General features: G+C 38.5%; 4 protein-coding genes across 4 annotated transcripts in view; 2 read left to right on the top strand and 2 right to left on the bottom strand.

Annotated features, from left to right (window-relative positions):
* atf6b (activating transcription factor 6 beta) overlaps positions 1-12,690 on the top strand; it is a 96,599-nt gene extending 83,909 nt beyond the window's left edge. The window contains 3 exon segments of the mRNA XM_051920274.1: positions 2,961-3,072; positions 5,717-5,801; positions 10,887-12,690. Coding sequence (XP_051776234.1) covers positions 2,961-3,072; positions 5,717-5,801; positions 10,887-11,152 — 463 coding nt within the window. The 3' untranslated portion in view covers positions 11,153-12,690.
* A 4,748-nt stretch (positions 12,691-17,438) lies between these two features.
* Positions 17,439-70,067, bottom strand: LOC114642770 (olfactomedin-like protein 2A). The gene is made up of 7 exons (XM_028791594.2): positions 69,820-70,067; positions 52,883-53,137; positions 45,553-45,660; positions 32,912-33,094; positions 28,654-28,798; positions 25,027-25,212; positions 17,439-21,054 (listed from the first exon to the last, which is right to left on the bottom strand). The coding sequence occupies exons 1-7, from the start codon at positions 69,892-69,894 to the stop codon at positions 20,420-20,422; spliced, it is 1,587 nt and encodes a 528-aa protein (XP_028647427.1). The 5' UTR covers positions 69,895-70,067; the 3' UTR covers positions 17,439-20,419.
* A 14,123-nt stretch (positions 70,068-84,190) lies between these two features.
* vps52 (VPS52 subunit of GARP complex) lies at positions 84,191-110,694 on the bottom strand. Its single transcript, XM_028791590.2, has 20 exons — positions 110,511-110,694; positions 108,619-108,706; positions 106,272-106,324; positions 106,120-106,195; positions 104,535-104,602; positions 102,732-102,907; positions 100,893-101,043; positions 100,689-100,789; positions 100,414-100,546; positions 98,756-98,813; positions 97,335-97,468; positions 92,131-92,286; positions 91,928-92,046; positions 89,766-89,889; positions 89,188-89,283; positions 88,952-89,059; positions 86,939-87,004; positions 86,550-86,661; positions 85,982-86,100; positions 84,191-84,787 (listed from the first exon to the last, which is right to left on the bottom strand). The coding sequence occupies exons 1-20, from the start codon at positions 110,592-110,594 to the stop codon at positions 84,641-84,643; spliced, it is 2,169 nt and encodes a 722-aa protein (XP_028647423.2). The 5' UTR covers positions 110,595-110,694; the 3' UTR covers positions 84,191-84,640.
* A 310-nt stretch (positions 110,695-111,004) lies between these two features.
* On the top strand, positions 111,005-115,220 carry rps18 (ribosomal protein S18). Its single transcript, XM_028791592.2, has 6 exons — positions 111,005-111,137; positions 112,103-112,201; positions 112,305-112,391; positions 114,370-114,471; positions 114,826-114,917; positions 115,110-115,220. The coding sequence occupies exons 1-6, from the start codon at positions 111,135-111,137 to the stop codon at positions 115,183-115,185; spliced, it is 459 nt and encodes a 152-aa protein (XP_028647425.1). The 5' UTR covers positions 111,005-111,134; the 3' UTR covers positions 115,186-115,220.
* The last annotated feature ends 28,959 nt before the right edge of the window (positions 115,221-144,179 follow it).

A 144,179-nucleotide genomic window follows, 5' to 3' on the forward strand; every position in this document is an offset into this window, starting at 1 on the left:
TCTTACTCTAGTTCAGGATAATAGGGCAGAGTTTATCCTGGTAATATGGAGTGCAAAGGAAGAACAGACTGATAGTGTTTGGCAATCAGCGAATGATTGACTCAAATTGATTTGTAAGCATGAACAGATTGACTCAGTGCTGCCCAATGGGGTTGATAAAACACATATACAGTAATCCCTCCTCCATCGCGGGGGTTGCGTTCCAGAGCCACCCGCGAAATAAGAAAATCCGCGAAGTAGAAACCATATGTTTATATAGTTATTTTTATATTGTCATGCTTGGGTCACAGATTTGCGCAGAACACAGGAGGTTGTAGAGAGACAGGAACGTTATTCAAACACTGCAAACAAACAGTTGTCTCTTTTTCAAAAGTTTTAAACTGTGCTCCATGACAAGACAGAGATGACAGTTCCATCTCACATTAAAAGAATGCAAACATATCTTCCTCTTCAAAGGAGTGCGCATCAGGAGCACAGAATGTCACATAGATAGAGAAAAGCAAACAAATCAATAGGGGCTGTTTGGCTTTTAAGTATGCGAAGCACCCGCGGCACAAAGCTATTGAAGGCGGCAGCTCACACCCCCTCCGTCAGGAGCAGAGAGATAGAGAGAGGACAGAGTTTGTTTTTCAATCAAAAATCAATACGTGCCCTTCGAGCTTTTAAGTATGCGAAGCACCGTGCAGCATGTCGTTTTCAGGAAGCAGCTGCACAAAAGATAGCAACGTGAAGATAATCTTTCAGCATTTTTAGACGAGCGTCCGTATCGTCTAGGTGTGCGAACAGCCCCCCTGCTCAATCCCCCTACGTCAGGATCAGAGAAAGTCAGCGCAAGAGAGAGGAGAAAAGTAAGCTGGGTAGCTTTTCAGCCATCTGCCAATAGCGTCCCTTGTATGAAATCACTGGGCAAACCAACTGAGGAAGCATGTACCAGAAATTAAAAGACCCATTGTCCGCAGAAATTCCGCGAACCAGCAAAAAATCCGCGATATATATTTAAATATGTTTACATACAAAATCCGCGATAGAGTGAAGCCGCGAAAGGCGAAGCGCGATATAGCGAGGGATCACTGTATGTCCTTTATGATCACATCAGCATTTTTTATTTCACTGCCACTATTAGATGCTTAAAACATATGCACAAGAACCACCTGAATCATGACTGTCAACTCACTTCACTTATGATTCTTACGAATTCAAGCTATAACGATATTGCTAAAAGAAAATTCTGTCAGTGATGATTCTCACATTCGTCATACAATACAGCAACAGCACATTTACAAAACAAAACTGAATAAATTCTAATATAAAATTTCTTAATGGAAATGTTAAACTGAATATATAAACAATATTTTAACCATTGTGTACATGTCCCTTTGTATTTTCAACAAATTAGTCACACAAAACTGAACCTTATATAAAAAAAATATTATTGTAATATCTAACATTTATTTTGCAATTCAACTTCAGCACACACTGTTTTACGGCTTATTAACTGTACTAGGCATGTATCATTACCTGATTCTTTTGAATCATCAACCAAGAATCAGTTATACAATTCTTGTTTATTTTGATTTGTGAATAAATTATTACCCAATGAATGAGTCACTTGATTATCTTTCACTTGTGATTTTTTTTAATGTATCATCTTATTTTAGTTTTGCATCTTAAACTGAAACAGGACAATGTCATATGAAATATCATCATGTAAAATGTATAATTGTATATGTAGTATATGTGAATTATTTTTTTAATTAATAAATTATATATTTGAGATATGATCGGAAGGGAATTTTCCCCCACCCAACTTTACATATGCACCAGCATTTTATCCTAAAAATTATTGTAATGAATCAAAAGAATTGACTGAGTTAAGTGAATTAGTTAGAGCCACCAGTAGGTGTAACACACACATCTTTGGAATCTGGAATAAGAACCCACACAAATACAGGGAGAACGTGAAAACTTCACAGAGACATTGCCTGGATTGAAAACTGAACCCATGACTTTGAGCTTTAGTCATTTGTGTCATCCTTAGCATGAACTGAGGTGCAGAAAATTTGTGTGTGTTTATAGGCCATCTCCCCATTTTGTAATTGAGTACTGGGGAGACAAAACCTGTCCTAGCAGCAATGAGCACAATGCAGGTGGCAGACCTGGTCAGGGCACTGGTGCATTGAGCACACCAACGCTGTTTTATATTGGGCAGTCAGTTTCATCTTTGGGATATAGAAAGAAAACTGGAGAAAACTTATATGTGGAGAAAACATTAGCACAGATATTACAGGGCCAGGAATTTAACTCTGGAGCCATGTGGCAAGCACTGTGCAATATGAATTTTTTTCAAAGTATATGTTGTTAACAGCATTCATTTATTTATTCATATAATTGTCAGTTGTGATAGTTTTTTATGTTAAGTACAATTTTTTGCCACATTCTTGACTATTGTTATAATAAAATATAGTTATTCTTTCCTGGATGTCAGAGATCTAGTAATTTAGCTCTCATTACTACAGGGTTGTATCTTTGTTGAAGAGCCAATTAAAACATTTTATTACCACTTGCAGTTGTTTGATGGGTGTTTGAAAAGTAAAGGTGCATCGTTAAAAAGTGACAGTATAATACTTAGGTTTACCTTATAATTCGTACATCATTCAGACTTTGTTATTTGTTCATTTGCTTTGTGACATTTTGAAATGGCTGAAGGGTGTGGGTGTCTTTGTTCTGAGGTCATGATACTTGCCCTAAATGGTCCATTAGAGGACTTCACATGTGAGGTATTTATCTTTTCATTGAGAGAACGGATTTTGTGATTTACCTTTTTCATTTTAAAGGCTTTATACGTGGATCCTTTGATGCTCCCAATAATGCATTCTCTTCCCCATCCTTTGGCATTTACCTGCCATGCTGACAGAATGTTTTCAGGCCGAACCTGTTTTTCTCTCCCTTGTTCTTTTCAGGGTTTCTTCCAGCCAGCTGCAAATCTACCCTGGACCAGATCAGAGAAATGACGATTTCTTAGATGCCATTGACCGCCGAGAGGACACCTTTTATGTTGTTTCATTCAGGAGGGTGAGAACCTTAATTATAAAGTTTTTTGATTGTAGTGTTCTGTGACTCAAAAATTGAGTTAGTCATTTTGCAAATGACAAAAATCAGAAAAGTATAAATTTTTGAGAGAGTTGGGGAGTGGGTTGCTTAAGTTTAAAAATTACATTTATTTCTACAGCACATTTTCATGCACAGAATGTAGCTGAAAGTGCTTTACCAGATATCAAAGAAATAGTTTCAAGAAAACAAAAACAAGTTACATTAGGCAAGAATAATAATGACTATAATAAAAAATCAATGCAAGCTTGCGTAACATAGGTATACTAAAGTATAACTAGTAGAAAAGTAGAGTCTGTATATATAATACCGCATTGTGTAAGTCTCTAAAGATGAGTTTGATGATAAGGTTAGATGGCCATGAAGAGAGAAAAACCAAAAAAAAAAAACCTCCAGTTAAGCTAGAAAAACTGGAAAAGAAAAAAAAAATCTGTAGGGGTCCCAAGGCCAACAGACCACCCAAGCCTTACTGGGCATTCTACCTAACATACTTTTTTCTAATTTTGGTTCTGTACATTACCACAATGAATTTTAAATGAAACAACTCAGATGCAGTTGAAGTGCAGACTTTCAGCTTTAATTCAGTGGGGGTGAACAAAACGATTACATAAAAATGTGAGGCAACTAAAGCATTTTCTAACACAATCCCTTCGTTTCAGGGCTCAAATGTAATTGGACAATTGACTCAAAGGCTATTTCATGGGCAGGTGTGGGCAAGTCCGTCGTTATGTCATTATCAATTAAGCAGATAAAAGGCTGATTTGAGTTGATTTGAGGTGTGGTGCTTGCATGTGGAAGATTTTGCTGTGAACAGACAACATGCGGTCAAAGGAGCTCTCCATTTAGGTGAAAGAAGCCATCTTTAAGCTGTGAAAACAGAAAAAATCCATCTGAGAAATTGCTACAATATTACGAGTCTACAGTTTGGTACATCCTGAGAAAGAAAGCAAGCACTGGTGAACTCAGCAACGCAAAAAGACCTGGACGTCCACGGAAGACAACAGTGGTGGATGATTGCAGAATCATTTTCATGGTGAAGAGAAACCCCTTCACAACAGCCAACCAAGTGAACAACACTCTCCAGGGGGTAGGCGTATCGATATCCAAGTCTACCATAAAGAGAAGACTGCATGAAAGTAAATACAGAGGGTGCACTGCAAGGTGCAAGCCACTCATAAGCCTCAAGAATAGAAAGGCTAGATTGGACTTTGCTAAAGAACATCTAAAAAAGCCAGTACAGTTCTGGAAAAACATTCTTTGGACAGATGAAACCAAGATCAACCTCTACCATAATGATGGCAAGAAAAAAGTATGGAGAAGGCATGGAACAGCTCATTATCCAAAACATAGCACATCATCTGTAAAACACGGTAGAGGCAGTGTGATGGCTTGGGCGTGCATGGCTGCCAGTGGCACTGGGACACTAGTGTTTATTGATGATGTGACACAGGACAGAAGCAGCCGAATGAATTCTGAGGTGTTCAGAGACATACTGTCTGCTCAAATCCAGCTAAATGCAGTCAAATTGATTGGGCGGCGTTTCATGATACAGATGGACAGTGACCACCCAAAACATACAGCCAAAGCAACACAGGAGTTTATTAAAGCAAAGAAATGGAAAATTCTTGAATGGCCAAGTCAGTCATCTGAACTTAACCCAATTGAGCATGCATTTCACTTGTTGAAGACTAAACTTCAGACAGAAAGGCCCACAAACAAACAGCAACTGAAAGCTGCTGCAGTAAAGGCCTGGCAGAGCATTAAAAAGGAGGAAACCCAGCATCTGGTGATGGCCATGAGTTCAAGACTTCAGGCTGTCATTGCCAGCAAAGGGGTTTTCAACCAAGTATTAGAAATGAACATTTATTTCCAGTTATTTAATTTGTCCAATTACTTTTGAGCCCCTGAAATGAAGGGATTGTGTTAAAAAATGCTTTAGTTGCCTCACATTTTTATGCAATTGTTTTATTCACCCCACTGAATTAAAGCTGAAAGTCTGCACTTCAACTGCATCTGAGTTGTTTCATTTAAAATTCATTGTGGTAATGTACAGAACCAAAATTAGAAAAAAGTTGTCTCTGTCCAAATATTTATGGACCTAACTGTAAATGGTCTTAAGTCATTCTTCATTGTTTCCAGACCTTGTCCCAGAGGATTTGATGCAGTGGGACTCATGGATAACTGGGGTATCTGTTTTAATTCCAATGTTGTAGCTGGCTGTAAAGGTGGTGGTGGTGTAGAAAACCAGAAAGGAAAGCAGAGAAAAGTACAAGATTAGTAAAGATTGAAAATCCACAAAGAATATGATAGTTCTGTGCATATATATTATATTAGGAGTACAGCTAAAATGTAGCCATTAAAATGAAAGCCAAATTTAAGTGAGTTTTTAGGAGTTTTTATTTTTTTAATGAGCCATGGTGTTAGCCTGGTAAATCTCATTCGGTAACCTATTCCAGATTTTTGATGCATAGCAGCAAAAAAGCTGCCTTACCTGTAGTATATAACTGTAAAAAGGATTAGAAATTCTGATGAGAATGCTGCACCTGAAAGATGTTGCTCCGTCACAGGTTATTTCCTGTCATTTTTATTCTGATCCGTTTGTTTCTAGGACCACTTATTATTGCCTGCCATCAGTCACAACAAGACTTCACGTCCAAAAATGTCTTTGGTCATGCCAGCAATGGCTCTTAATGGTAAGCTTTCACTAAACAGTCCTTTATTGAATAGTAATTAGTATTATAGGATATAAAACATGAAATTTATTTTAGAATGTGCCCACTGTAATGCTTGTGCATGTTGTGAAGAAGGGATGGCAATGTATAAGATCGCATGCTTTTCAGATTACTGTATATACTCGCATTTAAGTTTTCCCGCAGATAAGTCAGGGCTTGATTTTACCGTATAATTTCTGGTATTTTATAATGTCGTTCGTATAAGTCGAATGCGGAAAACTCGCGCTATTGGTCCAAGAGATTACGATATACTAACGCCCACCTGAGAGAGTAACCACAGAGCACACTACCTTTTTTTCTATGTATTGTGCCTACATGACCACACAGTAATACCCGAACTATTCTGAAATGATGTTTGCACTGTTTTATGTTTTTTGTATTTCACGCCCTCATACACCTTTATCTTTAGAGTAGCCCTTATCTACGATGGAGTGCTCTATCAAAAGAAAATATGAAGCTGGTTTTAAATTAAAAGTTGTTGAAGTGGCAAAAGAAATTGGTAACTGCGCTGCTGCAACAAAATTTGATGTGTCTGAGAAACTGGTGCGAAATTGGAGGAAGCAAGAAGATGTATTTAAGTGTCGTATTTTTGAATGGGCGTATAAGCCGGGGCCTGATTTTAGGATCGATTTTTTGGGTTTCAAGACCCGATTTATACACGAGTATATACAGTAATTAATTGGCTTCCTGTAGTGACATGCATTAAGTTTAAATCTTTGATATGGAGGCTCTTGTGAAGTCCTCTGCTCCTTCTGGACCTCTCAGGTCTGCTGTTGAACAATGACTGGTGATGCCAACTCTATGTAATTTGAAATCTCAATTCAGACTCTTTACATGTGTAGCTCCTGACTGGTGGAGTGAGCTGTCCACGTTCATTTGAAAGTCTGATTCCTTCAGTCTGTTTGATAAACATTTGAAGACTCTTGTTTGCTGAATTTATGTCTAACTGATTGTCTCTGTTAGGAATTGTAACTCAACTTGTATTTTGTTCTGAGCTCTTCACTCGTGATGATCAATTTTGTACCCATTTTTCTGTGACGCTTGTTAACAGTTTCCCAGACTGAAGTTTACTTAGCTTTGTTGACTTCTTTTGTAAGTCGCTTTGGAAAGAAGTGTCCGCTAAGTAAGTAAATGTAGATGTAAGTAAATGCATGGTAGTAAGTAAGTAAGATAGCTCTGTGACAAAAAATACTTTGACACAGAAGCATTGCTCCAGAACAGGCAACTTTTTAGTAAGCAGTGTTTTAGAATTGGACCAAAAGTACAGTTTAATGGTCTGCAGTAGAGCTAAACATAAAAATTATTGGTTTGAGGTACAGCGCTCATGGTATGAACTCGTATGGATGATGGGCGGTGGGACATCTAACCAAGAAATATACAGAAAATTATACACCGGGTGACGGTAGAGAAGGCTGCAGTAAGTGTCCATCACATGGCTACCCACTGAGGGTGGTCTCATTACAAGGTATTTCTGTGAAATGGAATCTAAGTGAGGTTGTACATTGTCCTCTTGGAGAAAAGCACCAGACATGTATACTATGACAAACATTTGGGACACAGTAAAACTGTCCTTAACAACTGTAGAGGCTGCCAGCTCTTGTTGTTCTACTAGTGTATTGTTTGAGAATGGTCTATGGATTGCGATATTCTCTATATCGTATCCATGTGCTCATCCAGTGGTTACCATCCTGAGGGGATTAAATGGGACTCATGACCAAAGATAACTTGATACAAGTCTCTTATAAAGTACCTTTTGGAAAAACTCCAGGGAGAAAAATAGAAGCTGTCACACAAAGCAGAATAAATGATAACACCAAGCATCTTTTCTCCTTTTAGTAATCCCTTAGTAAACTTGAAAAAGTTGCCGTGTGCCTCCCAAAATGAAGAGCTTCTCCAATTTTTTTGCCAACCCCTATAGTTCTGTTTTTATTCTACCGTAATTTCTCTCCATCTGGCCCTCTTCTCTTCTTGCTAGGGTCTATTCATCGTATTTGTTTCTAAATTCGGCCTGACTAGAGGCCATCCTTTGCAGTTTATCCCAGCCATTAATGTTTAGGTTACATCCACAATACTACGTTTTCATTTAGAAAAAAATCAACTAAAGGAAACTCTGGAGCTTTCACATCATTTACAAAAGTATCCCCACTAACACCAAAATAGCCAAATAATACATATGACATAGCCGTTCACCTACACTGTGCATGTGCGCATCAATGGAAGAAGGATGAGGAAGTATCCCCTATGCTAGACATTCATTTGCAGCTTTACCCACGGAGAACAGCAGTGGCGAAAATGAAAAACTAACAAAAATGCATGTTTAGTTTAGACTGAGGATATGGTGTAATTACTATTGAGAGTAGTACACGAGTAAAAGGTGATCACAAGGAGGAATTCAATCGGGAAAGGACCACGTAATAAGCATGAACCAATCAGAGCACAACTAGTGTCTGTGCTTTCAAAACTGTCTGTTTTCATCCATCCACACTGAAACACTGAGTCATCATTTACAAAAAATCTACTGCTCTGGAAAGTGATTTTAAAAATCATCTTAGTTTTGTGGGTTTAAACACGCCAGGATTGTATGAACAAAAGGCAGAAATGGAGACTAGCTTCTGCATTTTTAAACAAAAATGTAGTAGTATGGATTGAGCCATGTATACAAGAAGTCCTGTTCTCCATGTTGTGTCATAATCCTGTAGTGCATACCATCATAGCAGTGACATTACTGCTCAAAGAGGATAAACAAAATAGTCTACTTACATAAATTTAGTAACTTTGTTTACTTTTAAAGGAAGTCTGCCTCTTGTATGTATATATTGTGTATATTTATAACATGCTGAACCAAGCAAGAGGCAACAAAAGGAGTGCTGATTATCCACACAGTGAAAGTTCTTCAGATTACATTAATTCAACCCCACTGCAGTCAGTTTGCGTTCCTTTTCTTTGTTGCATGTGCTGTGCTTAAATTCAGATCAGATTTGCCTTGAAGGACATCTCCAGCCATTTTGGATAACTGGCTTTCCATTTTTTCAAGTCACACACTTCAAGCTCTTGTGTACAGTTCAATACATAAGAGGGTAAAAAAAATAGCTAACTGTAACTGACCTAACTAAACAGAAAAGGTCTTTATCAACCCTGTGGTTCTTCTCCTCACTCCTTGTAGGACATTTATATCTGGACATCATCAAGAGTAAATTTCACTATCCTGCTGCTTCTTCTCACATTTCTGGCTTTCCTTTTCCCTCCAGTTGAGCCCTTTTCTGAAACATCTCTCCCCAACTCCTAAGTTCCTGAAATTCTAGCCAGAAACATCTATTAAACCTTTGGGTAAACCTTGGTAAGTACTTACGGGTTAGCCAGTAGCTACTGTGGACCACCAGAGGGCATACAGCCACCCCCAACCCAACACAAACAGGCAGAGACACAAGTCCAGGACACAACACACATTTATTCAGAGTTGGGGAAGCACTTTTGCCTCACTCCCCAGCAGTAACACCGTATAAAGTACCAAGCACACAATAGGCAATACAGTCCTTCCTTTCCTTTTTTCTCTCTTTCTCTTCTTTGCCTCCACTCCTTCCTCAAGCTTCGTCCTGCTTCCTCCTAACTCTGGCTGCTTGAGTGAAGCGAGACGGCTCCTTTTATACTGCTCCTGGGAGTGTTCCATGTGGCTCGTTAGGTAGATCTGGAATCACTCCCAAGTGTGGTGAAAGCCCATTGTAGGGCTCTGCAGACCCTCCTGGCGGTCCCCATGGAACCCAACAGGGCTGTCCCAAACTCCAACTGTTATGAAGCCCTGTGGGAATTTGTTGAGCCATAGCAACCCTGTGCAGCTGCCCTCTAGTGCTCCGGGGGAAGTAGTGTCCTATGCACATCTGCTTCCCCAGTCCTTCCATTATATCGACCTCCTGGCTGGGCAAGGACCACAGCCATCCGTCACACTAAAATCCTGGTGGTGTGTGTGGTGGTCCAACCCCCAACCTCCCAGTGGCACGAGGGCTGCCATTATACCTCACTCACCAAAGAGTTGTGTCGAGGAGGGCCAGAATGGTAGTTCTCCCCAGTACCCTTCAGTGTTCCTCTAGAAAGTGTGGGAATATTCTAATACAACTTTAGTCTACATTCATGTCATGACCAACTTAGGTCTGCATCAGTAGTACCCTCTGCTGGCTTTAAGAGGTGTCACTATTTCTGTTTTCATTAGACTTGGTAAAATTCAAAGTGACCTTTGCACTATTCTCTTTCAGCAAACTATGAACTGTAGAAACACCAAGATGTGTCAAGTGGTGATCATTAGCACACTTGTAACCATTTCTCACTTCTTTCTGACAGGGTGCTGGTTCAAAAAAGTGTATAAGCAGAATCCTATCTATTGCTATTTTATAGACTGATGTGTGTTTTCAGTGAAGGGCAAACAAGAAATCCCGGGTCATTAAAGCTGCTTTTAGTTATATTATGTATGATAATCAAGAAGCTTCATCCGGGCATTTGTGCCATTAAATAGCAATGTTGCTTTTTATTCTCCACTTTCAGCTGGTAGCATCTTACATCTCCTTGATAACAGCATATTGTTGTAATAATATGTACCTACTTATCCACAAACAGCCATACTGCTTCACCTTAGATTTTGGTGTTGGAAAATTAAAAGTATACCATTTTGTATTTTTTTCTTTTATTAGCCATCATTAAATTTGAGATTGTTCATCTTTTGTCTTTAATATCTTGGTAGTTTTCTGCTTCATTTATGACAAATTAAATGTTTTATGAACTAGGTTGAGTTTGGTATGAATTAATTGATTTGCTTCCATGTCACGGTTGTGTGTAAAACACATGTTGTCGCCCCTTGCCGTAATAGATTATAAGTGTCTTGTAGTCTTGTCACATTCCTGTCTTTACATACAAGGTGTCCTACTTTAAGACTACTGTGTAAACGTGCCTCATTCCTGTATCATTCTTCTGTAGTAAATCCAGTACAGTTAAAAATAAACCTATAACTGTAATGGCACACACTATTATTTCTCTTTGTTTGCTCCTCCCTTCCCTCAGAAACAGTCTACAACTCCTCACAAGGCTATGAAGTGATGATGCAGATCGACTGTGAGGTTATGGACACCCGCATCATTCAGATCAAGAGCTCCAAAGTCCCTGCTTTCCTGAAGGAACACCGCAGAATGGACAATGTAACATCGTCTTTGCATGACCGTCACAGTGCGCCAAGTGCAGAGCCCACAAGACAGGATACGGTCGGCAAAGACAGGGTCGGTCCTCATACCGAAACCTCATATTTCTTCTCTCAGCACGATGCCGTCTAACTGAGCACTTGAAGGACTGAGAATATGAAAGCAGCTGAAGTGCTTGCCCCCTGAATCAGGGCGGACCCTTGTTAAAACAGCAAGCACTTTACCTAACCACTGTAATGAACGCTGACTGGCATGATTCCTTTCACCTCTGTAACCCTTTGCTTATTTCAGGACCTCTTTTTGCTTCACTGTGCTCTTCCGTCCGGCTTTGTCCCCTCCATGTCTATCTGGTGCAGGTCAGTACTACAAATATCGTTGGGTGCAGGGACATCGCAAACATGCCAGGTATGTTGTGTGTGTGTGTGTTCTACGACCTGCGAGACAGAATTTTCTTTTAAGAGGTGAGAGATTTGAATATGCCTGATGGCACAAGCAATATGTTTATATTTGTGAAAACCAGGGTTATTCTTTTTCCTTTTGTAAATAGAACACTTCCTGAAATTCCAGCCTTATTATTTTTATTTGTGTTTAATTTTTCTGTTATTTTTTTACCTTTGTGATAACTTTTGGTTGTGAGGAGTCAAACTTGTAAATTTAATTGTCAAGTTGTTTTGTTTTTTTTTATCTTGTGTGCTAATTGTAATGTCAAAATAATGTTGAACAAAGTTTGGATTTAGTCAGAGGGAGTGTGTTTGGTCTGAGGCCATCTCTGCTAAACAAAATTGTATGGTCTGAGCCATCTGCTCTTGGCTGACATTCACGAAAGGCCAGTTAGTGTGCAGCTAATGCAAAAATGCATCAGTTTATGAATCCCACTGTTGTGACTGCAGACTCAACAAAACTCAGCACTTAGCCCTCAAAACTGTTCAGCTTTCGAATTTTCATTGATGAATAATAAGTACTAGCATCCATCCTGGACTGGTTCGTACCTGACCCCCAATACTTCAGATAGGCTCCAGCCCCAATAAACCTGAATTGGATTCATCAGACTGGAAGACGGATTGATGAATAGTGAGTATTATTTATGAAATGAACCTAATATTTTCCACAAATATAATGCTTAATTCAATAAATGTTACTCACAGTGAAGCAGTAGTTGTAACAAGTCATGAAGCCTCAGTTATAGTCAGACTGGGACTTGTGCCAGTTCTGCATTTCAAGCCTACAAATATAATAAAAATTGTGAAGGGAAATTTACTTCGGAAATGTTACTGCTGCTGTGCCTCTAAGATGTTAGCACTCAATTTTGTAAAGTGCATGTTATTTTTGTCGTTTTATTGTATACAGTTATATTGTATACTCTGAGAATCCCCCAACTGATATGCAGGCGGTGATTGGTTCATGCCATGTGCCTGCTTATGCCGGGGGAGTTTATAGGAAAAGGCCGTCTTCTGTAATTGAAAGATGAATTCATAGTGTGTGAATACCCTTAAGGTGTGTTGAAAAATCCAAATGGAAGCTTTGTTGATTTTTTTTATTATTATTATTATTAAATTGTTCTATACCTTGTACATACTTGAGTGAAAATCATTTGATTTAAAAATAAAAAAGACCAATTTATGGAAATAGGCTGTGAGGATTTGTAAATACAAGAGTTAACAATAAAATAATTGAAATGTTTGTTCTTTGTTATATTTACGGTTCAGGCTTTGCTAATTTATAAAAAATATTCTGTGCCCAAGAACAGCCTCAAAGACCAGGGTGAGCAGTTATGACCATTGACTTATATGTACAACATACCCACACAAGGCCGAAAACCAGAATAAAAATAATCTTAATCCAGCTAAAGTGTAATGCTGGAAAACATTTACGAACAATTCACACACGTATAACACTGTTATGATTGTACACAGGTTGCATTCATAGAGTGCAGCCAGCAGTTATAGATGTACATTATGGCAGTGAAACAGAAGGATGTGAGAGAGTGTCATGCCGTGTTCCACTAACAAACATTTCTGTTGAAAGGCCTCAGAGTAAGTGGGGAGGGGGCAGTGGGCACCACAGAAAACCACGGAGCAGTAATAAAAGAGTGTGGATTAAGGAAGATCACCTGTCTACTGTAAGATTTGGCAGGTTAGTTTAGAGGCGTGAAGAAGTTTTGTTTTGTTTTAATGTGGTCAAACATGAAGCTGGGCAACTGGAAGAACTTGTAGGGAGGTGGAAATCTAAGTACAACTCCTCAGTCACACCATTGATGTGCTGCATGATGTGTTGTCTACGTGCACTCCATGTCATCTTAGGTTTTCTTCTGGTGCTCAGGTTTCCTTCCACATCCTAGAAATGTACAGCATACGGTGCCTTGCAAAAATTTTCACCCCATCTTTGTCCTGTTTTGACACATTGCAATCTGAAATTAAATGGATTTTCATTTGGATTTTAGGTAATGGACGTAGTAATATAGTACAAATTGTTGAAGTGGAATGAAAATAAAATACTCTCTATGTCTATAAAAAAAAAACAAGTAAAAACTGAAACATTGTGAGTGCATTTGTATTCATCCACTTTGCTATGAAACCTCTAAACAAGACCTGGTCCAACCAGTGAACTTCAGCAGTCACATAAGAAGTTGATTAGTGTCCACCTGTGTGCAATCAAAGTGTCACAAGATCTGTCACGTGATACCTTTATAAATGGACACTTTCTGAAAGGCAACACCACTAAGCAAACAAGACAACAACAAGAAGAACTACAGAACGTTGTGGAGAAGTATATGTCAGGTGTTTTAAAAAAATAAATAAATAAATCCCAATTTTTAAATATCTCACGGAATCCCATTAAATCCATTATAACAATGGAAAGAATATGGCACCACTACATACCTGACAAGAGAAGGCCGTTCACCAAAACCCACAGACTGGACAAGGAGGTCAGTAAGCAGAGACAGAACAAAGACACCAAGGATAACATTGAAGGAGCAGCAAGGATCCACAGTGGAGATTGGAGTATCTGGCCATGGGACCTCTTTAAGCCATACTCTTTATATAGATTAGGGCTTTATGGGAAAAAAAAGCCATTATTTAAAGAAAAAGGTGATAAAACACATTTGGAGTTTGCGGAGCTCGCTAAATGCTGTTAGGCAAAGACATGGAAGAAAGTTCTCAGGTCAGACAAGACTAAAATTGGAACTTTTTGGCCATCATGAGAAACGCCAAGTGCGGTGCAAACTCAACAATTCCCATATGCCCAGAGTTAAGTATACTGTAGTGGTAGCAGCATCACGGTGCGTGGATGTTTGTCATCGGCAGAGACAGGAAAACTGGTCAGGGTTAAAGGAAACATGGATGGCATTAAATGCAGGGCAGTTCTTGACGAAAACCAGTTTCAGTCTGCCAGAGATCTGAGACTGGGATGAAGGTTCACCTTTGAGCAATACAATGACCTTTAACATACTGCTAAAGCTAAAATGGAGCGATTTAAAGGGAAACTTTTAAATGCCTTGAAATGGCCTGGTCAAAGCTCAGACCTCAATCCAATTGAGAATCTGTGGCATGACCTAAAGACTGCTGTACACCAAGACGACCCTTTTAACTTGAAGGATTTGGAGCAGTTTTGGTGGAATGGGTGAAAATCCCAGTAGCTAGATGGGCTAAACTAATAGAGACATTCCCCAGGAGTCTTGCAGCTGTAACTGCAGCAAAAGATGGCACTACAAAGTATTGACTTTGGGGGGATGAATACCGATACACTCTCAAGATTTCTGGTTTTTTTTCTTCTCTTAATTGTTGTTTTTGTCACAATAAAAAACTTTGTGCACCTTCAAAGTGGTAGGCCTGTTGTGTAAATCAAACGGTGCTAACTCCCAAAAAATCAATGTGACAAAACAGGACAAACACAGAGAGGGGTGAATACTTTGGTGAGGCGCTGTAGGTTGACTGGTGATTCTAACTCTTCCTATTGAGAATGGTCTGGTGCCCTGTTTGGTGTTTGCCTTGTGCCCAGTGCTGCCAGGATAGGCTGTGGCTGCTTGTAACCCGGTGTTAGAGTTGGCATGAATGTCTGATGTAAATGATTATATTTTCTGCTCTCCTTTTAAAAATAATACACTCATTAAACCCAACATGTTCGTAAAAATAAAAAATCAGGAGTGGTCTCCCCTAGACTTTCTCGTATATTCAGATATGGAGATGGATATTTGAGGAGTAAACCGCAAGACAATGATTATATTTTTATATTATGTATATTAAAGAACCATCAACAACAAATCAAATCAAATTAATAATATATTGAACAATTATTATAAAAGTAAAATTGAATAAATCTGACTGCTGCTGCATGAATAAAAAAAGTACCACTTCCAGTTAGCGGAAATAGCCCAAAAGTTGATAGAAATGTACGTTTTGTACCTAATACTTATATGCAAAATTTGGTTAACCTAAGTGAAAGTGTACTCATGTTCTCGTGTTTACATACAGACACACACACACAGACATAATTCCAAAAATGGTATTTTCGGACTCGGGGAGGTCTAAAACATCGAGATTCATCAAAATTTCGAGGTCAGATTTTTGGACGATTACAATACTTTCCCTACTCTTTGTATACAAGAAAGTAAAAAGCTGCATCAGGTGTCATATTTGATCTTAAAATAAGTAGAGTTACGTCCATAAATATTTGGACAGAGACAACTTTTTTCTAATTTTGGTTCTGTACATTACCACAATGAATTTTAAATGAAACAACTCAAATGCAGTTGAAGTGCAGACTTTCAGCTTTAATTCAGTGGGGTGAACAAAACGATTGCATAAAAATGTGAGGCAACTAAAGCATTTTTTTAACACAATCCCTTCATTTCAGGGGCTCAAAAGTAATTGGACAATTAACTCAAAGGCTATTTCATGGGCAGGTGTGGGCAAGTCCGTCGTTATGTCATTATCAATTGAGCAGATAAAAGGCCTGGACTTGATTTGACTTGTGGTGCTTGCATGTGGAAGATTTTGCTGTGAACAGACAACATGCAGTCAAAGGAGCTCTCCATGCAGGTGAAAGAAGCCATCCTTAAGCTGCGAAAACAGAAAAAAAACCCATCCGAGAAATTGCTACAATATTACGAGTGGCAAAATCTACAGTTTGGTACATCCTAAGAAAGAAAGCAAGCACTGGTGAACTCAGCAACGCAAAAAGACCTGGACGTCCATGGAAGACAACAGTGGTGGATGACCGCAGAATCATTTCCCTGATGAAGAGAAACCCCTTCACAACAGCCAACCAAGTGAACAACACTCTCCAGGGGGTAGGCGTATCGATATCCAAGTCTACCATAAAGAGAAGACTGCATGAAAGTAAATACAGAGGGTGAACCGCAAGGTGCAAGCCACTCATAAGCCTCAAGAATAGAAAGGCTAGATTGGACTTTACTAAAGAACATCTAAAAAAGCCAGCACAGTTCTGAAAAAACATTCCTTGGACAGATGAAACCAAGATCAACCTCTACCAGAATGATGGCAAGAAAAAAGTATGGAGAAGGCGTGGAACAGCTCATTATCCAAAGCATACCACATCATCTGTAAAACACGGTGGAGGCAGTGTGATGGCTTGGGCGTGTATGGCTGCCAGTGACACTGTGACACTCGTGTTTATTGATGATGTGACACAGGACAGAAGCAGCCGAATGAATTCTGAGGTGTTCAGAGACATACTGTCTGCTCAAATCCAGCTAAATGCAGTCAAATTGATTGGGCGGCGTTTCATGATACAGATGGACAGTGACCCAAAACACACAGCCAAAGCAACCCAGGAGTTTATTAAAGCAAAGAAGTGGAAAATTCTTGAATGGCCAAGTCAGTCACCTGATCTTAATCCAATTGAGCAGGCATTTCACTTGTTGAAGACTAAACTTCAGACAGAAAGGCCCACAAACAAACAGCAACTGAAAGCCGCTGCAGTAAAGGCCTGGCAGAGCATTAAAAAGGAGGAAACCCAGCATCTGGTGATGTCCATGAGTTCAAGACTTCAGGCCGTCATTGCCAGCAAAGGGTTTTCAACCAAGTATTAGAAATGAACATTTTATTTCCAGATATTTAATTTGTCCAATTACTTTTGAGCCCCTGAAATGAAGGGATTGTGTTAAAAAAATGATTTAGTTGCCTCACATTTTTATGCAATCGTTTTGTTCACCCCACTGAATTAAAGCTGAAAGTCTGCACTTCAACTGCATCTGAGTTGTTTCATTTAAAATTCATTGTGGTAATGTACAGAACCAAAATTAGAAAAAAGTTGTCTCTGTCCAAATATTTATGGACCTAACTGTATGTCATATAGTCAGAATAAAGTAAGCCTTTCTCCCCCAGCCTAACCGGTGATTCAGAATGGTTATTCTGGGTTGAAGGTCTTAGAGATGCAGAGGAGCTGCAGGTGACTCCCTCCGCCTGTTGTGTGTAAGCATCTCATGTGTGTCGTTTTTTGTTTTTTGTCTTGCTTTACTCTTTCGTAAATGTTAGCTGTGATGGCTGCATATTTAAAAAAGAAAATCTCTCATTATCTCCCTGGCAGATCAAGATAGGTAATCAAATAATCTCAAATGTTTACTCTTGTCTGAAGTCAGATACATTAAGTTAAAGTGAAAAAGTCTGCTGAATCCATTGTAATACAATGCGAAGGACGGAGCGAGTAAATGCCAGCATTATTAAAAGTGAGGTCTGTAGCACACCCACGCTTCTCAGAGGCCGCAGCGGATTAAAAAAAAAAACAACAAAACAACTGTGGCCTCACAGTTTGATGATCTTTGCTAGTCGACAAAATGTTATCTTCGGAGTCCGATTCCCAGCTATGTGGGACTGGCCAGAGCAGCCAAGCATGTCAGGGTATTACAAATATGAAAGCATCTCGATAAGCATCAGCCTGATGCTCTGTGCTGTGTGTTTGTTGAAACTCATTCCTTTAAAACTGACGAGGCTAAAATAGTTCAGGGCCTCCATACGTTGACGCTTCAGATGGTGATCGTGCCCTTCATTTTCAGAATACGAAATCGTTACTCAACTCTAAGGCTGAGAAAGGTTGCTGGTTCAAATCTGTTACTGCCAGAAGGGATCCTACTCTGTTGGGCCCTTGAGCAAGGCTCTTAACCATTGTTCAAGAGGCCTGCAAAGGTCATGCAAAAAAAAAAAACAATTTCCCCTCAGGGATTAATAAAGTATATCAAGTCAAAAATCATGTTTTTGATTTCAACATATATGGAAAACAGGTTTTTATATACAATAGGAGGCAAAAGGTATTCATTTACTGTGCAAAAGCTGAATAAAATGTCACTGTGGATGCCAAAATGTTAAATTATTTGACAAAAATACAGTATATTTAAATAAAGCATGCAGCGAAACTTTTCAATTTCCTTTCTTAACTTTCTGAAGTGCAGACTGATGGTACAGTCGCTAGCACTGCTTTCTACTTCACAGCCATACTGCTCACCCATTTCTTTGCACACCAGCATGTTAGTTTGATTGATGGCTCTAAACCTTTGGAAGTGTGTGTGCCCGTCCTTCAGGGCTGGCCTCTTCCTTCCTTCCTTCCTCTCATGTAATAATAATAATGCTTCTTTACATTCATATAGCACTTTTCAAATTGAGTGGGGAGCCGCTTCAACCACCACTATTGTGTAGCATTCACCTGGATGATGTGGCGTCTGCCATTTTGTGCCAGTGTGCTCACCACACATTATCTTTTAGGTGCTGAAGGGGTGAGAGATAGTTAGCTAGTTAGAAGCAGGGGATGGTTACGTGGGGGGCAGAATGACTAGGCTGGGGTGGATAATTGTAGCCAGGACATCAGGAAACACTCTACTCTTCATGAAGGATGCCCAGGGATCTTTTATGACCCCAGAGAGTCAGGATCTTGGTTTTTCATTTCATCTGAAGGACGGCACCATTTTTACAGCACAGTGTCCCTGTCACTGCACTGGGGTCCACATTCAGACCACAGGGTAGGCACCCCCTGCTGGCATCACCAACACCTCTTCCATCAGCAACCCAAGTTTTTTCTAGACGGCCTCCCATCCAAATACTAGCCGGGCTCGAACATGTTTAACTTCTGGTGGATGACCTCTTCTGAAGTGCACATGGTATAGCTGTAGTGCTTCAGGGTTAGATTGTATTATTTGATGAAAAATAACAAGATCAGGAAATAAAAGGATGGGTGAGTGTGTGTGCCCTGCAATGGAGTGGCACCTTTTCAAAGCTTTGGGTATGCCGCAGCTTCCAGTATCTCTATAAACGAGGGGTGTAGCTTGAGAAAGTAGACGGATTGTGCCCTGCATTTGACTGGCATTCTCCCCAAGGCTGCTTGCTGATGTACATCTGATGCTGCCAGGATAGGCTTGGGCTCCTTGCGGCCCTGCTTTGAAAATGGACGGCTGGATCAGTGTTTACGTCTTCAGTGCTCTTACTGTGATTTTTTTCTTTTCTGCACTTCCTGCAATTGTTTACCCAAAGTGCTGTTCTTTCAAGTAATTTATTAGGTTTCCTAAAACAGATATAGACCTCTGTGGCACATCCAATTCGGAATTATTTCAGATCTCCTTTATGTAGCTGTTCTGTCCTACTGTCATGGTAGTTGTTAGGCCTTTGGCCAAAACGTTTATTTGCCTCACCCTTTTCTGTTCCTCTTGTTTGTTCCTCTTCTCTATGAATACGAGTTCTTCCTTATAAACAAACATTCAAATATTGTTTTAAGGGAAAAGGAGGCAATTTCGCCATCTGGGATTTCCCTATAGTGTAATGCATGTAATTCTGCTGAAGAAAGTAGCTCTTTAATTGTCCTGCGCCTAATGGAGGGCACATCTTGATAAGTGTCGACCCTGCAGCTGCCTGCCCGCCTTGGCTGGCGCTGTCCTGACTCGCTCGCTGCTATCAGAAGGATTGCTCTGTTCATTCTTGGCTTTGTTCTCCAAGGGAGGCCAGAACCTTGTGGTTTTGGGGAGTTATGTCAATATTTGGTTCCTCGATGGCTGTTGTCAAGGAGATAGTCAAATTACAGAGCACTTTATTGGCAGATGGGATCACAACGGCGGCAGGCCTGCAGCAATCTCACATCCCAGCATGTCTGCGCTAGAGACAGGAAGAAATGCCGGTGAGCGGTTCAGTGCCTTGGCCCATGAAGGTGGCAATCTGACCATTATGTTTTTGCTCTTCTGCGGAGATTTGATTGCACAAAGATAAAGCGGAGGTGAAACCAAACTCTTGAGAGAGTTTTCATGCATACAGCGCATTATAAAAAATGAGGATATCGAGGGTCTCAGTATAGGACTGGTTCTAGAAGAGAAGCAGTTGCCATTTTCCAAATTCTCTCCTGCTCTAAAGAAGCTGAAAAGAGTCCTTTCTCAGTTTGTTTCAGCTGCTGCTGCTGCTGCTGCTACACCGCAAAATGCAAAGGGTATTTGACTTGCACGCCATTATCCCAGCCGTACAGCTGCCTCTCGAGAGGACTGTATGACAGCTGTGTCAAGTAGCTGGAAGTTGTCCCGGCTGGGAATGGGAGAGCAGGAACAGTTTGAGAATTAGAGTGCGTGTCAAAAGCAAATGAGATGGCTCCCCTGGCAATGGAGTCTTTGTCCATCACATACAGCACTCCACAGATAACGAACGAGAGTCCATACTGTGGCCTTGACAGACCCATTTTCCACAGCGAGTCCTTTCTGGGGGTGAGTTCTTCAGGGTCCAGCTGTACCAATACCAGCTCATCATCCACAATGGTGCCAAAGTGATTAGAAGGGTACACCACCCACAGGCCAGTCTCGTCTGAAGCAAATGTCACATCATTGTAGCCTTGCCAGCTTCGTCCACTGCCTGAGCCAAACTTGGACAAACTCTGCGCAGCCAGAGACAGGTCCTCAAGGAGACCCCATGCTGCGGTGGCCCGATGAGAAAGGCTGTAGCGGATCAGAGTTCGAGTAAAGGCTTTAAGGTAGTAGAATGAACCATTGTAGACTGTATGTCCTGTGCCAGAGTAGCTGCAAGGAAGCATATGAACTCGGGACGAGGGCCGGCCTGCACAAAAGAAGAGAATAAAGTTAGTCACGGATGATGAGAAAATAACTGGATTCAAATGAATACATATTTAAAATTAATCATAATGCTGCTGCTTAAAATAGCATGCCAGGAAAGAGGACCTGCACGTGTTACTCCCTCTGGTGGTAAACAGGGAAACGTGCTGTTTAAGATCTGATCTGCAGTGCCCTCCCTAACATTTGGGACAAAGACATATTTTTCCTTGGTTTACCCCTCTGCTCCAGAGTTTAAAATTACACATCAAACCATTCAGATGTGATTAAAGTGCATATTGCAGACTTTTCATTTAAGAGTATCTGCATACATTTCAGTTGCAACATGTTGAAATGTAGAATACTTTTTCTACATGGTCCCCCATTTCAGGGCACCATAATGTTAGGGACATAGCAATGGTAGGTCCATTAAAGCAGACATATTTAGTATTTTGTTGCGTATCCCTTACATGCATTGACTGCTTGAAGTCTGATTCATAGACATCACCTTCAGGTGCTGAGGATCTTCTCTGGTGTTGCTCTGCCAAGCCACTAATGCAGCCATCTTCATTCCCTGCTTGGTTTGGGGGCTTCCCCCCCTTAGGTTTTCTCTGCCATATACTAAATGCATGCTCAATTGGATTTATATTTGGTGACTGGCTTGCTCATTCAAGAATGTTTCATTTATTTTTTAGCTTTGAAAGACTCCTGTATTACCTTAGCAGTAGGTCTGGGATCATTATCCTGTTGTAGGATGATATTGCCGTCCAATGACCGGAACTTGAGCAGATGTTTCTATGCACCTCAGAATTCATTGTGCAGTTCCATCATTAATGAAGATAAGTGTGCCAGTACCTGTAGGAGCCTTGCATGCCCAAGCCATAACACCCCACCACCATGTTTAACAAATGAGGTGGTTTGCTTCGGATCTTGGGCAGTTCCTTTTCACCTTGCCGTCACTCTGATCCAGGTTCATCTTTGTCTTGTCTTTCCTCAAGACCTTTTTCCAGAGTTCTGCAGGCTCTTTTAAGTACTTTTTTGCAAATTGTAATCTGGTCATCCCTGTTTTTGTGGTTTGTATCTCGCAGTGTGGCCTCTGCATTTCTGTTTATGAAGTCTTCTGCAGATAGTAGTCTCTGGCACAAATATGTTTGCCTTCTGAAAACGGTTTCTGATCTGCCGGACAAACGTTTGGAGCTTTTTCTTTACCATAGTGAGGATTCTTCTGTCATCAGCAGTGGTGGTCTTCCTTGGCCTACCAGTCCCTTTGCGATTACTGAGCTCACCAGTGCGTTCTTTCTTCTTAATGATATTCCAGACAGTTGACTTAGGTGATAATCCTAAGGTTTTACCAATGTCTTGAATGGTTTTATTTGTATTTACAAAAACAAAACTCACCTATTTTATAATATTTTACCTTAAACAATGTATTATCTGTATAAATGGAATTGTACGTCATTTGGATGTCTGTTTGTTTATTTGGTAATCATGCAAAAACAGCTGAACCGATCTTCATAATATTTTGCATGTGCCTTGCTATGGGTCCAATTTTAAAATATAGACTACGAGTGTATGTTGTACTGTGAAAGAGTTGTTATAATGTTTGTTTCTGCAACTCAAATCCAGTGCCAAAGCAGGGAATACAATTCCCATCAGGCAGCGGGAGCGTGCTGGAGCGGAAGTTTTGGAGTTTTCTGCCAGCCAAAGTGGAATCTCATCGACCACAGGTACCTACAGAGTTTTCTTCTAATATTATTTTTATAAAAATGTCATTGTCTCACAGGATTACAGCTTTTGCATAAGAGTATGTCTGTTTGTTTCATTGTGGGTTGTCCATAACCATATTTCATTTCCAAAAGACAGATTTTTCCCCCATTTATTTACTTTGACTAGTACTTATTAAAACAAAACAATTTTTCCTACAATTTAAACATTTACACTTACAATATCTATAAATTTGGTCTTTGGTAAAACTCATTCAGGAAAGTAAATCCAAATTGATTACATCATCAATAAGAGACTGGAGGATGGCTAGGCAGGTATGGGTTGATTAAGTGTGTTCTGATAAAGCTTCATTAATTTCTGATTCAGTCGTGGCATTTTGACAGACTTTATTGTTCTTATGGATGGAACAGCAGTTAGAGTCACTGCCTCAACGCCTCAGAGACTTTTTTTTAATTCCATTCCCAATCAATTCCAGTGTAGAGTTTATATTTGATCCCTTTATCAGTGTTGATTTTCTCTCAATATTCCAATATCCTGCCTCATTAGGACATTAGAACGATCTTGACAAGAACAGGCCATTCAGCTTAACAAAGCTTACCAGTCCTATCCACTTAAATCTTCTAAAATAACATCAAGTCTAGTTTTGAAAGTCCTAAAGTCTGATTGTCTACCCCACTTCTTGGTAGCTTATTTATTCATGTGTCTTTGGTTCTCTGTGTACAGAGAAACTTCCTTATGTTTGTGCGAAATTTACCCCTAACAAGTTTCCAACTGTGTCCATGTGTTCTTGATGAAATCATTTTAAAATAACAGTCTCAATCCACTGTACTAATTCCCTTCATAATTTTAAACCCTTCAATCATGTCATCTCTTAATTTTCTTTCGCTTAAACTGTAAAGGCTCAGCTCTTTTAATCTTTCCTCATAATTCAACCCCTGTAGCCCTGGAATCAGCCTAGTCGCTCTTCTCTGGACCTTTTCTAGTGCTGCTATGTCCTTTTTGTAGCCTGGAGACCAAAACTGCACACAGTACTCCAGATGAGGCCTCGCCACTGCATTATAAAGCTTGAGCAGAACCTCCTTGGACTTGTACTCCACACATCTTGCTGTATAACCTAATATTCTGTTTGCCTTCTTAATGGCTTCTGAACACTGTCTGGAAGTCGATAGCTTAGAGTCCACCATGACTCCTAAATCCTTCTCATAAGGTGTACTCTCGATTTGCAGACCTCCCATTGTGTATTCAAACCTAACATTTTTACTTCCTATGTGTAATACTTTATATTTACTTACATTAAATTTTATCAGCCACAAATCTGCCCAAGTCTGTATGCTATCCAAGTCCTTCTGTAATGATATAACGGATTACAAATTATCTACCAACCCACCTATCTTGGTATCACCTGCAAACATGACCAACTTGTTACTTATATTCCTATCCTAATAGTTTACACATGTTAAAAATAGCAGGGAAACAGGATGTACCTGAGCTCAATTTTGAGCTTCATGGCAAAGGCTGTGAATACTTATGTACATGTGCTTTCTCAATTTTTGTATTTTTAATAAATTTGCAAAAATCTCAAGTAAACTTTTTTCACGTTGTCATTATGGGGTGTTGTGTGTAGAATTCTGTGGAAAAAAATGAATTTAATACATTTTGGAATAAGGCTGTAACATAACAAAATGTGGAAAAAGTGATGCGCTGTGAATACTTTCCGGATGCACTGTATGTGTAATGATGAGGAATCCTAACTTTGTATTATTATTGTTTGTTCAGTTTCCTAATATATTTTTGCATCAAATATTTGCATTTCGCCCTGCGGTGTGCTAGCGCCCTGCCCATGGTTTGTTCCATGCCTTGCACCTTATGTTGGCTGGGATTGGCTCCAGCAAAGCTCTGTGGCCCTGTAGTTAGGATATAGCGGGTTAGATAATGGATGGATGGATATTTGCACTAATGTGACTACTTCAAATAGATCCTATATACTGTAGTGGACACAACTCTTTCCATTCATCCATTTTCCAACCCGCTAAATCCAAACACAGGGTCACGGGGGTCTTCAGGAGCCAATCCCAGCCAACACAGGGCACAAGGCAGGAACCAATCCCAGGCAGGGTGCCAACCCACCACAGAGACAACTCTTTATAAAACCTTAATTGTATTTATTTGAACTGCACTTGAGTAATGAAAGACATTTTTGTTCCTACAATGCATTCTATAGGATCACACAATCAGACTTTTCTGTCTCTCTCACCCTGTGCCAAGGCCTCATTATCGCTGAACTCCAACAGCTCGCTTCCAAAGATGTAGTCAGCCAAATAGAGGGTGCCATCTCGGGACAGAGGATCTCTAAGCCAGGCACCCTCCTTTCTGCCGAACTGGCCAAACGCACGAGGGGTCTTCACTGCCATCAGTGTCCCAGCACAGGAGTCTTCGGGCACTAAAAGACACATACCAAAGGTGAAGACTAGCCTTTGTGATTACAGGTCTGGCATATTATACCTAGAGTTATAAACTGTGCCTGGGCTAACTGCCAAAGGGACATTCCTGGATAGGGCATGCCATACATTCTCTATGCACTTATATTTGTACCTCATCAAAGCAAAATAAAATTGCTAACTGAAAATGTAATCTTTAAAGGATAGAATAATCAATTACAAAGACATGGAAACTCTCCAATAATCGAGTGAAGATGCCTTTTGTTTGTGTTATGGCCTCCACCTTCAGGGGTCTAGGTTTGATTCCCAGCCCAACAATAGTCCGCAGCATGGGGGTGTCACACAGTCTGCACTGGTCTGCCAAGGTTGTTTCCCTTTTTTTCCTGCATACCAAAACTATGCATCTTAGGTTAAGTAAAGACTGATCCAGTGTGGCTGTATGGCCTGGCATGTGCCGTTGAATCTTGCATTGCACTTCACTGCAACCCCTTAGAGACCTGCATTGACCCTAAGTAGATTACGGATATTTACGGGCGGATGATTTAGCTAATATTTGTTGTTGTATGTTGGAATTACTGTACAAAAACACTTGTATACCCATATAAAAACCTTCCAGGCTACACAGTAAACTGTTCATGAGAGTTTCAATTACTTGCACAAAATGGGGCCATCTGTTTCTGTACATTCGATTGTAAATAACGGTGTGTCCTTAGTACCTTTTGCAGCTTCTTCTCAAGTTTCAGAATTCTCTTTCACTTAGCAGACAGAGGAGCCAACCTAAGCAGCCGAGATAAAGACTTTCTGATAACTTCACTATTACCTACAGAGCCAGTGCCACCATTGCAGTGACTGCCTCACAACAAGTTTTCTTTATTCACTTCTGACATCAGAGGCAACCTTAGGGGTGTGCGGGGGGCGGTTACGTCAAACGCTGTTACCGGTATGTGTGGACTGTATAAGCTTGTGCAAAAATTTAATAAAAATAATGATAACATACACTGGATTTTCTTCTTACAGTATTTAGCTAAATTTTTGCAAGATAACACACGGACTTTATCAAAATATAACAATATAATCTATTAAAAAAGTGCAATTCATAATTCTTAACAATACCACGACAGTGCTGTGAAAATTAGCAGGGCCTCTTCTAGAAAAATATCCTCAAATTGCAAGTATACTCTGAGTCTCGATATGCAGGATGTCATAATAATAACTCACGTTGATGTCACGTCAACCGGTTATCATTAGCGATACATGTTTTTATGCATTAATATTCGGACTATGGAATGTTTATAGAGACGTACATGTACGGAATTTGACCTTGAAGAGGGATTTTAAAAGAGTTCTTCTTAGAAGCATCTCAAATAATGTACAGGTGCTGGTCATATAATTAGAATATCATGACAAAGTTGATTTATTTCAGTAATTCCATTCAAAAAATGAAACTTGTATATTAGATTCATTCATTACACACAGACTGATGTATTTCAAATGTTTATTTCTTTTAATGTTGATGATTATAATTGACAACTAATGAAAGTCCCAAATTCAGTATCTCGGAAAATTAGAATATCAATTAAGACCAATGCAAAAAAAGGATTTTTAGAAATGTTGGCCAACTGAAAGGTATGAACATGAAAAGTATGAGCATGTACAGCACTCAATATTTAGTTGGGGTTCCTTTGGCCTGGATTACAGCAGCCATGCGGCGTGGCATGGAGTCAATCAGTTTGTGGCACTACTCAGGTGTTATGAGAGCCCATGTTGCTCTGATAGTGGCCTTCAGCTCTTCTGAATTGTTGGGTCTGGTGTATTGCATCTTCCTCTTCACAATACCCCATAGATTTTCTATGGGGTTAAGGTCAGGTGAGTTTGCTGGCCAATCAAGAACAGGGATACCATGATCCTTAAACCAGGTACTGGTAGCTTTGGCACTGTGTGCAGGTGCCAGGTCCTGTTGGAAAATGAAATCTGCATCTCCATAAAGTTTGTCAGCAGCAGGAAGCATGAAGTGCTCTAAAACTTCCTGGTAGATGGCTGCGTTGACCTTGGACTTCAGAAAACACAATGGATCAACACCAGCAGATGACATGGCACCCCAAACCATCACTGATAGTGGAAACTTTACACAGGACCTCACGCAACGTGGATTCTGTGCCTCTCCTCTCTTCCTCCAGACTCTGGGACCTTGATTTCCAAAGGAAATGCAAAATTTACTTTCATCAGAGAAAATAACTTTGGACCACTCAGCAGCAGTCCAAAGGCGAGACGCTTCTGACGCTGTCTCTTGTTCAAGAGTGGCTTGACACAAGGAATGCGACAGCTGAAACCCATGTCTTGCATACGTCTGTGTGTGGTGGTTCTTGAAGCACTGACTCCAGCTGCAGTCCACTCTTTGTGAATCTCCCCCACATTTTTGAATGGGTTTTGTTTCACAATCCTCTCCAGGGTGCGGTTATCCCTATTGCTTGTACACTTTTTTCTACCACATCTTGTCCTTCCCTTCGCCTCTCTATTAATGTGTTTGGACACAGAGCTCTGTGAACAGCCAGCCTCTTTAGCAATGGCCTTTTGTGTCTTGCCCTCCTTGTGCAAGGTGTCAATGGTCGTCTTTTGGACAACTGTCAAGTCAGCAGTCTTCCCCATGATTGTGTAGCCTACAGAACTAGACTGAGAGACCATTTAAAGGCTTTTGCAGGTGTTTTGAATTAATTAGCTGATTAGAGTGTGGCACCAGGTGTCTTCAATATTGAACCTTTTCACAATATTCTAATTTTCCGAGATACTGAATTTGGGACTTTCATTAGTTGTCAGTTATAATCATCAACATTAAAAGAAATAAACATTTGATTAAACACCAGTCTGTGTGTAATGAATGAATCTAATATACAAGTTTCACTTTTTGAATGGAATTACTGAAATAAATCAACCTTGTCATGATATTCTAATTTTATGACCAGCACCTGTATACTGGAGAATATAACTTGACAAATCTGCTTGAATGGGACACGCAGACCTCAAAAGTGAGGTCCCTTAGGTGCGGGGCCTGGAACAGTCAGCCCACTTGCCACCCCCAAACTCATCTCTTGTCTGACATCTTTATGCCCGAGTTCAAATCTACCATCAGTACTCACTCACTGAGGTGATCCCCTGAGATGGAACCCCTATATTCCAACTCAACACCCCACCCAGAGCAAAAACAAAATTGACCTAACTTGAAACGTCTTGCAGACTTGCAAAACTGTGAGCTGTGGCCATCTCTACATCATAGTTATGTGCACAGCTTTAAAAGTAAAACATCTTAGGCTGGTGTTTTGAACAAGAAAGTTAACTTAAAAATCGCATATAGGAATACTTTATTGCATGATTTTTAGAAATCAATCTCCTGACAGTCCCGGAGTTTCACTGAGTTCCCTTACAAAGACATAGACAGGAAAGCTTACCGGTGTTTGACAGCTCCACTTCTACGTCTTCCTCTCTGGGGCTAACTGTATTTACTTCTTCTTTATTCTCTCTGTTTGGAATGTTGCTCTGTGATGCATCATATGGTACACTTCCGTTCTGTTCAGAGGTCATGTTGTCCTGGGGCTTTATGGGAAGAGCATAAATAAAAAATGTATCATTTAAACCTGCATGGCTTAGCCCAGCTGGATAAAGAGGATGGTCAGGCTGACCGAAGTAGAAGATTAAAACTTTTTAGGGTTTACTTGTCAGGGGATGATTATGAATGCTGAAATGTCTCTTCAAAGGTATAAGAACATAAGATGTCTGTCAAATGAAAAGAGACCAGATCATCAAGCTCATTTGGTTAGCCAGTAGTTAAACTGTCCAAATACAGTGCCTTGTACTTAAGGGGATGAACCCCCAAAACAAGCAGGAACTTAAGATGGCGGCATTAGAAGCTTGGCAGAGCATTACCAGAGAAGTTGATGTCTGTGAATCGTAGACGTCAGGCAGTCCTTAATGCAAGGGGTGCACAACAAATATGTCTGCTTTAATAGACCTGCCAATGATGTGTCCCAAACATTATGGTGCCTTGAAATGTGGGGACTATGTAGATAAAGTGTTGTCATTTCTACATAATGTGACTGAAATGTATGTCAATCCCCTTAAAAGAAAGTCCGTAAGGTGCCCTTTAATCCCATCTGAATTATGTGATTTGTAATTTTAAACTATGCAGCAGAGGGGTAAATCAAAGAAAAAATGTGTCTTTGTCCCAAACATCATGGGGGGCACTGTATCTCACTCAGGTGCTTTTAAAAGTTGTCAGGGTTTCCACTTGAACTACAAGACTCAGTAGTTTGTTCCATTTTTCCAAAAAGCTTTGCATTAAAAACATTTCCTGTCTTCAGTCCTAAACACTCTTTCCCTTAATTTTCATCAGTGCTTTGAAACCATGATTCATCATTTAACCAAAAGAATTATTCTGGATGAATTTTATCAATGCCTTTAACAATTTGGATGACCAGGATTAAATTCCCCAGGAACCTTCCCAGCATAAGACTCAATAGGTTTAATTCTCATAGCCTGTAGCAGCAGGTCATCTTGGGGGGGCACTTGGTGGTTCTCCTTAGCATGTCTTCTAGTGCTGCCCTGTCTTCTTTATCAGTGTGGTGACCAGAACTACACATAGTGTTCCAGATGTGGTCTCACTAGCGCTAAAATTAAATATTTTTCATTCATTCATATTCAGAAGTTTTTACAATATAATCTAACATTTCTTTTTTTGTAGATTCTACACATTGCCTAGAGCCTAGACAATGAGAATGCTGTTCAACAGTCAATTCAATTTACCGTATATACTCATGTATAAGTCAGGTGTTCAAACCCAAAAAATTGATCATAAAATCAGACCCCGACTTATACGCCTGTTCAAAAAATCTTTTTACGTCAGCTTCTCGGACGTAAAGCAGCGCAGTTACCAACTTCATATTTTCTTCTGATCAAATGCTCCATCGTAGATAAGGGATGCTCTTACGATAAAGGTGTGTGAGGGTGTGAGATACAAACAACACAAATCAGTGCAAACGTTTCTTCAGAATATTTCGGGTATTACCGTGTGGTCACGTAGGCACAATAGAGAGAGAGAGAGAGAGCGGTTAGGCGCACACACATAGAAAAAAAAGGCAGTGTGCTCCGTGGTTACTCTCTCAGGTGGGCGTTAGAATATTATAATCTCTTGGACCAATAGCGTGAGTTTTCCGCATTTGACCTATATGATCAACATTATAAAATATAAGAAATTATAAGGTAAAATCAAGTCCCGACTTATCCGCGGGAGAACTTATCCGGGAGTATATTCGGTAATTCAGTTATTTTTGCATAATGCTCTTCCCCCAAGTGCAGGACCAAAGTGCTGTGATCTGATAGGAACGTTTTACTGCTCAAAGGCTGATCTTTCAAGGCTTATGAGACTTAAAAAAGATTCTCATTTATGTTTCATTAAAGAATCAACTTTGTCACAAATGTTTCTCTTAAAATCCTTTAGGAGAAGTAGCTTTAGACAAAAAGGAGTCATGTGAGATACAACTGAGGTAAAAGGAGTCAAAACTGAGAATTTGGTTTAAAGAGCACATAAGGTTTTGTGAGATATCTTTCTAGTTTTGTTTTAATCTCTTTCAATTATTAGTGGACTGAAGGTGACTTCCAACATATGAGCCATGATTTGTTACATTTGTTTTGTTTTTTTCCATTTGGAGCATGGGCTGATGAAGTGACTTGTTCATGGTTACAGTGGTGTCAGTAGTGGGATCTGAATGCACAACCTCAGCGTTGGAAGTCCAAAGGCTTAACCTCTATGCCACACTTTTCTTCTAGGATGAGTAGAATCTTAAGAGGATCACAGCAATATAAATTAGAGCAACGAGGCAAACACGTTCTAGGGATACAACAGGAGGAAGGTCAGATATTTTTTGGATCAAACAAATAGTCAAATTAGAAAAAACAAAATGTTACCCAAGTTAGAAACCATACTTAAGATAAAGTGAAAAAAGTTGTCTTCACTTTTGATTTGTTTATTGGTTTCAACTTGTTATGTTAAACTTTGGATGCCTTCTTCATATATTTTATTAGCCACCATAATGTCATGAGTTATAATGCGTGCCAAGGAACCACACAGCATTATAGTAACCCACTGTAGATGCACAAAATGATGGCACTTGGCAAAAATCAGACACACAAGATGGTGATACAAAAACATCATCAAACCAACAATAAAAATGAATGTTGTAAAAATAATTAAGCAAAATGAAACAACAACAGTTTTAACAAAGTCCTAACATCTATATTTAGCTGAATTGTCCTAATTGTAGCCAGTTTTGAAGGTTGTATAGATGTTTTGTGTCCTCCTCAATTTCTCCTATCTTTCCAATTTTTAGTTCCATCTGCGAATATCCACAAGATTACTAACTTTACCAGAATCTGTGTCACTAAAATAAATTTAAAAGAGTAACAATTCAAGGAAATCTTCATCTGTGATGTCACCCTGGGTGTAGCATTATCTTCTTATTTTTACTCTTTGCCTCTGTTTGATTAACTGATCTGAAATCGAGTGTTGTAAGTTAGCTCCGATGCCAATGGTGTCTAGTTTCATAATTATGTTATGTTGTGGAGGAACATCAAAGGCTTGTTGAAAGTATAAGAATGATGTCATGTGCTTTGATTTATTCTGCCCCTCCACTTGCTCATTGCAAACACAGTAAGATCTTTCTCTCACAAACCCAGGCTGGATGTTATTTTGTACATAATTTTTATTGAAATCTTCTCATTTATTTCTGATGAAAATTTCCATAACTTTGTTTGAGATGGAAGTAGGGCTTGTAGGGTTATTATTACTAGAATCCGATGAGTCTCCTGTCATTTGGACTGTGGAGTCAAGAGTTCTGTGAAGTGACTGTTGCAAATTGTTTTATGAAATTTTATAAATAACGCCTTTCCCTACAGTCCAGGGTGGTTTATGAGTCTTCAGCACATTGAAGGTCTATCTGACTATTCTTTAAAAAAAAAATCATATTTATTCTACCTGAAGTATTTTTTTATTTATTTCTTTACAAACACTTGAGTAAAATGTTTATTTAGTTCATTTGCTATTTGTGTCTCCGTTTTCAGTGATTTTTTTTCTTGTGCACCTCTGAGACTTCGTTGGTCTCTTTTTCTTTTTTTTACTGGAGTGGTTTGCTGTTTGTTTAATAGCAATTCTTTTTGCAGTTTCTTTTTTAACCTTTCATATTCTTTTTGATCCATTCCTATTGTGTCCCGTATTCCTCTGAGCCTGAATTGTTTTTGGATGTTGTTTAAGTTTCGCATAAAGTGATTCCTTCATTTGTAATGTTATCCTATTGATTTTTATGGCCGTTTCTTTAGACTTTTGTTTAATTTCTTATTTTGGAATATATTTATTTTGAGTCAGAATATCTCTGAAGTGAAATAATCAATTATTAATAGTTATAGAAAACACATAACAGAATAAAAATACTCTGTTTCCCCATCCCCATAAATTCTGCTTTCTGCGTTTTATCCATCTCCGTTTGTGTCCAAGACAACTTCAAATGTAGCCATGTTGTGATCACTGCTGCTTGCGAGATCAACAGATTCTGTTTTTCATTCTGTATTTATTGTTTGAAAAGAAGAGATCTAGGCAAGTGTTACTTCACGTTGGACTTAAAAGAAACTGGGTGAGACCCCTAAAGAAAATCTCCTTACCTTGTGTCCTTGCTGTATCGTCATGTCTCGGTAGACTCGAAGATGGCTGTTAAGCTTGTAAAGCTCCCGGGAGAGCAGTCGTAGGGCCTCTGTGAAATTCTGGTAGAGCATGGCAGTCTGCGAGAGTGAGGTGTAGATCTTCTTCATGAAGACTCTCTCCGCTGTAAAGTTCGACAGCAGAGCCTAAAACAGAAGTCATTGGCAGTATGAGAACTCCAAACTCAACAGAAAAGGCGAGAATGGTAGAAAGTAACGGGTTTATGTGGATGGCGTCACACATACAATAGACAGTTACTTTGACATAAGAGCGCATACTGCAGAGACACAGAGTCAGAGATAATAGACCAAAGCAGGAATGAGAAAACTGTCCAGAAGGCATTTTAATGAGTTCCAGGAGGTTTTTCATACAGCCTTGTTCTTAATGTTTGTTGTTAATCTGACACATGGAGAAATATAGCAGGCGTAAACCCACTAACTATTAGTCAGTCATCAGTCAGTCATTTTCCAACCCGCTATATCCTAACTACAGGGTCATGGGGGTCTGCTGGAGCCAATCCCAGCCAACACAGAGCACAAGGCAGGAAACAAACCCTGGGTAGGGCGCCAGCCCACTGCAGGGCACACACACCAAGCAAACACTAGGGGCAATTTAGGATCGCCAATGCACCTAGCCTGCATGTCTTTGGACTGTGGGAAACCGGAGCACTGGAGGAAACCCACACAGACACGGGGAGAACATGCAAACTCCACGCAGGGAGGACCCGGGAAGCGAACCCAGGTCTCCTTACTGCGAGGCAGCAGTGCTACCACTGCACCACCGTGCCGCTCCACTAACTATTATGAAACATGAATTTGTTTAACAGCTTGTTCTTCATTTATAATGTTGTTTTGCCCTCCATAATGTTTGAGACATTTTTTCTTTGATTTGCCCCTCTGCTCCACGATTTAAAATTACAAATCACACAATTCAGAGATGATTAAAGTGCACATGGCAGACTCATTGACTTCATTGTTGTCATTTCTACATGCTGTGACCAAGATGTATGCAAATCCCCTTAAATTCAAGTCTGCAATGTGCACTTTAATCACGTCTGAATTGTATGATTTGTAAATTTAAACTGTGGAGCAGTGGGAAAAATGTGTCTTTGCCCCAAACAATATGCAGGGCACTGTATCTTGACTCTGCTCAGGGTGCCATTAAATTGTAATATTATTAGTTTCTGCCATTAATTAATAATGATTATTCCTTTACATTTGTGCAATATGATAGGGATTTCCTTCCCTTGCAGCACAGCGATGATAATGTAATTTGTTCATTAATATTAATTCAGATGCCTTCTGGCAAAAATAAATACATTAAAAGTAATTACCACATGAAGGCCTGTTGTCACATTCTAATTTTCTTTTCCCAGACACTTTTTCCCCTACAGTTATATATATTTTCAGGGGTACATTTTCCGACACCATACAAGCCATAATAAAAGAATCCAAGCACTTCCAGGGTTTGATTGTGCCAGTCGCCTGCACATCTTCTGTCTCCTCCACTGACATTTTCCATTTTCATGGAATGTCCTACAGCATGTTTGACTTAATTGTTCCTCTTTTTTAAATGTAGAAAGTTTTACAGAATAACATGTCAAGTAAGAAATATGCCATAAGAAATAAAGATTGCTTTATGGAAACTATAATCCATTATTTTTTGCACCCTTTTTTCCATCCTGGCAGTTGAGGGTACAAAGCAGGACCCACCTCTGGAAGTCCATCACAGGACATATTTATGCACATTTGCACTCAAAAATTGAACCAAAATAAATGGAAAATAATGTCTAGGATGAAAATAAGGGCTTACATGAGACTAATGTACTAAATATAATATATTTAAAATATATGAAGAAGAGACACACACTTGTCTTTTGAAATGAAAACAAAATGTAAAACCAGGCAGACTCGAGGAGAAGGTTCAGTAAATAGACCTTAATTGAAGAAAGGCCTCTGGAGCTGTAGGGCAGCACAACTACACAGTGGGCTACTGTTCCACGTTAAGATTAAATCAAAAGCTAAAGACATCACTAAATCAAGAAAACAAAATAATTATCTTCACCATCTTCAAGTCATATCTGATGAATAGTTATGGAAGATCGGTGGTGCAGACAAAAAAAAAATGTAATACAAGGAAGTTCTTTGCTGAAAAACACCATAATTCAGGGCTGGGCTTTCCCTCTAATAATGCAGCTTGGATTCAGAAATAGCAGGATATGTTGTTCAGCACAAGGTTTTTTCTTTCTTTTGAAGTAAATTATGGCTGCCTTATTTGTTCTTGCTGACAGTCTCACCTGCCAGGACAAGGATAAGCAGTTCTAGTCCTTGAGGGCCGCTACATCTTTTTGTTGTTATTCCAACTTGAAACTTTTGATTTTTTTTTTTTTTTTTTACCAATTAGAAGTGCTCTAATTATCTAATTATTTATTAATTTTTTACTCTTTAAATTTTTTTTTTTTGGAAAAACTGATTTAATGTGAGATTTAAAAAGAAAATTACTGTAGATGCCCAGTACTAGGGTGTTGTACCGTGTTAGCCATTATGAATGTAGAGAAAAGCCAAGCAAAATGACACCTTTTATTGGCTAACTAGAAAGATTACAATATGCAAGCTTTCGAGGCAACTCAGGCCCCTTCTTCAGGCAAGATGTAATACAGAAACTGAAGTTTCCTATGTTTATATACACACTCTAGGATAAGAAACAACATTGGTAAATATTTAAATGAGAGATTTTGAATGTAAAAAATTAATAGATTCATTCAGGCTAGGGTTAATTTAGCAAGAGAGAAAAGAACAATGTATTGTCATGATCTCTGGATAAGATAACTGTCCAACAAAGTCTTTTGAAGTTTGTAATGAGTTTTTTCAAAACAATGTGGGTCTGTAGACAGATTGTCTGTCATTCTGAGAGATGTAAACAATCCTCATATCTGGCCATAAAACTCTTGTCTTTATTCAATCCATGTTGTAAAGTATTAAATTTTAGCATGAGTTTAACTTCCCATTCTTCATAATCTGGACTGCCAGTGAAAAGGACCTCCTCCATTTTCATAATGAATATAATTGTTTTCACCCCAACATAAAGCTGAAGCTGAATTACTCAAAAACAGAAGTCAGCTTCCTTGACACCACCGTTCAACTGAAAGACAACACCCTTGTAACTTCTATTTTTCACAAACCGACAGACAGACGGACCTACCTGAAAAATGATAGCTTCCACCCCAAGCATATAAGGCGCTCCATTATTTTCGACCAAGCAATACGGTACAATCGTATTTGCTCAGACCCAACAGACCGGGATCAACAACTGCAGGAGCTCAGACAAGATTTCATCAAACAAGGTTACACCCCGAAAACAACAGACACTCAAATAAGAAGAGCTACTGCCATACCCAGAGACAACCTTCTGGAATATAAAAACAAAGACAACAAGGATCGCATCCCCCTTGTTGTCACCTACAACCCACATCTTGAAACACTTCGAAAAATTATAAAAGAACTTCAGCCAATACTAAACAATGACCAAACACTGAAAAATGTATTTCCTGAACCTCCCCTCCTGGCATACAGACAACCACCAAACCTTCAACAATTAATTGTCCGAGGCTCCCTAAGTGAACCAACAGAAAATGGCACATCTCCATGCCTACAGAAAAGATGCAAAACATGTGCCCACATCTATGATACAGACCGTATAGTTATACCACACTGCCGACTTGAACATCACATCAAGGGATCATTTTCCTGCAGATCATCTAATGTAGTCTACCTAATTTTCTGCATGAAATGTCCTGACACTGCACTCTATGTGGGAGAAACTGGACAAACACTCCGCCAGAGAATGAACTTACACAGGTTCCACATTAAACATGGCAACACAGATGTTCCTGTGGCGGCCCACTTCAACAGCCATGGACACTGTGAGAAGGACTTTAAGGTCACAGTGCTTATGGGCAACTTCAAAACGCAGCAAGAGAGAAAAGAATGGGAAGTTAAGCTCATGCTAAAATTTAATACTTTACAACATGGATTGAATAGAGACAAGAGTTTTATGGCCAGATATGAGGATTGTTTACATCTCTCAGAATGACAGACAATCTGTCTACAGACCCACATTGTTTTGAAAAAACTCATTACAAACTTCAAAAGACTTTGTTGGACAGTTATCTTATCCAGAGATCATGACAATACATTGTTCTTTTCTCTCTTGCTAAATTAACCCTAGCCTGAATGAATCTATTAATTTTTTACATTCAAAATCTCTCATTTAAATATTTACCAATGTTGTTTCTTGTCCTAGAGTGTGTATATAAACATAGGAAACTTCAGTTTCTGTATTGCATCTTGCCTGAAGAAGGGGCCTGAGTTGCCTCGAAAGCTTGCATATTGTAATCTTTCTAGTTAGCCAATAAAAGGTGTCATTTTGCTTGGCTTTTCTCTGTAGATGCCCAGATATTTAAATAGGGAAACCAGAAACTGGTTATAATAATACCTAAGCAATAATGATAAAAGTTAGCATAAATCCAATCAAATGCTACCTGAAAATGTTGATCCAGCTAGGACCACACTGTAAAAACTTCATATTTGGACCATGTGAGTTGTACAGTTCAAGACCAGCCTGCTAAGACTGTGTGTGATTCATATCAGAAGGCAGGGTACACTGCTAACTTTCAGAGAATCTTGGATTTTCACTTCTTGGTGAACTAAGAGATTTTTAAAAAAAATAAATCTCAAACTTAATTTTTGAATTGCAAGGACTCTTCAATAATCACACTTTAAAGCAGAACCTATAAATGCAATGGATTATTTAGAACATTGTACCGATTGTGTCAAGAACGGGCCATGCTGCCCAACAATCATTTCCATCCTATTCACCCATTTTATCTAAAATAATATCCCCTTGTTGTCCATCACACTACTTGGTAATTTCTTCCATGTGTCTATACTTATTTATATGAAGAAATACTTTAAAACATTTGCCATTAGCAATCTTCCAATTGTGTCCCCATGTTCTTCTTGTGAAATTTATTTTAAAGTAACTGCTGGGATCCACTGTAAACACTTTGATCATGTCACCTCTTAATCTCTATTTGCCTAAACTGGAAAGGTTCAATGTCCTCAATCTTTCCTCATAGGTCAGACCTCTTAGTCCCAGAAACAACGTTGTTGCTGTTCTCCGGACTTTCTCTAATGCTGCTATGTCTTTTAACAATATGGAGACAGATACTGTATGCAGCGCTCTATGAGAGGCACCACTAGCATGCTTTATAACTTAAGCATAACGATTCATAACCTTCTGCTGAGCACATTGTGACGAACCACCTAACATCTAATTAGTCTTCTTAAAAGCTTCTGTTTCATGTTTTGATGTAGACAGTGATGAGTCCACTATGATTCCTGTGTTCTTCTTGTGATTGGTACATTCAAGTTTCAGACTTTCAATTGTGCTTTCAAATATTTCTAATTCCAATTTTTAACATTTTGCATTTGTATACTTTACATTTCACATTTATTTATATTAAATTTCATCTGCCACAAATCTTCCCAAGCCAGTATGCTATCCAGATACCTGCATAATAATTTAGCTCCTCTTCCATCTAGTTTGATATCATCTGCAAACTTTAACCAGCCTATAGATTATATTCTTGTGTAGATTGTTGATATATGCTAAAAAGACTCTGCCTGACATCACTTTTAACATCAACTAATTCTGAAAAATTTCCACTTTCCATAAAACTTTGCTTCCTGTGTTGCAGCCAATTCTGTCCCAGACTTCACAGCATGTCTTGAATTCCCTCTTCTTTTAGTTTGAGCACTAACCTTTGTGGGGAACAGCCCAGATACAGACCGGTAGACATGATTTAAAGTCACCTCACACATTTATTTACACTATTTACAAAGTTCAACACGCACAAAACCCAATGCCACAGCACCAAACACCCTCAATCCAGGCCCTCAAAACAATGCCTTTTCCTTCTCTTCAGGTCGCCTCTTTCCTCTCCTCCCGAGCTCTGTCCACTTTCACCCAACTCCAGCCATCGAATGGAGGGAGGCAGCCCCTTTTATGCACACTCGGATGTGCTCCAGGTGTCTTCCGATGAGTTCCACCGGCACTCCCCAGTATGGCGGAAGCACTCCGGGTGTCCCTGCTCCTCTTCCCCCCAGCACTTCCGGGTGTGGCGGAAGTGCTGACGTCCAGGGCTCCGTAGGCATCGGGGCACCTCCTGGTGATGACCACAGGCTCCTACAGGGCTGATCTTCAAAGCTCTGTACCCATGGTCCCCAAAGCAACCAGGGCGGTCGCCCACTCGTGGTCTGGAGGAGGCGCAAGCCCTCCTCCGGTCCGCCTGGGTGTCCCAGCTGGGTACCACCCCCAGCCACGTGCCACACCTTTTATGTGGTACTTTATCAAAAGCTTTATGAAAATCAAATCAAGATAAATAATATCATATGCACCTCTCTCATCATATGCTTTTGTTGCTTCCTCATAGAATTCCATAATATTAGTGAAACACAACCTTCCTGAATCCATGTTGGCATTTGCTAGCACATCTGCTCTAGACATGTGCTGCTCAATCATTTCCTTGATAATTCCTTCCGTAAATTAACATGTGATGCAAATTTACTTTATTGGCCTATAGGTACTTGGATCAGCTCAATCAAGTTTTTAATGAAACGGGATCATATATGCTAGATTTCAGTCTTTATAGATTTCCCAGGTGTGCAGAGATTTTCACAAAATATTTGCCAAGGGTATAGGTAGCTACCCATACAATCAGGTCGGGACTCAGACTACGAATGCAATGAATGTAATTACTCCGATATACAGGCTGTCAAAAAATGAACTACACACCATGGCGCAGCGTAAAGGGACTTCGTCTCTGATGCTGATGTCCGAGGTTCGATCCCCGCAAGGAGAGGAGTGGAGTGTTTACGCCTGATGAGCCCAAATAATGGCGAAACACGTGTCGCATACTCTTTGCATTATTTGACAGTAAACTATGTAACATTTCATGATCTGCTTCTCACAACTGAAGATGGCCCCGTGGCGGATGTTTGCCAAATGGCAGACCAACCACATGCGTTACCTGGTAGGTAACCACCCATACAATCAGGTTTATATTATATATAAACCCTTGGCAAATATTTTTCAGTCCCTTCTGCTGCCAGTCCTTCTCCCTCCACTCCTCTTCAGGCTTTGTCCTCTCCTCCTGACTCTGGCCCCTTATGGAGTGAGGCGACTCCTTTTTTATAAGGCACCTGGAGTGGCGGAAGCGTGACCAAATAAGGCACTGGAAAGGTCCATGCGCCCCCTAGCGGTGGCCACAGGTTCCAACAGGGTTGAGCCTCCATGCTCATAACCCGTGACCCCACTGAAGACCAAGGGGGCTGCCCTCTATCGACCTGGGGAAGAAACTGTACTGACAATCCTCTTTATATATATATATATATATATATAATATAAATATATTTTGACTGACTATATATATATGTTAGTATATACTTACTAACTTCCTTAAGCATCGAAGGATAAATATTGTCTGGTCCTGGTGATTTGTTAGATTTCAGCTTGTTTAATCCAAGCAGCACTTCTCCCTCTACAATTGCTAAATCACTAAAATCTAAAAAGTTACTATTTTACTCTTTATTAAAATAACATTGCACATGGTAAGCCATAGTGCTTTATCAGTATGGTGGATCAGCTTTGAACAGAAATGCAGTTTTTCTTAATCAGTATTATTTTATTCAGTTCCACTTATTGCGTAAACATTCCTATTGTCAAATATTTGTATCAGTCAAATTTGTAATTTTTTAATTCTCATCATAAATACAGTTGTTCAAAATTATAATGTTTACAACTACATGATACTAATACTATTAAACTTCAGTTGCTCTAGTACATCTTGTACATTGGAATAACAGACCAGCCACACCACTATAATATCTATTAATTTAGAAAGGTGAATGCAATCGCAACTGCAAACTGTTTTCAAAGGAGCCAAAAAGAACAGAACAATCCATCTTGGGCCTCTGTTTCTGAAGACTTTATTATTTAAATGAAAAAATGTGATTGGTCCTAAAGAGAAGAATTACAGTTTAACCAAAACCCAATTAGAAAAGATGCTCTATAAACTACAGTTAGGTCCATAAATATTTGGACAGAGAACTTTTTTCTAATTTTGGTTCTGTACATTACCACAATGAATTTTAAATGAAACAACTCAGATGCAGTTGAAGTGCAGACTTTCAGCTTTAATTCAGTGGGGTGAACAAAACAATTGCATAAAAATGTGAGGCAACTAAATCATTTTTTTAACACAATCCCTTCATTTCAGGGGCTCAAAAGTAATTGGACAAATTAAATAACTGGAAATAAAATGTTCATTTCTAATACTTGGTTGAAAACCCTTTGCTGGCAATGACGGCCTGAAGTCTTGAACTCATGGACATCACCAGATGTTGGGTTTCCTTCTTTTTAATGCTCTACCAGGCCTTTACTGCAGCAGCTTTCAGTTGCTGTTTGTTTGTGGGCCTTTCTGTCTGAAGTTTAGTCTTCAACAAGTGAAATGCATACTCAATTGGGTTAAGATCAGGTGACTGACTTGGCCATTCAAGAATTTTCCACTTCTTTAATAAACTCCTGGGTTGCTTTGGATGTATGTTTTGGGTCATTGTCCATCTGTATCATGAAACGCCGCCCAATCAATTTGACTGCATTTAGCTGGATTTGAGCAGACAGTATGTCTCTGAACACCTCAGAATTCATTTGGCTGCTTCTGTCCTGTGTCACATCATCAATAAACACTAGTGTCCCAGTGCCACTGGCAGCCATGCACGCCCAAACCATCACACTGCCTCCACCATGTTTTACAGATGATGTGGTATGCTTCGGAAAATGAGTCGTTCCACGCCTTCTCCATACTTTTTTCTTGCCATCATTCTGGTAGAGGTTGATCTTGGTTTCATCTGTCCAAAGAATGTTTTTCCAGAACTGTGCTGGCTTTTTTAGATGTTCTTTAGCAAAGTCCAATCTAGCCTTTCTATTCTTGAGGCTTATGAGTGGCTTGCACCTTGCAGTGCACCCTCTGTATTTACTTTCATGCAGTCTTCTCTTTATGGTAGACTTGGATATCGATATGCCTACCCCCTGGAGAGTGTTGTTCACTCGGTTGGCTGTTGTGAAGGGGTTTCTCTTCACCATGGAAATGATTCTGTGATCATCCACCACTGTTGTCTTCCTTGGATGTCCAGGTCTTTTTGCGTTGCTGAGTTCACCAGTGCTTGCTTTCTTTCTCAGGATGTACCAAACTGTAGATTTTGCCACTCGTAATATTGCATCAATTTCTCGGATGGGTTTTTTCTGTTTTTGCAGCTTAAGGATGGCTTCTTTCACCTGCATGGAGAGCTCCTTTGACCGCATGTTGTCTGTTCACAGCAAAATCTTCCACATGCAAGCACCACACCTCAAATCAACTCCAGGCCTTTTATCTGCTTAATTGATAATGACATAACGACGGACTTGCCCACACCTGCCCATGAAATAGCCTTTGAGTCAATTGTCCAATTACTTTTGAGCCCCTGAAATGATGGGATTGTGTTAAAAAAATGCTTTAGTTGCCTCACATTTTTATGCAATCGTTTTGTTCACCCCACTGAATTAAAGCTGAATGTCTGAACTTCAACTGCATCTGAGTTGTTTCATTTAAAATTCATTGTGGTAATGTACAGAACCAAAATTAGAAAAAAGGTGTCTCTGTCCAAATATTTATGGACCTAACTGTAATTTAGAATATAGTTTTTCAAAAGTAATCTGAGATATTATATAGTTCCATACATCATTGTGAACACTTCTATCCAAATGTTTTCTGTTGACTTTTGAAATATCTTCTTCTTTTTCTTCTGTTTTCTCTTCATGTTTTCCCACTTCTATGTGGAGTCGATGCACTTGATCAGATTTCTCCAAACGGCTTAGTCTTGCACCTCCTCTCCAGTCAAACCCTTTTCTTCAGATCTTCTTTTTCTTTAGAGGTCCACCTCCACTTTGGCCTCCCTCACATTCTCCTCCCCTCTACTACCATTCTCTTCACTTCATCACTCTTTTGTCCACATATTCATTTTCTCTCCTCATCACATGTCCATACCCCTTCAACCTGCTTTCTTGTACTTTCTTAGATATCTTTCCTGCTTTGTTGTACCTCTGATTGTCTCATTTGTTATTCTTAACTCCAAACATCCACCTCAGCATTCTCATTTTTGACACATCCAACTTCTTCTCCTGTACTTTCTTTACTGCCCATGTGTCAGCTCCATACATCATTGCTGGTCTTAAAAACCTTACCTTTAACCTTCACCTTAATTATTTGAATACACAATACTCCTAATACATTGTTCCAATTATTCCATCCACACTGCACTACATGGGTTATCTTTGCCTGTAGTTCTCCATCTCGGGTTACCACTGATCCTAGATGTTTAAGCTTACTCTCTGATTTCAACAGCTCTCCATGCAGTCTAACTTTTGAATCCTGATCGTCATTAAATCTCAAATATCCGGTCTTCTTCCTATTTATATTCAACCCTCTGTCTCCCAAAGGACCTTCTCCATTCTTTCAACTTCCTTTCTATTTCCTCTTCTCTGGTGCTACACAACACAATGTCATCAGCAAAAAGCTTTCAAGCAACACATCCATAACCAGGTAAAATATAGACATTTGAAGTAAAAAAAACAAAATAGTAAATACAACTTGGACAGCAAACAAACTAAAACAATGGCAGATTTTTGCTGCCAACTAGTTTTCCTCATGGTCACACAGTGGTGTCAGTAGTGGGATTTGAATCCACAACCTCAGGATGTGAAATCCAAAGTCTTAACCAGTATGCCACACCACCTGCCTTTTCTTCCAGAGTAAGTATGATCTAATTAGAGCACAGTAATATAAATTAAAGTAACTAATAGTATTATTCAGAAGCAAGGACTACATTTTTGTAATAATTTAATTTCATTACATAAACCATATCTGTACATTAAAATTAATAAAAATGCCAATGTTTTAGTTTGTTTGAGGTTAAAGCATTATTAACTAAATTTGAAATATTACCTTAAAGGTGAAAACACAAGATTTCTTTAAAGCAAAACCAAATTATAATAGTTCTTTATATTTATATATCACTATTCTTAGTGAGTAGGGAGCCACTCCAACCACCACCAATGTGTAGCACCCATGTGGATGATGTGTCAGCAGCCATTTTTGCGCTATTATGCTCACCACACATTATCTATTAGGTGAGTGAAGAGGTGAAAGATAGTTAGCCAATTAGAGGCCAGGGATGATTAGAGAGCCAGAATGAAATGACTGTGGTGGGCAATTTTAGCCTGGACATCAGGGTACACCCTGCTCCTTACGAAGGATGCCCTGACCACAGAGATTCAGAACCTTGGTGTTATGTTTCTTCTGAAGGACGGCACCATTTTTACTTCACAGTGTCCCTGCCACTGCACTGCGGCATTGGGAACTCTATTCAGAGCACAGTGTAAGCGCCCCCTGCTGGCTTCACCAACACCTTTTCTAGCAGCATCCTCAACTTCTCCTAGATCAGGGGTCACAATCACAGTCCTGGAGGGCTGCAGTGGCTGCAGTTTTTTGTTCTAACCCGGTTGCTTAGATAGAATTATCTAAATTAATAATTTAATTTCATGGCTTTTTAGTGCTTTAACTCTGCTATGTCAGGTCATTCTCATATCTTAGATTTTCTTCCCCTTTCCAAGGATATCATCCAAATGACTTGAAGTCTAAAACAACAAGTAATTCTCAGCCCTTCACTTTTTTCTCTTCACTTTCCTTCCAAGTATTTAATTAAACCAAATAGTGCATGATAAATACACACAGGTGTAAAAGGTAACAAGTGAAATGGAGAAATGCTGGTCTTTTTTTTCATTTGCATGTTATTGCTAATTAGGAGCAATTAAAAACCAAGAATACAGCTGTTTAAGACCAAAATAAGCAATAAGGGTTCAAAATCTTAACGAGCGAGACAACTAAAGTGAAGCTGAAGTGTTACTTGAGCAATAAGGGTTTCTTATTAAGCAATTGGGTTGGAGCAAAAACTTGCAGCCCTCCAGGACCGTGATTGAGGACCCCTGTCCTAGATGTTCTACGAAACATGCTTAGCTTCAGGTCGATGACCTGTTCTGAAGTTCATGTGGTATGGTAAGGGACTACAAGACCAAATACATAGCAACCCCCCCAAAAAAAAACACTCTTCTAAGGTTAATGTTACCAAAATATTCCCAAGCAAAAAGAGAGCCACCACAAAGCTCAAATCCAAACAGGTACTTTTAATAAAACAAGGGCATCCTCATAATGAGCTGAAGCTAAACATAAGTAATTGTAATTGGTGGACTTGGTCTTTGAGGTAAAACCAAATAAAACAAAACAATTAATAATTGACAATTATAACCACCAATATTGACAAGGGCACACCCTAGACACGAATATGACACAAAATGGGGCTGCGCCTTGAATGAGAGTGTAGAGTAGGGTGTGCAATATTCCAGTCACTGTTTATAATGGACAGAAAGACAAGTAGTTGGATGCACTGACCTGCTCCAGAGTTTTGATGTGGGTGGTGGCTCGATTGGTGTTGGAGCTCAGTCTCCTGATGTCAGCACTGGTCAGAGCTTGGTGCAACATGGAAACAATTGGCTCAATCTGAAATAATGATAAAAAAAAAACAAAGAAGTTAACTTATCTTCAATAGTAGAAGCACAAAGTAGTCTGCTCTTTCTTGTTTTTGTATTAATGACATTCGAAGACCAAAGGACTAGCTGTGTATTTTTTTTTATTTGATACTTCTTTTTTTCTCACTTTCCCACAGGCTCTCTCCATCAGTCAACACATAGCAATTTACTTTTCGTTACAGGTAAGAAACAAGGCACCTTTCTTTTTATTATTCCTAAAGTGGCAATGCAAATCCTAGACCTCATTCTCAAAAAGGCAGAGTTCAAATTAATAACCTTTCTCATGTGAGGAATGCGCACTGTGCTGAAAGAGGAGTAGACATCCAAAAGTGCATTTGTGACTGAAGAAAACTGTTCATGCTTAGTCTGGAGAACTGTGTGGGAAATACTTGAGTGCAAATCAAATCATTAATAAAAATAACAGAAAAATGGTTAGTAAGCGAAGATTTGACAAACGACAAGGTTGACTGCTTTTTTTAAGGGACACCTATACTATTAACATAATTATTATATTTTTAAAAACCAGAGACATGGTTTAGGGATGATCTAAAGTTGTACAACAGTCTGACAGAGTTGAAATGGGGCTGTGTAGGCATGCATCTCCAAGAGGAAAAATAAAATTGTTTTAAAGTCACAACAAAAAGTAAATGCAAACCATGACTGCAGACCCTTAATCAGCGGTATACTGGACTGAAGAATGAAGAGAACACTGAGGTGAAATTTTGGAAAGGGGTGAAGAAAATCCAGAGAATGGAAAATCAAAACATTGGAAGGCCATAGTGCCTGCTAAAGTCAGCCATTTTCAGAAGATGGTGGTGGACATTAAAATATCAGTTGCTTCTCAAGTACTGGCGTGGAGTATAAGCAACAACATTAGGAATGCATTCAGATGCTGATGTTTTTCTTTTATAGTTCTTTTAAATTATCTGTGACATAGAAGTATTGGTCAAGCAAAACCACTCACAAGTTATCTTAAAAAGGCCACTTTAATGTATTTTTTAGGACATAATTACATGGGATTAAGCTGGCTCCTTTAGCAACTGAAAGTTTCCAACTACTTTAGCCCGAGTCTATAGTGTGAAAGAAAAAAGGAAAAAGAAGACTGGGTGGGTTTGGTAGCTGGCAGCAGGAAACAAGTTAGACAATGGCGTAACATTCAGGTGTGTTCGGAGACTACGTCAACTGACATGAAAGCTGGAGCATTTTGCAGTTTTTATTTACTTTATCCAAGAGTCAGTTATTACACTTTTTTTATTAAATAGTTTTGCGACAATGAGTCATATTTAAAGTAATAGTGATAATAGACTACATTAAATGTGTGCTTTTTAACAGCACTTTACAATGGAGTTAAACACAGAGCACAAAGGGCTTGTGGTGGCTCAATAGCTTTCATACACAGCAGATTCCAGTTCAAGTGATGTGAACATGACATCTACTGAGGGGTGTTAGTGATGGAGGGTCTGTGACGAATTGTTGTTCAATTTTCTTAAATGCAACATTTTTGAAAGTATAACCAATAAAACAGTATCCAATAATTAGCAAATCAAAAATAAGATATTAGTACAAAATGACTAATACTAGTCTAAAATCAGTATCAATATTACAATACAATACAATTTATTTTTGTATAGCCCAAAATCACACAAGGAGTGCCGCAATGGGCTTTAACAGGCCCTGCCTCTTGACAGCCCCCCAGCCTTGGCTCTCTAAGAAGACAAGGACAAACTCACAAAAAAATCTTGTAGAGAAAAAATGGAAGAAACCGTGGGAAAGGCAGTTCAAAGAGAGACCCTTACCAGGTAGGTTGGGCGTGCAGTGGGTGTCAAAAAGAAGGGGGTCAATACAATACACAGAACAGAACACAAGTAAACCTCAATAATGTATAAAAATAAAAATATTACAAGTTCGGAGCAGAATTTAACAGTAGATGATAACACATAATACGATTTGGATATTACCTTATGAAAGGAAAAAAAGGAACTGAAATAAGTTCCCCATCTAGGTATAATTTTAGTTAAAATGCAGTAATTCATTAAAATAATATAAACCAGTAAGAACTTGGAAATTAATTAATTTATTAAATAATGGAAATACAAATGGTACACGATGAGCGAGAAGATTGTTGTTTCCTGAGATTATATGAGTATATCTGAGACTGAAAGATCAGGGGATTAAGGCACTGAAGTCTCTCACCACCCAACCCACAGTCCAATTAGATAGATAGATAATTTCAAACCGGTCCTATGTTTATATCACTTAGGGCAGCTGCACTTTCTCATTTTATTAATTAGCTTAAACATCATTCAGCTGCAAGTTCATAAAGTTGGTTCTTTACAATAATAATCTGCAGATAATATTAGTTCAATCAATTCTGTCTTGTATATGTGTACATAATTGTTTTCCCCTTCCATTAATTTCCAAAGAAGTGACTTTTTCTGTACTCTATTAATTAATGTATCTAAAGCAGCAGGAGAAGGGTGCGAGTCTGCAGCCCGGAGTCCCGACTATGGACCTCCACCTCAATGGAATTAACTTACTCAGTACCTGACATTATTTGAGTCCAATAACCGTCCCAACACCCTATTCTTAACCACAAAGTAACCATGTTGAGCACTGGATGTCTGCAGCTGGACTCATTCTGTTGGCGTCCATTTAAGTCAGCTCCACCTACTGGTCCGCCCGCTGAAGTCAACTCCACCTACTTAGAGCTCCAAGGTGGAGGCTCTGAGCTGCAGAGATGTATACTTGAAGGATGCTGCTGTGTGAGCGGTTTGCACACGCCTCCTATGCCCACCATTTAACTCACTTGTATTGGGCATCCGAGCAGCTCTCAGAATAGTAAAAGTGGAAAATATGCAATATTCAAATTCAAGCAACCGCTCTCAAGGTAAAAGTGAAACAATGAACTAATCCTTGTTGAAGTCACACACAACTTTTCTCCGTTTTAACAACATTTATTTATATGGCATGGTTTCATACAAATGATGTAGCTCTAAGTGCTTTCAAGATGAAAAAAAGAAAACTTTATAAAATAAGATTAGGCAATACTAATTAACAAAGAATAAAGTAAGGTCTGATGGCCAGAGAGAACAGAAAAAACAAAAACAAAATCCAGAGGGCTGAAGAAAAAAAACAAAATCTGCAGGGGTTCCAGGCCATGAGACTACCGAGCATCCTCTAAGCATTCTACCTAACATAAATGATCTCAATCAGTCCCCATGGTTTTCAGGCTTCATGTGGAAGAATTAGATGGTGATGGTCATATGGACCTCTGGCCTTCAATCCATCAATGTAGGGACTGCACGGTGCATTGATCAGGTAGTGGTGGCACAGATCGGCACCAAAGAAAACCAGGAAAAGAACAGCAGAGAATGTAGGGGTTAGTACGGATTTCGGAGCCATGAAAAAAAATGATAATTAGATACTTTATTAATCCCAAGGGGAAATTCACAAAATTAAATGCATATACAGAATATCAGGGTGACACTAAAATGAAGCTATGAGAAAGCCATGTTAAAGTAATGGGTTTTTAGCAGTTTTTTAAAATGCTCCACTGTATTAGCCTGGCGAATTTCTATAGATAAACTATTCCAGGTTTTAGGTACATAAGAGCAGAAGGCCGCCTCACCACTTCTTTTAAGTTTAGCTCTTGGAATTATAAGCAGACACTCATTCGAAGATCTAAGGTTACGATTTGGAGTGTAAGGTGAAAGGCATTCCAATATATAGGATGGAGCGAGATTATTTAAGGCTTTGTAAACCATAAGCAGTATTTTAAAGTCAATACTAAATGACACAGGTAACCAATGTATTGACATCAAAACTGGAGGGATGTGCTTGGATTTTCTTTTCCTAGCCAAGTAATATTCTAGCAGCTGCATTCTGGACTCATTGCAATCGATTGGGTAATTTTGAGAGAGAAGTGTGTTACAGTAATCTAGTTGACTAAAAACAAAAGCGTAATTTTTCAGCATCTTGCAAAGTTATAAGGGATCTAAATTATGCTATATTTCTTAAGTGAAAAAATGCTGTCCTAGTAATCTGATTAATATGTGTTTTAAAGTTTAGGTCAGAGTCAATAATTACCCCTAAATTCTTTACCTCTGTCTTGACATTTAAGCCTAATGAATCAAGTTTATTTCTAATACCCACATTATATCCATTTTTGCCAAGCACTATGATTTCTGTTTTCTTCTTATTTAGTTTGAGAAAATTACTAATCATCCATTCTTAAACACAAGTAAGGCATTGGGTCAGTGAATCAAGAGAGTCAGGGTCATCTGGCGCTATTGATAAATACAGTTGTGTGTCATCAGCATAGCTGTGGTAGCTCACATTATGCCTTGAGATAATCTGACCTAACGGAAGCATATAGATCGAACAGAGCAGTGGACCCAGGATAGATCCTTGTGGAACACCATATAGAATATCACATGTCTTTGAAGTATAATTACCACAACTAACAAAGAATTTTCTACCTGTCAAGTAAGACTCAAACCAATTTAAGACACTGCCAGAGAGGCCCACCCATTGACTAAGACAATTTATAAGAATATTGTGACCAATGGTATCAAATGCGGCATTAAGATGATTAAAGATGGATGAATACACAAATTTGCAACTTTGTAAAGAACAATCTGTTCAAGATATTGCCACAAAAATTGAACTGTGTCACGTCTCAACAGTATTGGTCCACTGATTGACAAACACACAGACAGGCTTTCACAATAGGTGCTTCACACATTATATGCGGATACACATAAATATGGTTACATTGGGGAAAAGACTGCTCAGTCTAGCAATTTTTATTTTATATAGTGCTATTAACAGTATGCATTACTAAAAGTTGCTTTACTGGGCTAGAAAAAATACAGGATGCTATAAAACGTAAACAAACAAACAGTGCAAAATTTGGAATAGATGTGCACATAGCAGATACTGTATACTAATTGCATCACTGTTATACATTGGAGGGACCTTGGAGCTATAACAGAATTTAAAAACAAGTGTCAAAAACTGCTATGTTTATCCAAGATACTTATGGTGTAAAATTACAAAATAGTGTATATACCAATAATGGTATGCAAGGTAAAGTAGAACCGGCGCGTAAAATAGGAAAGTTATGTGTAGTGATGCCAGGAAGAGATAAGATGATATCATCAAAGAGAAGGCTAAGTGATGTGGGTTTTAATTGCTGGGTCTTTTATTTTGAATAAATTACTGCAGGGTCTGACTTGGGCTTTCTGGAGAAAGAAGATACCTTTCATTCCTGAACAAGCTCTTCATGCTGACCAATTTATTACAGAAATCAGTGTGGTTACAACACAATCAGTGAGCTCTGTGAAAAAGGAATTGGTGATTGGAAATGGCCATAATGATGAATGAAGTTGGAGGCAGTGTGTTTTTATTAGACCGACAATGTCATGCGCAGAAGGTCAGTGGGGAGATTTAAAGTAAATCTTGGAATGGTGGAGGAGATGGAGTGTAGTGCAACAGAAAAAAATAATATACACTGTGAATAGACTGGAATACAATCCAGGGTTAGACACATCTCTGATCTTATACTTCCTGGAGTTTCTTCATAACCCTCTAAAGTAAAGAGCATCCTTAGCAAATGGCTGTATAATTCTAATTTAAATAGTGTGGAAACCTTTATGTGTTTTTTATTATTATAATTATAATTAAAAGGTTTTATTTACTGTAGGCATATTGCTTTATAATCCACCACAATCAGTACCATTAAGAAACAATAAAACAAAAAAAACAAGTCCTTCATTCCCTTTTTTCCATATCCTGAACAATGACAACTTGGCATGCACAAAAATATTGTGTTTCATTTTGTTTCATCATGGCTTAGCTCTATCACACTTAGTAACATTATATAAATGTACCACAGCTTTAATTTTTTTTTAAATATAACGCTTTGCTTTGATGAAAAATGTAGTGTCATCAATTCATGTCAGATTTATTATCACGTGTAAACAAAGCAATAAAATTCATATTGAGCAACATGTATCCTGCCTACACCATTCTTGTCCAGCAGCCCACATTTTTCTCTATATGTTAAAAAAAATATAACATCACAAAAAATAGGCAATGGTGTAAGAGTTTTCTTTTGCATACAGTTATAAAAACCTGGTGCTAAATTTCATTTTATATGTGACTTCACAACCACAGATTGTACATTAAAAAGGGTGTATTTGAATTTTAAGTTTTTTGTAAGAATACAAGGGAAGCAACATTGCTTGGCAAAGAGTATACTCTTTTTGACCCTTATATTTCTTAGGAAAGAGTTTGGATTAAAATAAATGGGGAAAAAACTGCCTTGGAAGTTCAATATGGCTAAATACAACCTGCATTGAGGCATAAACACATACTCTTAGACTAAAGCTGTAATCCAGTGAGGCCAAGAAACTGCTATCCAAATCAGCTGATATGAAATCACTATACCTGAGATCTTAGATGAGATCCTGTTTTTGTGGGTACAAAACTTAGTGTGTGCTGATAAAGGCATCCTCCCATTAGACCCAGCACACTCCTATTGCCTGATGGCAATTGTAGTCCCCATGTTGGCACTTCCAAAAGGTAGTAGATGAGAAGAAGCATACAGTATGTGTGTATATATATTATTACTCAACTTTTTTCCTTGGCCAATGGTGCAAATTCCACTCATCCTGACAGAGTATAATTCTGTTATTTATTTATTTTATTTATTTATTGTGAAATGTCACTGTGAATTGCTGGCTCATCACTACTAATATACTGTATATTAAAAGTAGCCCGGGCCCTGACCCAGATGGCCCTTCTGGTCCTTTAGTCTACAATTGGAACCTTATGTAGAATAACATAGATCTGAATCATGTCATGTAGATACCTAATTACAATGTTATTAAAAGATTATTAAATATATCAAGGATTATTTTCAGTTGTAGTATTAAATAAGTCAAGGATTTTTGTCAGTTTACAATCCCTGATTGAAATATTTTTAAAAAGAAAGGTGTAGGATAATGAAATGGCAGCTTTCTTGAAAAGAATGAGTGTGGCAGCCTAGCATGCGGAATGGGTGATGAAAGACAGTGGATACATTGGCTGCAACACTGTTATATTATCATACCAAAGCAGTGTAATTTATATGGTGATTCCTTTTTCTTCTCAGAATTTGCCATATTTTTAAATTTTGGTGATGATCATACCTTCTCCACATCTGGGGTTCTGTTCCTCAGTTTCTCCAACTTCATTTCAGCATCACATGGATTGTACCCTGAGATTTCACACTGGCACTGGCATTTGGACTTCGCGGTGGATAAAGGATTGAAGGAAAGAGGCTTTGGTATGAGGGCAGCAGTATTATTCCCTAGTCTGCATTTCTCCAGCTCAGGACGCCGCAATATACACCGACATGTGCAGTCTCCATCACCAGCAAACATGCTGCTGCCGCTCACAGAGTCCTTAAGAGGAAGGCAAGTGAAAATAAATGCAGTTAAAATTGAATTAACAAACAGACCTTTCTAAGTAAAAGCTTTTTGGCAACAAATCCATAACACTGCAACTGCTCAACTAATTCCATATTGTTTATACCTATAGAACTCACAAATATGAAGATAAAATCAAAGAAAACAAAAATTTGCATCTGTCATATATAGGTAATATAAACAGGGTTATAAAGGACATCCTATCTGCATCTAATATAATATATTTATTGAACTTTAATTATGCTAACAGGATATAGATCCACTTTAACTTTTTTTGTTAAAAATTACATTTTTAAAGGTTTAAAGTACAAAATCTGTTTTTTGTCTTATTACTGAAACCTGACTTGGTAAATCAAATTTGTATTCCTTTAGCTGAGGCAGAACCAAATGGTTTTACATTTCTTAATTAATGAAGGGATACTGGTCGAGAAGCCAGCCTTAGGGTAATTCTGTGTGACAAAGTGAAAACTACTGTACTTCTAAAAATGTAGGTGAACTTAAATCATTGGAGGCACTCACCAGGGCCATGTTCAATGTTCATGACTGAATTTGATGGCCTTTTATCTTTTATTACCCATAATTTATGTATGACCATTTAGAGTGTTGATGGTGGATTTTAATATCCACTTAGGAGTGGAAACTAAAATTTTTAGCAAACATATTAATCATCTGTTAAACATAACAGATTGTCAATGGCCCGACTCATTGTCATAATCACACATTAGATCTAAGTATTATTTACACAGTTGAGATTCAAAATATAAATATTAATTAATTCAATTAAGTTATCTATGATCACTAATTAATTACACTTGATATGTTTTTGCCCATATCAGTACAACACAGATTAAAACAAGGAGTGTGTAACTTCTAGACTGTAACTCTGCATCAAAACTTGTAGATATTTTGGAAAATGGATGGATGGATTTACCGTATATACTTGCATTTAAGTTCTCATGCGTATAAGTCGGGCTTGATTTTACTGTATAATTTCTGGTGTTTTATAATGTCAGTCGTTTAAGTCAAATGTGGAAAACTCGCGCTGTCGGAAAGTCCTTTGTCAGGTTGAATTGCGACCTCCAATGGCAAAATATTAGAAACACTTGTAGAACTTTTCTTACATATTTCCGGGTGAAGGTTCAGGCTTCGCACGTCATTCGTTCCTTTTGTTTACTTGCTGCACGTTGTGAGAATAGTTTGTCCTTTTCTCCTAGCATTTGAGCCATTAATGCTGTGCATCCTTGCGGAAAAGTAAGTCTATTATAGATAATTTGATATAAAGAGGTTCAAATGTTTGTTAAACTTACACATGCTGAGTATTTAAAATGTGTACTTGTACGTAACATAACTTAGTGTATGTATTTAATTTTGTTTACAGACCACAGCAACAGGAATTAAAATACTTCCTGAGTTCAGATTGTGTTTGAAGTTAATCCTTACCTCGATATTTGGAAAGGGGAGCTTACAAATAAAGTTGTACCACTGTAAGTTAATAGCGACACCTCCCGTGGCCAGACATCTGATCGTGTCTACTGTCGTTTGGACTTTATCTCACCCCATTTCTTACACCAGCCTGTCGTACTGAGGCCAGCTCTCATTTATACACGTTATTGGTCCGAGAGATTATAATGTGCTAACGCCCACCTGAGAGAGTAACCATGGAGAACACTGCCTTTTTTTTCTATGTATTGTGCCTACATAACCACATGATAATACCCGAACAATTCCGATGTGACGTTTGCACTGTTTTGTGTTTTTTGTATCTCGCATCCTCATACACCTTCATCATAAGAGCATCCCATATCTACGATGAAGCGTTCGATCAGAAGAAAACATGAAGCTGGATTTAAATTAAAAGTCATTGAAGTGCCGAAAGAAACTGGCAACTGCACTGCTGCAACAAAATTCGATGTGTCTGAGAAACTTGAGTGAGATTGGAGGAACAGGCGTATAAGTCAGGGTCTGATTTTATGATCGATTTTTTGGGTTTCAAGACCCGACTTATATGCGAGTATATATAGTATTTATGTTAAAGATGCAAAAATTGTAACTTTTTTATCAAAAATGAAAAATAAAAAATTACACCTCCCTAATTTAAAATGTATTGATATCGACTAATTAAAAAAAAATCAGGCCCACCGTATATAACGCAAATTTGCACTGGCAAGAATCTGTACTTCAGCACAAGAACTAAAATGAACGCAGTGAATGACCCTTGCAATACTCACTTTTGCACATACCTACACTCTCACAGAGCAAATACGCAGTTGGAAGTTCACCTAAAACACTCAAAATCCATGCAGAAAAATGGAAGAAGGAGTGTACAAAGTCCACATAGCATCCAGGTTTAGGATTAGAACCCATCACACTAAATCCACAAGGCTAATCACTATGTGATTCCATGCCAAAAATATACATTAGAAGCATTTTTGATATCTAAAATGTGTTTTTAACATGTCATAATGTAATTATGATTAGTCAAATTAAGGCATTATATGTTAAAATGTTTTGCATTGTAATGGTGCAAATGAAGGAGAGAAGAACCCCATTTACTTCCAGTGTCCAAAACACAAAACAAAAATAAGCATGCAGTTGCACAACAGAAATCAGGCACAATATGTGCCATTTTAGTCTCTGTGACTTCTCAAAATTATCAGCTCTCTTGAGTAGGTCTGTGGTCTTCAGACTGAGACATCATCTTCTGGGAGCCCACAAATTTGTGTCATCATGACTGGAAGAGGCGTGGTTTAGCTGAGTGGGGGTGTGGCTGAGGTGCTCCTCACTGGGTGGCTCTTTAGGAGCAATGGAGGAGAAAAGAAATGGTCTTGTTAGCATTGGTACTTCTTGTCCCGACAGGGTGTTGCATACCTTGTTTAGGCCTGGAAGAGTGATCCTCAGGCACCCATGCATGACATCATGCAGCCAGTATAATTTAGCCACTTATTAATATCTAGCAAATCACCTTTTGTTTACCTTTCCCTGCATTTGAAAGAACCTGCCAGCATTGTCTCAAAAATATAACTGTGCATTTTTACTGTTTGTAAGATAATTAAAATGTTTTATTTAGAAAATAAGAAACAGGCTTTACTATATATTTAGATCCTATTTCTTTTTGACAAAATAGTTTTTAAAATGACAACCAGCTTATAAAGAGGAGAGAGAGGGATGAACTTTGTATTTCTATGTACTTCTTAAACTGCTCACATTATGAAAAATTGTTACACTTACCATATATAAGTAATGAAGTGCATACAATGTAGTTTATCATGGACAGTTTATTGTACAAACAAACTCCTCTAAAACAAGTAATACATGGAATTATCAACCTTAAAATTTACAGTCTGACATGGAGCAACTCACTCTTCTCATGCTTCAGTTGTAAAAATCTGTAAATCGTTGCAATGGATTGTGATCTTGAAAGTCAAGTTGAATAAAAGACATCTGCCAGTTATGTAGTAATAGTAATAATATGGCATAACCTTGTTAAAAACTCACAGAATTTGTAAATAACCTGTATACTTGTTTTGTTTTTGATGTGATTTAAGGAGATTTACTAATAATATGTTAATAATAAGTTTCGAAGTTTCATGTTCCTAAATACTGAATATCAAAATAGCAATTCAAGTGCTTAAAATTTGAATTGTTTATTTTTTTGTGACTTAAGTATTTCCACCTTTAATTTCTAGAGTCCTGTCAGTAAGCCTATTGCATACATGCTTCAGTAAGTTTTCTCCAGTCACTTTGGTTTCTTCCAACATCCAGAGCCATGAATGATAAGGAGCCTGGTGACTCTAACCTGATGTAGTGTGAGAGTGGATGTGTGCACTATGATGGACTACTTTGTGTCAGTTCCAACCACATTAAATTGATTTAGATAATCCAGAGTCACATATAATGTAGCTTTAACCAATCCTGGTGGCAACATACCTTAAATGTAACAACAATCATAATAGGGAACCCAGTAAACACTAGATGGACTGCTGCTGTATGTTATGTATGTCCTTTAAGGGAGAAATGGGACTCAGGATGAAGGAAGAAAGCCTTACACTCTTAAAAATAATGGTTATTTAATGGCATTGTATGATACTTCATTGGGTTGTGTGGTTCATTGTAAAACTATTGCTTGACAAAGCATCATTTCATTGTGGGGAGAGTTCTCTGCATATGATGTTGGCCCTTTCTGCTTTGAAAAACTTCCTAATACGTAGGGAAAAAAAACCTGAAATTTTCAATGTATGGTAGGTTTCCTAGCAGGTCACTTAAGAACATTCAGTGTTATTGTATGCAGCAACAATCCTTTTAAAATCATGAGTCATTGGTATTTCACAAAAATGTTACCATCTTATTCTTCTTCTTCATCTTCACCTTTTCTCATTCCTATGTAGGGCTGACTTTCTTATAGGTTTAGGTGTGATTATTATGTCCAGATGACTTTCCTGATGCCAACCCTCCCCCATTATTTACTGTATGATGCCTGTTAGAGATCTAAAGAAATAAAAGTTCTTTCTGGAACCTTCATGTTGATGGGTCTTTTGAGATCCAAAAATGGTTCCCCAATGGCATCGCTCTGAAGAACCAGTCAGGCACCTTTACTTTTAAGAGTGTAGGAATCACAAGAGGGATTCCTTACAGTAAAATTGACCCCAGATGTAGTCCTGGAAGTAGTCCAGAGTGTAATGCTGCTTCTCCACCAGAAGGAATATACTTTAGGCCAGAGCCAATGAAGGAGTGGAAAGGGGAGACATAGGGAAAAAGAGGCTTTTGGTGCACAGAACTAGAACTAGAACTTGGGTAGATGAACCACACATCCTACCTTGTAGTGAAGGGCTTGAACCTGTGTACTTGGGCCTGTAGGGGACATCACTGAGGCCCAAACTCCAAGACAACAATGCACCACACCAGTCCCACTTTAGCTACTGTGCATTTAATTTAAACAATACATTCATAACAGCTTTTTTTCTTTGTTCAAAATACAGCACAACTCTTTCTCTTCTTTTTTCCTTCTTTTTCTCCACCTCCACTCCTCCCAGGTGAGCTTTGTCCTTCCACCACACCCAACTCCTTTGAGTCATGTGGCATGTTCTCTTTTAACTCCAGACCTGGGAATACTTCCAGTGCTTAATCTATTGCCCCTGGAAGCACATCCAGGTCAGGCAGGACCATCAGGGTCCTTGTATCATTAGTGTCCAGGAGCTCCCCATGGGGGCCCCAACAGAGCACGACAAGGCAGGCCCAGAGGGACCACAACTCCCATGCTGTCCTGCGGGTGTCCATACTGGGGCTTACTGAGGGGGAGACAATCTTCCCATAGCAGGCAGTCAGCCACTGTACTGACCTGTCCGTTTCCTGAGTCCATCCAAGTTGTCACTCAGTGGCTGTTAGGACGCCACTCTGGCTATAGCTGCTGTAACCTCCATGACAAAAGCAAGGCCCTGTGTAATGCTCAGTGTTCTGTTGTTTTGCCCCCTTTAACTGTGTACTGTGTTTAAGTTTTTGTTATTCCTTCCTGTTATTTCCTTAATAAAACTCTTTTTTTATTTTACAATTGAGCTTCCTTGCTGTCATTTTTGGTTGTTGACAGCAGGAACTAGTGTGTGTTATCCTTTAGGTGAGATTATTAAATGGAATGTATATTTATTGTATCCTTAGGTGAATTGGTGGTGTCCCACCTTGAATCCTGCTTTGCACCTGCTACTTTTTTGGGAAACATTCCAGCTCCCTGTATGGATGAATATTACAATAGCAACAGATCATGACATAGGCTATGACACATCCTCACTCATTCAATGCACTTGCATCAGACTCCCAGATTGTGAATAAATAGTTGAAATTTCCAAACAGCAATTCCAAAATTTATTTATTTGGCATTATAAACCCATGCACAATTATATACAGAATATCAATACCAAAAATGAGATGCTGTCACTTTAGATCATTTATCTACAAGATTAAACAGTAAACTAAATCTGTGTAAAGACAGGTGCACTATACACTCTTAAAAATAACAGTTCTTTAATGGCATTTTATGGTTCTTCACTGGGTTTTGTGATTCCTCTTAGAACCATTGCTTGACAAAGCACCATTTCATTCTGGGAGCTGGTTCTTTGTGCATTAAGACATTTCCTAATATGTACAGAAAAAAATGAAATACTTAATGTATGGTAAGCTATCTAGCAAGACAATAACAGATTAGGAAAACCTGAACTTAACCCATGTAATTGCATTTAGAGAGAGCCCTCCTAAAATCATGGACCCATTGGTATTTCACAAATCTGTTTCCATCTGTTCATTATTATATGATGTATGGAGCTTGTCCCGGATCTAGATTGTGATGGATGGCCGGCTACATATTCCGGCCCTCACCCCCAGGCCACCAGGTGGAGCTCTCCCGACAGCATGGTCGTTCCCTGAATTCCAGCAGGGCTGTGCATATAAACTACAAAGTCCATGATACCATGGGGACCACCGGGAGTCACTGTAGGGAGGCTGGTGGACTCTTACGTACCCTATAACCTGGAAGTATGTCCTGGTCACGTGAACAGGAGAAATGATGTACTTCCAGGTTGAAGAAAAGGACTTCTACCCTGACCCGGAAGTAATAAGGACTTGTGGACTGTTGGGCAGGAACACCTCCAGGTCAGGGAGTATAAAAGAACTCTGGGAAAGCCCAGACACTGAGCTGAGCTGGGAGGAAGGGTGGCTAAGTGTCTGGGAAAGGAGGATTGTGTTTTGAGAGAGTATTATTGTTGATTAGTTGCTGTATGAGTAGTGTGGAGTGGAGGGTGCTTGGTGCACTGTATTATAAGAAAATAAATAACAGTTATACTTTTACCTGCTGTTTGGCGTCGTACCTGAGGGTTCAAGGGAGCATTAATACTCCCTACTGTTACAAGATCAATAAATGTTCTTTTTGGAACCAACATGTGGATGGGTCTTTTGGGGACCAAAAATGGTTCCCCTATGGCACCTCTCTGAAGAAGAACCTTTAAGAGTGTACTACCATTTGTGACATCACCTTGTTTCCTTTTGGAAAGCATAGTTTCAAAAGGGCAAATATATACTAATATAACAAATCGAAAAGGTATGAATTTGTTAAAAAAACAATATAGTTGTCGCATCTGAAGTAGACAAAAGGGGCAGATAGTGGATTAGAAGTGGAATTTGTTTAGCCTGAACTACTGAACAGCTACAGGTCTTGTTTTAAAAGTCCTAATGTCTGTAGTAGGCCTATGTGTGCCAGGCTGTACATGTCAGACACTGCCCCTGATATGTGGCGCTGAAGTCATTAAAATCCATAGCAAGAGATCAAATTTTACTTTCCCGACAGACACTGTAGGTATGTAAAAGGTAACGTATTACGGCATTGGTAGTGCAGTGCTTAGTACCGCTACTTTCTGGATCCAGCAGATTCACACCCCATGCCCAGTTACTGCCTGTGTAAGACTGGCGCATTTGAACGGGATTTCCTCCCACAATCCAGACATACAAGTTAGATTAATTAGCAACTTTAAACTCACCCTGTGCGCGAGGATGCGTGTGTCACGTGAGGCCTGCCATGGACTGACACCCTGACCCTGACTTGGATTGAGCAGGTTTAAGAATAGTAAAGTATTGTGATGGGATTAAAAAACACTCACTGAAGAAGACCCCTTTTTGGAGTGATCTGTGTTTGCCTGTAGACCAAATTGCAGAAAGTTCACATGAATCTCTGCATTATTATCATTGTAAAATGCTAAAAGCCTGTTGATTTTTCAGTAAACTTATTGTAGTAGATTTTGCTCAATAAAGATAATTTGCATTTTTGTATACACTGCCCTGCAATGTTTTACTGTTAAAATCAAAGCTACATCTAGTGAAAGTCATCTGCTGGACACTTTGGATTTGAATAGTACATTTTTGTTTTTCTTAAAATGACCGTAAATTTAAAGTCAAGTATACCAGTACTTTAAATTACATGTCCACAATCTAACGGGACATATAAACTGTTAATGGTTACTTAAAGCTGTGTTATATTATACAAGGACTGTTTGTCTTGCTTTCTGAAGTCTGACAAGCGGGCTGTGAATTGGTTACTGTTTGACTAACTTCCTCTTGCTCTGTTACCTCTTCCTGTGACAAGAAGCTAATATAAAACACAGACATCAGGACATGTACAAATATGTTTAGCCGTGAAAAGTTTGCAATGTTGTTTAGGAAAAATAAAAACTTTTCTAAATCAGAAATGACAATTGGGTGACCAGCTTGGCCATTCAAGATTTTTCCATTTTTTAGCTTTGAAAAACTCCCATGTTGCCTTGGCAGCGTGTTTGGTATCATTATCTTGTTGTAGGATGAAGTGCCATCCAGTGAGTTTGGAGGCATTTACTGGAACTTGAGGAGATGTTTCTATACTCCGCAGAATTCATGATGCCACTGCCATCAGTAGTTACATTAACAATGAAGGTCAGTGTGCCAGAAATGCATGCCCACGCCATAACACCCCACCACCATGTTAAAAGATGTGGTGGTATGCTTTGAATCTTGTGCATTTGTGTACCATCTTCAAACCTTAGTGAACAAATGTGTCCTCTCTCATCTTACATTACAGTTTTACTGTAAATGTAAGCGAATAAGGACAACATTGAAATATTGGAATGGCACACAATATCGGTAATCCCTTTCATTCATCTCAGCTTCTCACTGTGTGTATTTGTAGGCAATGCCAGCTTTATCACATCTTTTGCTCTCACTAAAATGTTACTTGGCATCAAGCAGAGATATAAAACCACTCCGCACAGAGGAGAAATATCAGGGTTCAGAAAGCAACCCCATAACGGCACCCACAGAGAAGAAACCCTCAAGTTTTCCTTGGCTTGAGACTTACATAAGAAATACTGAGCCTTGATGGAAACAATGCATCTGTGTGCGTTTTAAAGTAACTTGATTTCAGGTTTAAAGTTTAGAAAAGGATCAAAAATTGAATCCGTCTTCAGATTGAGGCTACCTGGTTTCATAAAAGATGATTTTTTGACAGGTTGGGCTGAAAGTATCATGTAAAGGGCACATACTGGTAGAATTAAGTGAAAAATGCATGGGCTCGATTAGCAGATCAAAAACAAATTACAACATAAACGTTTTATAACTTCTTTTACAATTTATACTTTTTTTCATTTGCTTTTTATGTTCACTTAAAAGATTTTACAGAGTACTGGTCGGTTTGTGTGGGGGAAGACTGAATGCTATCACGATTCTATTAATTACATGCTGGTGTTACTCCAGATACATAAAACAGCCAAGAAGGTGACATTTGCATTTGCCACCAAAGCCTGGGCTGGTGTGGGTTTTGATAGTTGTGCACCACTATTTGGACGAATACTCAACAGTTTGTTTATTGTTTAATGAGGTCCCTGATATTTGTTGGTGTACTTTTGAAAACTGTCACTCGAAGCCTGCTGTGTCTGACACTCTACTGTCCCACCTTTTATTTACTTTGTTAGCCAAAGACACACCATTATCACAAGAGGCCATGTGAACGCTTCAGGATTAGTACTTAGCCAGCATCCTGGCATTTCATTACTGCCCTTTAATGTATTGACTATACAGTACAAGTTTCTTGGCTTTACTGCTTGATTAAGTGTTCTTATGTTCTGAACTTTTGCCCTGGTTCTTTCATCACTCATTTCTCGGTGGTCAAGTAACAATCACTGGCTAGTTTCTGCCAGCCCTTGTTTTTGACCTTTCTGACTAAAACTCCACAGTTCTTGTGACTGCCTGCATTCTGTCTTGTTACTTTAGCAGGTCTGATCTGCATACCCTAACCTCAAGCTACATATATGAAAAAAAAGTGTTTTAAAACTTTTGACTGGTAATTATATAATATATATATAAAATAAATATTTTCATAGACGGCCGGCAGCTCAATCCGGTCGGGATATCCCAGAATGGGAAGAATGGACAAGGGCAGCCTTTCCAAGGCACTGCCTCCCCCAGGGCGCTAGGTGGCAGCTGCCCTGGACGGTAAACATACTCCGGATTCCCGCTGGGCATCATGGGAAGTGGAGTCCATTTTCTCAGCCCTGTTGGGTGCCATGGGGGCCACCACGAGGAGCTCCTAAAGGACCTGGGGACTCTTTTTTTCCCTACAACCCGGAAGTACTTCGGAGTCACGAGGACGGAAGCCCACAGTACTTCCGGGATGCTTGAGAACTGATGATGTGGCATTTGACCTGGAAAAAGAGAAGGAGCACTTCCAGGTCATGGACTATTTATTTATTTATTTATTTATTATTAATTTTATTGTAATCATTCGGTACATATAGATCAATGTTTTTCAAAAAATAGGATTGAAAACAAATCAAACTCCACCCCTGAGAAGGACAGCATGGCCAAAGGAGTAATACTTAAGGCTTGTAAACATGCCTAAATTGTTGAGTTTAATAAGGCAAAAAAAGATAAATGGAGAAGGAAAAGAAAAGCGGAAATAATTATTTCTTCTTATTCTAAAATAATATTGATTAGATCCTGCCAGGTTTTGAAAAAATTCTGTACAGATCCCCTAACTGAGAATTTGATTTTTTCCAATTGTCAAATAATATAAAACATCAGTTTCCCACTGACTTATCAGAGGAGAGTTAGGATTCTTCCAATTTAACAGAATAAGTCTGCGTGCTAAAAGTGTAGTGAATGCAATCACCGTTTGCTTGTCCTTCTCCACTTCAAGTCCATCTGGAAGAACACCAAACACAGCTGTTAGTGGGTTAGGAGGGATTGTGACACCAAGGCTGTCTGAAAGGCACTTAAAAATTTTGGTCCAAAATGATGTTAGTTTGGTGCAGGCCCAAAACATGTGACCCAGTGAGACAGGAGCTTGGTTGCAGCGTTCACAGGTTGGATCTTGCCCTGGAAACATTTTAGAAAGTTTTAAGCGAGACAGATGAGCTCGATATATAATTTTGAGTTGAATAATTCTATGCTTTGCGCTTATGGAGCTCGAGTGAATTCTCTGCATTGCTACCTTCCACTCCTTTTCTGATATATTAATTAAGAGATCTTCTTCCCAATGTCCTCTTGGATCTTTGAAAGGAAGGGACTCTAATAAAATTTTATATATTGCAGAAATGGGTCATGGACTATTTAAAGGACTGGTGAAGACCCAGCAAGAGAGCCGGAGTTGGGTAGTAGAGTGACAGAGCTGCTGGGAGGAGAGGAGGATTATTGTTATTGATTTATTGTATTATTATTATTGAGTATTGGAGAATTGTGGTGAGTATGGTGCTTTGTGCACTGTATTTGAAGAAAAATATTAAAATTCTTCTTGGTGCTGTGTGTGTCTTGGACGTCTGTCTGTTGGGTTTCATGGGGCAACAGCGACCCCTATCGTCCACTATATATATATATATATATATATATATATATATATATATACACATATATATATGGTTGAAATAGTTTACTGTCAAATAAATGCAAAGAATACGCGACACGTGTTTCGCCCTCATAATTACCCCGATCTACATGCTGTCAAATAAATGAACCACACGCCGTGGCGCAACGTTAGGGGCATCGCCTCTGGCGCTGACGTCCGAGGTTCGATTCCCGAGAGGGAGTGCAGTGGAGTGTGTACGCCTGATGAGCCCAGAATGAGGGCGAAACACGTGTCGCGTACTCTTTGCATTTATTTGACAGTAAATTATTTCAACCATTCTATGATCTGCTCCTCACAAACTGAGGGCACCGTGGCGGATGTTAGCAGATTGCTGGCCAACCACAAGCGTTACCTGGTAGGTAACCACCCATACAATCAGATTGTGACACAGACTTCGAATACCGTGAATATATATATATATATATATATATATATATATATATATATATATGTGTGTGTGTGTTTGTAGCTGGAGATCCACAAAGGGAGAAAATGAATTACGTATCATAAAGTAGTTTTTATTCCTGAGCTATCAGCTCCTGCCAGTGTCGTGGCGAAAAATTGTCACCAAAAGGCTTTTACCTGAAATGAAGGCAATTAGGACTCAGAGGATAGGCAAACAGAGTCTATAGTTTTATTGCAATAAAACAACAATAATAACACAGACTCAACCCAATACGGCCAAATTGGACTGAGCACTGAACAGGCCAAGAATCACAGTTTATATAATTATTTCTTATCATTCTGACCTTGCTCAAATTAGCTCATTCACTGTTCCCTCTGACTCCCCTCTCCACCTGTCCAGCCGGTACCTCGAGTTCTCATGGGAACCATTATTATCTCCTGACTTCCTTCTGCAGCTGGCCACCTGTATTTTTACTGTCTATTGTTCATTTTAACTTTCTGTTTTTGCTTATTTTGATTGGCCTCATCTGGGCAGATGTTCCTTCTTCCATTTTTGGGCTTTCTCTTATCACTTCCCCTTCCTTGGCTTTCAAGCTATTTTATATTGGTGGCTAGCTGCTAAGCTTTAATTAAAAAGAAATACGGCATGTGCTTTTATTTAATCATTTGCTTGGCATGCCTGACTTGCATTTATATCTGCACTAAGGTTAATGTTTATATATTTTTCTATATTTATTTATGCATGAATACAGTAATTTTATTTTCCATACATTACATCATCTTGACCTCATTGTAACAATGCATTTGCTGTTTCTGCTGACTCACTATTCCAGCTGGTTCCTCACGTGCCTACCCTGACCATTGTTCTGTATTCCGTCATTGGTATCATTCCTTGCTTCCTAGCCTTCAGACAACAGGTGTTCTCCTTATTCCCCCTTTTGTTGTCCTCGGATAGTTTCTGTACGTCATTCTCTTCCTGCTCTATTCTTCCTTTCCCAATATTTGGTAATTTTGCTTCAAGCTTAACTAGAAAATCCATTATAACTAATGTCTTTATTTAACTATTTGCTTGACATGTCTAATTTATGCTAAATCTAATGCTTCAGAAGCTGTTAATTACTTTTATGTCTATTTATGCTAATACATCCAGGATGTATGTCTAATCATAATACATCTATGATTAGACATACAAGAATCAAAGGCTCAGGAATAAAAACTACTTTATGATACGTAATTCATTTTCTCCCTTTGTGGATCTCCAGCTACAAATATGCAAGAAATATCACAGACCGTCACTTCCATATATATATATACACAGAGTATGTATATAGTAAGGCTTCTAAATTCTTTTGGGACTCCCCCCAACGTGACGACACACCAAAGAGCATCCCAAAGCGAGATCACCATGTCTGTGGGAAGACAGGTTATCAGTTGCCAGGGCAACCGCTGGCTCGATTGCAGTTGCGCTATAAGCGCTTGCCATTGATGGGTAATGCAAAGGAACATTATAAATGCAGGAAACTGTATTACTTGGCCACAACTCTGCCTGTCTGCTGTGTCTGTATGTAGGAGAGCGGCAGATCCTGCTACAATAAATAACTGTGCTGTTCCTTTTTCAAGTTGAATAAAGTTGGTTTTGCTAAAGTACTGACACTCGGCCTTGTGTTCTGGGGTGCAGGACAGGGACTCATATACCACAATATTATATATATAGATATAGATATCTATATATATATATCTATCTATATATATATAGATATATATCTATATATATATCTATCTGTCTATCTATATATATATATATATATATATATATATATATATATATATATATATATATATACACACACACACACACTAACAGTGAAGAGCTTTAGAACACCTCAGATTTTCAAGTTTATTTTTTTTTATTTTATTTTTTAAGGCTCAATTTAATCGGTTGCAATGCAATGAATGACCTAAAATGATGAAAAGATAAGCAATAAACTTCCAGAGGTTTAAAATTAAAGATGATGTTGCAAAAACTAAAAAAAGGAAAATTCAGAAAATTACAAATGGGCCTTCTTCAGGGAACAAATAATAGGTTACAACATACAGATGTTCTGCAGCAATTAAAGTAAATTAAGCCTTGCAAGTTGAAGCAAACAATTTGCACCGGTGTCCCAACTTCTGTTGATTACTTTAAAAACCCTCTGTCTGTCTTAAAGCTGAGTTAGAACAGACTGTTACTGCACCCTCTGAGGTAATACTTGGACAATATTACACTGTAGAAAGTTATAAATTCCAGTGATGATGACAAGAAAATGGCAATTGACAAATGAAATAAGACAGAGCATTATTACCCCTGGAGAAATTGCAAAAAGAAACCAAAGTGTCAGTGAGTATGATGTTCTATACAATCCAAAGGCAATTGCAAGCTTGAAGAACCTCCGCTAGAAGGAGATCTGGCAGACCCAAAGTCACAACCCAATCAGAAGACAAGTTTCTGAGGGTCACCAGCTTGTGTGACAGGCGCCTCACAGCACAACAAGTCTCAGTAAGTCTCAGTTTCTACTGTGAAGAGGAGACTTTGTGTTGGAGGTTTGACAGAGTGGCAATAAGAAAGCCATTTATTAAAGAACTAAATAAGAAAGTGAGGCTTGCCCGGGCCATTAAATACCGGCCGTTGACTACTGCAGACTGGAAGATCATCTTACAGACCGATGAATCAAAGTTTGAAATCTTGGATTCATCACACAGGGTGTTTGTACACCGTTGAGATGATGAAAGGATGGTCCCTCTGTGTGTGACACCAACTGTCAAACATGGAGGAGGAAGTGTAATGGTCTGGGGTTCTTTTGCTGGAGGCAGAGTGGGTGACTTGCACATAGTGACTGACATTCGTAATCAAAAGGGTTACCACAGCATTTTGTAGCAGCCCACAATACGTTCTTGTCTGCATCTAGTAAGTCAAAGGTTTATCCCACAGCAAGACAATGGCCCAAGACATACCTCCAGGCTATGTCAGAACTACTGTATATTTAAAGAAAAGAACAAGAAGGTACATTTCAAAATATGGACTGGCCAATCACAATCTCCAGACTTAAACTCCATTGAGTTAGTTTGGGATGAACTGGACAGAAAGGTGAAAAGAAAGCAACCTGCTTTCCCATATTGAAAGAATGTCATGTGTGTGTGTTTGGCTGTTATATATGCTATTCTAATGAATCAAAACTTTGAATAAAATTTTGTACACTTAATGATTCCTTGACTTATTCTTTTTAATTGCCATTGTTTAACATTAATTCAATAAGACATTAAACTGCATGAATTTCTATAAAAACTGAAGAAACCGATGTGTTCTAAAACTTCTGACTGGTGGTGTATATACTGTATACGCACACATTTACTGTATATACAAATACAATAAGAGTTTGGGTTAGACTCCCACAACACATAAACTGAAAGGAGGTACCATCACTTCACTTTTAGACCTGCATGCTAGGCGGAGTATGGTGGGCGCGCCCGCCCCTTTTATAATAAGCCTCAAAGAGCCGGAGCATTCCAACGTTATTTATATTTTCTTATGTAGATTTTACTTGTAATAGCCCTAAATCGCAAACATTTTCAATTCTAAATTTCATACGAATATCATGAATATGTTTTATGAAAGTTTGTTTCATTTTTTTAAATCGGCACTGCCGCTGACGCATCACAGGTGTCCTTTAAAATTCTGACAAGTTAACAATACAGGAAACACATAAGAAACAAGATGATAAAAGAAGTAAGATCGTTCCATGAAGTAAAATCACTTGAAAAATAAAAGACCGATCACAGACATACGCGCCATTGTAAAGTGTGAATGGAACAGCAGCCAACAGGTCGCTGCGAGGGCCGTTAGCTGAATGGCGCTCTCGTGCGTCCTGATGTGTAGCTCCGTTAATCTCAATGTGCTGCGCTCTTGTGAAGTGTTCCGGTACACCACCAGGAGAGAAATGCACTGGACATACTGAAATTGTCTTACTATTCGGATTTTTTGGCCTCGACATTAACTGTAATATCTGCCGATGCACATTTTATGGCTCTTTTCCGATCTTTAAGGCACTACAGCAGTTAAGACGTACAGTATATGCAGCCTGAAATATCTAGACGTCTGGGGAATGGCAAGAGGACAGAAACAGTGGAGAACACCACACCACAAGCAGAAGGATGGACTATAGTACAAAATTACAAATCAATTCATTGGAAAGGGCAACGCATATAAAGTCTGATCAATAATCAGAAATGCTAAAAAATTCTCAGATGCCGGCACTTACTAAATACACTTGTTCGTCTTGGGGCGTCGTTCGCCTATTTTTGGCGTTGTTGTTCAAGAGCCTTTTTACTGTCTGTAATTTCTTTCTTCCTTGTATTCCTTCATTCATAGGTCCATCAATTTACTAATCGCATTTTTTATATTTAGAGCTCACGGAGAGCATGATTAAAAATCCCGGGTGCAGATGGTGCAGGACCGCGAAGTTCTGGTCCATCGCCGGGAACACTAACTCACGCACAGCCCCTGCATTATTGCCCAATTAAATTAACTCATAAATTAATTGCACAATGCACGTATAAATTACTGTTTTATACAGATTTTAGTTTATTGCCGTGTAACTTGCTAATGCATTTAAAAAGTGATGTGTGCGTTGCTTTTATCCTCTATGACTTTCTGCCGCTCCCTATGCACCCGACATTCCCAAGCCAACATTTACTGCACTTCTGCAGTCCCACTGAGCGACTGCTGTAGACCCCCATTTAGGAAGAGGCACCGTCGACGCAGCGGAAGATGCTAAACTGAGATATTGTCGGTCCTCTGGATGAATGTACTCACTGTGCTGGTTACAGATGGAACCCCGAGAGCCAAAGTCAGCAGGGCGCACTGGACGATACTTAGGATCCTTTGCATGTTCCCCGTTCGATTTGGAAGAGAACAGATAGTATGCAGTTAGAAAGGGACGACACCTCCTTCTCTCTTTCTGTCTCTCTTTGTCTCTCGTGCCAGTCTGCCTGGGATATACCAGTCTCCGGTTCCACATAAATCACACCTGGATGACTCACTTTCTGCTCACATATCAAAGGACAAACTTCAGGTGAAAAGAGACGCTGCCGCATCCGCGCCACATCGAGAAACAGCGCCCCCTGCCGCACAGAGATCACGGACAGCTGTCAATCAATGCGTCGATCTGCTGCCGAGACACATTTATAGGCACCGGCAGTTTTTGGATTACTTTCTCTGTAAAACTCAGCAAAATGCACAACGCAACCAGGTAACAGGTGATGAAAGAGAATGGCAAAAGATGCAGGTCATTTAATTATAGCAAAGCCAGGACAAGTCAGTCGAACCGCTCATTTAAGCCGGAATTTACAATTTAACGTTACGATACGTTTTACATTAAGATTGATCTTTCAGGGGCAGATTTAGCTTTTTACAGAAGCTCTTTAAATACACAAATAGGTAGATAAATAAATAAATTTACACGCAGACTTTGGTCCGAGCACACAACGGAATGAGTACAAAGACAAGAATATTAAAATGAAAAGAAAACCTCTGACTTGGCAGTCCCAGTTCCAGTTAGGCATCATGCTGGTGGTATAAAGGAGCCCCAGTGAAAGGGGTACACTGAAACTCATTGATAGTCATCAGCTGCTGACTGTGCTCTTAATACAAATATTTATCCATTATTGTCAAACTGTTCATTTAAGGTTTCGATGTGTTTTGTGGACAATTTATTAACTGATACGTTTAAACCTTTAGATTATACTGGTCTGCACCAAATCTTCCAGCGCGAAAAATCGGTGCATAGTTTTATAGATTTAAAGGTGCTGAATCAATTGGCTCTGACGGTAGGGATCTGCTGCCGCAATCAGAAAGTTGCCTGTTCGAATCCTGTAAACGCCAGCAGTGACTCTACTTCGTTGGGCCCTTAACCTGTAATTGCGTCATTTTGGGTACGACATTAATCCGCATCCACCCTTGCAGCAGGTCATCCAATTTAGAGGGAATACTTGGTCGGTATTGGCACTCCAGCCACCGTAAAAACCTCCAGTTAAGTGTTGAGGTGTCACCCGCTGCCCTCAGGTCCCAGTGCAGGTGGCTCGTCGTGTGGTGGGTGCGGTAACACTCTATCAGCGCATGCTCACAACAGGTCCATTGCTGAAACAGAAATTTCCCTACCACAAACCGTTTTCGTGAGATATTGTATTCAATGAAAAACGCCGTTTTGAAAAAAGAAAAGTTGATTAAAAGCTACATTTATTCATGGCGTAAGTATTTTCGATCTCAGAATATTATTTGAAGTGTATTTTGAGTTAAAGAAAAGTACCTTTCCTCATTCTTAACGTTTTTAGAGGTGGAAACCATTCAAAATCCAAATTATGTGCCTCACGTTTTTTGCTCTCAATCAGATGTTTTTTCCGTTTCATTTTATTCTTTCAAAATAAGCAGGAATTAATATTAAGAATGTTAGAGATATGCCGTTTTTATTGTTCAGAAGAGGGCATTTATTTATTTATTTTTGTAACAGATATTTGCAACTTCGGGTTGATCCATCCATTGAAATGACCAGATAACAGGTAAGAATATAAAGCTTTCTTTATCGCAATAACAAAAGTTATTGATTTTACAAACTGACGAGTGGGTTTAGATAGAATAGAAAGAGATGTGGACGTGGATGAAGTCTATGATAGAATCCACCGTGAAACACCTTCGGAGGATTATAAGCGGAAAAAAAACGGTGACTACCTTTTGATATAATTTGAAATTATTTTATAGGCCTATGTAATTTAAAATTTTTAATTCATGATATTTTTAATTTATAATTATTTCAAGTCTAAATAATATTACACTTTTTCTTTAATGCACAAACCAGTGTGTTTCTTCGTGCCAGTCCCAAGCCCGGATAAATGGGGATGGTTACGACAGGAAGGTGTACAATTTTGCCAAATCAATATGCGGACAGATGATCCGCTGTGGCAACTCCTAACGGGAGCAGCCAGAAGAAGAAGAAGAAGAAGAAGAAGAAGAAGTGTATTTTTTAAATTAAAACCAGATTTGGCTTCAGCAGTCTGTAATCGATAAGGAAACTAAACGTTTAACTCAAGCGTTTTTTTATTTTATTTTTGATTGAATTTATTTTTTACTTTTATTTTGATGTGTTATTATTATTATTATTATTATTATTGCAGGCCGAAGAAACAAAGTCGCGTTGTAGACAGAATTCCGTACCTTGAAGATAAGCACAGGACAAGTACCAAGAGGAGGTGTGTTGGTTATTTTTATTCCTAAATATTTATCGCACATAAAATCAATGAAGTAAGGTACCAACTTTAAGTCATGACAAGAAGAATAATCTGATGATCACAGAAGTACAGGTATGTCACAATTGGACCAATATTTTTTAATTTGATAAACGTGACTATTTTTAATTTGATTTTAACTGATCACAATAAAATGAGGGCGGCACGGTGGCGCAGTGGGTAGCGCTGCTGCCTCGCAGTTGGGTGATCTGGGGACCCGGGTTCGCTTCCCGGGTCCTCCCTGCGTGGAGTTTGCATGTTCTCCCCGTGTCTGCGTGGGTTTCCTCCGGGCGCTCCGGTTTCCTCCCACAGTCCAAAGACATGCCGGTTAGGTGGATTGGCGATTCTAAATTGGCCCTAGTGTGTGCTTGGTGTGTGGGTGTGTTTGTGTGTGTCCTGCGGTGGGTTGGCACCCTGCCCAGGATTGTTTCCTGCCTTGTGCCCTGTGTTGGCTGGGATTGGCTCCAGCAGACCCCCGTGACCCTGTGTTTGGATTCAGCGGGTTGGAAAATGGATGGATGGACAATAAAATGATAAATTGCTTTTAAAACGACTAGACAAAACAGACTATATCAGGCAAATCCAAAAAGACAAGAGGACTAATAAAAAGCACAATTTAATCAAATAGCCAGCAGGGTGATTACAACCCCATTCACTTGGGTTTAATTACAGAATTTGAAGTCTTTACCTTCAAAATGCTAGACAGACATCAAAAAATGGGGAAAAGAATAAAGAGACATAACATGTTACAAAAATATAAACCAGAAGTCATTTTTACTCCATTAATTAGCTACTCAATCTATCTATCTTTTATGAAAATTGTACTGTTTTTAGCCGTTCTTGAAGTGTTGTTTTAATATTTTTTTCACTGACTGTGAGGATGCACTCTGTGAAAATTGCCATTTTGTATGTAATGAATGCTGACTGAGTGCTCATTGCTATTCATCTGGAATTGACAGTTTAAATTACAGTGGACTACCTTACAACAACTCTATCCGGGAGTATAAATAAATAATTAAACATATCAATTAATATAGGAAGTAACAATAATGAAGGTGACCAGAAGATCAGAATATGTTAATATATATTAAGTACTAGCCGTCCCCTGCAGCTTCACCCGCGTAGACGTGAAACTGGACAGTGAGGAGGGCCCGCCCGGCTCCCTACTCCTGACGTCACGCTTCCTCCTCCCCTCGGCCCACAGCCTCTGTCCCGGATTAGCACGAATATCTCGCTCCTGCAAGTGAACTAAGATTCTTATCGCGATGAGAGAATTCACAAAATCAACTGGAATGTTTGAGCAAATTCTAGAAAAAAAGCCCGATCTAAATCGTTTTAAGTAGTTCTCTCGTGAAACAGGCAGCCACACAGACAGACGATATACTGTATACAGAGATATAACCTGTGTATATTTGAGTGTGTCCCTTGTGTTGCCTGTGTGGGTCTCCTCCAGGTGGTCCTGTTTCTTCCGACTTTTCAAAGACATGCAGGCTCAAGGAATTGACGCTGATGTTGAGAAATTGACCTGTGTGGACTGCTGCCCTTTACAGGTGTTGTCCCTGTGACCCTGCCCTGGATAAGCAGGTTAAAAAGAAGATTGGAGACATGGATGGATGGATAGACATTTGAGTGTTACTCAAATCATGCCTTATATATATATATATATATATATATATATATATATATATATATATATATATATATATATATATATATATATATATATAATATTTATAGTGTCCCAGCCAGGTTGAAGCCCCTTTTGGAGTGACTGTTGGGTCCGATTGAGGGAGGGCGGAGTACAGCGTGGAGGACTGACGGCGGGGGTATGATTGATGCTGAAAAGGGAGGTGGTACCCGGGACAGGAGGAGGGTCGAGAGGTTCGTTGGAGAAGGGGTAGAAGGTTGTGTGGTGGGGTTACAAAGTCGGCGTTTGTCTTTTTATGTTTTTTTTTTTTTTTTTGCTTTTCTTTAACGGTGTCTCTCGGGACCGCAAATAGAGAAATATAGGCGATTGTAAATAGTTCAAAGTCAAAGATGTTCATTTTTTTCTGTTATAACCCTCTATTTTTTTTCTTCTTTATTGTTCAAGTAAACTGTTTTGTGAGCTTTACTTCGTACGTCTGTTTTTTTTCTTTTTTTTCGAACCTGTCGAGGCGGTCATTACAATATATATACTGTATATATGTACAGTACTGTGCAAAAGTTTTAGGCAGGTGTGAAAAAATGCTGTAAACAAGGAATGCTTTCCGAAATATAAATAATGATTGTTTATTGTTATAAATTTATAAAATGCAAAGTGAGCGAACAAAAGAAAAATCTAAATCAAATCAATATTTGGTGTTACTACCTTTTGCCTTCAAACCAGCATCAATTCTTATAGGTACACTTGCACAAAGTCAGAGATTTTGTAGGATTCTAGTCAGGTGTATGATCAACCAATTCTACCAAACAGGTGCTAATGATCATCAATGTCACACGTAGGTTGAAACACAGTCATTAACTGAAACAGAAACAGCTGTGTAGGAGGCTTAAAACTGGGTGAGGAACAGCCAAACTCTGCTACCAAGGTGAGGTTGTGGAAGACAGTTTCATGTCATGGCAAGATTGAGCACAGCAACAAGACACAAGGTAGTTATACTGCATCAGCAAGGTCTCTCCCAGACAAAGATTTCAAAGCAGACTGGGGTTTCAACATGTACTGTTCAAGCTGTTTTGAAGAAGCACAAAGAAACAGGCAACGTTGAGGATCGTAGACGCAGTGGTCAGCCAAGGAAACTTAGTGCAGCAGATGAAAGATACATCAAGCTTATTACCCTTCGAAATCGGAAGATGTCCAGCAGTGCCATCAGCTCAGAACTGGCAGAAACCAGTGGGACCCAGGTACACCCATCTACTGTCCAGAGAAGTCTGGCCAGAAGTGGTCTTCATGGAAGAGTTGCAACCAAAAAGCCATACCTCCAACGTGGAAACAAGGCCAAGCGACTCAAGTATGCATGAAAACATAGGAACTGGGGTGCAGAAAAATGGCAGCAGGTGCTCTGGACTGATGAGTCAAAATTTGAAATATTTGGCTGTAGCAGAAGGCAGTTTGTTCGTCGAAGGGCTGGAGAGCGGTGCAATAATGAGTGTCTGCAGGCAACAGTGAAGCATGGTGGAGGTTCCTTGAACGTTTGGGGCTGCATTTCTGCAAATGGAGTTGGAGATTTGGTCAGGATTAATGGTGTTCTCAATGCTAAGAAATACAGGCAGATACTTATCCGTCATGCACTACCATCAGGGAGGCGTATGATTGGCCCCAAACTTATTCTGCAGCAGGACAACAACCCCAAACATACAGCCAAAGTCATTAAGAACTATCTTCAATGTAAAGAAGAACAAGAAGTCCTGGAAGTGATGGTATGGCCCCCACAGAGCCCTGATCTCAACATCATCGAGTGTGTCTGGGATTACATGAAGAGACAGAAGAATGTGAGGAAGCCTACATCAACAGAAGATCTGTGGTTAGTTCTCCAAGATGTTTGGAACAACCTACCAGCCGAGTTCCTTCAAAAACTGTGTGCAAGTGTACCTAGAAGAACTGATGCTGTTTTGAAGGCAAAGGGTGGTCACACCAAATATTGATTTGATTTAGATTTCTCTTTTGTTCACTCACTGCATTTTGTTGGTTGATGAAAATAAATGATTAACACTTCCATTTTGGAAAGCATTCTTTGTTTACAGCATTTTTTCACACCTGCCTAAAACTTTTGCACACTACTTTATATGTACACAATGCAATTTATTTTTGTATAGCCCAAAATCACACAAGTGCCACAATGGGCTTTAACAGGCCCTGCCTCTTGACAATCTCAAAGAACACAAGGGAAAACTCCCAAAAAAACCCTTGTAGGGAAAAAAATGGAAGAAGCCTTTGGAAAGGCTGTTCATAAAGAGACCCCTTTCCAGGTAGGTTGGGCGTGCGGTGGGTGTTAAAAAGAAGGGGGTCAATACAATACAATACAATACAATACATATATATATATATATATATATATATATATATATATATATATATATATATTGTGATAGATGGTCGGCCGCTCAACCCAGCCAACACACCCAGGATGCTAGATGGCGACTTCCCTGCAGCATAGCAGTGTCCCAGATTCCCTCAGGGCACTATGGGAGATGGAGTTCGGCTTCACAGCCCTGCTGGGTGCCGTGGGTGCTGCTGCAGGGAGACACGGGGATTTCTCTTTCCCATATAGCCCGGAAGTACTCTCAAGTCATGGGGATGGAAGGACAGGAGTAGTTCCAGGCTGAAGAAAATACAATTCTCCATCTGACCCAGAAGTGCTGAGGAATCACATGGACGGAAGGACAGAAGCACCTCCGGGTCAAGGACTATAAAATGGACTGGTGGAGACCCAGCAGGAGATCCAGAGTTGGGAGGGGGTGTGACGGAGCTGCTAGGAGGAAAGAAGGAGAGAATTGTTGTATTGATTAGTTATTGATTTATTGTGTATTTGGTGGATGTGGTGCTTTGGAGGCACTATTGATAAGAAAAGGATTAAAATACTTCTTAGTGCTTTTAAACATGTGTCCAGAGCATCTGTCTGTAGGGTTTCGTGGGGCATAGCACCCTCTAAGATCCACAATATATACAGTATCTCACAAAAGTGAGTACACGCCTCACATTCTTGTAAATATTTTATTATATCTTTTCATGGGACAACACTGAAGATATGACACTTTGATACAATGTAAAGTAGTCCGTGTACAGCTTGTATAACAGTGTAAATTTGCTGTCCCCTCAAAATAACTCAACACACAGCCATTAATGTCTAAACCGCTGGCAACAAAAGTGAGTACACCCCTAAGTGAAAAATGTCCAAATTGTGCCCAAAATGTCAATATTATGTGTGGCCACCATTATTTTCCATCACTGCCTTAACTCTCTTGGGCATGGAGTTCACTAGAGCTTCACAGGTTGCCACTGGAATCCTCTTCCACTCCTCCATGATGACATCATGGAGCTGGTGGATGTTAGAGACCATGCTCTCCTCTACCTTCTGTTTGAGGATGCCCTAGAGATGCTCAATAGGGTTTAGGTCTGGAGGCATGCTTTACCCTCAGTTTCTTTAGCAAGGCAGTGGTCATCTTGGAGGTGTGTTTGGGGTCGTTATCATGTTTGGAATACTGCCATGTGGCCCAGTTTCTGAAGGGAGGGGATCATGCTCTGCTTCAGTATGTTACAGTACATGTTGGCATTCATGGTTCCCTCAATGAACTGTAGCTCCCCAGTGCTGACAGCACTCATGGAGCCCCAAACCATGACACTCCCACCACCATGCTTGACTGTAGGCAAGACACACTTGTCTTTGTACACTTACAGGTGTACTCACTTTTGTTGCCAGTGTGTTGAGTTATTCTGAGGGGACAGCAAATTTACACAGTTATACAAGCTGTACACTGACTACTTTACATTGTATCAAAGTGTCATATCTTCAGTGTTGTCCCATGAAAAGATATAATAAAATATTTACAAAAATGTGAGGGGTGTACTCACTTTTGTGAGATACTGTATGTAGTCACACACTTGCGCTTGGGAGCCAACCAAAGGGACCAGAAAACGCCAATTCCACGCCAGGCTGGGGGGCGGCGGGTTGCACTAAATGTCTCTCTTTTCTCCCTGCAGACCACATACAAGAAATCCTGCCTGTCCCGGCCCCGAGGACATCACTTCCTGGGAACTGACTATAAAAACTCCCTCATCCTCATACTTGAGCAGTTCTACTTTGGACTCAAATCTGAACACATTGTACTAAAACTTAAACCTTTTTTGCAGCCAGTGAAACTATACGGGTGGCTGCTCCAAACCTTCGTTGTGTGTAAAGTCATGAATTTCACAATATACATACACATATAGGCACTGTATACATTTGTTTAAACTGAAGCATTGACATTTCAAGACTTCTCAAAGACACACCGTGAGCCATAGACGAGACCAAACTGGCAACCTTATGGTTTAACAGCTTTGTCAGTCCAGCATTTGCTTTACTTGCTTGTGTTTTGAACGTCTGAGTACAACCATTTAGATAGATAGATAGATAGATAGATAGATAGATAGATAGATAGATAGATAGATAGATACTTTATTAATCCCAATTTATTTTGACCAACTCTCTTTTTACACACAGCCATGTTTTTGTTCTGTCTTTAAAACTTTGAGCCATCCTGTAAACAACTTGACTAGCAGCTCTCATCGCTTTTCACCAACAAAAGACCTTCATACCTCTTAACTTCAAAAGGCCCAATCTGGAACATTTACCAAGAAGATGACGGCTAGGCACAGGTTAAAGATGCAAGCGTGCTGTAACATGACAAAAAAGTCACTTTGAACAAAGAAACAACATCACCTCCAGCATGCGCAGATTTTTTCATCTGTCTGGAACAGATTTCTCATGAACACTTCTGTCATATTACAAAGTTTCATAATTCTGCTAAGTGTTGTCATACTAGTGCTTCTTTTTGTAAAGAGTCCTCGTAATGTGGTATACTAGACAGTATTTAGGCAGGCAAATATTCATATGGATAGTTACTCACATTATAATGTCTCTAATCAGACTTACTGTATAGGAATGTGAGGAATATCAAAACATTACAATGACTAAGATCAAAAAATCATAAAGAAGCAAGCATCACTTGAGTGGAGCCTCCTCAAAAAGACATGCATTGGCTGGTCATATTTCCCGGGAAGATCAACAGGTGCCATTGATAAGCCAGTGACATGAAGGTTACAAAAGTGAATGGAGCAGCATTATGGTCTTTAAAGTTACAATATTCAGCCTGGACATCTTGATTTACCTTTCATGGAAGAAAGAAAAATGAGTCCATAGCAATCAAGCAACTACTGACTTCCTAACCCTAAAGAAAGATGGACAGAAAATGTAAATCACAAGGACTTCCTAAATCATTAAAAAAAATCCAATTTTGTCTTAGAGTACAGTACATTTCCAGACCATACCAGTATTCATATTGCAATCCCCTTCCTCACTTTTGTTCCAAATTTCAAGTAAAGTTACACCCCTTCAGCTAGTTACACATACAGTATAAAAGTAGCCACCTCGCTATCGCTCCCACTCAGTGAGTTAAAGTGTATGGAGTTGAATCAAGTGTGTGGCCATGGCTCATCATGTTCCTTGTAGAATCTGCAGTGAGGAGACAAAGGTCTGGTGGAATACCATGTAGGTGGCACATGGGATGGACGGGCATCCAGGCAAGGAGTCGGTAAGATTCCTTACCCAGACAGGAGGCCCCAAATGGACAGAAAGGCATCCTGGCCAAGAGAGAGAAGGATGTTGCACCCGGACAAGACATAGAGGAATGGACATCCCAGCCAGAGAGAGAGAAGATTCCTTCCCCGGGCTGGAAGCCCCAGACAGATGCAGGAGCTTCCCAACCAGACATATTTTCAATACCTTCCCTGGCCAGGACGAAATGGAAGGACAGAGAAGGACTGGTTGTACATTCCCCCAGGATGTTAGGAGGGCGCTGCAGGGAGATGTACTCCCTATCACATGGGACTTCTGTGTGACTCAGAACTACTTCCAACAGGCAGCCATCCTGGCACCTCAAGTACGCCCAGATCCTCAAAAGGGACCACACTCCCTTGTCCAGTTGAGTCTGAGCTGGGAGGAAGGAAGGCAACACTCGACTGGAAGAGGGCAGCGTGGTGGAGAGAGGAGAGATGATTTTGGGAGAGATAACTTGTGTTTTTGTTACTTTTTGGAGGTATTGTGTGCCATAAATCATCCTTTATTTGAACCCGGGACAGTCATAGTGTGTTTGGGTTGGGGCTCACTGACGCCCCATTTCCATCACAACCAGCAGCGTACATTACAAATATCTGCTCTTGACATTTTCTAAGTAGTATTCACATTTAATAAGCCAGTTAAGCTGAGACTGTTCTCTTTTACAGCACGTCAGTAGTGACATTTTAATCCGCATTCCCAGGGGAGTGTCACCAGGGACCAACCGTGAAAGATGAACTGAACCAGAAAGAAAATCAGGTGAACACTACTGCTACCTAACCTACGTAAAAAACATTTCATAAAATTTCAAAGGGAAGATCAGGACCAGCTACTTTTTATAACTATGTTGATTATTAAATATAAAGTTAATTGAATGTTACAACTCCTGTTTTATTTCTAAAGCTTCTGCAATTGAGATCTAGTTGCTTTAAATTCAACTTGAATTTTTTTGTTTGTTTAACCAATCACTTTAATACGTTTTTCATATTTTTTAATTTAAAAGGTAAATGTCATAAACTGTTTTGTTATGTTTCCCACAAGAGGAGTTAAGCAAATTTTATGGACTCCGTTGGCTTAGGTGAAGGCTGGTACAATGGCACCGTATTTAATGCTGCTACCTCACAGATGGAGGGACCCCACTTCAGTCTCCCCATGTCCATGTGGTTTACTTCTGGTACACTTAATTCCTTGCACATTGTAAAGTTGCATATTTTAGGTAAAATGATACAATGGGCTATGCTTTGAGCACAGTTTACTTTGTTTTTGACTTGCACCTGCTGGTCTCTGGCAGCAGTGCATTTACAAAAAATCATATTCTAGGAATGGATTGGTGACATTACGACTGGCTGTATTGAATTTTTCCATTCATGCTTGGAAATATATTTTCAGATATCACAGCTTATTCCCAGGCTCATAAAGAACCATAGCGGGAGCTCACTGGCAATTTGTAGTTGTGCAGCATTCTTGAAAGACCTGTTAGCATGACATTCGGCTGCCCCCTAGTGTATCATTTGGAAAATGCGCTATAATAAGTAAAGCTTTCTTGATTTAACTACTGTCTGAATAAGGTAGCATATTTTAAAACACGATTATACTATAGGCATTCTGAGATTGGAAAAGTCTGGTGCTACATTTAAGAGATATGTCTATATTATTGCTGAAGCCTTCATACACATCATCATCATAATTTGTAGCACATCTCATGAGCTCTTCTAACTGATTTGTGTTGCCACTGGATGGCGGATATGAAAGAATTATGTGTTTTCATCACAAATTTGGAAGTAACTTACAGTGCATCCGGTGTGTCTGTGAGAAGTCTTGAAATGTCTATGCTTCAGTTTAAACAAATGTATACAGTGCCTATACTGTGCATCCGGAAAGTATTCACAGTGCATCACTTTTTCCACATTTTGTTGTTACAGCCTTGTTCCAAAATGGATTAATTTTTTTCCTCAGAATTCTACACACAACACCCCATAATGACAACGTGAAAAACGTTTACTTGAGATTTTTGCATATTTATTAAAAATAAATAAAATTGAGAAAGCACATGTACATAAGTATTCACAGCCTTTGCCATGAAGCTCAAAATTGAGCTCAGGTACATCCTCTTTCCCCTGATCATCCTTGAGATGTTTCTGCAGCTTCATTGGAGTCCACCTGTGGTAAATTCAGTTCACTGGACATGATTTGGAAAGGCACACACCTGTCTATATAAGGTCCCACAGTTGACAGTTCATGTCAGAGCACAAACCAAGCATGAAGTCAAAGGAATTGTCTGTAGACCTCCGAGACAGAATTGTCTCGAGGCATAAAACTGGGGAAGGTTACAGAAAAAGTTCTGCTGATTTGAAGGTCCCAATGAGCACAGTGGCCTCCATCATCCGTAGGTGGAAGAAGTTCGAAACCACCAGGACTCTTCCTAGAGCTGGCCGGCCATCTAAACTGAGCGATCGGGGGAGAAGGGCCTTAGTTAGGGGGGTGACCAAGAACCCGATGGTCACTCTGTCAGAGCTCCAGAGGTCCTCTGTGGAGAGAGGAGAACCTTCCAGAAGGACAACCATCTCTGCAGCAATCCACCAATCAGGCCTGTATGGTAGAGTGGCCAGACGGAAGCCACTCCTTAGTAAAAGGCACATGGCAGCCTGCCTGGAGTTTGCCAAAAGGCACCTGAAGGACTCTCAGACCATGAGAAAGAAAATTCTCTGGTCTGATGTGACAAAGATTGAACTCTTTGGTGTGAATGCCAGGTGTCACGTTTGGAGGAAACCAGGCACTGCTCATCACCAGGCCAATACCATCCCTACAGTGAAGCATGGTGGTGGCAGCATCATGCTGTGGGGATGTTTTTCAGCAGCAGGAACTGGGAGACTAGTCAGGATAAAGGGAAAGATGACTGCAGCAATGTACAGAGACATCCTGGATGAAAACCTGCTCCAGAGCGCTCTTGACCTCAGACTGGGGCGACGGTTCATCTTTCAGCAGGACAACGACCCTAAGCACACAGCCAAGATATCAAAGGAGTGGCTTCAGGACATCTCTGTGAATGTCCTTGAGTGGCCCAGCCAGAGCCCAGACTTGAATCTGATTGAACATCTCTGGAGAGATCTTAAAATGGCTGTGCACTGACGCTTCCCATCCAACCTGATGGAGCTTGAGAGGTGCTGCAAAGAGGAATGGGCGAAACTGGCCAAGGATAGGTGTGCCAAGCTTGTGGCATCATATTCAAAAAGACTTGAGGCTGGAATTGCTGCCAAAGGTGCATCGACAAAGTATTGAGCAAAGGCTGTGAATACTTATGTACATGGGATTTCTCAGTTTTTTTATTGTTAATACATTTTCAAAAACCTCAAGTAAACTTTTTTCACGTTGTCATTATGGGGTGTTGTGTGTAGAATTCTGAGGAAAAAAATGAATTTAATCCATTTTGGAATAAGGCTGTAACATAACAAAATGTGGAAAAAGTGATGCGCTGTGAATACTTTCCGGATGCACTGTATTTGATAATGAGACACACATCTACCAAAGCTGGTCCTGGAGTTCCACTGTTTCAGGAGTTAATTAGCAACTAGTTGGAGTTTGTAATGGGAGGCCGTATCTAATTCTACTTCTTTTTCACATTTCTCTGCATTTATAATAACATGGTATTGTGGATGCAGGTCAGAATATCATATTTACATGTCTTTCACCAGATCCCTTATCAGTTAAACGACTAGTCATTTCTGTCGAGCACCATTATTATTTATGACAGCGAATATTTAATATTTTGTCATTCACATTGCTGTGTTAAAGGACCTTTTCAGGACTAAAGGGACTGAAAACCTCCATGAACTGAACCACAAGGTCAATATGTGTAAAGATATTTAAGGTAAAAAAAAAAACAAACAATATGGGATTAAGGTAAATCTGTGTTTGTAATACTATTAAAGTTATTAAAAGGTGTTAGTTACAGTTTTCAGCCACAAAGATCTTTAAAATCTCCTGAAAATGTACTGCTGTCTGTTAGACTGAAAAGGGTTTAAATGGCATCTCTAAGGCTCGGGGCTGCCACCTAACCACAGCCCTGGGCAAACTGAAATCAAAAGCCTGCTTGTTTACTTGAACGTTTCACTTTTGTAATATTGTTCTTTCTTATTGAAAATTAACTTTTAAATGTAATAAAGGAGAAACACAGCTGAAAAGAACACAAATCAAAAACAAAGTCATTGGGATACAATACACTCTGAAAGTAAAGGGGCAGTTATTAGGTACAGAAAAAGTGATTGAGTACATTTACAATTAGTATAAAGTTTAACAGTACTGTTAATGAACTACACAAAGCATCTTAACAGAACAAATCCTTATTGAAGTTTATGAACTACGGTAACTAATAATCTAACAGCATAGAGCTGATATTAAATCAAAGTACGTTATTGACATCAATACACAAAATATAAGAAATACCAGGTTTTAAAATAATCTGAATATCATCCCAGGTCTACTGTGAATTTTTTTTTTTTTGTTTTTTTAAAAAATACCTGAACAAACCTGGCTCATCTAAAGGGTACCACTGGGTAATGTCTAAATAGAAATGAGTCAAAATTACATAAAAATGATAATCAGAATATCATATTACATTAAGGTAAGGTTTATTCAAGTGAATATGTTTACAAGGAAAAATAGAATATATACACCAACAACAAATATTTTCAACTGGTCACAGGAATTAGGGTAACTGAAAACAATTTCACACAAGATACCCTGACCCCAATAGTTACATTTGGTCTTTAACTGGAGAAATCTTAACGAGTTATGTTTTTACTTTCAGCTTACAGATACTGTTTGTTGTAGTTCTTTAATCCTTCGGAGACCAAGGACTTTTTTTAGTGGAAAATTCATTCACTGATTACATGGACTGTCTTCACAGCAGTTTTTACCTGTAGGCAGCAGGGTTCATGCCTTTCACATAGAAATAACTGTAGTGTAGGATTGTAAAACTCAGTGAACAGCAGCAGAGACCACCCAAATTACCCCGAATTCAGATTTTAAAGATTGTTGCTCTCTCAAGGATGTAATGCACACTCAGAAGTTAGGCTTGTGTTTCTTGACTTCAACCATAAGATGATGGATGTTTATTAGTTCAGAACGCACTGCCAGTCCTTTGAATGGAGGCTGAGAGAGCACTTTGTGAAAACGGTGATAGTACTGAATCAGTTGTGTTAGGGCACCCTGTGAGGGTATTAAAATAAAAAGAAGTTAAAGAGCATTATTATTAAAAAATATATACACAGAGGCACAAGTAACTGATAAAATGCAGGCAACACCCAAAAATATGTCTTAACAGGGCAATGGGCCATCTTGAGAAGTCACCATATATTCACCGTGCCTTGGCACCATTTCCGTAACTTCCAGGAACTACATTGGTAGACTAAAATTTTACTCTTTAAAGCGAATTTCATAATTTGATGTTTTGATGCAAAGTGCTGTTCTAGGCAGCCCACCACGGTATGTGGTTCCTTTAATGTTCTTCTAAGCACTTATTGACCACTTGTGTCTTCTGGATGGAAGCATCCTGGACGTTTCCACTATTATCAGGACAGAAATGCTCAATAATAAGATAAATATGATCACACGGAACTAATATTTATCCACAACCGTAAAAATCTCCAAAGCTAACCAATCAACAAGTAGCATACTTTATACTTGAAAAATAATACAGTATGACATTGTAGTACCTGCACTCTTGAGCATAACAGTGTTTAAACTGTGTTCTAAGATTTTTCAAGAATGGAAGACAGAAGAGTAATGGTACGGGTTACACTCAGGTATCCTAGTGCCACTGTAGCAAGGTTTTGCTTGTTGAGTAGCACAAGCAAGTAAGAATGTCACTGCATTTTGTACACAACAGCAATGACTCTATAAACCAGTAAGACTTCTTTTAGTGTGTGCCACACTCATCAACTTGTTGAAAAAAAAAAAAAAAAAAAAAAGTAAAGGATAACTCATCTGATTTTATCGCTTTCACCACTGTCCATTAAACCACTGCTTGATTTGTTTGTACTGTACTTGTTGTTGTAATAAAGGGTTTACAGAATCCAGCCCAAGCATCATGACACTTTTATGTAGTTCTCAAAGGAATGTTATTGTAATTTCCACTTTCCATCCTGGATCAACACTGTCATATGATCAAGATTTTTTTTTGTGCATATCAAAATGTACATTTATTTAATAAATTTGATCTGCATGATTTTTGGAATTTAAGAAAGCTAAGAGATTATAAATAATTTATTACAGAATGTCTAAAGATACTGTATCACACTTCCATCGCAGCTTTCTTTGTTCATTTTGTTGTCACAAATACAATGCTCATGTTACCTCAATATATAAAGTAACCTGAAACTTCGAAACATCTTATAAACTGACCTGAATGATGCCTGTGCCATTTTTAAAGTTAGTGAAGGACCGCATGACATCTTGGCTAAGGTTTTCAACAGATTGTTTCCACGAACTAGCAAAGCCTCTCACCAAGTGGCTGGCACGTGCTGAGAAAAAAAAAAATCCAACTCAATAAATGATCATTCATTTCCAAAATCCCAGTTTCCATTAAAGAAAAACATCTGATGCAAGGCAGGTAACAACCCAGGACTGAATGTCAGTCAATAGCAGGGTGTAATCATGCATACTGCCGCATTTACTTACTCAACCAACCAACTAAGCTAACATGAACATCTTTGAAGAATGGAATGGAGTATGCACAAAAGAGTAAAACATGCAGAGAATGATTAAACTCCAAATAAACAATGACTAGTCTGGGAATCAAAGTAAGGTCCGTGGAGCATTGAGGCAACGCTAACCAACATGCCTCATGTTATCTTTAATGGATCTCATCAATTTACATAAAAACACCTTACCACCCAGCAGGGTTCTGTGTCACATCATCTTCTCATCAATCCTCATTCATTGAAAGCTTGTATTCCTGCTGATCTCTTACCTTCCTCACTTTTCAGTTTTTCCATCTGACCTTTTTCTATTAGAGCCTCACTTTCTTTCACAAAAGCAATCATTCCTCCAAATGGTGGGGACAGAATCTCCTCAATAAACTCCTGTTTGAAAGAAAAATCTACATATAAAAGAGTGTTCACAAATACCATAATCAATACTAGATACCCTAAACTATATTTATTTTAGAAATTTACTTCCAAGGTCAAGCACAGTATACAGTATATTCCTCAGGAATGCAAATGATGAAAAAAGATTTTACAAAATTAACCTATGACCAATGCACATGCATTATAGAATTAAACTTGTGAAAATAAATCCATTTAAGATGCTTTAGGTAAAATTAGCATTCTTGGCCATTGTATACTATACTATACCCACTTGTGTCCTTGCCAGCAGCAGTTGCTGGAAGCCTTCCACCTCTTTGCTATCATCCGCAGCTCTCTCCTGTGGGTGTAAACAAGATACTTCAGTTGTTTCCCTGTGACAACTGCATTTTTAAATGTAAGCAATCCAGGTCATCAGTTAATTGGTTATGTATGCATTCAATTCTACACAACCTACACTTAAAAAGCACTGACTAAATGTTATGTTAAGGCATTAAGTAATACAGTAAGAAGATATAAGCAAAAATCCGAAATGTGGATGACCACTTTGATTAACAGGTGGTACATGTTGAGTATCCCTAATCCAAAATGCCAGGGACCAGAAATACTTCAGATTTTGGATATTTTTGGATTTTAGAATAGTTGCATATACATAATAAGATATTTTGGGGACATCTTTACTCAACAAGGGAAATGCAGCCAAACCAACGAAGAAAACTCTTATCACCTAGCCATCAGTTTGACATTTGTGGCAGAGCGACGGGCGCTCAGCAGGCTCCTATCAATTATGGAAAATCCACTGCATCCACTAAACAGTGTCATCTCCAGACAGAAGAGCAGCTTCAGCGACAGACTGCTGTCACTGTCCTGCTCCACTGACAGATTGAGGAGATCGTTCCTCCCCCAGACTATGTGACTCTTCAATTCCACCCAGGGGGGTAAACGTTAACATTGTATAAAGTTATTGTCTGTTTTTACCTGCATTATTATCAATCTTTAATTTAATATTGTTTTTTGTATCAGTAAGGTGCTGCTGTAGTATGTGAATTTCCCCTTGGGATTAATAAAGCATCTATCTATCTGTCTATCATTATAACGTCCATAGATGTGACAAACACATTAAACCTCAAAAGTCAGAAATATGACACAAACTGCATTTTTTTCCCCTTTTAAGAGGATCAATGCTGCCTATTTGCACTGAAGAAAGTTTTTGGTTTTAGTTTATATAGGCTACCTGTTGTCACTTCTCATGGAACAGGCCGACAGATCAGGAAGATCTCAGTTAACTTTCACTTCATCATGCCTGCTGTGGTGGATACTATTAACCGACCGACGAGAGGCTACATCCAGTTTTTGAATGTTTTGGGTGTGCGTACATAAAATATAAAAAGGCAGTTTAAAGAAGTGTCCGGTTTTTCTAATGTAATAGAAGCAATTTACTGCACTCCCACCGCAATAACTGCACCTAGCGAAAATGAAGCTGCTTTTGATAAAAATAAGCAGTGACATTCCATTAAGGTATATTGCAGGAGCTAGCATTTCACTATTTCCTATGCGCAGAGGAACTGTCCCAAGTCACTTCACGGGGATGTTGATCGTCGATTGAATGATGATGCTTCATGATGCTTGCTGCATCATGAAGGGGCCCCAATACTGATCACCAATCCTGTGTCCTAGCTTTTTGGCACTTCACAGAGGACCACCTCCAAGCCCCTCCCGGTTCAGAATGAACAAACCAGTTTGGAATCTGCACCTAAGTTGTTAACATCCACGCAGCAGTAAAAAAAAAACTGTCTTGGTTACTTTATGAGGTCAGTTGTCTGCCTTAATGTAAAATGTCCCTGAAATGTATTATACTTCATCAGTAGTGGAGAAGTTCTGTTTTTTGAAAGTTGCTCAATGAAGCAGCAGTGACTTTACACATAAAACAATGTTAGTGTACAATGTACGATTTTATTTATTTATTTATTTTTTAATTTCCATTTTGCAAAAGTTTTGTCAGCGAAAGAAAAGTGAAACACACTTCTGGAAATAAGACTTTGTAAAAGTTTCTTTGAAGCTGCCAGTTTGGTTCAGCAAGCCGTATATTTAGTCTTTACTATTCTATAACAAGTATAGGTAACAGAGTATAATTGAGGAAAACGTAAGACACAGTGATGTCAGGGAACAGGTGAAGACACAAAACCATTGATTGGTTTTACCAAGAACGAAAAGATTAAAAGAAAGGATGAAATTCAGAATCCTGCAAGAGTTTCTTGAGACAAAGCCCAGCAGGTATTTCTCTTACCATCAGCACACTAAGCATCATATCATAGTTGTTAATGAGGAAGATGAGCTGCTCCTTTCGAGATGGAAACTCGGCAGCCATGCGCAAGACAAAATTTTCTACCTCCACCTGTAAAAATTGAACATACAGAAAGAAGTGATAATGTGTTTTTATGGACTCTTTCTAAATTACTTGCACTCGTGTACAAAAACAGCTGCAGATGCAAACCTGTTTCAGTGTACATTTGAATTTATTACCTGCAGCTGTCCAAGTAGTGCATTAGTCTTCTCACTTGGAAACGTCTGGTTGATACTAACAATTGCAGATGAAAACTCTGCATACCTCCGTGTAATCTAGGTAGATAAACCAAAGGAAGAAGAACACTCAGGTTTTTCTACTGTTGTGAAAGAAAAACACATCTGCATTTACTTGATGTATAAGTGGGTTAAGCACATAGATAGATGGCTGCTAGTTAGTAATAATGGAAAAGAGCAAATGATCTGCTGTATAATAAAGAATGGTAAAACAGTGTGGACAATAAAAACACCTCCAGTCTATCCACAAAAAAAAAAAAAAAAAAGTATCAAGATTATTAAAAGATAAACTCAGACACCAGCCTATTAATACACAGTTAAGGTATTTTATATCTAAATATAGAGATTCACACATGCCAATTAAGATGTACAAAAGTTAAATTCAATACATGAATTAAACAGTATTCCACTGGTTAAAGCAACTTCAACATATCTGCCTAAGACATTTAATTCAGACTTTTAATAGTGGCAAAATAGATTTTAATCAGTGCCCAGTTCAGATGGCTGTGGTCTTCACTTACATAATGTGGCCTGGTGTCAAGTGTTCCAAGTCTCTGGGGGTCGGTGTTGCGAATACTTTGAATATTTAGCTCCAGGATTAATTCAAACCTTGGCCACAGGATTTCCAACACTGTCTCCCAATATCTAAGAGAGTCCCAGATGATGGATTAAATAAAAAGAAAATTTCCATAAACTTTAAAAGAAACAGATCTTTTAAGTCAAACAAAAAAACTAAAGATAGTTTTGTTGAAAAAGCAATGACATTTCTTTTGTAAAGATAACACGCATAAATAAATGCAGTTTTTTTTTAATAAAGCTACTGCATTGTAATATATACTTTCATAATTATTTCTGTTCATACAGATTTATTTTGCACTTAGGTTAAAAAAACCTGCTTTTTTATTTCATCCATTACTGTATTATTAATAATAATCATTGTAATGCTGCATATTTTTCATATATGAATGTTCTGGATTAAATAGGTGAAAGCAAGAAAAATTTTGGAGCGGGAATTGGTACAAAAAGTAAAATAATTGAAACTAAAAATTGTGTGCAAAATCTCTATATAAATAATGTAAATAAGCAAATTTCAAAGCCTCTGCCTGCTATGACAAATGAATATTTAATTACTACAGTAATTGAAATGAGAAAGAAAATACAGTAGCAATAATTGTGTTGGGTAAATTTGTAAACAAACAGCTTAAAGTGCTTTTTAGCCCTTCCCTTTTTTCGCTTTCACAGCTATGAAAATAAACACACAAGATTGCTACAAGACAAATTCAGAAAACAAAACACCTGCTGATGATTTCATTATTCTGTATCTGTCAAGTACTGAAAATAACAGCAAAATAAATTAATATTTACACATGCACAATAACGTGTAGTTAGACAGGTGACTTGGCTTAACATGGACAATCTTGAACACTTATTTCAGTTACTTTGAAAGAGAGATCATACACTGCAATAAATTTGGCAATACTGTATGTCTTTTTGGTTGCATACACAGTCTGTGGCGTTAGCCACTTGCAATGTTGATTTAAAATGAACATGAATACCCACCTTGAGCATCTGATTAGTGATATGCCACAATAGTAACTTTATCACAGAACAGAGTGCAACAACAAGCACCTGATTTAATTTTTGACACAAAATGCCAAGGCATTGTCCTTCATCCCCTTCTTGTCCTCTAACAAAGCCTACTGACATTTATGTTTAACATCTGTAACATAACTGTACTTATGATTCCCCAGCCTTAACCAATTCCAGTTCCACTTAGAGGGGACACTTTGACTCCTGCCCACAGCATGGTCACGGCAATTGAAACCAGACTGTTGATGACTGGTTACTAGACAAACTACTTGGCACTACCGGCAACTGCAAGAATACTATTACAATACCGATTAGAACATGTTCAAAACAAACTTGCATTGGAACATTTTTACATGGTTGTTGTTTCTTTAATAATATTGTCTAATGAGTAGTGAAAATTTTTATGAAACTAAAAAGGCCATACACTGGAAATATGCCATGTTGTGGAAAAGCTTTAAACCACTGGTTTAGTTAATCCTTCTCCCTGCACTAGAAAATTTTTTATAAATTTCATAGTTCATAATTTCTTCAGAATCAGATGTTACTCCACCGACAGCTGAAATCAAATGATTCTACTTTAAAATAGCTATAGCAGTTCAAAAAATCAACAAAACTTTCAAACAAGTCCATCTGTTTCACTGTATAGACAATAGGTTTTTCAGCACTCACTGTCCCCAACACTTAAGGATGATTTCAGAACACAGAATGTTCAGCCTCTACCACCCTAACAAGAACAAAGTCAATCTACCATAATACTATCTGGTCTATTCTGTCAAAATGGCAAAGCTCTTGCCTTTTAAAGCCCTTGCACAAGGTTGCGGAACAACAAAATTTCACATATGCCTACTGTATACTAAACATTGGTGTGCTGAAGATTTTGGCTGGGCGAAGCTTTTACATAACCCTTGTCTGGTTACCTGATGAGTGATAACCTCTAAACATACTGTATTTAATACAGAAGAATACCAAGATGTTTGTCTTAAAGCTTTGTATTAGGTCATACTATAAATAGCGTATTGCATTTAAAATCTTTCAAAAGAATTCCCTAGTACAACTGAATAGATTATGCATGTGAATGACCAAACATACTTACTTGTCTACAGCTGGTATACTCCTTTTGACAGTGATAGCTCTGAATCTCAGAATAATGTGAATGCATAGAAATATAGCAATACTATCATAACAGTCTGACACATAGGTGGCAATATGTTTCTATAAGAGAAGAAAAAGGCAGGGTTTAAAGAGATAATTGAGCCAGTTGATCTATGGGAAAAGAAAATATCCTAAGCTTCTCACCAGAAACATGGCAAGTGTTTTCCCCATGATGGAGTTGAAGAGATCCTGAGCAGAATTCCCTGTCACCATAAAAAAGTCACATAGAAAGAGGTATTCACGACAGCTGTTGTCCAGTAAGGCATAGTGCTGACTGCGGAACAGTGTCTCGAAAGGATACTGAGGGGGGAAAGACGGTGTTAATTGGGCAATATGCATATACAGAAAGTTATGTAAAAATCTGTTTATCATACATCTGATCAGCCGATATTTAAAATTATATAATATAGTCCACCTTTTTTTTTTTTTTTTTTTTAATTTTATTGATTTTATTGTAATCGCACAACATTCCATACAAATAGATCAATTTTTACAAAAATAGGATTGAAAACAAATCAACCCCCACCCCCGAGAAAGAGAGCATGGCCAACAGAGTAAAACTTAAAGCTAGTAAAAATAAGTAAATCGATAAGTTAATAAATGGATAAAGATAAATGGAGAAGAAAAAGAAATGGAGAGAGAATCTGCTTCCTCAGTGCTTTAAGAGCTTAATCTAAAATGTTATTAATTAGATCCTGCCAGGTTTTGAAAAAGTTCTGCACAGATCCTCTAAGTGAGAAATTTGATTTTTTCCAATTTCAAATAATATAAAACATCAGTTACCCACTGACTTAAAAGAGGAGAGTTAGGATTCTTCCAGTTGAGCAAGATAAGTCTACATGCCAATAATGTAGTAAAGGCAATCACAGTTTGTTTGTTCTTCTCTAATTTACGCCCATCTGGTAGTACACCAAACACAGCTGTTAATGAATTAGAAGGGATTGTGACACCAACACGGCCTGAAAGGCATTTAAAAATTTTCGTCCAGAATGATGTTAATTTGGCGCACTCCCAAAACATGTGGCCCAATGAGGCTCGAACATGACTGCAGCATTCGCAGGTTGAAAACATTTTGGACAATTTTAAATGAGACAGATATGCTCGATATACAGGGCATCACTTTTTCCACATTTTGTTATGTTACAGCCTTATTCCAAAATGGATTAAATTCATTTTTTCCTCAGAATTCTACACACAACACCCCATAATAACAATGTGAAAAAAGTTTGAGGTTTTTGCAAATTTATTAAAAATAAAAAAATTGACAAAGCACATGTACATAAGTATTCACAGCCTTTGCCGTGAAGCTCGAAATTGAGCTCAGCTGCATCCTGTTTCCCCTGATCATCCTTGAGATGTTTCTGCAGCTTAATTGGAGTCCACCTGTGGTAAATTCAGTTGACTGGACATGATTTGGAAAGGCACACACCTGTCTATATAAGGTCCCACAGTTGACAGTTCATGTCAGAGCACAAACCAAGCATGAAGTCAAAGGAATTGTCTGTAGACCTCCAAGACAGGATTGTCTCGAGGCACATATCTGGGGAAGGTTACAGAAACATTTCTGCTGCTTTGAAGGTCCCAATGAGCACAGTGGCCTCCATCATCCGTAAGTGTAAGAAGTTCGAAACCACCAGGATTCTTCCTAGAGCTGGCCGGCCATCTAAACTGAGTGATCGGGGGAGAAGGGCCTTAGTCAGGGAGGTGACCAAGAACCCGATGGTCACTCTGTCAGAGCTCCAGAGGTCCTCTGTGGAGAGAGGAGAACCTTCCAGAAGGACAACCATCTCTGCAGCAATCCACCAATCAGGTCTGTATGGTAGAGTGGCCAGACGGAAGCCACTCCTTAGTTAAAGGCACATGGCAGCCCACCTGGAGTTTGCCAAAAGGCACCTGAAGGACTCTCAGACCATGAGAAAGAAAATTCTCTGGTCTGATGAGACAAAGATTGAACTCTTTGGTGTGAATGCCAGGCATCACATTTGGAGGAAACCTGGCACCATCCCTACAGTGAAGCATGGTGGTGGCAGCATCATGCTGTGGGGATGTTTTTCAGTGGCAGGAACTGGGAGACTAGTCAGGATAAAGGGAAAGATGACTGCAGCAATGTACAGAGACATCCTGGATGAAAACCTGCTCCAGAGCGCTCTTGACCTCAGACTGGGGCGACGGTTCATCTTTCAGCAGGACAACGACCCTAAGCACACAGCCAAGATATCGAAGGAGTGGCTTCAGGACAACTCTGTGAATGTCCTTGAGTGGCCCAGCCAGAGCCCAGACTTGAATCCGATTGAACATCTCTGGAGAGATCTTAAAATGGATGTGCACCGACGCTTCGCATCCAACCTGATGGAGCTTGAGAGGTGCTGCAAAGAGGAATGGGCAAAACTGGCCAAGGATAAGTGTGCCAAGCTTGTGGCATCAAATTCAAAAAGACTTGAGGCTGTAATTGCTGCCAAAGGTGCATCGACAAAGTATTGAGCAAAGGCCGCGAATACTTATGCACATGGGATTTCTCAGTTTTTTTATTTTTAATAAATTTGCAAAAACCGCAAGTAAACTTTTTTCACGTTGTCATTATGGAGTGTTGTGTGCAGAATTCTGAGGAAAAAAATGAATTTAATCCATTTTGGAATAAGGCTGTAACGTAACAAAAGGTGGAAAAAGTGATGCAATGTGAATATATTTCTGGATGCACTGTATAATTTTGAGTTGAATAATTGTATGCTTTGCACATATGGAGCTTGAGTGAATTCTCTGCATTGCTACCTTCCACTCCTTTTCTGAGATATTGAGGAAGAGATCCTTTTCCCACGGTCCTCTTGAATATTTGAAATGTAGGGACTGTAAGATGGTTTTATATAATGCAGAAATGCTGTCCGAGTCCTCAAAACTGAGCAATATTTTTTCCAGCATAGTGGAGGTAAGGAAAATCGGGCAGATTCTGTTTAAAAGTTTCTAATTTGAAGCTAGTAAAAGAAATGTGTTGCTGGAAAGTTAAATTTGTAATTGTTTGTAGGATGCAAAGACGTTGACTATGTACAGATATTGCGAGTGTTGAAAAAGGTGGTTCTCGTGTAGAGGTGCCACAGATAAAAGCTTCTCTATCTTAAAATGCTTCCTACATTGGTTCCATATTCTGAGTGAGTGAAGCTCAATTGGGTTGTTAGTATATTTGCGATAACTTGCATTTATAGGGGCACAAAGCAGGGAATATAAAGAAGTACTGTAGGATTTTATTTCTATTGCGGATCAAGCCTGTGTATGTTCGTCCATTTGTGTCTATGTCCAGGTTTTTATAGCTTGTATGTTCGCTGTCCAGTAATGAAACTGAAAGTTAGGTAGAGCCATGCCACCTTCTGCCTTAGGTCTTTGTAGGGTCGCTCTTTGGATACATGGATGTTTTAAATTCCAAATAAATATGGTTATGGTTGAATCTAATTGCTTAAAAAATGATTTATTGATGTATATTGGAATGTTTGAATTAAAAAGAGAAGCATAGAAAATATATTCATCTTAACAACATTAATTCTTCCAGCTAAAGTGAGATGAAGGGTTGACCATCTATGCAAGTCTTGCTTAATTTTTTTACATACAGACAGCAAACTTTTGTTGATAAAGAGCTTTATGTTTACTTGTGATGTTTACCTTAGGTATTTAAACTGATCTGCAATGATACAAGGGAAGGTGTCCAACCTAATGTTGTATCCTTGAGAATTCACTGGAAAGAGCGCACTTTTATTCAAATTAATTCTGAGACCAGAAATCTTTTGAAATTCTGTAAGTGCTGTTAGAACTGCAGGCACAACATTTTATGGGTCTAATATATACAGCACCATATCATCTGCATATAGAGAAATTTTCTGTTCAAGTCCTTCTCTGATAATCCCCTTTATCTGATAAGCATTTCGACAGTTACCTGCCAGTGGCTCAATGGCGACTGCAAAAAGTAGTTGTGACAAGGGACATCCTTGTCTGGTACCACATTCTAGTATAAAATAGTCTGAATTAATGTTGTTAATACAAACTGAAGCTTCTGGATTGGTATACAGTAGTTTGATCCATGCACAAATGTTTGGGCCAAACCCAGATTTCTCCAATGTAGTGAAAAGGTAGTTCCATTCAATTATATCAAATGCTTTTTCTAAACCCAACGATAACATCTCTGGGGTGTGACTTTGCGGGTGAATATATTACATCAAACAGGCATTGAAGATTGGAAGCTAAGTGTTGGTCTTTAATAAATCCAGTTTGATCTTGTGATATTACCGAAGGCAGCACGTTCTCCATTCTTCTAGCTAGGACTTTAGAGAGTATCTTAACATCATTATTCAGAAGTGAAATTGGTCTGTATGATGCACAATGTAATAAGTCCTTATTTGGTTTAGGAAAGACAGTGATTAATGCTTGGCGAAAAGTTTGAGGAAGAATTTGATTGTCTCTAGCTTCTGTGAATGTTGCTAATAAAAGTGGAGCTAGCCGAGTGGAGAATTTCTTATAAAATTCGACAGGGTAGCCATCAGGGCCTGCTGCTTTCCCACTTTTAAGTGACTTTATAGCATCTAGTAATTCCAATTCCTCTGCACTAAGAGTATCTATTTGTGGTATCTGTTATGCATCCAGAAATACATTAGATTGTGTCTTGTCTTCTTTAAACTCAGTAGAATATGAGGATTTATAGCAATCTCTAAATGTTTATATTTTTATGGTCAATGATTTTGTCTCCGTTTGTGTTGGTGATTGCTGGGATTGCATTGCGAACTTCTTGCTTTTTTTTGTTGAGCTAAGAGCTTATTAGTTTTCTCTCTCTTTCTTACCTACGCTTAAATCTTACAAGTACGACGCTATTATTAATTCTGACCATGCCCCTCTGAGCTTGGAGCTAAAATCATCATGCCTCACATACTCATCTCGCAGATGGCGTCTTAACCCACTTTTATTAGCAAACGAAAACTGTACAGAATTTATATCAAAACAAATCAGTTTTTTTCTAGAGAGAAATACATCCTCTCAGAGGTCTACATGGGAATACTCTGAGAAATCCTGAAGGCCTTCTTAAGAGGACAGATTAACTCATATCTTTACCACAGAAATAAATTGGAAATCAAAAAGGTATCAGAGCTAACCAGCAAATTTACTAGAATAGATCAAGAACATGCCAGGTGACCAAGTGAGGCTCTTCAAAGGAAAAGGCAGGCTCTGAACCTCTTAACAACTAAAGAAACTGAACAACTTATTTATAAATCAAGACATCATTACTATGAACATGGAGAAAGCTAGTCCACCTTTTTCTGACGTTATTCTTAGTTATGAGTAATTGAAAAAGTGTAACTGTTATTTGCATTTACCCGAGCATCACTCTTTTGAGCCGCATGAGGCACTAGGATGGGAGCTTCCAGTTCAGTGGAGGAGATTATGCTTCCTCGATTGCCTAGTGTAAAAATTGTGTTTCTGTTTTTTAGAGAAGGTTTGGAAAAGAAACGTTTACTTGGATTAAGGAAAAACACAATCAAAATGTAAAGAGCATTGCAGAAAAAACTGCTAATTCAAAAAGAAAGTGTTAAAGTACTTGGCATCAGGACACTCCTTGACCTGCTTAAATCGAACATCAGGATGTTTTTCACTTTTCACTCAAATATCAGTTTACACTTATCCTATCAAGGCCTGCAACTCAACTCTTCCAGAAGTACCCATTATACATCTATACTAACCAACAACATTTTTTACACTGAGTCTCTCAATGGCCAAGAAACGATTGCCAAATATCTGAATGTCATTTCAAAAACATTTGTTCCTTAGATTAGTAGGGCCTAATCCTGTGTGAGGAGTTTGCATTGAGTGTCTTATATGCTTTTACTGTGAAGTGCTACCCAACTTCCAAATTCACAAAAACTCAATAACAATTGTTTTTGCTAAAAAATTAAAGGGGCATGCCATTTCTTCTGTGGTTTAACAAAAAAAATATAAATGAATGAAGGACATCAACCAAATAGTTCAATCCTTACTGTAAGCAATGGTGTGTCAACATTAAAAGAAGGAAAGTTTATCTTAAAAAAAAAAGAGTACCTTTCCTGGACAGAAGAAAACAAATTAATGGATCAAAATGTTCACATTAAAAAAGGGGCTATCCTTTGGCAGAAGGCAGATATTGTAAAGGAATTGAACCAAAAATGGTTGTCATAAGTCTGAACCAAAGGCTAAAGAATAAAAATTAAACAACCACAAGTGCCCAGTAAGAGCCCAAATCTACAGCATACCCAACTTGTCAATACAAGGAACAGCTTGAAGAATACAGACTACCAAGAATTCCTTCATCATTGACTGAGCTTGAATGGTTCTTTAAGATGGAAAGGTCATAGATTTCTAAATTTTATTATAAATCTGTATAAAACAATCATGGTTTCAATACAGGGAACAGCTGGTTCTGCCAAGTACTAACAACTGTTTGCACCAATTTCTGTTAGATTTTCCCGTATTTCTTCTTTCCTTGCCAACAGATTTGATAAAATTTTGACGATCTGTTTTTCATTGGGTGGCATATAAATTAAAAAAGTAAGTAAAAAAGTTTACATATTATTGTTCATGGTGTATTTTAATGTGCTTCACAACAGCTGTCACATAGAAGAACATAATTTAAATTCTACTTTGATCTTTTATAAGATTTGGAAAATTACACAATACTATAGAGAGGAAAATGGAAATTAAGACAATATAGAGTCTCTATACTTAGGCTTTACGCAAGTGATTATTTTTTAGATTAAAAGGATATCTTTCTTGGCAGTGTCCTCTACACCCATTAAGTCATCTTTATCAGCTACTTCTTCATACTGTAGAAAATAAGGGGAAGAAAAATTGATTAAAATATCCCTCAGGTTTTATTGATATTTATTAAAAAGAATAAACACCCTTTTGTTTTGACCCCCAAGGTAGATTACTGTATATAAGGTAAGATAAGGTAAAAATATGTAGCACAAAAAGAATTCACAATTTATGAAAAAAAAAGGATTTAACTGTTGACTATTATATACATTATCTCTAAATAAATAACCAAACTTGTCACGTTTTCTTATTTTTTTTTTTTTAGGATGGGCCTGTTTAAGGCACATGTTTGGAATACTTCATTCATATTACACCACCATATATACAGCATTTTTCTACTTTGTTTCAGCTTTTGGAAAAGATTAACTTCACTTTTCAACAAAACAGGACTTCTGGAGTATTCAATGTGCTTACAAAGCTGAAACAAGCACAATAAATCCTTAATCTAATTGACCTCACTTCAGTAAACATGAGATTTAACTGACAAACTTTTCTTAATCTGAATTTCATTCTTTATGCTAATCTATTGCAGACCTTTACTCGAACAAATGGCATTGTTAATTAAAACATAAATGAGTTTAGAATATATTTTAACTTCACCTCTGTTGTACTAATTTGGGATCCTGAAGTGGTTTATTATGTGGTGGGTGCAGCAATGAGCTGTATCAGTGCTTACTGCATCTATTATCCCAAAATCACAGCATACTGTGCTGGGCTCCCATAGTGGAGAATGGAAACATGTGAAGCAACACTGGTAGAGCAAACAAACTTTTTCTTTCCTCTATCAAATATATTTTTAACTGCAGGGATTGGCTCCAGCAGACCCCCATGACCCTGTAGTTAGGATTCAGCGGGTTGGAAAATGGATGGATGGATGATGAATTACAGAAGCAGCAGAAGTGTTTCAAACCACTGCTTATTTTATCACTGCACCTTTTTAGCAGTTAAAACCTTGCAATAACATCTGTATAAGACATTTAGAAACCTGGCAATCTCAAAAACCTTGGTGTTTAACGTACTACTATAGCTTATTAGCTTGAAAAACTTGTTATGCTTACATTTTATTTAAAAAAATATGAAATATGATACTGTACATTAGATTACAAAAAAAATCGAATATCACAAATCTTTTTTTATACTTTCTATCAACCTTCATACATTTTAATGCTAATGTTGTTTAAAGTCATATTTTTTTCATATTAACTGTCACAAAATGTTTGAAAAATATGTTCCTCAATAAATATAATCTGCAGTAAAAAAATAAAACCAAATGAGTATTTAGCAAATTCAGTATTATGGCAATTAGTCAAACTATATCACCCCATTTCATAAAAGGAAAAATTATTGATTTGTTTGAAGTTCTTTAACCTAATAAACACTACCAATATGCATGCTATGGTTTATGCATTGTCCAATTGGCTGTTATAGTGTTTATAACTAATTCAATTTGTGTTGTGTGGAAAGTGGTTTATGTGGTATATACAATTGCTGTATATAGTCAGTTTTTAAGTCAAACAAACACCAAGATGGAAAGGTTTTTAGTGAATTTGCACAGCAACAGCAAGAAAAGACCAGAATTATATGTTGAAATGATGTCATGATGCTTACTTGAACTTTCATGAGTCGTCCAGTATATGATTTGAAGTAAGAAAAGTAGATCTTGCACATAATGTCAACATATTCATCACGGATCTCTTTGGCTACATGACGCTCATTGGCCAGTAAGAACTGATAGAAAAATCTGAAACATTACAAGTCATTGTAAATCACAGTGATATTCTTTTAGACATTTACACAGCAACAAAACAAAACAAGTTAAGGAAAATGCATGTCAAAAAATCTTCCACTCTTGAAGTGTACAAATAAATAAATATTTTTGGTACCTATATTTAAGTAGGGCATTCTGTGGGATTTGATAGTTAGTCATGGGCTTCCTGAATGAGTAGATTTTCTGCAGGATGAACTCACGAATCTTGGTAACAGCCTAATAGACCACGACAAATGGTTAAAATGTAGCGTAAAAAGTAGCAATTGATAAAATTATTAGGAGGTGTATTTTAGTTGTTTTGCCAGACTAGTTATCTTACCTTGATCTTGAGCTTTTCCAGAACTTCTTGCACATCATTACATGCTAGTGTTTCTCTGAAGGACTGCTCTTTCACATAGTTAATCTTGTTATCCAGTTCATGAAGCTGCTCTACAAATTCTTGCTCAGTAACAGGTGTGTCTAAAATTATTCTAAACAGGGACATAAAGCAAACACTTTAAGACTTGACGAATACAGTATGAAAATGTCACAACTCAAGTGAGATGTATGAGATTTACAGTTATCAACTAAATTAGTCTATGCCAGGCAAAAATAATGGAAATGTGTACTCCATCAAAGTCTGACTAGCACTCACCATCTGAGAATCTAACCAGTTTTTTACTCTCAATACCATTTTAAAATTTATAAGAGTATGCTGCTATGAAAATATTTTTAGTCTTAATATAGTTATTTTATCAGTAAGGGTGCTTTGTAATAAGTTCTTGTTAACCTTTAAATGTGGAAGGGTGTGGAAAAACCCTATGTTATTTCAAGGAAAATCTAACTTTCATGCAATATGTTTCTATAATATTACACGTAGGAAAGTTGTTCAAATGATTCAAAGCCATAATCTCAAATAACAAGTATATGAAGGTCTCTATACCAAGTATGTAGCAAGTATTAAGTGAAGAAGGGAATGCAAGTGTATGATTGACATGAATAGTTCTGATTTTAGCCATCACCCATACTGATGTAAAACTCTTGATGAGTTTTGAACCACTTTATTTTTGCTGTTAAACAATTTAAAGACAATGCTACCAAATATTAACAAAGTGTATGTAAACTGGGCGGCACGGTGGCGCAGTGGTAGCGCTGCTGCCTCGCAGTAAGGCGACCCGGGTTCTCTTCCCGGGTCCTCCCTGCGTGGAGTTTGCATGTTCTCCCCGTATCTGCGTGGGTTTCCTCCTACAATCCAAAGACATGCAGGTTAGGTGCATTGGCAATCCTAAATTGTTCTTAGTGTGTGGGTTTGTGTGTGTGTCCTGCGCTGGGTTGGCGCCCTGCCCGAGATTTGTTTCTACCTTGTGCCCTGTGCTGGCTGGGATTGGCTCCAGCAGACCCCCATGATCCTGTGTTAGGATATAGCAGGTTGGAGAATGACTGCATGTAAACTTATGAGAAACAGGAATTGTGATATAGTTGATAAAAAAATGGAATAATCTGTCTATGAAAATTATCAGAAAAAATTACCTTTGCCCTGCCCAAAGTAAATGTCTTAAACTATATAAATTTGGCATATCGTTTGTTAGTATAATATCTGTGGAGGAATTATGAAGTGAGTTTTAAAGAATTCACTCAAAGTGTATGTAAACTTCTGTCTTCAACCATTTATATTTAATACACACTTATTTTTTCTTCATTTGGGATCATTTAAATTATTCCTGATAAGCAGCTGGTTCCATTCAACAACAAAAGGAAAAATTTAGACTTGTCAAACTGTTAACAGGAAATTATATACTTTTATGCAGGTGAAGTATACATCATCCTTAAAATACTTCATGGTTGGTTTTCAAAATCAGATAAAAGTGACAAAACTATAAATTTACATCTGCTATAGCTGCTTATTTTTATTTTTTGTCTTTTAACGTACCCAGTACACTAATGGCCACCGCCCTTTGTTTAGTAGGAATTCTTAAAGTTAGTCTTCTACATAACACCTTTTTCATTTACTTTTATCTCTACTTCAAAATATTTATTTCTCAGTGCTTTATTTTTTAAGTTATTGTTTACATTATTGTAATGTCATGAGTTGCACTCTTTGGAGAACATTTTAACAATATTCTGTAGTTGTAAAATATAGAATAAACTGATTGAAAAAAAATCTAGATCATGTTCTTACGCCATCATAGAACTGGGGACCATTAACTCATCCACCAGCTGACTCAGTTCACTGCGTACAGACTGACGATTCTTGAGTTTGATATTCATGGCAACAGACTGTTCCTGGAGTGTCTGAATCTCTGAACTGATGGAAGACAGGTCACTCTGGAATGAGCTCAGCATCTGTTCCATTCGCTATGCAATACATTAACAAATGCAATAACTGGAATTAGTAGAAGGAAGTAGAAATTTTGAAAACACACATTTTAAGTTGCAGGTGCTTTTAAATGTATTAGCAAAAGAGTATCTATCAGTAACAATGATTTAAAAGTTACTTTATCAGAACTGGAAAACAATACTGCATTAGTATGTACTATATATATCACCCAGTAAGCAGAAATTGAGTATTTCAACTGCTATTCAACATCACAGGCAACCTATTCCAGTCATTCCCAGTTTATTGTAAAATAGTGTATTCTAGATGCAGCAAGACTGCAACATTGTCCTGATTGGCCAATTCAGATTAACTTGACGTATGTTTGGACCAGGGCAGCACGGTGGCGCAGTGGGTAGCGCTGCTGCCTCGCAGTTGGGAGATCTGGGGACCTGGGTTCGCTTCCCGGGTCCTCCCTGCGTGGAGTTTGCATGTTCTCCCCGTGTCTGCGTGGGTTTCCTCCCACAGTCCAAAGACATGCAGGTTAGGTGGATTGACGATTCTAAATTGGCCCTAGTGTGTGCTTGGTGTGTGGGTGTGTCCCCTGCGGTGGGTTGGCACCCTGCCCGGGATTGGTTCCTGCCTTGTGCCCTGTGTTGGCTCCAGCAGACCCCCGTGACCCTGTGTTCGGATTCAGCGGGTTGGAAAATGGATGGATGGATGGATGTTTGGACCATATAAGCATGTCGTATGAAATCAGAAAAGGAATAATGAAAAGAAAAAGCTCCACTACTTTATGCAGGAGACATTCAAGAGAAAAACTTAGTGTTCATTTATCAAATAATTCAAAGCACCATATAATAATTCGAAGCATCATATGACCTTGGTGAAGTCTGATCTTTGTTGACAGGATGGCTGATACTCAGTACTGAGTTAGGAATCACTTGTGAATAATGACAAAAGGCAGTAATAACCTGGTGTGCTGTGCATAACTGATAACTAGGATTCATACCTATTACAACAACATGGTTAATATTTTGGAAAATATATTTATGTATACTATATAATAATAAAATACTGAGGTCTAGTTGTGTGTGTGTGTGTGTGTGTGTGTGAGATCCGCTTCCTATAAGCAATCCGATTGGTTTTGGTGACACAACTGAAGGAGGAAATGTGATTGTGAGACACACAAAGACCAGTAAAAGTGTAGGAGGCATGCTGAGAGTTGCAATCAAAGATGGTAAGTATAAAAGCAAACAAAGCAAACAAGACCCCTTGAAATGACAGTGTGAGAAGCAGGTTTAAGGGGAACACACTCGACAGATGAAGCATCGGTCAATAAAGGTTTAGACACACAAAGATACAGAGGAAATGTGCTGAAGGTACATGTAGGGCAAGAGATATGAAATGTTTTAAAAATTATTCTATTAATATATATGCACACATATATATGCTGGACATTCTATATATACAAACACACATTAAAGTTGTCAATGACAAAACCTCCACTCAAGTAAGTAGTCATGAATAGGCACAAGGAGGTGTTTTTGATGGAGCTCTTTTACTTTAGTGTATTACAATAGTCTCATGGGCAGTATTGCATTTCTCTGCAAAAGAGGGACTGCTACAAAAGCCTCATTATCTCTATTTTAGTTCCATTGTACTTACCTCAAGAATAGAGTCACAGGCTGTAATCTGGTTATGCAGGGAAGCAATATTCTGACTCTCTTTGATATCTTAAATTATACATAGTTAAAGAGTGGTTTTTAAAATATTAGTATGGAAGTCTGAAGAACTGCTCAAAAATGTACTGAATCTGTAACTTGTACAATTGTTGGTACAATATAAATTTTATAACCCCCCATGTGAGATCCATTACAAACATTTTACAATTATTTACAGATGTCACTGTTCAAACTTGACACCATTTTTGTCACTCTTGAAATAAGCAATGAAAAGTTCTGATTCTAGAAGGATCTTGACCTTGGTGAAGTCTGATCTTTGTTGACAGGATAGATGGCTGATACTCAGTACTGAGTTAGGAATTGTAACTAACTAGACTTGCATACTTTGGAACACAAATTACATACTGTATATACTGTACATGACTACTATTTACTGTACATGATTACTATGTAGGTAACAGAACAATCAAATTTCAAAAACCACAAACATTAAAACTAAGGAAAATATCTTCTTAAAAGACTAAATTAAACATGTACCTACTGTACAGTATATGCTACGTTATAGTGTTATATTCCAAAACTTTTCATACAAACATAAATAGTTATACAATTCAGCCATATTAGTCATTCAACTCAAATCTATTTATATCACGGTTGTCTGGTTTTACCTTTTAGAGGGCTAAATGTTTTTTCCAACTGTTTTCTGAAAGGCACACAAAGCAATGGTTTCACACATCTGGTGCTGCATGCTGTAGCTGCTGTCGCACCTCATTGGTGTCTCTGGCAGCAGTGGCCACATGTGGGCGGCTCAGTAGCCAGCAGGAATACTCAGTGGGCCTGGCTGCCTTCACACGGCAGTCATAGTGTGACAAAATCTGGTTTGTACCTCATCATTGTAAGTGGTAACCCTCCCAGGTGAACACTGCCCGGGGGCACATCAGCTACACGAATGTGTTAAGCACCATGATCAGATGAGGACTGATCAAATGATGATGGTACTTCACTTTCATTTTCGATCTCAATGTCCAGATCACTCGCAACGAAATCAGTCACATTCAGCGCTAATACACAAAATGTCATCCATGGAGTATTTTGCTTTGTGCATTCACTTTAGTCTCTCACCAGATTCCGACGCCGTTTTATAGGTTATTTGCTCTTCACTACTCATGCACAATCAGGGAATCGATGTTAAATCAACAAAGCTAACTTTCCTTCTAGCAAAGAGCGTCGAACTAAAATATAACGGTGAGTTTTCTCACAGTTTACAGCTGATCACTGTCCTCTACCCCTGAATTCTGCCAAAAGTCGACATTCACCCTGAAAGCATTAAAGAATCAAAAGTTGCACTGTATCATTCTTAAGCAACTAAATAGGTAGCTGTTCACTAAAATATAAATATTAATATATATGGAAGATATTGGTTTTGAATTTAATGTACTGTATAACTAGACTCAATGCTTGATTATCAAAGAGAATAATCATTTCAAAGTGTGCCTTCCTTGCACTCACACTTACTTTAAACCACTCCACCTTCCACTTCTGTTACTTAGAATATTCTAAAAGGATACAATCTTTGATAGAAGCCTGCTCAATGCGCTGCAGCTCTGATTCTACTTGCTTGGAATATTGCCTGAGATCAACTCCCTAAGAATAAAAAAATTCATTAAGAGTAAAATAGAGAAGTAAGGAGAGGTTAACAAATTCAACATAGCCAACTTACTGTTTTAAGGGCTTCTTTGACAAGTTCATCTTCAAGGTTGGCTTGGATATGAACTTGGAATGAAAACACAAATTCTGTTATCCATGGCAGGTATTATTTTGACAACATAAAATATTTAAATTACACAGTCAAACAAGTACACTATTACAATTACAGTGGACTATTATATGAGCAACTGCATTATGAGGTTTCAAGAATAAAACAGAGAATTTGTATAAATTAACAAACTTACAAGGTTTTAGCTTGTAAGACAGTTCTTGGATTTGTCTTTTCTTAAGTAATTTTGATAATCTTTTACCATATAATAGTGATCTCTGATCAAAATTATGGCTACCTCTCACTGTGACTTTATTAACTTGTAATGGAGTACACCCATACTTTTACAGTGTAAATGTCCAATTTATGAAATCTACCTGGATTTTGTTTACAGCTAGTTAGTTAGGTGGTTATGTTTGCAATTAATCATGTAATAATTACAAACAATAAAAGCAGTTGTCGAAGAAGGAAAGAATTTCCAGTTAAGTGGACAATTATTGCATAAATAATTATTAGATTTCAATACAAAATTCTCTTAATCCAATTTAAAGTTAGCGGGTTGAGATAATCCTAGCAGAATTTTAGCACAGGACATAAAACACTCTAGATAAACAGATCACTATACTTTAAAACTTTCCATTTAATTTTACAGTAATCCCTTCTCCATCGCGGGGGTTGCGTTCCAGAGCCACCCGCGAAATAAGAAAATCCGCGAAGTAGAAACCATATGCTTATATGGTTATTTTTATATTGTCATGCTTGGGTCACAGATTTGCACAGAAACACAGGAGGTTGTAGAGAGACAGGAACGTTATTCAAACACTGCAAACAAACATTTGTCTCTTTTTCAAAAGTTTAAACTGTGCTCCATGACAAGACAGAGATGACAGTTCCGTTTCACAATTAAAAGAATGCAAACATATCTTCCTCTTCAAAGGAGTCTGGAGCAGAGACTGTCATAAAGGCAGAGGAAAATCAATAGGGCTGTTTGGCTTTTAAGCATGCGAAGCACCGCGGCACAAAGCTGTTGAAGGCGGCAGCTCACACCCCCTCCGTCAAGAGCACAGAAAGAGAGAGAGAGACAGAGAAAAACAAGCAAGCAAAAATCAATACGTGCCCTTCGAGCTTTTAAGTATGCGAAGCACCGTGCAGCATGTCGTTTCAGGAAGCAGCTGCACAAAAGATAGCAACGTGAAGATAATCTTTCAGCATTTTTAGACTAGCGTCCGTATCGTCTAGGTGTGCGAACAGCCCCCCTGCTCAATCCCCCTACGTCCGGATCAGAGAAAGTCAGCGCAAGAGAAAGAGAAATGTAAGCTGGGTAGCTTCTCAGCCATCTGCCAATAGCGTCCCTTGTATGAAATCAACTGGGCAAACCAACTGAGGAAGCATGTACCAGAAATTAAAAGACCCATTGTCCGCAGAAACCCGCGCGAAGCAGCGAAAAATCCGCGATATATATTTAAATATGCTTACATATAAAATCCGCGATGGAGTGAAGCCGCGAAAGGCGAAGCGCGATATAGCGAGGGATTACTGTATATAAAGTTTTATGGTGTCCAAAAGAGGTAGCGCTGCTGCCTCGCATTTAGGAGAACTGGGTTCACTTCCCGGGTCCTCCCTGCGTGGAGTTTGCATGTTCTCCCCGTGTCTGCATGGGTTACCTCTGGGTGCTCCGGTTTCCTCCACAGTCCAAAGACATGCAGGTTAGGTGCATTGGGAATCCTAAATTGTGCTTGGTGTGTGGGTGTGTGTGTGCCCTGCGGTGGGTTGGCGCCCTCCCGGGGTTTGTTTCCTGCCTTGTGCCCTATGTTGGCTGAGATTGGCTCCAGCAGACCCCCCGTGACCCTGTAGTTAGGATATAGTGGGTTGGATAATGGATGGATGGATGGTGTCCAAAAGAAACAAAATGTTGTGTGCCTCAGTGCACTTGTTATCTATCCATTTGTCAGTTTCCAAATTGGAAATATAGATCACATAAAAATAAAGAGCAAGATGTACATAAAGTAATTTGCCATCTACAGAAAAACTAGAATGTTTTAAATTAAAAAAATAGAATATGTTTATGGGCTGACTTTTACTGATTGTAAATTATGACACTTTTCTGAGGAAGACAAACAATTTAATTTCAGTGACAGACTTTCTTTATTTGTAACCAAGTGGAAATTAAAACTACAGAATTTCAGATTAAAGATTACAGAGTACAATGTATGAACATCTGAATAAGCATACACACTGCTTTTTTTCACTGTAGTAATGACAGGAATACAAAGGATGCAGATGAGTAATGTAGAAGTAAATATCAACTTACTGTCAACTTCATCAAGAATAAATTCATCTGAGGTAAGGTCAAGCTCTCCCAAGTTCAAATCAGACATCTCCTCTATATCAGCCTTGCCCTGACATTGTTAAAGATATGCGATATATGAGCAAACCCAAAAGAAATTAAGAGTTTAAGGTCAAGTTCAAGCAAACATAAGACAAAAATTTACAATAAAACAAAAAGTCTCCTGTATATGTGGTATACGAGTGTGCTACAGTTCTATTAAAGCTACTCTATACCATTAAACAGCCTAACTGCTGAAAGTACAAACACATTGTAATAAATTTTGAATTTATTTGAATTATGAGATTGTAAGGCTTGTCAAAGTGTTGCTTGGCCTTACTAACAGAGATTCCATATCTCCGACAATCTCTTAATCGAAACATTCTTTCATTTGATTACTTCAAAAATGTCATATTACATAACTTTTCTTTTTTCTAAGGACACGACAAAATGTTTCATGGACCTAAGCAGATGAACTTTACTACGACGTTCACCTTTGTTTATTTTCAGATATTGTATGATAGACACAGGTTTGTGAATTTCCCCCTGGGATTAATAAAGTATCTATCTATCTATCTATCTAGTCATGTGTTGACTCATTTTCTGCCTCATTATTGTTTAGCTGATAATTAAGGTAAAAAGAAAACAATTAAGGGATCTGGGTGTCAAATAGCAAGTTAAATAAAATGAAGGTAAAACATGTTAACTAACAGCAAAAAAGAGTCATTAATTAAGAAAATGGTTTGAATGAAAACTTGCAGCCAATGCAACCATCCAGAAAAGGGGAATCCCATTTTCTGCAAATTCCTTGAAGACTGTACATAAAAGCAAGTGAAATGAAACGTCAACGTAAATAATCTGGCACCATTTTCTGAATCACTTTATTTAACTGCATTTTTATTACAGCAAGACAAACATATACGTGAAACTAGTATATCAGTTTTAAACTGTCTAATGACACTCCGCAAAGCTAAAAAGAAAAGAACAGATCTAATGCACAAAAGTTTTCCTCATGGACCACTGTGTATAGCAGGTTCAAGAGTAAAACAGCTCCAGTTAGCTAATAATATTATTTGACTAATGCCTTTATCTGAGGCTACGTACAACAGTTGAGATACAATTGGTTATATTTCTTTTGTTTTTCCAACTGGCTCACGGGCAGGTGAACGGACATGCTCATGGTCACACCATGTCAGTGGCAGCATTTGAACTCATAACTTCAAGCTTTAAGTCCAAAGTTCACTATAGTAAAGTCCACTGTGCCACACTGCCTGCCAATAATTAAAAAAAAATACCTACAAATGTTGCATACAGAAAAGCACTTACATAATACTTATGATAAATCCGATTAACCGACAGCACAACTGACACCCACTGTCTTACATTTCCACAGCTCGTTTATAAAGTATATAAAGAAGGAACTGAAACACCATTCATAATGTACTGCATACTCCGGTCAACAGCATAACATACTGTTTAATTACTTAAAATGATTAAATTTAGTTGCTGCAAACAATGAAAATGGGTGCATATAAGCTGTATGCCAACAAATCATCTAATAAATGAAACACGATCGTGTTCTTTTAACAGCTGAAAGCTTACACGTTTTCAACAAAGTTATTGACAACAGCTAACTTAAGCAACATTTCGCTATGCTGCGTAAAATACACAATACATACAATAGATGCTGCACATTCTTATATAGTTATTACATTAAAATAAATCATGTCATATGTTAGACGAACACAATCAACCTGCACAGTCGGTTTAGGCAAAATTTGTAAGTGAACACCTGCAGGTGTCGAGAACAGACTTTTATAAAAACACACTTAGCTTCCAACCGTATCGTCCGCTTACTACCTTGAATCAAAACTCACCTCTCCGTGCAAGGCGGTAATGAGGTGATGATCCCCGGCGGCGCCCCCACTGTCACTATTAGGCCTTATCTCCACAGCCGCCATGGATATCAAAATCTGGACCCCTCCTCTTCTCAGCTGACACCAACAGGAAACCTCACACTTCGAGCTCTACGCATGCGTAATAATGGCGTTCTTGTACGCAAATTTAAGTAGATCTGCGCAGCTGTGTAAGAGTAGTACGTTACATATGTTAGTAGTTCAATCAGTAAAACATATAAAGACGTAAAACATATATTACAGTCACGACATCACTGTAATAAACTGTTAAATATTTATATTTCTTAGCCACTTAAAATATTGTCCAAACACAGAAAAAAGTTAAGAGTGTAAATATGTGTCTGGAACAACAACATACTAACCATCAGAAAGAAAAATTTAAATGAATTGACTGTGGGTTATTTATGTATTTATTGGAAAGTAAATCATGCTGAAATTTTGGTAATTGTTATTTGAATCTCAGTAGAAGATAGTTGATGTTTCCCAGCCGGACAGACTGTGAACGGAACACTCCGAATTCACATTTCCGTTATATTCTCGCGCAAACACCGCCTCTTCCTTTTCTCCCCTGGTCGAGCCGCCAAGATGGTGAGTTATTGGTGACTGGTTTGAAAAAATCCACTATCATCACGAGTAAAGAACTCTTTTACGTTGCTTTTTTTGTGTTAATGTGTTGAGTTAAATGTTATAGTACCCGACTAATCGAATACTATAATGATAAACTTTTATTTTAGTTGATTAATTATCTGTAAGCTGGGCTGAGGAAATGCTCGAATTTTACTTTATGAAGAGCTTTCGCTTTTTTCGATGTATTTGAGTGCGTATTGATTTGAAATGTATCAAACATTTTATTCTTCAAGTACTGTTTCCATTACTGTTTGATAATATTATCTTTATAAAACATGTACAACGGTTGAGCATTTCCAAATCGTTCACACTAGTGGGCCTTAAGGTTAACGCGGCGTCTGGATTGGAAGGAACGTATAATAAATAATGAAGGCTGACTGAGCGACTAAGTCAAGTGTCGTTAGTCAGAAATGTGTATGGACGCTGGAAATACACAGTACGAGTGAATGTGCATTAGGTATAATCAGTAGCGCTAGTAATTTTAACACCTTTTCATAGGTGATGGTCGAATTTGAACTCGGGCCATCGGCTAAAACGGGTAATGCAAGTAGCAAGTCGAAGTGCTTCGGATAGTACGGCTGTTCAGTGGTGTTTCCTTTAAAATTTCCTTCTATAGTGTCTAAGAATGGGTAGTACAGTATATCTACCCTGACATACCACGAAAGCCATATAGCTGGGTCACGGTTAGGATGAATGCCAGAACGAGTTATTGGTGTTGGGTTTGCATTGGAGTATATTGCAGCAGCTTTGGTTTTCCGGGTTTTTTTTAAGTTTTTAACTGTTTAGTAGTAAATATGCGTTATTTGGATGGCAGGATAGATGTCCGCTTTCTCGTGTTTGCATAAATTTATCTTAACATTGCATGATTCAACAGCTGCCAAAAAGTGAATTCACGTAACTGATGATTACAACCTTCTCTTTCTCAGAGTCTCGTAATCCCAGAAAAGTTCCAGCACATTCTCCGTGTTCTCAACACGAACATTGATGGGCGACGGAAAATTGCATTTGCTCTTACTGCCATCAAGGTGGGTGATGATTTTGATTCACCTGTCATCGGTTACGGTCTGTTCCTCAAATGAGAGAAAAATGCATTTGCCATTTGCTCACGTTTGTACTTGATTTCTACAGGGTGTTGGCAGACGTTATGCCCATGTGGTACTGAGGAAAGCCGATATTGACTTGAGCAAAAGGGCTGGAGAATTAACAGAAGATGAGGTAAATGATTTTCATTTTCAGTTTTAATGCTTGTAAAAGTTTTTGAATAGTTTTTGTTTTGCAGTCATGTTCTGCTGCAGTACATTTTTGACCTAAATAAACTTAAGCTGTCATGTATTTCAGAACTTTTTTTTTAAATCCTGTAATGTTATGCACCTGTAGTACAGTATTCTATAATGTAGTTTTCAGCAGCACTCATTTTCTATCTGTTGTCTTCTGAGACCCAAGGAAGTAGGTGATGATAATAAACCAAACACTGAGCTGAAATAGTGGTGACTTGTATGATAGTATCAAAATTGGAGTGGATTCTGTGCCTCTGGACAGCCCTAAGGTTTTTTGATTGCATAATTTTGAAAGTGGCTTCAGTTGTTGACCTGTAGTCTGTGCTCCTGTTGTAAGACTTGATTGCTCTGGGGAAACCGTGTTTTGTTTTGCTGATTTGTGCTGTTAATGCTGTAGGTGCTCAAATAATTGCAGGTTAACCTTTTTAAGGTGCAAGGTGATCAAAGCTGCCAGTAGATCCACGTGAAATTTTACTTTAGGAGGTCTTGTGATTCAGTTTCATTGTGCAGTGCCACCACTCTCAATCACATTCAAATCACAACAATGGTATATGGCTGATAGTCATAATTTTGTTTTCATGGCACATGCTGCCATTGAGAAGGTGATCTTATTTCCTTAGAAGCACTGCAGTTGTCAAATGAGTAGATTTTACTTTGTCTCAATATACTTGTAAATGTTCAGTCTTGGAATGGCATACATGTATTGACTCTGAACTAAATTAGTGACACCATCAGCATAATGCAAGTATTCCTAAAATGTTGCTTAGTTTGAATGTTTGAGGTTTTATTTTCAAGTCTGCATCTGCTAAACACCTGCTAGTTGTACCTCAGTGATAACGCTTAAACTCTGAACCGGATACTGCCACTGAAACTCTGAATTGGACAAAACAAGTTTAGTTTACTGTCTGTTATAACCTTTTAAAGTTTAGATATGTACTAGAAGAAATGGGCCCCACATTGAGTAGTATAATTATTTATAATGGACTATTCGAGTATCAAAAAATGTGATAAGTGCCATATTTGCCATGTGTGGTGATTTTTATTTGCATATTGTCCAAAAAAACCCTGTATTCCAGAAGGTAAAACTGGTACTGAAAGTTGTACTTTGAGAAGTTAGTCTTCCCTAAAACAGAGGCTTGATTCCTAAAGCAGGCGAGCTTAACAGAATGTTTGTTTTTTGACACTGGCAATAGGATGTGTTGATACATTTGTGTAGTTTATTTCCTTTTCTAAACACAGTTTAGCCTTGGTTCTGATGGACAGCAGTGTTGTCAAGTATATGTAAAATGGAAGGATGCCTGATGAAATGAACTCTGTGCTAATCACACCAGGACAAAATGGTACCTCGGACTACTGTAAGCTAAAAGTACACCACAATCAAGTGTAAACACTCGAGATCCTCTGTATGCATGTGACTTGTAGATTTTCCTAAAGGATATGCTTTCGCCTGACACAGATGATCCCATTTTATCCACTGTTATTGATATCATGTGTCTGTGCTATAGTCCAATGTATAAAAATATATTGCATAAACGATTTTGTTAGACCATATGGTTTGCTGTTTAAATGTTTGTAGCTCTTAGTATTCCAAACATTTCTTGAAATTATTTTTGAAGTTGATTTAAGTGTAAAGTTGTGTTTGTTGCATTGTGCCAGAAATGTCAAAATTGGAGTAGCGTTACAAAAGAACTGCAAAGTGTTTTCACTAAACTAAACTGGTCTTATTCTGGTTACTCTGAATGGTGTGATTTACCCTATATTCTGGCTTATATTTAGCAAACTGAGGATTTTTGAAGCAGATTTGAAACTTCTACAAAGCTGCAGTGCCAACTGATAAAAGGATCATTCTTGGCAATGTTTAAAATTGCCACATTGAATGTAATTTGAAGGTTAATGTGAAATTCTTGGTTTCTTAGGTTGAGCGTGTGGTCACAATCATGCAGAACCCTAGGCAGTACAAGATTCCTGATTGGTTTCTGAACAGACAGAAGGATGTCAAGGATGGCAAGTACAGCCAGGTAAAAATTATATAGCTCTTAATTTATGAATTATTCTTTGTTCATATAACTGCTGTATTGAGTTGAGGTTCATGTTTATCCTATACACGGTGGAATTCATAGATGTATGTTTGATAGTAATGCACATTTATGGTGCATGAAGAGTGACTGTTGCATATTGATTAGTAGCTGCTGGTAAGAATTACTATATATTGTACAAGTTGAAATAATGCTTCTGAAAACCATTCACTGGCAATGTATTGTTACTTTGTTTTCGTTACTTAATCACTTAGAATTGGACATCCAGTCTGCCCATTAACCACCATATTTGTTTTCAAAGCTAAAAATGTCTTGCTGTATTTCATTCTCTCTTAGGTCTTGGCTAACTCTCTAGAAAACAAACTGCGTGAGGATCTGGAAAGACTGAAAAAGATCCGTGCGCATAGAGGCCTGCGTCACTTCTGGGGGTATGTAAACTTCCCACAACCACCCCCCAACCCCCCACCACCATTTTGTATATGCTTACATTTCATATTAGTTGAGTCATAATGTCCTCTATAAGGCAACTGAAATTGTACAGGTATAGAACACTGCCAAGAAATTTTTTTTTTTTATTAAATGAAGCAATTTACTTTCTTTTTTTTTTATCCCTCTTTTAGCCTGCGTGTACGTGGTCAACACACAAAGACCACTGGCAGAAGAGGACGAACTGTTGGTGTGTCCAAGAAGAAGTAAATAGGTTTTTCAATAAAGGATGTTTATTCAGTACAGCTCCTTGTGTTTTCATTTTCTCCTGTGTTATTTTCAATGTGTATTAAGTTGGTGGTTTACTCACAAACAAACATGGTTCAGAAATTCTCAAATACAGTGATATCGCGCTTCGCCTTTCACGGCTTCACTCTATCGCGGATTTTATATGTAAGCATATTTAAATATATATCGCAGATTTTTTGCTGGTTCGTGGATTTCTGCGGACAATGGGTCTTTTAATTTCTGGTACATGCTTCCTCAGTTGGTTTGCCCAGTTGATTTCATACAAGGGACTCTATTGGCAGATGGCTGAGAAGCTACCCAGCTTACTTTTCTTTCTCTCTCTCTCTCTCTCTCTCTTGCGCTGACTTTTTCTGATCCTGACGTAGGGGGATTGAGCAGGTGGGCTGTTCGCACACCTAGACGATACGGACGCTCGTCTAAAAATGCTGAAAGATTATCTTCACGTTGGCTACCTTCTGTGCAGCTGCTTCATGAAGTGACATGCTGCACGGTGCTTCGCATACTTAAAAGCACGAAGGGCACGTATTGATTTTTTTTATCTGTGTCTCTCTCTCTCTGCTCCTGACGGAGGGGGTGTGAGCTGCCGCCTTCAACAGCTTTGTGCCGCGGTGCTTCGCATACTTAAAAGCAAACGGCCCTATTGATTTGTTTGCTCCTTTTGAAGAGGAAGATATGTTTGCATTCTTTTAATTGAGACTGAACTGTCATCTCTGTCTTGTCATGGAGCACAGTTTAAACTTTTGAAAAAGAGACAAATGTTTGTTTACAGTGTTTGAAGTGACCCAAGCATGACAATATAAAAATAACCATATAAACATATGGTTTCTACTTCGCGGGTGGCTCTGGAATGTAACCCCCACGATGGAGGAGGGATTACTGTATATAGTTTATAATTTATCCTTACAGTAAATCCTACGATCACTGCAAAAAAAAGCTTTGCCTCTTGAAGGCATATTCATTTTAGTTTGTTTGAATTTTATATATAAGAATACCTGTTCATATATCTTCCACTTTTGTTTGTGCTTTAGATAGCCTTTAAATATAAACTTGACCTGATTCTGCAGGAATTTCTCAAGCCAGTTTAACTGGATAATGACTTGCTGTCCATACACAACTTAAAAATTGTACTGCTTTTTTTGTTAAGCACCATATTGCAAGCAGAACTTTCCATTTTCTGAAAAAAATAAGCAGAAAGGATTCTGTATCATGAACCTGGATCCATGTTTTGGCCAAGTATGTGTATTCTGGCACTTTCTTGCAGTCACTTGCACATTAACATAATTTGTAAATTAAGTCAGTTCAGACTTGCCAAATTTTGTATCTCAACAGTGTAAGGAAGGCATCATTAAGAATATATTGCATAACAGTTGTGGTTAAGTTTATTTCTTTTCCTCATCAAACCTAATAGTTTTTTTGTAACTGATTGTCCTTAGCCAGGATCTAACATTTAAAACTTGCATTACAAATTATCCAGTGAACTTGCTCAATGTTATCTTTTAGGAAAATTGATACCACATGTTGTCACTTCAATAATGAATAGAAAAAATGTTTTTATAATGCCAGCATTCTAAATTGTTTGGCTAACCTATCTGATCATCAATGAAAGTGTCCCTAATTTCAGAAGCTTAGCCTCTTAAATGGTTCTTATCCACCACAGTGGGAGACAAAGCCTGGAATTTGACAACATCCATGGTAATTTTATAGAACTGTGGATAATGTTCTAACCTAATAATTGGGTCAAAAATTAAAATGTAGGGTTATGTAAGCAGTCGGTTTCATTAATGTAACCACTTACACCTGAAACAGTGAGGATGTAGCAGTGCTGTAAAATCAGTTTCTAACATGAATCGTTCACATACTACCAGTTTTTATGTTTTGATAGAATACTCGAGCATTCAGTGTTCTTGTCAAATATTTATAGTCCAGAACCGCATCACCAGAGCCATACCTAGCAGTATAGTGCACAAGGAAGGTTCAAACACAACACGTCCAGTTTAGAAATGCCAATGACTTGTGTGTTTTGTTTTTTTTTTTTTTGTGTGTGTGTGTGTGTGTTAGTACTATAGCTACTAGTGTGAAGGTCTATGGTTTTAACAGGACAGAAACAAAGTGCAAAAAACTTGCTTACTTGCAGCAAGTATTTGAGAATGTTTCTGGTCAGCCGAATATTCTTACTGTAAAGTATTCTCACTTTTCCTGTTGTGTTTTACAATAGTAAAATCGATTCTGAAATTTTTTCAGGTATGGAAGGCAGAAGTTTTTGAGGTATGATAGGTCTTAGTACAGCAAACTCCTTGTGATCAATAATATGTACATGTAATGATTAACCTATAAGCTTTCTGTCCACCACCTCTTTAATTGTCCCTTAATCCACTCATGGACTTTACCAGCATGATGCTTTGTCAAAGTATGACCGTCTTTAAGGTTGCCTTTCTTTATAATAGAGGAATAGTTGTGTTGGGAGTGTAGGGAGAATGTCAAAGATGTAGACCATGTCCTAGAGGGTCAATTTATTGGCCAAAATAAACCAATGCACTAGAATTTTCAGGTACTGTACTCTGAATTACTGTTGCTTTAAGTATTTTAAGGTCCCGAATTATAGTTATGGTTTTTAATTTTATTATAGACTGATCTATTTCTCCATTTTATAATCCAAGTAGTTGTTTGGTTTGTCAGACTAGCACAGTATTTAATACTAACAGTGGGCATAGTTGCTGTATATTTAGTCTTTAAAAACAAATACTGTACAGTGAAGTAGCACATTGCTTTTCAGTTTCAAATTCAGTTTTCAAACTTTCTCCCTGTGCAACTGCACAAGATTGTTCATGAAGCTTCCAACCATTCTTGAACTGTAAAGTTAGTGTGTGCCCATTTCCAACCAGATGGTACAAATAAGTCCTTAAGAGAAAGAAGTCACCCAATTTACAGATTTCAGAACTTGAACAAAAATCTTGATGTATGCCTGTTCTATGGGTGAAATGGAGGGGCCACATCACAGTATAATTGTGCTGGTTGTTTTTGTGTTTTCAATTCAATCATTTTTATGCTTTTTTTGCATCCAGTAGCTTAATACAAAGTATTTTAAAGTGTATTATGCAAGCCAGGTCATCCATATTTCTCATAATTATACTGAAAACATCCTTGAGTGTTTGCCAGTAGCCTATAGTAGTGAAGTGTTAACGCGAAATATTTAATTTGTACAAATTACAAATTTATCCACTAAGCCATGTTTTATTTATAGATTAATCTTGGTATAGCTTCTTTAATTTTAATTTTGCTTCTCTAAGGTGTGGTTCAGCCCTGGCTATAAACCAAAAGTATCACACCACACCCCTCAAGTCCAAAAAAATTCAAGTCAATTTGACTGACAGCAGGTGGTGGATCTCTACTTGAATTTGGGGTGTGGGTGCCCAGCTGGGACTGGAGATCTGTGCACTGTTTCCTGAGGATGTGTACATCTCACAAACTTCATGCCCATTAGCTTGAAATATAGTAGTGGTTAATTTTGATTTATGCTGTGCTGGTTTATGAGGAGCCATATTACTTTGTGAATGTTCATGGTTTATGGCCTGGAATGGAAAATGTCCTCTTCTAACTAATACATGTAGTCTTGAAGATTTGTCAAACACCAGGAGGTGACAAGCTTTCTGTAGGGAGTAAGTGAAAGCAGGCCCATGTCTGTGCATGGAAATCTCCAGTACCATGATGCCCCAATGTTTTTAACAGGACCTCTGTCCACAACTTTTGTTCTTAACAATCATTAAAAACTTCTTCAACTAAGCTGTTCTTTATAAAATACTTCTAAAGTTGTAAGCAATGTTCTTCATGATTTTGTCATTTTGTTATAGGGAGTTGAGACACATGCTGTAGTGTAAACTTTCATAACAGGAGTGCGATGACTTGATGTGTAGAGTTCTGTCAAAGTACCATGTCATCATAATGGGTGTCATTGCCCACAACATGCCTACACCCCTGGAAAGAAAAGGAAGGTGATGAAGGGAGCTAGATAAATGAAATACAAAACAGCCAGTAAAGACATCACCATAATAATAATACAAATAAAGATCCAAATTTGCCATTTGGTATTACCAAAAAATGACACAAAATACCATAACACTACTGTATGTGTAGAAAATGTGTATCCCTTACAAAAATGAAATATATGTAAAATATATATGCACGGGTATGCAAAAGTAGGTTTACAGTTGAGTATGCGTAACAATTTATTCTAGTATGTATTACTGTATTTGTATTTCTTATTGATAAAATGTGCTTGCGTGTAGCAAGTAGACTACAAGAGTGTGTAAATAATGAAGGCTGGCAATTTCAGCACTTAACGAGATTGTATTTAAGTGCACTGTGCCATTGTGACATTCTTTAGCGTTAATAAAGTTTTTTGGAATAATCCTACCCTGCATGTCCTTTTTTTCCATACGAACAACTGTAAAGCAACTTTTGCCCACCCTTGTACTTTCTAAATATCCACCACTTATCCGAAGTCGGGTCGCAGGGGTAGTAGAAAAGCAGGAATGCCCAGACCTCCCTCTTAACGGCCACCTACTCTGGGGGTACCCCGAGGCGTTCCCAGGCCAGCCGGGAGATAAAATCCCTCCAGCGTGTCCTATGTCTGTCCCGTGGCCTTCTCCCAGTGGGACATGCCCAGAACACCCCCCTAGGGAGGCGTCCCGGGGGCATCCTGACCAGATGCCCGAACCACCTCAACTGACTCCTCTCAATGCGGAGGAGCAGTGACTCTACTCCGAGTCTATCCCGGATAACTGAACTCCTCACCCTATCTCTAAGGGAAAGTCCAGCCACCCTGCGGAGAAATCTCATTTCGGCCGCTTGTATCCGCGATCTTGCTCTTTCGGTCACTACCCAAAGCTCGTGGCCATTGGTGAGGGTTGGAGCGTAGCCTTGCCTTTTGGCTCCGCTCTCTCTTCACCACGACGGACCGTTGCAGAGCCCGCATTGCGGATGCCGCAACAATCTGTCTGTCAACCTCCAGCTCCATTCTTCTCTCACTCGTGAACAAGACCCCGAGATACTTGAACTCCTCCACTTGAGGCAGTAATGTGTTCCCAACCTGGAGAGAGCATTCCACCCTTTTCCGGTAGAGAACCATTGCCTCAGAATTAGAGGTGCTGACTCTCATCCCCGCCGCTTCACACTCGGCTGCGAACCGCTGCAGTGAGAGCTGGAGGTCACTGTCCGAAGAAGCCAACAGAACCACGTCATCCGCAAATAGCAGAGACAAGATTCTGAGGTCACCGAACCAGACCCCCTCCTCTCCTTGGCTGCGCCTAGAAATTCTGTCCATAAAACTTAGAATCGGTGACAATTGCCAGTAATTAGTGGAACTCGTTTCCTGTTGAGGTTGGACTCCGCCAGGGCTGCCCATTCTAAATACAGTATATTACCTTTAAAAAACATTTACAGTATATTGTAAAATACTTCAAGGATGAATATATTACAATATCTTGCAGTTTACTGAAATGTATTATAAAATATATAAGGTACTGCTGTTTTTCTGTATTTCAATATATTTTTCAAAATAAAGATATTTCTTAATATATTTAAATTTTATATAAAACTAAGAATAATAAAATCAATTTTTGTACTTTTACAATATATATTTTAAATATACTGTAAATTCTAGTTATACTGCACACTAATTTACAGTTTATATTTATTATAAAGCATATTATTAATCAAGTACAAGTAATAATAATTATATCAGTTAGATAGATAGATAGATAGATAGATACTTTATTAATCCCGATGGGAAATTCACAGTTAAGGCATACATATGCTGACACATTTTTCTGCTTAATCTACATTTAGTGAGTTATAGGGAGTTCACAACAACTTGGAATCATAGGGAAGACTGTGTTTAGCTATTTCCAGCAGGTAAAAGGACAAGTCATGAATGATTTGCCATGGGTCTGGGAACAGTATATTACATGTCTTATACATTGCACATTTGAAAATGTATTTGTTACAATATATCAAGGAAAATGTATGTTTCCTTATATCCACCTTAATAAAAGGATAATTGTCTGTATGTCCTCTCAGTTGCTATGTCTCTGTCATCCCGACAGATGGTGCATCAGAAACATTACACTGCTTTTACAAATCCCATGCCAAATAGTTTATAATAGAGACGTGCATTACATCTGACATTCCAATAGATAGTGCTTCAAAAACATTTGTAGTAATGTATTTTATTACTTCAAGTGTTTGAGATACTGTACATCATTTATTGGAATTGTATCACTACATGCATTACAAAATACAATCCAATATATGGTGTGCTGAAAACATCAACACAAAGGCCCACATCGATTACTTGGATTTCAACTCGTCTTAGATAGGTAGCACAGCTAGTTTCAAATCTTGAAAGATATGTCCACATATTTTTGGGTGTATTGCAATATATTTCATTTTTGGATCTTTATGCAAGGGAAAACTAATAAAGAACTTTGGAGTAAGGCTCCCTGATTACATTCCAACATCATGTTATTTCCTACATTTGTGAAATTTCCAGGCTTGTAGGTTTGTGTATGTTAAGAACAAGTCAGTGTATTTCAGATTATGATAAAAGTAAATTTAGTTTCTACATTTTAGAAAAATCACAAAACTTGATGCATTAAAATGATGTTGACTGTTTGGCATACTTTATACTGTAATGAATAATAAAAAATAACTGATATGGGTGCAACACTTAAAAAAAACTGTAAACAGAATAAAAATTGAAATATATTAACTGAGCACAAAGTCTTCATTTGCCAAAAGAAAGCAATTTTTAAGGTAAAATTATTGCATAGGTGCATTCAATTCTATACTTATAATGTGCCCATCAAGCATTTGGTGTAAAAACTTTAGTGTCTATCATTGATGTTCTGTATCGTTTAATTTAATGATTTGATATTAGCATTGTTAGTTGTATGTTATGCATTGTTCCACAATGAGCCTTTGGTGATGCGTGACGTCATCATGTTCAGACAGGCATTTAAACTTTTAATTTTTTAAAGAAAAAACAGCACTAATAACATTAATAGTTCTTTACATTATCATAGCACTTTTCTCATTACTCAAAGCGTTTTCATAGTGTGTGGGAGGCCACTTCAGCCACCACTAATGTGTAGCATCCCCCTGGATGATGTGAGGGCAACCATTTTTGCACCAGTACACTCGCCACACATGAGCTATTAGGTGGTGAAGTGGTGAGAGAGAGACATTTAGAGACTGGGGATGATTAGGGGACCAGAATGACTAGGCCATGGAGGGCAATTTATCTAGGACATCAAAATATACCCTGCTCTTTACAAAGGATGCCCAGGGATCTTTTATGATCACAGAGAGTCAGGACCTCAATTTTACATCTCATCTGAGCAAAAACATGGAATTATTTAGCTGTTTTTCATTTTGTTGATAACAATTAGTTTCCTGACTGTGAATTTCAATTTTTATTTTGAATATGGTGAAAGATAATCTGGGCTTCCATATTTGACCTTTGCCTAATTAGTTCACCATTCTTTGATTTTCTCTGAAAACAATTCTGTTACATCTTTGCTACTCTAAGCACTTCAATGTTTGGATCTGCTTTCTTAAAAACAATCATAACAGAAATGGTAAGAACAGTTGAAAACTTTAATCTTACTTATTACAAAAGCGGACCCCACATTAAATGCTAAATTAATTTACTTGAAGGGATTAGGGAGTTGATAGCATCTGGTAATTTGTTTATAATCTTAGAAACAAAATGGTTCAATTGACTTCATGTGCAAAATAAAAATGAGAAATGTGTCCTCACTGTTGAATCCAATTAAAAAGTAAACATAAGTATTTTTGGATAAAGGGAGGTGATGTGTCGACATCACAACACAGACCTGATAATATTGAAATGGATGAGATGAGGAAGAAAGCCCAGGTCAAATCATTTTGGACTGACCTGTTTAACAGCCCCTGGAAGTAGTCAGATAAGAATTCAGATTTCTGTAACTGCAACCAAGGCCTGGTTAAACAGATTAATGTGTTCATATTGTATTAAAACAAAGCACTGTAAAGAAAATGGCAGAATACTTTGAGTATTGCAAATAACACTTTCTTCTGCTACAAGGGTAATTGGAAATAGGGTCTATTAATGAATTTTGCCGCTGTAGATTAATTAAAATTAATCATATTTACTTTTTCATTTATAGTTGTGTGACAGGAGATAAATGAGAAAGAATCAAAATAGGCCATCTGATAATCTATTTCCAAGTGGCTATACATTTTTACTTGGTGTCTAAACAAAATATAGCATGTAGATTAAAATTTAGCTTAAGAAAAATACTAGCTGTTTTTTTTTAACAAGATACAAACATGTTCTTTCATTTTATAATTGTTCTTCAGTATTACTAAAATTAATTTGAATGCATTTTCTGTACCATTGCTTTTAAATAATTCCCCCTTTAAGCCTGGTGTACATACAGTACCTTGGGTCTCTAGTGACCCATGATGTCATGTTTACAGCTGTCACCAGGTCATATGATGCAATGTGGATGCAGTTCTGCTGGTATGCCTCATTCATTTCATCCACACCAATTTACTGCCAATAATATGCCAAAATAGTTTAAAATTACTTTATTTTGATCATTTATTTGCCTAAAACATATAGGGTTGTTAGTGCTGCATTTGTAAACAGCACTTAAACAAGATTTCATCAGACAAGGTTACACCCCCAAAACAACTGACACTCAAATAAGAAGAGCTACTGCCATATCCAGAGACAACCTTCTGGAATATAAAAACAAAGACAACAAGAACCGCATCCCCCTTGTTGTCACCTACAACCCACATCTTGAAACACTTCGAAAAATTATAAAAGAACTTCAGCCAATACTAAACAATGACCAAACACTGAAAAATGTATTTCCTGAACCTCCCCTCCTGGCATACAGACAACCACCAAACCTTCAACAACTAATTGTCTGAAGCTCCCTAAGTGAACCAACAGAAAATGGCACATCTCCATGCCTACAGAAAAGATGCGAAACATGTGCCCACATCTATGATACAGACCGTATAGTTATACCACACTGCCGACTTGAACATCACATAAAGGGATCATTTTCCTGCAGATCATCTAATGTAGTCTACCTAATTTTCTGCATGAAATGTCCTGACACTGCACTCTATGTGGGAGAAACTGGACAAACACTCCGCCAGAGAATGAATTTACACAAGTTCCACATTAAACATGGCAACACACATGTTCCTGTAGTGGCCCACTTCAACAGCCATGGACACTGTGAGAAGGACTTTAAAGTCACAGTGCTTATGGGCAACTTCAGAACACAGCAAGAGAGAAAAGAATGGGAAGTTAAACTCATGCTAAAATTTAATACTTTACAACATGGATTGAATAAAGACAAGTGTTTTATGGCCAGATATGAGGATTGTTTACATCTCTCAGAATGACAGACAATCTGTCTACAGACTCACATTGTTTTGAAAAAACTCATTACAAACTTCAAAAGACTTTGTTGGACAGTTATCTTATCCAAAGATCTTGACCATACATTGTTCTTTTCTCTCTTGATAAATTAACCCTAGCCTGAATGAATCTATTATTTTTTTACATTTAAAATTTCTCATTTAAAGATTTACCAATGTTGTTTCTTGTCCTAGAGTGTGTATATAAACATAGGAAACTTCAGTATTACATCTTGCCTGAAGAAGGGGTCTGAGTTGCCTCGAAAGCTTGCATATTGTAATCTTTTTAGTTAGCCAATAAAAGGTGTCATTTTGCTTGGCTTTTCTAACCAGCACTTAAACAAAACCTGCTTTTTTCAAGATTTCTTTGTATCTATACTGGGGGGCTTTGCCCCTGCCAGCACTACGTGCCATTGTGAAGAGGGTGGCTGAACTAACCCCAAGGAGATGCGGCCGCCCCTCCGAAACCCCTCTTAAACGGTGATACAGTGGGAAAGAAATACTTTTTTTTTTTTTTTTTTACCTCCTCTTATCATCAGCTCTGGATGGCTGCTGCTGCCTTACCATGTGATCTGCACTTTGTTCGCCCACCCCTTTCCCCCAACCCCCCCTTCCCCCGCCAGCATGAGGCGCTGTTGTGAAGCTCCTCCGAAACCCCTCTTAAATGGTGATACAATGGGAAACAAATAGCAGTTGTTTTTTCTGCTCGATCAGCTGCTGGATTGCTGCTCCTGTCATGCGGCGTGATCTGCATTTCATGCGATACTACAATCGTTTAAAAGCCTGTACAGCACCTTCTTGCCCCCAGACATCCTCAAACACTATGCCAACTCTTTTTGCTGTTCCATTATTTCACAGAGTAATATTTTCTTGCGATCTTTACTCTCATTTTTTTGAGACTTTCGAATTTTCCTACTTCCATTATCTCTAACTTGCTCTGCATGTGTATCACAGGACTTGCTTCCAAAGGTTGTAAGTATGACGTGACTTGCCTGTCTCACGGGACGTGAAAGTGTCTCTCTGTCTCTGTTCAAAAGATCTCTCTTCCAAAGATCACGTCTCGTCGCAAGATTTTTTTTTTTATAATAGAGAGATATATTAATTACAGCTGCATTTCTGTCGTGTTACTTTTTATGTAGGCATTTACGAGTTTAGAGTGGTAAGAGATAAGAAAATAAATAACATGATGTTTATCAACAAAGCCATCCCTTATAAGAGTTGTGTCATTCATAGCAGATTATGAGTCAGACAGAAACCCGGAGACAAATGATGAACAACAACAACAACACAGAGTGAGGCTGCACAGAGTGTTTCTGTACTGCACAGGATTTGTAGAGGGGCAGAGCTGAGTCAAGGAGGAAGTGAGCAGTGAGTGAAACAGCACAAGTTATATCACCTGAAACAAAAACATAAGCAAAAGACCACTGCAGTGTGTGCCAAAAGCCATGTTGCATTGATCTGTGACTATTGTGGTGAGCAGCAGACTATGAACTGTTTAAATATATCTCTCTTATAATAAAAAAAAAAATCCTGGGATGAGACGTGACTTTTTCAGAGAGATAGTTTCACATCCCGCGAGACAAGACTTTGTGCTCAGAGATTTAACCACGCCCAGGGCCAAAAAAATGATAGTAAAGATCGCATTAGCGCAAACAAATGGAAATTATTACTTGGTGAAATAATGGAACAGCAAAAAAGAGATTGAATATATTGTTCGTATTTAAACTTTAAGTCGGAGACTTGCAGATCATCTAATTTGTGTTGCCACTAGGGAAAACTAGTGTTTCTTCCCAATGAAGAGGCCTATCTGTGAGAATCAAAAGATTTGTTGTTTGGTGAAAGTGAAATCCACTTATGTGAGTGGCAGAGATGCAAAGTGGCTGGCGTGTAGCGCAGGCCCTAAGGGTTGGCAAGCGAAGTGAGAAGGCCTAGTAGAAAATATTAAAATTAAAAGTAAAAGTATTAATTAAAAAAAAAGAAATAACATATTTAGGGAAGAGGTTTCAATAGTACTTTGGACAGTTATGGTTATTTGTGGTTTGATAAATATATATGTATGTATTGTAACCACAAGGGCATGCCACTGAGCCCTGAATCTCAGACACAATATCACCCAACACAACACCAGATTTAAAATAATAGATTTTTTTTTCACCAACCTCTTTTTCAGTGTACACAGCCACAAATGCCACAATTATAACACAGTAATTTTGACCACTGCATCCCAACTCTGACTTGCTGAGGTGAGGTGGTGGGCTCTTTTTTATGTCAGACCTGGGAATATTTCAATTGTCACTGCATTATCTGTCAGGAGAACTTCTGGGTCATGTGGAAACCAGCGTTGTCCTCCCAAGGCAGCGCCCTCTACTAGCGCCCAAGGAACCCCACTGGGCTGCACTTCTGCACTCAATTTCCATCCAACCCTATGGGTGTCCAAACATGGACCAGCCTAGAGGAAAATTACCACCTTTTGTGTGCGGGGATGCACTTCTCTCCCTGTATCCACCTTCACCCAGTCCATTCATTATTCCAAGGTGTTACGGTCTGGTTTTGTCTCTTTCTCAGCTGAGAATCCCGTCCGTCCTCCATGGCACTTAAAATATATATATATAGTGATATTGTTAGATGTAATAGTGCTTGTTAAAAGTCCCATTCATGCAAGGGTTAACTGCTGAAATAGCTGTCAATACAGGCTCACAAAGTCACTCAGCTAGGTTTTCAATGACACATGCAGGTAGTTTCCAAATCTATGTTTAATACTGCTTCTCTAGACAGTCTCCAATAACTATTTTCAGGTGAAGGACTTTCACAGCATTTACTGTATGTGCTGAACTAGATACCTGATGGTTTACCTTAAAATGAAACTCAGTAGTATTAATTCTGCTCTTCTGTGATGTCTTTTTCCTTTTTCAGTAACTACCATGGATGCAAATCATATATTTTCTAGGGAGTCAACAATTCATGGCACAACGATGATGACCTCTGTTAGCCAAATATTTCCACTGATGCCTCCAGCATGGACAAAAAAGTGAAGAATTTAATTGAATTAAATAGAAAAAAGTAGTAAACATCATTATTAGAAATTGATTTTGACTTTACAGTCATAATATGAAGGACTTTCAAAAGGTTTCCACACTTTTTTTTTAAACTCTATTTATTAAGGATTTCAAAAACAAATTACATCATTCTTCTACATAGTCACCATCCTTTGCGATGCAGTTTTCCCAGCGACGTACCAACTTTTTAATGCCCGATTATTACTCCTGCATTCACTGTTTCCAACGAAAATATAAGAGTGCAGAAACTTTTTGAACGTCCCTCATACAATGATACTCACAAGAGAATACAGCACAATATCCAAAACCAACACCATCATAACATATGCAATAAGGACCGTTGATATATAATACATAATAGGCTATAGATAAATTATACATAAACAATACACCAGTAAATGTAGTAAAGGCTATCAAACATTTTGAGTGACTAGTGTGATGTTTTTAATGAAAAAAAAACATTTACATCTGGTCCTTATTTTTAGTGATACGTAACATTTTTCCTAAAATAATGGAACCGGAATGTGCCTTTTGGATACTGAGATCAATGTAAGTACCTTAGAATGAGAACGGAAGTGTGCATTGAAACACGTGTGATTCACTGATTAAAGTAAAAAAGTCAATAGTGCTAGATCATTAGTATAGTGTTTAAAAATGAAGGAAGAGGTATTATTTGGCCAGCTGCTTTCCTGCAGTTCTAGCTCCAAATGAATAAACATACTTCTTGTTTAAGAATATGGACAACAAATGGGCATGGAAATGAGAGAGAGATCATGAGGCGCACACAGTAACACAGCCTTGAGTGCTGTTGGAAAATGTTAAATTTGTAGGACTAATTTGATTGTGAGTGATGAACTGCAGGCAAAAAGGTAGTTGGTAATATTTTCACTTTTTAGTTAGTGATTTTTGTAATGCTCTATTCAGTTTTGGTTTCTGGCTTGCTGTTTATTCTGTTGGTGGGTGCTCAATCTTGAAATTAAATCATTTTCCAAGGTTGCCAGGAAAAAAAAAGAGTTTGATCAGAATAACAAATGGCAGGGTTAATTCTTGTGAATAGTCTCCAAGAGAGAAAGAGACACACAAACTCCAGCAGTAGGAACCATCCTTCACATGCCAGAATGGGCTCACATTGATTACTATGGAGCAGTATGTCCTATATTGCACCTGCTTGCCTAGGAAAGGAATGAGACTGAGAGAACAGCAAGAGAGAAGGAGATGGAATCACGTAATGCGCCTCTCCGGAATTTGCAGGTGTTTGTAACACTTTCCTTGAAAAAAGACTAGGGTCATAGGTGGTAGCATCTCCTGGCCACTATAGGGAGCACACTTACAAAAATGAATGTAAAGGAGTGTGTTGAATTCTTCTGACAGACCTGTCAGTGGGCTGAGTTGGAGATGTGGCCTTTTAAATTTAGTTAAAGGCTCAGATTGCCATCAAGTGCTTCTGCTTGTAGAGGGACTTTTACCTCGGTGTCCTTGGAATAAACAGAAAGTTGTTCCACTCCCAACCATTGGAGTGAAAAAAAAATTCAACTGGCAGGACACAGAGCAAAGGGGAATGTCTTTATGTGGTAATACAGTATCTGTGCTCAGATGGGTGAACAATCCTGCCAGATAGACCAAGATTAAATAGATCCACAAGGCCTGCAGTTTATGCTTATGTTTTACTTTGCAGTACTTTCTGTGTTTATACCTTGCTGTAGTTATTTATGTTTAATAAAGGTATCTTTTTACATAATTAGTATTTTTCTGGGTGCGGAAAGGTGCCATGAGAGCCATTTTTATCACAAAGTGTTTAGAAAATTGATCTACCAATATATTATTTTGTAGACTTTTTCCTGGCAAATGTGTAATTTTTAGTGTATATTTACTATTCCCGCTTGTATTTATTACCTTTAGGTGGCTTACTTGTTTAAAAAGTTATTTGACTATATATATATATATATATGTACAGGTATATATTATGAAGCCTAAGGGCACGTACAGCCACCCTAACCCGACACAGACAGACACAGAAGGCACAAGTGTAAGCACACGCTTTTATACACGCTTTTATTTTTTCTTCTTCCCTTGTGGGAAACGCCTTCACCTGTTTCCCACTGGTACAACACAGTTCACTAAGCACAGCACAACACAATAATCTTTTTCTTCTCTTTCTTTTCTCCTCCACTCCTCCTGGCAAGCTTTGTCTCCCTCCTCCTGACTCTGGCTCCTGGAGTAGTGTCTGCTGGCTCATTTTATAAATCAACCGGAAGTGCGCCAGGTGCTTGTTGATGCATTTCTGGCAGCACTTCTGGATGTGGCGGAAGAGCTGTACTCCAGGGCTCAGCAGCAGCAGCACCCCCTGGTGCGCCCACAGATCCCAAAAGGGCTGTATCCAATTCCACCAAACCCCCCACATACAGTTGGTCAGTTTGTCTTTGGTGACATGATCGAAGGTGGAACTGCAAGTGTAAGACACATGAGGAAGAGAAAAGGCATAGGAGGCACGCAGAGAGAGTTGCCTTCAAAGGCGAGAAGTATAAAACAGGACATAAGGCAAGAAAAGTGTCTTGAAAAGACTGAGAAGCAGTCTTTATGGGAACACAGTGGAGAGAGGGAGTGCTGGTCAATACAAGGTTTAGACACATGCGGATGCAGAGGAAAGGCACTGAAGCTAACATCTTGGACAAGATATAGCAAATAGTTCAAATTATTCTAGTACCTGTTTTCAGCATGGCTAGTTTAAAAATAAAATCAACAGGATGATGCAACCCCCTCCCAGGCAGTAACATTGATGAATTCAGTCAGCATTTTAAAGTCTGGATCACACATTTCAGTTTTAACTTTAACATGTTCCCTTTTAAGTAGATAGATAGATAGATAGATAGATAGATAGATAGATAGATAGATAGATAGATAGATAGATAGATAGATAGATAGATAGATAGATAGAGTTTATTAATCCCAATGGGAAATTCACAGGTATGCTATTCACACACATCTCCAGACTTCTTCCCGCTTTTCCACTCCATCTGATTGCATCAAATGTAACCTGTCCAGCATTAAATAGTATATGAAATGGTAGGGCCACAGTACCCAAACACGCCATGAGTTGTGGCCCCCATGTTTGAGCAGCATACAGATGCCAGATGGGACAGTCCCAATAACAATTGTAAAATGTGTTTTGTGGAAATCTAAATTGATCATTTTAACTATTCTTATACTTAAGATATGCTGCATGCTTTTACAGTAATATTATACAAGTATATAAGACATCATTTGTTAACATTCTGATTAAGTTCAGACATTCCGGAGAAGCATCTATGAGTGCTATAAATAACCTCAGCAGTGTCTTTTTAAAAAGAATAAAAAAATATTTAATCAGCGTAACTTTTTTGTAATTTTAAAATGTTATTCAATCAATCGAAAAGAAATAAACGAAACGTATCTTCAAAACATACAAAACATGAAATGTTGCCAGATTTATTTGAATGAACAAATTTTAAAAACATCATTTAGCCTCATTGCTTTTCCATTTCCAAAGGGATTCAGATAAAATTGAAGCTTCGATACATACTACATTGAGAAAGAACACAAATGGAATGTGACGTACTTTTACACGGAAACGGAAGTCAGACAAGTAGCTCTTGTCTGAATGGCTGAATTCCGAAAGAATTGACAGATGACCACGCCTAGCAACATACCCTTCTCAAGTCAGATGACTTTCCTCGGCGGAAGTATGAATTCCCGAGCAGCCTAGCCAATCAGATTGGTCTATCGGTTTCAAAAGAGTCGCGCGTCTGTTACGTCATTCCTTTATTATTATTTTTTCCCCTCCCTATTCAATGTGCAGTGTTACGAATGATGCATTATAGATGTTAGAGCAGAGTGATGTGAATAGTTGCAGGTGAGCTTGGAGGCTTTGTTTATAGATTTTTTGCCATTATTGTTGTCTTAATTTCTTGCCTGTTTGGTTAAAATATTGGCTGGCTAGCGTTAAAATATCAAAGCAGGTTTGTCTTGAACGCCTACGGACATCTGAATCGACTCTGCATGCTGTTTCTTCTTTTGACGGCGTTATGCATGCAAGTCTCCTCAATATAGCATTAGACTTTTAGAAAAGCTGCTTAACTTATCTTAATGAAAAGACTGATTTTTACTTCAGTTTCTTTTAGAGTGGTTTAGTTAACTCATTCTTTTGCTATTTTTTTTTTACGATACATCGAATTTAACTAACTGAACTTGTTTACTTTTTGAGACAATAGTTTGCCTAAAACGTCTTTTTGGATTTGTTAATTTTTAGGATTGTACCACGGGCTTTTATTTAACGGCTCGAGCACTTTTAAGACTATCAACTAAGGAACGTTCATACCTTGTGTGTATTCGGTGTGGAACGTTCCTCAAAAGATGTCAATTCAAACAATCGTCGGTGTCTTTTATCCTTAATTAATTATTCCATTTGTTGGAAAAAATTATTTTGCCCATTAAATTTGAATTGAGCAATATTTAGTGAATGAAACGTTTCAGGTGAAACTTTACTCCTCAGTTAAGTGCAGCAGTTACTTGACTTTATGGGTACGAAATAAAAGCAGTTTAATGTTTATTTCCAAATAGTCTTAAAATAACAAACGCAGAAAAAGTGTTTACGTAACTCTTCAGTGCGAGTTTTAATAGGATATGAGACTTACTCAGAGTCGGACTGGGCAACATGCTCCGTATATTGTACAAATTTAATGTCTCAGTATAACTCATCGTTTCATTTTTACATTTTCCTTTGTGCTTTGTTGAGATCCAAACTAAGTTTTCACATTGCAGTGCGTAATAAAACATATTGTACTAAGAAAGGGGGGGGGGGGGGGGGGGATCAGAAAAATGTGTAACCAGTTTGTGGATGTACATAACACATACTCCATGTCAGTTTTTGCTGTTTGTGTTCAGCTCATTTCCTTTGTGTAAATTTTTATGACTTTGACAGCTATGAAGCACTGAGGGCTGTGTAACCTACTAAAGATTGTTTGGTAGTCATTGTCACTGGCTGGTATTTTAAATTATGTAAAGAGCTGTTACTCCTCTTGTGGACTTGAAAAATAAGGTCTCAAGGCAACTACTCTAATTTGAATGTGAGTAACAAAAATATTTGAAAGCTTTTCATATTTCTGTTCTGTTTTGAACACCAGCTGTATTTTGTGTGTACGTTAAAGCTGTATTTACTAAGCTAGCGGCATTTGTTGCACCTATGTTATATACATAGGTCTTCAGAAATTAGTGAATAATTTTATTAAACATATATTCCTGACCAAGTTTGCACACTTCATTTTTCAAAAATATTTAATTTGTGGTGTAGACATTTCAAATTAATTCCATTCCACATTCCTAAAGACTTGCTAATTACTTCCCTTGATGATTCCAAAGTGGTCCAATGTCAGTTTTGATGTTTATGTGAATGGAGCCTGTGATGGGCTGCCCTCCCATCTAGGTAGCCCTGAATTGGTTGAAGTGAGTGGTAGAATGGAATGTTATATGTAATTATCAAAGTGGTCTCTGTCTGTGCTTTTTGGTGGCTTTTCACTGCCAGCCTACAAACATCTGTATACCTATAGAAAATGTTTTTTTGGTTGAGCATGAAACCATGTATGTAGTGCTTCCTTCATCTTGGCACCACCAACAAATTGACAGTGCCTCCTATTTGTCACACAGTTTCCTCAAACATTACTCATTTGTTGGTGTGAATGACTGCCTCAACTGCTTTAAGCTTCTTTTCAGTGCTTTGTTTTTGTCATGCTTGTCTAACAATTTGTAAACATCTGTTTTCCTATAGTTATCCTGTTTGCTTTTCCGTCCACTTCACTGCTTTTGTAAAAATTCACAGATAGTAGTACCTTACACACTGATATCAAAGGTAGCATTCGTATATTATTTAGTCTTCAACAAAAGGTTTATAAAGTTGCCGAAACTACCTCATAAAAAGAACTTGGAAACATTTTGAAAGTCAAAGGTTTTTTTTTTTATTTTATTTTATAAAAGCATTTTTTCTTTCACTTTGTCTTACTTAAGAATAATGGTATGTGCAAAAATTTAACTAATTTGTCTCACTATATAGGACTAGTAATTAATTTCAGATTTCTGTCTAATTTTAAAGCTTTCTCCATATTAATATGGACCGCATGGTCACCGGGTTAAATGTTAACATCTGACACAATTTCTTGAATCTGTACCTAAATATTTGAATGAGAAAGTGTTTGTGATGTCAAGCCATATTCAAAACTTGTCAAGGGTATACTGCTTGCTTCAGAGATTGTTTTGGGACGTGAATATTGCCTGGCTGTCAACCAGGATTAAGCTGCTTACTGGTGCAGCATTTCTTTGGTGTGACATTTTGCTAGCTGTTCTCATAAAATTCTAGGAAAAGTAATTCAGTTTCTGTCATTGTCACAGATTTGAGATTCTACCAAGATGGCATCTGCAGTTTTTGCTGACAAGGAAAATGCAGAACTGGGAAGGACTGGGTCTGCCAAAGTAAATCCAAGAGTGCAATCAGCACCAGGTAAACAGACCTTGTGAGGGTTCAGACTTCAAATTCAATATCTAATGCTATCTGACTTTTACAGAACATTGTGTCTAAGCCATATAAGCTATCACAATCCTTAACACATTTTTGTATGAATACTATATGCTTAGCAGAAGGATTGTTCATTTACCTAAATTAAAACAATAATGCATATCTGTTTTGGGTGGAATACTCAAAGTATTTAGATGCTGAATATACAGTCCTTAATGTATTCAGATTTGTATTATGATTGAATACTCAAAATGTGCAACTTATTCAGAATACTTTATGAATACTGTCCGAGTCAGGAATTGATGTATAGCCTAGTTCATAAAAATGGTATAATAAGTTAAATATATTTAAACTTTGACCTGAAAATGCACTTCAATCTCACATAACACAAATGCTCTGTTTTTACTGTTCATCAAAAACAAGGAAAAACAACTATTTTTCAAGAAACATTTATTAATAAAAAGTTGCATTTCTGAAAACAAAAGTGACTAGCTCAGAGTGCATTTTAGCCATTTCTCATTCTTCACGTGTTCTTTTAAGAAACAAACTTAAATCAAATTATCATTAAAAAAAACAGTCCGATTATGCATTTTTTAACATGGCGTAGTTACACCTAAATAACCTGCCAATTAAATAATTCAATAAAATAGTATTTGCATATAACCAATGCACATCCTCATGTATACTTTAAATCAAGTCAAGAGACATGCCACTTTCAAAAGATGCAAGATTTTTATTTTCTCATCTAGAATCTATGCTTCTTAGCTATTGAGGGATTGTTCAGACCACTTAATTGTTTTTTTGGGTTCATTTTTTTACAGAAACAAAGGCCCTTCAATTCCTGGCATCTGCTATATTAAGAGGCAAGCGCATCTGAAATGTAAACTCCAGATGGCATGTGTTGTGTACTTATGTCTTACCTGGTCAAATAAAGTCAACTGCAGATCACAGTTCAGATCCCTGTTTAACTTTTTTGCCTGTTTACAGCTTCAATTAGGATCAAGAGGCTAAAAGGCAGACAGAATAGCCAGAATCAGCAGTATGTCGCTGACCATTTGATGTTTCCTCCGCATCTATTGCGCTGCTGCTGCTTAAAACATCAAATAATAACTTCACTCCTACTCATTAAAGCACAAACAAATATACAGCAACAAACACTTTTAGAAAACTGGGTAAAAAGAACAAGATTTATGAAAGAGTTCAGCTCATCTGAACAGAAACCAAACCACTAGAAGGGAGGCATGTCACAAACTTGTTGTGCATCTACAATGCTTCTGCTTCCAGCATGATAGAGTGAGAGCAAGCACTAGGCTTTCTAATGGAAAACATTTAGAACCTAATTTCCCGTAGCTTGAACATTAAATTAACCGGTTACACACACAACACAAGTAACAAGTAAACGAGACACAAGGCAAACACTGCTCAAACAACTTGTTCAGGAGAGACTGAGAGAGAGAGCAAAAGTCGGGAAAAGTCTGAGGTCCTTGGAAATGTCTGGAGCCCACAGCAAGTATACCTACACATCACTTAATTCGCTAGGATTCAGTGTAGTGCTAGATGGATGGCACCTTCAAGGTTTGCTTTTGGAAAGTTTTTTTTTTTTTTTAATATTTTTCGATTCACAGTTGATTAAATCTGCGAATACAAGGGCCGACTGTACGTTTTTTTTCTTTTTTAGCAGATGTACTTTAAAAGTATTTAGCATTAAATTTAATAAAGTAACAGTATTGTTAAATACATCATTAGAAATGTACTGTAAGCTGAATCCTGAACGCACTTACTTTTGTATTCTGAATACTTAATGGTGGTACTTGTATTGTACTTGTTCAGTACACGCCAAACCTCTGAATAACTTTTTTTTTTGGTGTATATTTTCTAGTTTCTAAAGGCATTGGTTTTGGAGGAAAAACATATCACAGTCTCCACTCTGAAAACCACAAGGGGAAACGATCACAGTTGGTTCGCAAAGCTCTTGGAGCAGTGAACAAAATTGAATCTTCAAAACCTGTGACTGCAAAGAAGAAAGATATTTCTGGATCAAGAGTATGTCTGCATTACTTTATTTAGTAAGATAATTAAGTCACAAATTACATTGATTGTTTGTTTTTCTTATTCAGTAGTTTCTGTGGTGTTGGCTGTTCTGTGGCTTAACTTTATAGCTTACTAACTTCAGTGTGTCGTGATGTAAATTTGCAGGATTTGAGAAATTTAGCCAGTAATTTTTTATACAGCATACTTCTGTGAACATGCCCAGAGAATATAATATACTAGCCAACCCGCGGCGTAACATACGCCGCATAATTATGTATTGATGGGTGAACACTTGCTGAACGACACAGTTGTCCAAATGGGGTGGGTTTGTGGATACCACTGTGAGTGAATGAAAAGATGGACCTCTGGAGAGAGCAACATACAATTGTCCGTGACTGAAAGCGGGATCGTCTGTGACGATGGAGGCCACGCTGGTGAAAGTTACTTTGTCGGTAGGGATAAGTTTCAGCACTTGTTCATTAAGGTGTAGCGAGTCTTCGTTGTTGACGCTTAATATAGCTTGCGTACTGAGTTGTTCCGGAGTCACAGTTGAGAAACACTTTTTTAATGTCTTTTAAGCACAGGGAAAAAAATTAACATGTGAAACATCCGTAATGTAATAAGCCACCAAGAAAAGTAACATTGCAACAATGCACGCTACGATCCGATCGCTGTAAACAGAAGTGAAAACAAAATTGAGGCCGGTGCATTCTTTAAGTGCCTTGTAGCGCAATGGTAGTGCTGGTGTTTTGCAGTAAGGAGACTGTGGAAGATTTTGGGTTCGCTTCCCGGTTTCTCCCTGTGTAGATAGCGCTTTGAATACTGAAAACACCGGTATATCAATGTAATGAAGTATTATTATTCTTATGCGTCTAACGCTCTCTCTCTCGCGCGCACCTGTATGCGTGTGTGTGTCGCTCGCTGCACGTGTTCCTGCAGGCATACCAGTAAGTGAATGAAAAGATGGAACTCTGGAGAGAGCAACATACAACTGTCCGTGACTGAAAACTGGTTTTGGCAGATACATGCACATCTTTTTGAAAGTTTGGCCCTGTGCCTTATTAATTGTCATTGCAAAGGCAAATCTAACAGGAAATTGTCTTTGCTCAGATGCACGCGAGCCCCCTCTGTCTCTCAGAAGCACCCAAGGGCCTCTCTCTCTGTAACATTGAAGCAGTTGTATAAACACTTTTTTTTTTTTTAAATGAGTTTTAAGCACAGGGGGAAAAAAACCCAGGCTCCCTGCATGCGCAGGCTCTCTCTCTCTCTCTCTCTCTCTCTCTCTCTGTCTCTGTCGCTCTCTCTGTCTCTCTCTCTCTCTCTCAGCAGCACGCGAGCCCACTCCCCCTCTGTCTCTCAGAAGCAGGCGAGCCCTCTCTCTCTAACATTGCAGCAGTTGTATAAACACTTTTTTTAAATGAGTTTTAAGCACGGGAAAAAAAGGAACATTTGAACAAATCCGAACTTTATGTAAAAGCCAACCAAGATAGTAACATTGCAGGAGTTCACCATTTTTAATCAGGCGACTGACAGTAGTGGAGTCAGGCACAGAGAAGGTCAGCTGCTGAGAAAGCATCTTGACTGTTGCAGGGCGGTGAAGCAGGTGAGACGCTAATGAAAAAGAGGCACAGGGCTTATTGGTTTTTAAAGACTGCTTCCTTCATTGTGTTTTAACCTCAGTTTTAAAGGATTGCGCGGCTCTCTCTGTCGCGCTGCCTGTGTGCGCGCGGCTCTCTCTCTCGGGCTGCCTGTGTGTGCCTCTGTCTCTCTCTGGCGCTGCCTCTGTGTGAACCAAGGTTCCACTGAGGTTGACTAATGAAAAGTCAACGTGGCTCAGAGCTGCATGTGGAGTGTGGCACAGACAAACAGAAATGACGGCATGTTTTCCGAGGCGTCGCGTCTGAGTTGGTGGGCGTGGCTCTGCGAGTTGTCGTTGTATCCAGTGGTCTTAGAGTTGGTGGGCGTGGCTCCTCCCTGCGTGCGCCATGGGTGTCTTACTTGTCGGCGGCTTAGTGAATCCACGCTCCTTCCGGCGTGCTTTCCATGGGTGGCTACTTGTCTTCCGGCTTAGTGAATTATATATATAGATAGATAGATAGCTTAGTCAAAAAAGCAACAAAACTGAAAAAACATGCTGAATCCAAAACATCATGCAATATGTATATAGAAATATGAAATTTTATATTTCGTTTTTTTCCTTAGTAAACGAGGTTCTTATTGCATGTAAATACTAAAGTAATACTATGCCCAAAAATACTTTGTATTTAGTAGTAATGGTTTAGAAAAATTTTTAGCATCATGTTCTCTTGCAGAACAGAGATCAAAAAGTTTATTTATAATACAATTAAAGTTAAGTTTTCTTAGCATCTCGTTTGCAGGGCTCATTAGTTGTTGTACTTCCTTATATCCACTAATGTTTGTTTTGGATTGTGCTACAAATCTTTTTAGCCTGTTGAGAAGATAAGTGCTCCAGTTAAGCAGTGCAAAGACTATATTGGGATTGAAAAAAACATTCCTTATGATCCAACAGGTAAGCACTGTTCACTAAACTTTAAGTTTTTGCTAAGGTAGTCCTGAATTTTTACTATAGACACTGTATGTTTGCACATTTTATGAATACTAACTTCATTTTGCCAGCTATATGATGTCAAAGTGGAAGTATTAATCTGTCAAGCATTTCAGTGTGTTCCTTATACAAGGGTTGTCTGGGTTCCGCGCAGAATCACTTGAAATAAGTAGCCAAGGATTTTTTTTTCTATTTTTCTCATGTACTTCGAACCTTTTTAAACTTTTTCCAGGTATTCACCGCCAACATCAATGCAGTTTTGGGCTCTTCTGACCCACACCGCAAAACACTCGCGAAAGGCTGTCTTTGGGAGGTTGTCCAGCTGTTCTTTGACAGCTGCAATGAGTTCCTCTCGAGTTTCGAAGTTGTGGCCTCGCAGGGGTTTTGTCACCTTCGGGAAGAGCCAAAAGTCACATGGTGCAAGATCAGGCGAGTAGGGTGGCGGGTTCAAAACGTTGACACCACTGTCTTCAATGAAATGCTTCGTTGCATTAGCCGTGTGGGCTGGCGCATTGTCATGATGCAAAAAGTGCCTTCGAAAGTTCTTGGACCGGCCTCTAGCCATCGCAGAAAAAACGTCAGGTAGGCACTGAGTGGTGTACCACTCAGAGGTCACAGTTTTCCTCTCCATCAGCGGAATTGACGCGATAATGCCATCGATGTTGAAAAAGATGGCAAACATGGTGCGTTCCACCGAGCGGATTAAACCATCAGAAAAGTCGTAAAAAAATCATCACTCGAAAGTCACACACAGAGTCGGGAGCTTCGCTGCTAGCGCCGGCTGCGCACTCTCAGTTCGTTTGCTTCTCGTGTTCATTCTAAAGGAAGAGAGGGAGCAAAACATCTGAACAAAAACATGCAACCACTTGAATAATCCCTCTACATAGCAGAACAGGTTTCGACAGGCTGACATTCGACAAACGATAAAATTCCGCTCGGAACCCAGACAACCCTCTTAATGTGTGGATCTCCACTTTGTTTTTCTAGGTTATGATTTATTAAGGTGTAATACACATTGTACTTTATATGCCTTTCTGATTACTGCCTAAATATATTTTCTGTAGAATTTGAGGACTACTATCAACTTCCTGAAGATCAGAGTATTGATCACTTGTGTCTGGCACGTCTTGCAGTTCCTGCTTACAGAGAAGCTGATGACCCATTGGATTTAGACTGTCCAATGAAATTGTCACCTCTGAAGATGGTAAAAGGTATGTGCAAGGTATCTAGAATATTTAAAATCATAAGGGAGAGTGCTACAATAAGAATTTATGCAGTAATCATTGAGACAATTTGGTACTTGCATAACCCTTTCAAAATTCCTTCTAGTGTTACCTTCAGATAGGCGTCATTGTATAAACTGTAATTGCAACCATTTTTTTCTTAAGGTGGCATTGTGGCAAAATTCTCAAGAGTGATATTCACATTTTCTCAGTGTGTATGTGGGTTTTTTCAGGTAGTTTGTAGCTAGGTTTCCCTACATCCCAAACACATATGGTTTAGCTAAATACATTGGCTCAAAGTTAGTGTGGTTTTGTATGAGATGCTCTGTGATGGAATGGTGGTACATCCAGGATTAATTCTTACCATGAATCTAATGCTTCTGGAGGGGTTTTGAACTAGATTAACTGAGAATTGTATTTTGTAATGCTTTATTTAGTCATCCATATGCTGATTTATGTCTTCAGTAATTAAATGAATGGCTAATATTCATCTATCATAATATCAATTATGGTAACAGAATCAAACCTAATCACGGTTTCTCTTCTCCGCAGCTGTTTTTATGGTTATTTTCTTCTTCTTGTTTCAACTGCTTCAGTTATGGGTCGCCACATCGGATCATTTGTTTCCATATCTTCCTGTTCTCTGCATCTTAATTTGTCATACCCACTATCTGCATGTCCTCTCTCACCACATCTATAAACCTCCTCTTAGGCCTTCCTTTTGCCCAACAGCTTCATCCCTAGCATCCTTCTCCCAATATACCCAGCATCTCTCCTCTGCACATGTCCAAACCAGCACAATCTCACTGGTTGGGCGGGGGCAGTTTTATACACAATTTACATCTCATTTCTATTATTATTAAAGTTATTAAGCAGTTTGCATACGTTTGCAATCTGAGATTTTTCTTCTTTTTTTGCATATAACAAAGACATATGCTTTACATTTGCCAATCCAACAGATTGCACATCACAAACATTAACACTGCAATCTTTTTTTTTCGTGTCTGCCGTTTCTATAGGAGGGTGACAATGAGTTAAATTCCAATGGATGTTTTTCAAATGTTGACAAGCAATAAGCAAAAGGAATCAATGAAAACCACAGACAACAAAAACAGAAAAAAAAAAAAAAACAGTACGAGGAAAGTTCGAAGAAAGAATTTTTTTTACAATGTTTCTGTTTGGGGATTGTTGTGCAAACGTGCACATCTGAGCTGCGACCACAGATCTAACTGCTCTGAGGATGATTCATTCAGGCATTTCAAGATCACTTCGTTGTAATGAAAGCATCTGCTGAATGTACTTCGTAGTAACGCGATTTCTATAGACTCGTGTCATATGGGGAAACTGTCGGGACTGTAACAATACTTTGTTGTAATACTCTCTCTCACATCGGTCTCTCTCCTCTCTCTGCACCGCTGCAAAGCCCCGCCCACCAAGCGTTCTGAAAAGTCTGAGTCGTCGTTGCCGGCAGTTCTCTCGCGGCCCGGCTGTCAGACGGCTGCGGACCGGGGGTTGGGGACCCCTGCTCTAATATACTCGTTCCTAATCCTCTTCATTCTTGTCATACCCAATGCAAATCTTAACATCTTTAACTCTACCACCCCAGCTCTGTGTCCTGTCTTTTTGTCAGTGCCACCATCTCCAACCCATATAATATAGCTGTTCTCACTACTATCTTGCAGACCTTCCCTTTCACTCATGCTGGTACTTGTCCACTCTACCTGCACTCTCTTCTTCACCTCTCTTCCACACTCCCCATTACTTTGTACTGTTGATCCAATGTATTTAAACCCGTCCAGTTTGGCCAACTCTACTCCCTGCCTACATCCTCATCATTCCTCTGACCTCCCTCTCATTCACTCACACTTATTCCGTCTTGGACCTTTTGACCTTCATTCCTGTCCTCTCTAGAGCATAACTCCACCTCTCCAAGGTCTCCACAACCTGCTTCCTTCTCTTATTATAGATCAGTGTCATTTGCAAACATCTTAGTACATGTAGATTCCTATCTAATATCCTCTTTAAACCTGTCCATCACTATTGGAAAGGCAAGCGTTCAGAGCTGATCCTAATGTAATCCCACCTCCACCTTAAACACATTTGTCACTCCTACCGCAGACTTCACCACTGTCGCCTTTCCCTTTCATATCTCCTGTGCCACTCTTATATACTTCTTTGCCACATCTGAATTCCTCAAGCAACAACTCCACTCCTCTGTAGGCACCCTTTCATGTGCTTTCTCCATCTCCACAAAGACGCAATGCAGCTCCTTCTGGCCTTCTCTATACTTATCCATCAACACCCTCCGAGCAAACATCACATCTGTAGTGCTGTTTTATAGCATGAAATCTTACTGTTGCTTACTAATCATCACCTGCCTTCTTAACATACAGTAGCTTCCACCACTACCATTAAACTCTCTCTCTCTCTCTCTCTCTCATATTCTCTTCATTCATCAACCTCACAAAGTACTCTTTCCATCTGCTCAACACACTCTCCTTGCTTATAAGTATGTTGCCACCATTATCCTTTATCACCCTAACCTGCTGCACTCTTTCCCATCTTGGTCCCTCTGTCTAGCCAATTGGTACAGGCCCTTTTCTCCCATCTTAGTATCCAACCTCTCATACAACTATACAACTCATCATTCGTTTTATCTTTAGCCTTCGCCATCTCTCTCTTCACCTTACACCTCATCTGAGTGTACTCCTGTCTACTTTATTCATTTCTTATCGCACTTCTTCACCAACCTCTTCATCTGTATACTCTTCTGCACTTCTCCATTCCATCACCAGGTTTCTTTGTCATCCTTTGTCCAAATGTCACACGAAGAACCTTTCTAGCTGTCACCCTTACCCCTCCTTTTAGAAGTTCCAACATTTGATCCTTGGCTCTGCCCTCACTCTCCTCCTCTTCTTGATCTTCGTTATCCTACAGACCACCATCCTATGCTGCCTAACTACGCTTTCCCCTGCCACCACTTTGCAGTCTCCCATATCCTTCAGGCTGACCCTCTTGCATAGACCATAATCCACCTGTATGCATCTTCCTCCGCTCTTGCACGTCACCATGTGTTCCTCCCTCTTCTTAAAATACATATTCACCACAGCCATGTCCATCCTTTTCGCAAAATCACCTACTATCTGACCTTCTTCATTCCTTTCTTTAACAACATACCTACCCATCGCCTCCTCATCCCCTCTGTTCCTTTCACCAACACGTCCATTGAAATTTGCTCTAATCACCACTGTTCTCTTCCTTGGGTACACTCTCTACCAATTCATCCAACTCATTCCAGAAATGTTCTTTCTCATCCATCATACACCCAACTTGTGGGGCATATGCACTAATAACATTCATCATCACACCTTCAATTTCCAGCTTCATAATCAACACTCTGTCCAACACTCTTTTCACCTCCAAAACACTCTTGACATACTGTTCCTTCAGAATAACCCCTACCCCATTTTCTCTTCCCTTACACACCATTGTAGATCAATTTGAACCCACCTCCAATGCACCTGGCCTTACTCCCCTTCCATCTAGTCTCTTGCATGTGCAATATATTAACCTTCCTTCTCTCCATCATATTGGCTAACTCTTTCCCTTTACCAGTCATACTGCCAACATTCAAAGTTCCTACCCTCACTTCCATTCTCCTAGCCTTCTTCCTTTCCTTCAGCCAACAGTAGCCCAATTTTCCCCAGCACCCTGTTGGCTAACAGTATTGGAGGTGGGTGTTGTTAACCTGGGCCTTGACTGATCCAGTTTGGAAATGTATGTCAAAATTTTACACCAGATGCCTTTACTGACATTTCCCTCTCCATTTATCCAGGCTTGCAACCGGTATGAAGAACTGGTTTATGCTTTCCCTTTATGGTTGAGTTAGCTGATTTTATGGTTATGTTGGCTACTAATTTTTAAAACATCTGTATTTCAATTGTAATTGTAAATTCAGTGACTTGGCAAGGTGTGTCACAGAAGTTTCCAATATGTTTCTGAATGTATATTTTGACTAGTTTATAGCACTGTGCATATGCACTGTATGTGCTACCTCA

The sequence above is a fragment of the Erpetoichthys calabaricus genome, chromosome 1, assembly GCF_900747795.2.
Source record: "Erpetoichthys calabaricus chromosome 1, fErpCal1.3, whole genome shotgun sequence".
NCBI lineage: Eukaryota > Metazoa > Chordata > Cladistia > Polypteriformes > Polypteridae > Erpetoichthys > Erpetoichthys calabaricus.

What these genes read in the sequence shown, in the direction of transcription:
- LOC114642770 (XM_028791594.2), bottom strand. Translation starts at nt 69,894, where the DNA reads ATGCAAAGGATCCTAAGTATCGTCCAGTGCGCCCTGCTGACTTTGGCT. An exon ending in ACATCAAAACTCTGGAGCAG is followed by an intron (nt 33,095 to 45,552) that starts GTCAGTGCATCC and finishes CTTCTGTTTTAG; the next exon opens with GCTCTGCTGTCGAACTTTAC. An exon ending in CGATACAGCAAGGACACAAG is followed by an intron (nt 28,799 to 32,911) that starts GTAAGGAGATTT and finishes CTTCCCATAAAG; the next exon opens with CCCCAGGACAACATGACCTC.
- vps52 (XM_028791590.2), bottom strand. Translation starts at nt 110,594, where the DNA reads ATGGCGGCTGTGGAGATAAGGCCTAATAGTGACAGTGGGGGCGCCGCC. An exon ending in TGGAAAAGCTCAAGATCAAG is followed by an intron (nt 100,790 to 100,892) that starts GTAAGATAACTA and finishes GTGGTCTATTAG; the next exon opens with GCTGTTACCAAGATTCGTGA. An exon ending in TGCTGCTGGCAAGGACACAA is followed by an intron (nt 86,662 to 86,938) that starts GTGGGTATAGTA and finishes TCTTTCAAACAG; the next exon opens with GAGTTTATTGAGGAGATTCT.
- rps18 (XM_028791592.2), top strand. An exon ending in TTGCTCTTACTGCCATCAAG is followed by an intron (nt 112,202 to 112,304) that starts GTGGGTGATGAT and finishes TGATTTCTACAG; the next exon opens with GGTGTTGGCAGACGTTATGC. An exon ending in GAGAATTAACAGAAGATGAG is followed by an intron (nt 112,392 to 114,369) that starts GTAAATGATTTT and finishes TTGGTTTCTTAG; the next exon opens with GTTGAGCGTGTGGTCACAAT.